The 116943-nt window shown below is 44.7% G+C and overlaps 1 protein-coding gene across 1 annotated transcript; it reads right to left on the bottom strand.

Moving 5' to 3' along the window:
- Window positions 1-5109: 5109 nt before the first annotated feature.
- Window positions 5110-94699, bottom strand: FOXO3 (forkhead box O3). The gene is made up of 3 exons (XM_084202801.1): window positions 92773-94699; window positions 20493-21927; window positions 5110-9273 (listed from the first exon to the last, which is right to left on the bottom strand). Exons 1-2 carry the CDS (start codon window positions 93358-93360, stop codon window positions 20527-20529), a joined length of 1989 nt encoding a protein of 662 aa, XP_084058927.1. The 5' UTR covers window positions 93361-94699; the 3' UTR covers window positions 5110-9273; window positions 20493-20526.
- Window positions 94700-116943: the final 22244 nt, after the last annotated feature.

Raw genomic sequence — 116943 nt, 5'->3', positions numbered from 1 at the left:
TTGACCTTTAAGTTAGTCTTGAAATGCTGAACATGTGCCTAGAGAGGGCTGTCAGTTATTGTGGAAAAGAAACAGATAAGCCTTTTGTTAGCTTATGGATGAGGTGATCAGCAGGAAATTCTGAGAACCTTCAGCTGGAAAACTCTGCAGATTCTTGACTCACTCAAATAGAGAGAATCAAAGTTTTTCAGTCTTATTTTGCAGTTTATGGCCCAGGGAAGTCTTGCAGGTTGCACGCGTCAGCACTGCCAGAGAGCAGACACCATTGTCAACTCTGCAGCTGGTTGTTCTGGGCTGCACCTGAACTGTACAGAGTTACTTCACAATATTCATTTCTCACAGAAAAACTTGGCAAAATGTGAACAAAGTGAGACACTTTCTAAAAGAACAAGGCATTCCTTTCTTTGCCATTTATTTGTCTGTAGGACTTTGCTCTGAAGGGGTGGGCTGGTGTCCCTTTGAGCTGCCATACCTGGTAAGAGCTCCATGGAACTTTTGTACTCTCAGCTCTGCCTCTCCTTACCTTAGCAGACGTGTGAATACAGCCACCAGACCACATTGGCTGCAAACTTTACTATTCCAAGTGAAGCAATGTTCAGGGTTTAGCCTGTGTTAGGAAAGGGTGGCTGATGCAGCTAGAGCAGCAGACTTTGTCTGCAGACTCAGGTGTAGCTTGAAGCAGCAAAACAAGGAGTGTTTCTTCCTAGTGAAGCTGGAATGGTGTGACTTGTGCTGGCAATGAGTTCGTACCAGGTAACTGTGTTACCTGGGCTTCTTGCTTAAATCAAAGCCTCATAAAAAATAATCATGTCCACAATTTACATAATTGACCCAACAAACATTTTAACAACTAGCCATAGAAAAACAGAGAATGTAAAAAAGTCATAGAATGAAGAAAAAGAAAAAAAAAATAAGGAAAAAATTATTTCTTTCCAAAAAAGATTCATGAGGATTAAAAGATAGGAAGATCATTGCTGATAGCAACGAAAATTACTGGTGACTTTAGATATGGATTGAAGAATGACTAAAGGGAATGAAGAAGTGGTTCAGATGCCCCCATGGCATTGTATCATTTAAAGAGTAGCATCTTATGAAACCCTTTCCACTTGCCACTTTGTTTTTCACTCCCATGTGCTCACATCTTTGGACATTTTCTCTGCACACAAGGAGAAGCCCCCTTGGATGCATGGTCCATGAGATCTGCAAGGTGGGAGCTGCCCACCCCTCTGCTCCTTAAAATCCCTTTGTGGGGGAAAACCAAACCTTGAGAGTCTCCTGCTAACAGCAACATCATCTTGTCATCCCAGAGGCCCTTTCTTAATAAGGGAACAAAGCTTTGGCAAGGGAAGGTGAAGACATTGTGGAAAAGCAGAGATGTTCTGGTAGGAGATTTAAGAGGCTGGAAATGCAGCCACGTCCCCCAGGACCCAGCAATTCAGGGCACTTTCTGCAGGCAACTTCTCACCTTGACATCCTCTGGTGAAAAACCAAGTGAAATGGGCTCACCATGAAGTGCTTGTTATGGGTGAGGAGAAGGGAAGAGAGGCTTTGCATTTGTGTCACTCCAGGGGAACTTCCCACATGACCCCTCCCGTCTGTGTAACTTGGCTGGCGCTGGCCCTGCGGCGACAGCCTCTGTACCCACACTGCAGAGCAAGCACAGCTCCACGGCACATCCCCTCCACACCCATGCCTGACCTCCCCTCTGCTACCTTCTCCAGGGGCAGAAGCTTCAGAGAAGGCACCCAAAGGTAGCTGCCTTCCTCAGGAAGAGACTTTGATCCAGCTCTGAAAGCCGCTGTAATTTTATAACTGCTATGGCAGAGCAGAATTTTAACTTCAGTTGTGGCTTTTCCATGGGAGTCTGCTAGGCTGAGTGACAGTGCATGACAAAAACTTCTGTATAAATGAGGCAGCCTTGCCATAAATTTTGACTAACAGATGCACACTGAGGTTGATAACACAATTTGATACTGCAAATATGACTCTCCAGAGAAGTGTGAATGACAATGGGTTTAATTTAATGAGTAAAAGGACTTTGTTTTTTTATTGTATGTCTTTTATGAATTGCTTTATTGCTTGCTAAGCAGTAACTTTTCTCCAGGACACTCATCCATGAATTAGTTAATGGTGTACAAGCCTGGTTAACCTTAAGTAAGAAAAGCCTAAGAGAGATTCAAGATAAAATGCTGGTGAAGTATGAATTTTCCTTTGAAACAACAAATCCAAGACAAACAGTAGGCCAGTCATTCACAGCAGAGGCTTGTCACGGCTGGACCTCTCCCTCCTGGAGGAGAAGGTGCCAGGAGCTGCTGTCCTCTGCTGCTCTCCAGGGTCACCTCTGAGGTGACTCTGCCAATGCACACCTTTCCTCCATCTTTTGCTCTGGAGGTCAGAGGTAGAGTACGCCTGTATTTCCTAACTAGCACTTTCTAACCAATGCCATCCTTTTCCAAGGTGGTTAGGAACAGCAGAAGGAACCATTGTCCTGCAGCAGGTGAATCTGCAGAGAGGTTATCGCACACCAGAGCAAGGTGCCGGTATCTGCTGTGTTTGCTCCGCTGGTGTCCTTCCCATCCTCCTGCACTGGAGCTTGCTGCACCAGCCATGGGATAATTGAGGGTTTACAGTGGCCCTCAGAGCATGAAGTAGAGCCAAAGTCTGACATTCCCTGGTGCCAGGGTCCACAGGGGCCAGCAGCAGCCTCAATGCCCGTGGCAGAGAGCACGGCTGGAAGGCTGATCCCCGGGGAAAGGCAACATGCGGGAATTGCTCTGTGCTTTAAATTTCAGCAAAAACAAAGTTTTAAGGTATTGCCTCAAAAAGTGAAAATTGATGGAAAAGACTCCTGATCAGCATTATATTTGTCTTGGAAGTTGGAAATATTTTTATGAGATGTTGTGTATTTTTACAGTTTTCCCCCCATTTCACCATGTCACTCATGGGACATAGGCATCTTTAAACCTGCATGGCATAATGGAACATTAAAAGAATGTTACAACAGTTAACCTCATTTATGCCAGCTGTTCCCACTGAATTGGGACATTTTAGCTCATTTTCTACATTAAATCAGGTCCTTGGTATGTCATCAAACCACCAAAAAATAAAAGCAGGAGATGCTTTGTTCTAGCAAGTAAATGTTTTGACATATGCAAAACTGCTCATGTCATGAGTATGCAAAGAAAATCCATGTGCAAAAATAAAATTCCAATCTGGAGATTCTGAATTTTGTCAGACAATTCCAAAGTTTCTCAAAGATTTAAACCACAGTAAAAATAAAAAAAAAATTAAAAGCTTACTTGGTTTTTTTGTTGATCTAGTGGAATTTTCTATGCTTTGTACTTATATGATAAATACATTTTCATTTTTAAGAATTCCACAGGCAGACCCAGTGGGAAAAAAAGCTCTGTGGGCTGGGTTGGGCAAAGAGAGATGCCATGAGACAGCGCAGAAGCTGCTGGCAGTGGGATGAATGTGTGCACCAGCAAGAACAATATCTACTCCATCTGGCTTGGGCTCCACTTCATCCAGGAAGACTTCCTTTTGAAGGGGGAGATTCCAGCCACGATGGCTCCAACCAGTAAAAGAGGTAACCTCCCAGATTTACTTATCTCAGCCTTCTTGAAAGCACCCCTAACTTCCTTGGCAGCAGTAACCAAACAAGAGCTTAAAACACTGTTTTCCCTGGTCTGGCTGAACTCACGACTCAGCAAATGTGGTGGGGAGCTCCTAAAATAGCTCTCTGTTGCCTCACCAGCCTCAGCAGCAACTTGAAAAGTCTTTTGCCTTCTGGGACAACTTGGAGAAGTTTTAAAATGTTTGGACTTATTTTGAAAGTAGTGAGAAAGATAAGAATGATCTATTCCAAGGCTGTGTGAACTGAAGGTCACAGCTAAGACATTGCACAATAGACCCAAGTAGGTTCAGCACAAAACTTGCTCAGGAGCTGATCAGCTCATCTTCATTGCTGTGGCCACCCCAGCCTAAATTCAGGTTAAAGCTGAGTCCCTTTGACTTGGCACCTCACTAGGCCAAACAATCACAACATCAGTGTCCCAAATATCAGTGGGGCGATGCCAAGGCAGAGGGCTCGGATCCTTCCCTTGTTGGAGAAGCCTTGTGAAAAAAAGCAAACCAGCCCTGTTTGTGAGGGGAAGCTGTAGTTGCTGCAGGACAAGCACACTCTCACTCTGGCAAGTTTAATGTACGCTTTCTCCTGGTCAAAGGCTATTTACTCTCTGTCTGGATCTTGTGACGTTCCAGGCTGTCTCTAGTTAAGAGCAAAACCTGAACAGCTCTTGCTGTGTTTAACAAGGGATATCCCCAAGCTGCTCTTTATTGCTGCAGTACTTCAGCGTATCGTTCCTGTGGGCTCTGCATGGACAACATCATGGTTTGTCCCCCCAGAGTAATGAAAACCCCCTCCCTCCTGTGAGGAAAGGCTCCTCTTTCTTGAAAATATAATTTCCTTCTGAAAAATGACTCAAAAAGACCACATACATTTCTGGCTTCCCATCAGGGTGGGAGAAGAGTTTTTTGTTGACATGCCTCTCATTTCTGAGCATGCTCTCCATGGCCTCAGCAAGAGCCCTCAGTATAACTTTTTGCTGAGTAAGGCTGCTGGTTTTATTATCCCAAATCCCAAACGGGTGGTTTCAAGTACTCCAGGCATTTTTCAAAGACAGTCTGAAACCCAGCCAAGCCCACGGTGGGGGTGTAACCCTTCTCTGGACAGGTCTGCAGGCAGACTGGTTCTCTCCCAGGTCAGGCGAGCTGGTCTGCAGCTGCAGAGTGCAGCTGCCACCCCTGGGGACAACCCCCTCCGTCCCCAGATTCAAGAGAATTTTGTGATTTTTTTAGCAGCAGTAAATTATCCCCCTGGGGGTTATTTGACCACCAAAACTACACTGGCTTGGCTGAAGGATGGAAGGGCCAAGGCCCATGTCAATATGTCAATATTAGTGGAGGAAGGCTGGGGACCCCTGCCCAGCCCCAAGCGCCCCACCAGTCCTTTTCACTTGCTCACTTGCTGCTTGACTCACCCCTCCTCCAGGTGCTGTGTAAGCACACGTCTGTCTGTGACACAATAAAACAGAGCAAAGGCAAATGTGCAATGTAGAGATCCATTATGCTTTATTTACATGCGTCACCATCTCTTTTACAAACTAGATTACAATTTAAAATGGAATACACAAGGCAATATCTACTAACACCAAGTGGAGTAAGCACTGCGTCTCTACTTCATTTGGAAAGGGGCAGGTTTTGCTCCAAAACAAACTTCCTTCCAACCTCTGAGTAGTAAGGTAATATATTCCTCCAGGGCAGCATAATTTTTTTTTTTTCTTTTTTTTTTAAATATAAAATCCTTAGTAAGACTGCAACGTGAGAGTGTCTGCTTTCAAATGAAAGTACAAGATAGCCCAAATGAAAAGTATAAACTGTTCAGCTCTTCGGTATGTAAAGACGGCCATGCGCGATAAGGCTGTGGATTTAATATTCTTCCAATTTACATGGCTTGAAACAGAAACAGATAAAACAGTTTTACAGATACTGTATACATATTTTTTCCAATCATGCAACTTTTTAAAAAAAAGTTAAACATGTGAAGCCAAATGTACAATCCATTTTTTCCAACCCATAGTTACGAAATGTATCTGGTCCCCCTTCGCATCTGTTGGCAATTCCAAAGGTATACTGTGTACTTGAAACACTTACAGGACACCAATTGCCAAGCAATGATATAATTTTGGAGAAATACATGACCTAAAAAGTAACTTTTTAAAGCAGTGGCACAAAAATTTCTGGAGTTAAGCAGTGTTTTAACTATCTGATTATTCTTAAGAGAAAATTTCTTTTACAAAATCATTAAATCAAGCCCCAACCTGTGACTAGAAACTGCATAAATAACACCTTTTTAGACCTTTTGTTTAGACCAAGTGTTCAAAAGACAACCATGTAATTGTGACCTTGACCTTCATCTGTTTTACATGATTTCATGAGGACGACTTCTAGGCATGAACACGTCCAAAGACTCAAAGGCCAAATTTTCAAAATGTAGGTTCCTCAAACTAAGTATTCAAGGCTTAATTTTGACAGCTAAATAACTGGCCCTTTGAGTTCAGGGAGATTTATCTAGCACCTCTGGAGTAAAGGGCCTTTGCTGGGCACCTCAGCAGGTGAAGAGGGCGATGACCCTGCCCTGGGGGACCTGTCCCCTCCCCGTCCTTCCTGAAGCCATGAGCGCAGAGCAGCTCGTCCCCTGCGGCCACGCTGGAGTCCTCCATGTTTGGTGCCTGATCCCAGGCACTTCTCCTTGAAAATTTTAGCCCCAAAACTGAGCAATAGAAACCAAACCAAACCAAACCAAACTGAAGAGGCCAGTCAGGTCCATCCCTTTTCAGTGAGTGCTGGGATGTTCTCCAAAGCAGGGCCCCAAGCTGTCCCAGCCATGCCAATGGAAATGCTTCCCCCCTGACATTGCTGGGATGCAGGTTAAGCCTTTCAGCCACTAGTGCCTTTATTATTTCTTTTAAAAAAAACTTCTCTGCCACTGATGGGCTGTCTCTAAACCAAGTGTTTTTCTCCTTTTTCTGAACAGAGCAGGCCGTCATTTCATCTCTCATTTCTGCCAGTGGAAAGCAGTTCCTCTGAACCCAAGCAGCCTAAGTAGCTGGAACAGAGCAGAATTTGCAGCCTTTTCATTTAAGCTTTCAACAGGCCTTCCCTTGCCTTTGACATGAACTGAATGTGTACCAAGAAAAAAATAAATTATGGGGTTTGGTGACTTTGGCCATACCATCGAGTGAGGCTTTACTGATCTGTCAGTGACAGTGGGCCTTTGGGAAGCACCACAGGTCTCACTGGAGGCTCATCTGTAGGGATCAAAAGCTGCACCTCAGCACGGGGAGCCACTGAGTGAGCTCTGCTGACAGCCAAAACATGGGGCTGGGGCACAAGCCCAGCCACAGGGCAGCAGCTGCAGAGAAGCCTCAGCAAAAGAAACACCAGAGGGAAGCCCTCCACTCGCATTTTGGGGTGTACCAGGAAGCTAAGGGCTAATGGCACACGCTCAGGGGAGGCCAGTGATGAACTTGATGAACTCTTGACCAATTTCAGTAAAAGGTGCCTGCAGCTGGACTCGGGCAAGCAGGGTGCCCAGCTGTGCCACATAAGCATTCTGGGAAGCTGGCTGCTGATAGACACGGGCAATGTGCAGCAGCCAGCTCCAATGAATGCAACAAACTAGGCCATGTGCCAACAAAGAGAACCCCTCAGTGTAAAAAGAAAAGAGAAGTTTTTTTAAAAGGCAAATGATAAACCCTTGGCTGCTTGAAAGAGTTGATATGCTACAGGGCTATGCTACCCGCAACTGCACAGAGCCTACACAGTCGTAACTGGGGGGAGAATCCAAGAGGTGCATCTTTAGGAGAGAACAGCATGGGGGCTACGGTACTAAACCAAAACTTCCATCACACTAGGAGCCATTGTTTCACCAAAATCACCTCAGGGACCTGGAAAGTAAGGAGTGAGGAAGGGCCCACGAATGCGTGTGAGTGTTGGTGCATGACTGTGCATGTGTGGTGGCAGTGGCGAGAGGGAGTCACTCCACATTGCATGGGACACGGGTCGGTGGGAACTCATGCACTGAGACCTTGGGTTAAAATGCTAGTTCTGTTTTCCTAACATCCATGCATAATGATCCATTTCTGTACATAATAAAATATATTTATATATTTATATGCATAATGCTTTTATGCAAAGGAAAAAAAAAAAACTTCATCTATCGCTTTGGAGAATTATGTATACACTGTCCTATTCAGAACCTCTTCATACCAAATTCCTATGTACCACTGGTGTTTTCCCCTCTTTTTTTGTATCCCTCCCCCCCCCAGATACTAATAAAAAGTAATCAAACTTTCCAGATTATAGAGAGGATCTATACAGCACCATACCTTTTATTCATTATTATTATTAATTATTATCCATTTTACAAAAGAAAATCTTAGAAGCAAAATATATAAAACTGCCTTGTCTTTCAGTGTCATTTATCCTGCTACAACCTATGCTCGTATGAAAAGCCATTTGCATGATACTGTGCCATTCCCACTCCTGCTTCTTCTGCCACAATGGATTATACATAATGAGAAGGAAAAAATAATCAAGGATATGTCCAAAACAACAACAACAACAAAAATAAACAGGATCACTAATGCCATAACACACCCTGCAGTGATCTGTGCCTCAGCTCCTGGCATTGTCACTGCAAGTCACTTGCTGATGCCCAGCCGCTCGGTTTCCTTTAATTTCTGTGCTTCCAAACACATCTCTACAGGTGACTACGTCCACCTCGTGTGGCAGCTCAGCCCACAACTCCTCATCAGCTCCCCGGGGCAGCGAGGGCAGCTTTGCTAACCTAGGGCAGGAGGGGAGCCCGCTGCAGCGGGCAGGAGAGGGGCTCCCGCCTCGGTGCAGGTGAGGGCAGTGGCACCTGCTGTCAGTCCGTCCCTGTGAGCCAAGAGGCACACTCTCCAGCTTCCCCTGCTCTGCAACCAGCTCTGGGCTGACCCTTACGGAAAACAGGGGTGTACCATTAAACCTCAGGAAAGAATAAGAAAGAATCAAACCAACCAACCCAACAAACAAGCAGGCCACGCGCATCCCCTCTCTGGAATCCAGCTGGCTGACAGGACTAACAAACGCTGTACCTTCAGAAAACCCTGACACCTGAGCAGCGCTGGGTTACGGTCATTTCCATGCACGTGCACAGTGCCTCCGATTCCCCAGGGAGAGAAAGCAAAAATGGTTAAAAATCTACGGAAATCAAACTGGAGGCTGTAGGGGGGGAGGGTGGGCAGATAGGGAAAACCTCCAAAAAGAAAAGCCAACTTAAAACATCCCAAAAACCATTAATATATTGAAACACCACATACTCATTGACAAGTAACTAGTGTAAAGGCTACACAGTGTGTTCTCAACAGGATGGTGCTGAACATTGTCTCCACAGCAGGTGCTTGGCCATCCCAGAAAAGGAAGATTTTTGCATACTTCAGAATGAGTTCAATTTTCAACAAAAAAAAAAAGAAAAAAGAAAAAGAGGGGGGGAAAAAAAAGTAGGTTCTTCACTCCAGTAAGGGGCCTATTAACAGTCTGCTTCATTAGGAAAATAATGCAGGGTTCACAAAGGTCGTAAGCTGTAAACAGTATCACTGTCCACTTGCTGACAGCAGATTTGGCAAAGGGTTCTCTCTCTACATCTCGTGTCAGTTTGAGGGCCTGGAGAAGAAAAAGAAAAAGACAGTGAGATTACTGCACAAAGGGGGGGAAAAAAAACCACAACAAAAAAGGCAACCAAGCAAACATTCAAACAAAACAACAGCTTCCACTGAGGATCCTTTCAGGTATGTTTGCACCCAGGAGCTTTAAACATATAGCAAGGAATAAGGTGACCCTGCCTGAAAATACTTTTCCCTTGCCAAGGTTCATGTGTTTCTTTGATGGCTTAGCTGCTCCCAAACAGGACAGAAAAAACCCTCTCTCTGATGAAAAATGATGGTCAAGCCTGATTTACAGAAACCCAGTGCACTGTCCATTTGTTAAACATATTTCCAGGTAGAAGCAATGAAGGATCTTCCAGCTTTTCTCCATTTTTCACGATCACCCTTTCTCAGCATCACCAAAAAGCTGAATAAATCTTCTGTAAGCATTTGACATCCACCACCACCCTTGAAGGACAGATGAAGAGGATGCTTAAGACAAACAGTAAGGAGCCACGAATTTCAGTGTGGATTTTGGGGCTTTCTATTTTCCTGCTCACGCAACACACCAGCAACAGACAGGGTCCAGCTGGCTTTAAAAACTGGGTTAGGGTCTATCTCATTCTCTAGCCAAGAAACTTCTCTGAGGAGAGAGAAGCGTGGGGAAGACACCTTGGATACAGCATGGAGATGACTATGAAGAAATATGGTAATTAGGTAAAACACTGAAAACAGATGAACATTTCCACCAAGGGGGCCAAGGGGACAGAGTTTTAAAAGTACTCAGTGGCTTGGAGATATAGGCAAACACTGCATAGGGTTTTGGAAAGTATGTACATTTAAACATTCTCATGAAATCCTCTCACATTTTCAGAAAGTTCACTTGGTACTCATTTGTGTTGCTGGGCATTTGTGTAGCTTCTGAAATGGCTTCTGAAAACAGGGTTTAGTCTCCTCACACCACTTACTAGCTTTTGAGGATTTTCCCCAAGACAAAAGATTGATGATTTTTTATACAGTGCAAGAACAAGGGGGCACGGACTGAGACCAAAAAGCCACTGAGTTGATTACTGGAATGTCTTTACTTTCAAAAGACCCTGCTAGCAGGCACCCTCATGAAAAATGGTGGATTTAGTGGAACTGCTGCTTTAACCAGGATGGGCATCTCCTGCAAGAAGGATGACTCAAACTGTCGCCTGTCTAAGGTGCCAGGCCCTGATCCTATGATAACAATTTATTAAAATGACCTATTCTAATAATACTAAATGATTGATGGAAATTTAATCATTTTGTCTCATGGTTATTAAAGCAACAGTGTGACAGCTGCTCCCTGCGCCATTAGAGGAGAACTTCATTCAGCACAGCTTAGGGAGCAGACAGATTGTGCATTTCACCCAAACAAAATTTGGCTTTAGCCTTAATTATGTGGAGGGGTTTGGGGTAGACTGTTTTGTGAATAAAGGGATTTCTGACTGGATCAACATATTGATTTCATCATTTTCAAAGGGCAAATTAACTCTGGCCGTTCGTTAATGTGACTGCCTGCCAATGACTCTGTTTGGTGTGCCCCGATGGCCATAACAAGGTCAGCACAAGATACCCTGACAGGCCTGGCAGCCCCCAGTAAAACCTGGCCAGTGGCTCGTAAGCAGCTCAAGCAAGTGCAAGCCAAGCCCATTTCTCTACTTCTTAAAGCCTGAGCACCAGAGGGGGCTGGAAATGAGTGACTTCCCAAAGTACAGCACCCTCTGAAGGCAAGGCTCGTGTCCCAAATGCCACAGCCCAGCAAGTCAGCTCTCTCTCAGGCAGCTGCCAGTTATGTTGAGCATGGGCTTAACTGTGGCACGGTGAGAAGTCTTGCTGAGTTTGAATAAAGCTATTGATTAAAAGTAAAAGAGTACAGCAACTCCCAATAAAGCATCAGAGTGTTGCTTAATGTTTAAATTAAAAATCTATGTGAAGCATTATACTATGAAACCAAGTGATGCGAAAAAAACTGGAGGAGGGTTAAGTTGAGCATCTTTTGTGGAAGGGGCACTGGCAAATATTTTTTCTTGTGGGACCTGTACTTCAGACAGTGCCAACATTTTGGAGACAGACACACAGTGGAGGTGTGCATCACATAACAGAACCAAACTATGTTCCATTTTCACAGCTCTGCTTACAGGGACTCTGCAAATGGATTAAAAATGAAAAGAGCTAGATCAAAGTCTTAACCTACCTGCCTTCAAATTACCCTGTTAACATCTGTAACAGACTCACACAGTCTTGCTTTCTGTCTCACCACAAAAAGCCTATTTACCCTGAGTTAGCAGCCGGCTACCCCACAGCGATGAAAACTGTATCAAGGCAGGGAAACAAGTGCTCCAGTTATGCCTTCATTTATCACAGAATCACAGCATGGTTTGGGCTGGCAGGGACCTTATAGATTGTCTAGTCCAATCCCCCTGAAGTGAGCAAGAACATCATCAACTAGATCAGTTTGCTCAGAGCCCCATCCAACCTGGCCTGGAGCAGTTTCAGGGATGGATCATCCACCACCTCACTGGGCAACCTGTTGTGGTGTTTTACCACCCTCGCTGTGAAAAACGTTTTCCTTATATTTTATGTAAATCTACCCTCTTTTGATTTAAAACTATTACCCTTGTCCTACTGGAACAGGTCCTGCTAAAAGCTTTGCAAACAGTCATGCAGGAGATGAGATGCCCCTTTCTTCTGTCCTATTCTCTGCCCTCCCATCCTCTACTTGCTACTGACCAGTTACAAATGCTACTGTCGTTTTACTCTGTGGCCAAGCTGATCAGTTCTAATTTCCCCCCAGCAACAACATTTCTTCACCTCTGTCTCACATCATTCCACCACTTAACTGGACTCCCAAGCCCCACTCCAGCTTGTGCAGCATCAGAGCAGCTGTGAAGAATCATTTCCCACCTGTTACTTTCCCCCTTTGATTCCCAATGGTGCGAATTATGAAGCCCTGGAAATTTCTTCAGAACAGAAAGGTGACATGGTGATGCTCCCCAGAGCAGGGTGTAGATAACGTGCCCTGGATCATCAGTGAGCCAACACAGCCACCAGCACAGGAAGTTTTCTATTGGAAGAAAAGCTGTGTGCTCCTTTACTCAATTATGGTACAAGAATCTGCACTGCCAACACACAGCTCCTCTGTATGGTAGCCTAACATGGATCCCCTGATTTGGCTGGAAGGCTTGTTCAGTGATTCTCATCTTGGAAAATGTCACCCTTCAGAGGTCTGTAAAATAAGTGTTCTCCCTGGGTACCACTTTGCAACAACTCTCCAGGGACAGGAAATCCCAGTAACTACTCTTACTGTGCAGACACTTGGGATGCAAACATTTTCAAGGAAACTTGTGTCCTTTAGTGACAGATGTGCATTCGTTCTGGTGCCTCTGCCCTTCGATTTGTCATCGCTTCTAGCAAGTGAGCTTCTACTCCAAAGTGGGGGTAGGCTCAAAAAGCAAGACTTGATTACGTGCGGTTACAAGTTAATATTCTGCCTGAGGTTCCACAGCTGAAGACTGAAAAATACACAGAATTTGCTTAAAAACAAGACTGTGGCTAGTCTTTCTGTAACAACAAAATTACAGCATGAGATTTATATTTGAAGCGCAATAAAAATTGGAAATCCCAATGCCCACAGCAGGTATGCCACAGTGACAACCTACAGGCTGCACGAGGATTCCACAGGATGGCCCAGTGCTGAGGGACAACACTGAGGTCAAGAGACAAAGCCCAAGGACAAAAAAAAGAGTTGGCAACTTAATGTGTCTTTATTTCCTGAACTTTCAGGCATGTTGCAACTTCACTTTTTCTCTTTAAATTCTGCTCATAAAAATAGATTTTTCCCAGCTCAGAACTGGGGGCAGAGAATGAAGGTTGAAGGATGGAAAGAGGAAGAATGCCAGCACAGAACCAGGACTTAAGGGAGCTAAAATGTTGCAGTGCTTGTAGCTATATTAGCACGTAAGGCACGAAAGTGTCTCTCTTCCTTCTGTTGCTGCTCTTCCAAGGAACACTGCAAACCATAGGAGACAACCAAGTATTTTGGAAGTAAATGTAATTTAAGACAGCAGATCATTCTCTCATCCTGTACTGGCACCCTGGGAAAGGCCAGAACTGTAGTGAGGTGCCACAACTATTTATAAGCAGGTTATTCTGATATTCCCCTGCTCTACAGCACCATATAAAAGTCCAGGCTGGAAGGGATCAGTATCATCTGGTCCAACTTTCTGTTCGAAGCAGGGCCTTGAGTAAGATTATTCAGGATCCTGTCATGTATGGAGTATTTCCAGCACAGGAGAATCCACTGCTCCTCTGGGCAGTTCATCTTACCCACAAAGGTCGGTAAAGTCCCATGTACCCATTTTACAGCTGAAAAGGAAACTGAGCCCAAGCACTGTTGACAGACAATTGCTGTTGAGAACCATCACATCAGGCTGGGTTTAATCCTCTGCCCTGGTTAACACAGGAGAGCTTAGATACAGGACAACTTCTCTCCATAAGGTCATCAGCTTTCTTACTTGACAACTTTTGGTTAATTTTATCCCCTCTGTTTTGCTCAGGAGCCCAAGGAGTGGGATGGAAATCCTGCCAGTTATGGGTGAGACTTGCCAATGACTGAGGGACATCAGCCCGGGTGCTCTTAAGGCAGAATGTTGCTGGACTAGATGAAGAAGGCCAAAATTACTTACAAAATACATCTTTTTTTAGGGGCAAAGCCCATTAGCTGGAATAATTGTGCTTTCTTTAGGCACTCAAGAACACTGGGAAGGAGATGTCTACTGTACATCACAAAAAGATCACCTGTGCAAGACCACAGAAGGATTTTGCTTGCATTTTTGAATCTGAAGAAAAAGTGTCACATTTTAGAGTGAGAGGTACCTGCATGGCTAGAGGCATCCTGAATTATGGTTTTATGGTTTTTGCTTTGTACCCATTATTCTGAATGTGCTCACAGACAGCTTCTTTTTCTTTGCCAGCTACCAAGTCTATTTTAAAAGCATCTTTCCTGCTATAGAATCTTTCTGTTTCCTCTGTGGTAAATTGAAAATGAGAGGCCAATACCATGTTGATAAAAGGCAGGACATCTTCTATCATAACTTACAAGTAGCAGAAAAGGCAAGAGAGGAAAGGTCCTACCTCAAACCCAGATTTTATCTACATTTGTATGTAGATAAAAGCCAGGAGATGCAGACAGCACAAGGGAAAAACAATGGGAAAGATATTCAGCTCAGCTGTAGAAGTGCATAAGCACAAGCCATTCTCCCCAGCATCATCTGGGAAAAGTGGCCTTTTTCCTGGAGGAATGGCAGACAGCCGTGGCTGCACAGCAGCTTCCGCTAGCCGAGCTGTCCCTGTCCGACTCCTGCTCAGCAGATGTCCCCTCTGCCAGACTCCAATAACTGCCACCCTGTGCAGCAATCTGAGTGGAAAAGCTGATTAAACAGCTCCGGCAGACTGGACCAGAGCGGGGCATTCCCACCACCCAGCCACAGGTACCTGATTTAATGGGGTCAGTGTCCCCACACACCGCTCGGGACTTGATCAGGGACATTGCTGATGGGAACATCCTGCTGGAGCTCCTTCACCATTGGCACCAGGAGCTCAGGCTGGCTCCTTCCTTCATCCCCCTTCCCCAGGCCAGGACAGAAAGGCTGGCTATCAGTACTGCTCCAACGTGCACTCCCACTGCCACACTGTACCTGGGCTTTTGGCATCAACACAAGGCTTAAACCTCTCCAGCTGTCAGTGCATCACCTGGGCTGAGTGCCCAATTGATATGAAAAAAAGATCCTGACCTTTCATCAGCTGCATGACGCTATGTTTCTAAAAAGAAGCTCTTACTACGCACTTCTTCAAGAAAACATGCTTTCATGGGGGCTATTTAAAAGTCTGGCTCAAAGGAAGGAATGAACAAAGAAAAGCCACCTGTAAGCAGCCCAGTTATCAGGCAAACCACATACCGAGGGACCAACACTGATCTGCAGCTCTAAACAATCATTATGGCTCATTCACATGAGACAGACGATTTGCAAAGACTCATTCTGTAGCAAAACCTGTGCACTGCTGATCCAAGGAGGAAAGCACTGGGGAGACCAGTTGATGCGGGCTGTGCTAAAAATATCAGTTTGTGCTGTCATCTGGTGAGAGTATGTCATCCTGTAATCTTAGCATCTGCAGGGACAGCAAGTTTCTGCCTAATTATTGCTGCTGAATCACATGACAAAGCATGAGGTTCTAAAAAATACATCTATATAAAACACCAACAGAAGAACACCCAAACCACAGGATAAGACCGCTGTCCTGGCTTCAGCTGCTTTACACTCACAACACAAGCCTGTGGAGCCAATCCTGGTTTTTACAAATCTCTTCCCTGGGTTAATAAAAGCCCAAACAATAAACCCAGATTAAAAACATACCAGAACAAAAAAGCCCTACTCCCAGAAGGAGTGAGCAATTCATTTGTGTGTCAGCTCCTGCTGTCTTCACACAGCAAAAGTCACAGCATCCCTGCAAGCCCAGGACTGGCCTCTGTATGCAAGGGGCTTCGATGAACTTCAGTGGGACCTCATGGGGGACACTGGGGTTTGCCCCAATTTCCCCTCTCCTCATCCCCAGCAGCCATGAGCACAGAGTTTGTTCCATTTGCAACTGATGTGCTCCCCAGCCACTGAGGAGCCTGCTCAGGGCAGGCCCTCCTTGGAGTTGAAGGGATCCCTGTTCCCCACAAAATACATTTTCTACATTGATATTTTTGTTCAAAGACTAAACTTGGCATGTGTGGAGTTCAGCTAGTCACAAAACCACCTTTCAAAACTTGGGCTGGCAGAAACAACATTTAAATGTTACAAGTGCCATCACCTTAACCACCAGCCTACTAGAAATGGAGCAGAAGAATGTGCTGCTCTTGAATTTCCCTTAGATTTTTTGAAGGCAGACAGCCCCACCTTAGCTCTGTGTAAGAAACCTGGCAGCCCTATCCCTAAGACCTCATTTTTGAAAATAAGAGAGAAGGAAGTGCAGCTATGATCCTGAGGCAGTCACATATAATCAGGTAAGAGGTCCAGTAATTCAGCTTTCATGGGCAGAAGTTTTCTGGCAGAAAACAAAAATCATTTTCTTTGTGGTAAACTGCACAGAACTCTCTGATTCAAAACTCCATCCAAATGGAGATCTCTGACTACCGATTTTCACTTTGAAGATGGTGTTGTAAACATGAAGTCATCCTCAGACCAATTTGTCTTAGGTATGAACTGTACACAGAAAACAGGCTGAACACCAATTAACAAACTGGCAAGTAGTCCAAGCTGATATGGACTAATGAAAAACTAACAGACATTTTGTTAGGTTTCCTAAGATTTTTTTCACCAGAGATGTTAGTCATCAAGTGTGAACATTACGTGACGTTGCTATTTGCAGCCTGTGTATTCTGCAATAAGAAATTGTGGGACCTAGATGATACTAGTGGAAAATGAGTGACTTTAACTCATCTGTCAAGTATTTTACATGTAATTTTCAAATAAGTCAATGTGAATCCAGCACAGCTCTGTTGCAGAGCCCAGAGGCATCCTGGTAAATGACACATTGAAACCTCCTTTAGAAGATGCAGCTTAGATGAGTTTTTCAGACTATGACACCAACTCAAGAAGTTCCTGCCCTGCTCATGCTGAGCCTTTCTCCACCCCTTGTCTAACCCTGACAGCATTGCTGCCTACATGAGGCCATTGTAAACCGGATCACTGAAACAATCCAGGTAAAAGCAACTCCTTGGATGGGTTTTGGTGCTGGAGAAAATGTTTGCCCATGCAGCAACTGCTCACCAGCTCCTGACCTTCCAGGCAGCAGCACAAGTCATGAATAGTCTTCCCTGATGCTCTCTTTTGGGATTATTCTTCGGCAAAAGCCAAGTCCCTTTGAACTTGCCAGGTGAGACAAAGTGCAGAGTTGTGGGAATCCCAGACTAAGAGAAGGACCCATTAATTTCAAAATAAAAGGTATTCTAGAGACAGGTGAGGGAATAGTGATGTCTATTTATTGCTAAACCCTCTGAAATACCAAGGTGATGATTATCTGAGTGGGTGGAGGGTATTATCCCTGCATTATCCCTTCTGGAAAGCAGGCAGAGAGAGAGGAACAGAGGCCTCAGGCAGTATAAGAGGGGAAAATTATGACTGAGTGAATAAAGCAAAAAAAAAAAAAAAATTATTTTCTCTATTCCTTCTTGTAAGAGAAAAAAACCACCAAACCGAACCCAAATTCATTTATATGCCTCAATGAGGGCCCTCTGAGAGGCTGGGCCTGGGCAGCTTCATGGGCACAGGCTGGTGGGATTGGCCAGGGTTCTTTGCAGGGACCATGCACAGGCTTGCGTGCAGCAAAAGTGCACAGCCACTAAACCTGCAACAGTGGCATCTCCTGCAGGGTTTTTTAATTTCCCTATGAAGGAACTGTAGTTGATTTTCTTCCAAAGTAAACCTCCCTCTATACCTAAGTATGTATAAATTAAATACCTGTGTATTTGCCTTCTTTCTTTTCTTCCTGAAAACTGACTCCAGTGTTTCTCTTATTTTTAATAGAACACACAGCACTCACTATTCCTAGGTATGCCAATAATCCATTGTAACCACTTTTGCCTGCCTGCAAAACACACCTGGCTACTCTAGTGAAATGGATTTAACATAAGCAATAGCCAGGCTGTTCTACCAAAAGCGTTCCCCAGTCTTTGGGCTTGCAAAGATTCATTACTGGGGTGATGAACACTGCTGAGAGAAGATTTTAATTCAGGGATCCCTACTGCTGCAGTGGAGAAGTAACCGAGAAAAGCAATTCAGAATGATTGCATCTGATGTCATGTGAGAAGCCCCTACAAAAGCACGAGGTGCTCACAGGAAGGCAAACTCTCAAAGAGCGCTGCTTAACAGATGAGGAAGGGTGCATGATGAACCAGCTCAGCAGAAATTGTCTGTGCTTGCACCTGGCACCCCACAGCAGCCAGTCCGCTTGTCAGGGAGAGGGAGAGGGAGAGGGGCTTCCACAGATGACTGGACAGTAATCCGCTGTCTCCTTAATACATCTGTCCTCTGCAACGAGTCTCTGCTCACACAGATGTGCCACTTCCTTTATTCAGAGGGAGCAGCCTGAAAAAGATCATGGCAGCCATGCTCTCCATGGATGCCAGAGGCCAGGATGAAGGGGTAGCAGGGAGCACCAGTGAGGAGGTGGGGTGCTGTGTCTCCTCCATGCTGCCCACACAAGTCCCCCCTCGGTGGCTGCTACCTACATGCAGCACACAAAGCTATGGAAGAAGAGGCTGCCCTACTTGCTTGTGTCAAGAAAAACTGCCAATAACGTCTATTTTTCAGGCCCCATTTGACAGATTGTGCTGCTGGACGTTGCACAGCAATAAAGTCCCTACAGCCTTTTTTTTTACATTGTGCAAAGAAGGTTTTTAAATCCAAGCAGCTCACACACCTGAAGGAAGAGAGAACTGGTCAGCAAGGATGATCTGCTGCAAACTTCTGCTTACTCAATTTTGTATCAAGTCTCCTTTTCCCCCTCTTTCTTTTCCTAAATTCTCCACTACCAGAACTGAAGAAAGCCCAAAACTCATCTGTGGCCCTGGCATTGCCACACTGCTGCCTCGCTCAGGGTCCGTGGGATGCAGTGTCCTCTACAGGCCTTCTCCACAGCCCGTCTCCTGGCTGTGTACTGCAATGCTCTTGCTCAGAGTGAGAAGATGTGCAACAACCAGAGGAAATCCTTGCACTGACAGAGGCAGCTTTGCAGACTGACTGAAAGGAGGCTGCCTGGGCAGCCTTGCTGTCCCTCACAGAGAGCAGATCGCAGCACATCTCCTGAGGTGCTCCGTACACACAGGAAACAGGAAAACATTCCCCAGGTTCATCACTGCTGCTCACCTACTACAAAGCTTCCCCTTGAACATCTAACTGTGAAACAGTGAATGAAAACACAATTAAAGATGAAAGGGGCAAATTATGCACTGCAAAGTCAAAGGACACAGACTCCTTTCTGTACTTCACCTGGAAAATAAGAAAGCTGGAAGTAAGCTGTAAACTGAATGAATGCCTCATTTAACTTCACCACTGAGATGCTCTACATACTATTCTGAAGTTAATAGAACACTTTCAATAATTTATAGCTAACCTTTTATCCTACTACATTTTGAAATTTACTCCCTTATACTAATAAATAAACAAAGGAGAAAGGGCACTTTGTGTGGCACCTGCCCTATGAGTCAGGGAATAAGTATGTGCGAGCAGGCAGAGGTATGGGCAGGATCCTGAAGAATCACAAAAGAATGACAGAAGCAATGATTACAAGTCCCCAGCTATGGAAAATAAGCAACGGAAAAAAAACACATCAATCTTGAAAAAAAATTAATCTGAAGAAGCTAACAGGTGAAAAACACCTATGTCAGAACCTAAATCTACAGATATTCTCTTGGAGGAGTCCAAAAGAAAAAGGTATTTACCCCATTCAGGGAGGGGGGGAGGAGGAAAACAGTTACTGCATACTTAAAACATTAAGTAGGCCAGGACATTCCTGAGACCAGGATCCCACCAATTTAAAATTCCTCCATTTGCTACCTTTTTTTGGCCAAGAAATACAATTTTACGAAAAAGCAAACCCAAACAACTTTGCTAGTGTTGCTAAGCCACAGCAGCGGCACAGTTCTGATTCTGTCCAGATCTGTCCCACACACCTGATCCCAAGTGAGTGCTCTGATCTTGCAAAGACACTTCCTCCTCCCCCACAGCAACACTGCTCCACCGACTGCAGAGCCCCTCGCCCCATCCCTGCGTAACACAGCTTGGCTACACGTGGCATCGCCTGCAAGAGGGAATCCATCTGTTGCGACTTCAAAGAAGACGAGTTAGAGTTCTGTGATTCCTAAAAACCACAAATATTCCACCTTGGTTTGCCTGATTTGTCATTAACATTTCTCATGCCTAAATTAAGAAGGGCGCTGAACACCAGATGCGTGCTGACAGTGTTGCAGTCGAGCAGCTTTTATAGCTTAGCCTCGTTTCCTTCCACACCTCCACGTTTCTTGGTTGTGCCTGTTGCATACCAACAAACAGCAAGCCATCACAAGCCAAATTACTATTATTAGTGTGCACTAACTATTAAGGGTTTGGTGCAAACTCCAATAAAACTAAGGAACCAATTATTTCACCACATCTATGGGGCACTGACCTGTTTGCCCGTTTTCCCTGTTCTCAAAGATCCTTCAGCCTGGTACCCAACTCTGTGATGAAGCCTGTTTAGCACCAGTGAAGTTCCCCACATTCAGACTGACAACGTTCTGAGCTGAGATGAGGGAATCAAAGTTAAAATCCAGCCCATCGGCATCCATGAGTTCACTGCGGATAATGGACTCCATGTCACACTCCAGGCTCCCATTGAAAATATCCAGGTCCAAGTCACTGGGGAACTTGTCATGTCCCATGACCGGGAGGTTCACGCTAGAGGAGTACAAAGAGGAGCCTGACAGCGGGTCAGAGAGTGTTTGCATAGACTGATTGACAGGTGACTGCTGATGTTTGGTGGATCCCAAGCTGCTGGAGTCACTCAAGCCTATGTTACTGATGGAATTGGACAAGGCACGGCTGCCACTAAGAGAGGAGTTGTGGGACTGGTGCTGGTGATGGGACAGGTTCTGATTGACCAGACCGCCCTGGCTGGACTGCGCGGCAAACGACATCATGGGGTCGTTGCGGAGCATTATATTCCTGCGGGAATTCTGGGCGGACACAGCTGTGCTGGCTTGTGACATGAGTGGGTCAGACTGTGTCATCATGACATCGCTGTGACTAAGTGCATCAGAGGTGAGGAGATCCTGCAGCGTCTGGTTGTTGTAATGAGAAATGGAAGAGAAGGTGGCCTGCTTGTTCTCCTGAATCGTCTGCATGGGCGACTGGCGGAGGGAATTCAGGGACGACGGCCCAAACACAGCGTTGTTGAAACTACTTGACGGGGAGCCCAGCCCTGAACCTTTGGAACCATAAGGAAAACTGGAGCTTCTCTGCATTATCCCTCCTGTGGGTGACTGCTGGGAGGGAGGGAGTGTTATATTGTCCAAGAGATCATCCATGAGGTTATCAGTCAGTCCATCATTCAAGTTCATTGTCCCAGCCATATCAGTCAACCTAGGCAACTCCACAGTACACGGTTTGTTTACCGACGGGGACAAGCTCGATGGACTACTGTACAGCATGGGAGAAAGTGGAGCATCATCATCTTGAACATCATCGAGCTCGGTGCTTGCCAAAATTGGTGACAGGCGGCCGCTGATCGTACTGGCGTTTGAATTTGTACGGGAGCGAAAATCTGTCCATGCATCCAGCTCATCGCTGCTGCGAGAGGTGGGACTCCCTGGCCACTTGGAGAGCTGGGAAGGGCTGTCCTCACTCGTCTCCTGGGCTGTCTGCAGGGCTGCCTTTTTCTTTGCCGCCCGCCCTCTGCTCTTGGTGTACTTGTTGCTGTTGTCCATTGACACAGCGCGCCTCCGAGGCGCCTTGCCGCCTTTTCCGCCATCTGGATTGATCATCCACCAAGAGCTTTTCCCGGTGCCTTCATTCTGCACCCTGACGAATCGGCTGTGGAGTGACAAGTTGTGCCGGATCGAATTCTGCAGAAAAGGAACAAAATAAAGCATCAAGACCAGCACCCCACTTCTTTTACAACCCAAATCTCAATCATTATACCAACATCCCATGACAACAGCAACATGAATAAAATCATTGGACCCTCCTGGACATCTCCGTGAATTTCTCAGGTGCTGGGTATGGGAGGGTTGGAGTGTGACTGTGGCATGGCAGCATCCTGCTGTAAAGCAAGCCCCAAGCCTGCACTAGCTACACATTCCTTGTGCCCATCTCCACACCCCTAAAAGTTTCATCTTAAGAAAAGGAAAGTGACATTCCTGCTAGAAAGGAGCTGGATGTTTCTCCCTTACTTTTTACTCAGGACAAACTATTACTATCAGTAATCTTGCCATCAGTTCCTTGAAACAAAAACTGCAAAGGCACAGCAAAAATCTGGCTGGAGGGGTAGTCACACTCATCGCAGCCTCTGCAAATGTCTTTTTAATTCTTCATGGGCACGTGTGCTGTATATTTGTTATAATAATTTCTGAGAAAACTGCAAGTGCTGTTGCTCCTCTCCCACGGGCACTCTGTGCATGACTAAGCTGTACTTTCTCTCTTGATTAGAGGCACCAGAATTATGCCCATACGGCAGTAGCTGGCCAGCTGTCCCCTCGCTATAGTATCCTCACTGTCTTCAAAACATGATGTGACACAGTATGCAACGATATCCCTGTCCCCGTAAGCTGCTAGATGCAGAGCTGTATGAAGCTGCTGTGCACAGCCGGATACTCCGTGCTGTACAGGATGCTGTGGAATACAGGGCTCTCAGGGGAGCCTGCACACAGCCTGCTCTTGCATCCTACCTGCTCGCACAAGTCAGCAGCACCAAACTGTCCAAACACCATGCCGGCCCAAACTGGTGATAACCACCTCAGAATCAGAAAGAGCCTGAGAAAACCAGCCCACGGTACCCCCAGAGAAACAGCACCGGATTTAAACCAAAATCACTGAGATGAAAATCCCACTCCACTCATCCTGCTGATCCTGTGCTTAAAATATGGATCAAAGAAAGGACAAGCAAATAGTATTTGCTAGTGTGAATGCTTCCAGGTTTGGTAAACCAACATTTTTTTCCCATGTGGAAATCCAAAATATTTTTGGAGCTATCCCATATTCCTTTGAGAAACCCCTTGTGCTATTCCGCTAAGCTTAAGGAGTGTAGAGTTCTTTTTTCCTAAATTTTGGCAATTACCAGGTGTATCTATGAAAAGGATACAATCACATTTGTCCTATCAACAACTTTTAAAAACACATAGTCAGCAAGACCATAACACAATCAAACCATTCAGAACAAGTGCCCTTCGTTTACAAAACACTGAAGAAACTCCAGATTTAAATGGGCAAAGAATGAATCAATCAACAAAAAACATTCACCAGCACCACAATATTTGCATCCTTAGGAAACATGGATGCTTGACATATATAAACTGGAGATACATATAAAGAAGTATAGCCTAGCATTTTTTAAAAATAATTCTTTTCAGTATAAAATGCCTTTCTTTCCCCACTGTTTTGTGGTTTTTGTCAGATTGTGAAATGGAAAACATGCCTGAAGTTCTCGCACGCAGACAGCAGACGTGGTTGTGATTATCACTTAATGAAAAGAGAAATCTTATGGACCATGCTTCAAAACAGCAACTGTTATGTTTTAAACAATTTACACAAAACAACTGATCCGACTTTGCCGACATGCTCAAGAGAAGTGTGGGTCAGTGCCTCAGCTATAAACATGTCCATTTCTGAGGGACTATCATGCCATCAAAATATGGTGAATGGAGTTGCATGATAATAATTATTCAGTCTAAGGAGGGAAAAAGCCTTTTATTGTTTAACTGATGGCATTTTAAAAATATTTTGAGTCTGACAACTGTCTAACTTTTAATAACAACTAGGTACCACTCCTTACTTCTTCAGGTTTCTCCCTGTAAAACTGGCTGGAGAACTGATGGGGCTTTTTTAAAATAACCTTTCTTGATGTTCCAGCTTGTATTGCATCTCTGCAGGTAGCTCTCACCCTCAGTCCCTGTAACTTCCATGGACAGCCACTTGTGAGAACATCTGCATGGGGATTTCTCCACGCAAAGTCCATGCCAGGCTTCAAAAGCCATAGGAACTGTTCCCCACCTTAAAATGCTGGGTAAAAGAATACGTGGCATCATGACTCTTGCTAATGAAAAATAAATCTTAGAGAGGAGAAACACCTGAGGTGGCATATGCAGCATGCCATGCACAGCTTCAGATATAAAAACACTCAGCCAAAGTGCCAGCAGCTAACAGTTTTCAGCCTATAGTATTCTCATAAAAGGGGTTATTTCTGCTGCTGGTATCCATAGTATGAAAGTATTTGGCTTAAAACCATGAAAAATCCTAAATGGTAAAATTGTGAGACTGAGGCACCTTTCAGGATGAGGACTCCTGCATGTGTGGATATGTATATGCACATGTGTAATTTTCTTATTATATCTTTTTGCCCAGTGTTGGTTTTACTCAAATAATAAAAGAATGTAATAATCCTTCTGCATTGAAAATTGGTAGTTATAAAAAATCCAAGCAGTTTGTTTTCCTTTACATTAAGCACTATGCCACTTATAATCCTGCTTCTGTTTTCCTTTGCTTTTCTTCTGCAGGAAGATTTTCTTAAGCATAATTGTGGGCTAATTTATTTCTGTGTATCCCATCTCCACCCTCTGTTCAAACACTGCCTTAAAACCCACTACTTTCACGTAACCTCCCCCACTAACCTCTTCAGCAACAGTATCTGAGTTTTTGGTTTCCCCTTCTGTTGGGTGCCCTGCCAAATCAAATCAGGGCTGGATCTTATTATCCTTTCTCATGCAAGTTTTGCTACAGAAGCCACTGGGATTGACAACTCACATCAGTGAAGGCTGTTGCAGTGTGCTACCACGTTGCAAACTGGATGGAAATAACTGTATTTTCTACCTGTTTTCTGAGCTGTCAAAAAATATTCCTATCTGCTTAAAAGACAGGAAAGTATATGGGGACAATCACTGCTCACAACTACGGGTATTACTAATATATGACCATGCAACAAACCACAAAGGAGGTGGGGAAGCAAAGAAGATACAGTTTATCATTTGAACCCACTGCTGATGAAATTAATGGGGATTTGTCTTTGACTTATGTGGGAGATGAATTAGGCCATGATGATGGAAACTTAACACATTTTTCCATGCCAAAATGCAATGAGAAACTTTAAAAGATCCATAAAGGAACTTCCATCATCTGTCCTGGAGACCATATGTAGATGGGAGAGATGCTAGCCAGGCTGCAGACAGCTCAGATACCACCGATGGGTACAACATATGGGCTGTACTCAAGCAGAGTAAAAAAGAAATATGATGAGCTCCTCCCTTTATTAGTGCTGCTATTTATACCAGACTTGAAGAATGTCGTGCGCTCCACTAGAAGCCAGAAGACTGAGGTTGCTGCAGATAACATCTAGAGCATCATGTACTGCCCTGAGGCCAGACCAGCTGGGTTGAAGTCCCCTTGGAAAGTGGCCCTGCAAGAAGAGGGACTGTCCCTGGAGACAAGGAAGACTCAGGGTAGAGGAACACAGAGACCGGGCAGGACTGATGTGAGCAGAGGGTGGTGGTGCAGTGCCACAGGCAAGCAGGGCTGCTGTCCTCCCTTGGCTTAGGCTGATGGCACCAGGAGAAGGGCTGAGCTGGGGGCCAGAACAGCCAGGGCAGCAACACCAGGGCTTATCCCACTTTTCCCAAACTCAGGGACATGCTCTCAACTTCAACAAATGCTGATCCACTGCACTGTGTTTTATTCGGTTAGTACTCCTCAAGGGATCCAGCTACATTTTGCTCGTAAGAAAATCCCCTGAGATCAGCTAGCATGTCCTAATTACATGAGTCTCTCTCAATATTTTGATAGGACTGCAAATGGGCAAGCTGACAGAGAGGACACTCAAACGTTTCCAAAGTGCCCTATCCCTAATCTGATACAAACAACTGAATGTGTCTCCCAAGGAGGCTGGGACTGTGTGCTATTTCAACACTCAGACTCGGTCAGACAACAGCAGCAAATGCTTGAGCTTTTAAAATGGAGAAAATTCCCCCTCCCTGTGCCCATTTCAGCCTCTTCCAAGCAGTGTTTACCTTGTGGAGCCTGTCCACTAACTCAGACACCAGCTGCAAGTGCTTCCACTGCAGCACAGAGTCTTTTTTGTCTGGAAGCAACATGTGGTATCAATTTATCATCCTCGACAACGCAACAAGGAATCCACTCGCTTTAAAAATAAAATGAGAGTTGTGTAACTTAACTCTTAAAAGTCTCTGCTTTTTTTTTTTTTTTAAGCCTGAATATTAGCAAGATGAGGTGCAGCTGGTGGCTGATGAGTCCAAGTTACACACTGGCCTGTTTTTTTTTCAGTGTTTTGTAGTGAGTAGCAAATTTGCAATTTCGGATATGGGCTCCTAAATTGTAAAGTTAGGGCTAAAACTCAAAAGCAGCAGTTTAACAAGTGGGATATTAAGGCATGGTGGGAGAAAAACAAACACTATCTGCAGACCGATAAATGCTGCTAATGCTCACTTGGGAGAATTACACTTTCTTTTATCCTGTATTAACATATATAATGTTTTTACCTCACCATATGAAGTTGTCTGGTAGCCATGCAGCAGAGAAAGGCATCAGATCTAATACCACTGAAAAGAAGCCATGAAAATAACTCCAGCTTATCAGCCTCCAGCTGAACAGAGGGAGTCCAGCTTCTCCATGGCTCTGTTTGCTCACTTGAATTTCAGTTTTCAGCTTATGTCATCTTGCTCAAAATGCTGTCACACAGATCTTGTTTGCGATGAACAACCCTAGAGACAGCTTCCACCAAAAAATTATTTTCTTTAAGAAAACCCTACTTTTTTGCATTCAGTGGTTGATGAAACCAGAATCTGTTAACAATTCAACACATTTTGCCCACCTGTTCAGACCAGAGTCTGTGCCTTCTTGTGAAGTAACTCAAAACTTGCTTCAACTACCAGTTTTCATAGAATCATAGAATCACAGAATATGTTGAGTTGGAAGGGACACATCAGACTCATCAAGTCCAACGCCCAGCCCTGCACAGGACACCCCAAAAGTCACACCATGTGCCTGAGAACATTGTCCGAACACTTGAACTCAGACAAGCGATACTGTGACCACTTACCTGGGGAGCCCAGCCACCCTCAGAGTGAAAAACCTTTTCCTGATATCCAACCTAACCCTCCCCAAGCATAGTTTCATGCCATTCTCTTGGGTCCTGCCACTGGTCACCACAAGGAAGAGAACAGTGTCTGTCCCTCCTCTCACGAGGAAGTTGCAGACTGCAATGAGTTCTCCCCTCAGCCTCTCTTTTATCCAGGCTAAACAGACCAAGTAACCTCAGTGCTCCTCATATGGCTTCTCCTCAAGGCCCTTCCCCATCCTTGTGGCCCTCCTTTGGGCCACTCTCCAACAGCTCAATGTCTTTTTTATACTGTGGTGCCCAGAAATGCAAACAGGACTAAAGGGGATGCTGCATCAGTGCAGAGCACAGTGGGACAATCACATTTTACATTTCACATATTTTACATTTTGTTTGCTTTAAAGTCCCCAAGGAGATTCAGTTGCAAGTAAACAAGAAAACAGATGCAGTGGCTAAAGTTGCCAATTGTGTGCATGCACATAGGAATTCCTGGTGAAAGGGATTTGCAAGCCTAGGGATGTTGATCTTTATAAAGTACCAATCTATTGGTTCCATACAGTCTCTTGTTGCCTAGCTGCATAAGGCTGCAGTGCTACAGTTCTCAAAGAACTCTGAAGTCCCAAAGTGGCCTCAGAATTTCTTTCTCTTTCCCATGAGTTTTTGCAAATCAGAAAAATGTATATAATTTAATAAAGTAGTGAGGATGCTCTGCAGATACAGAAAAATCAAGAACTAAAATATAAAGAGAGTTCCCCCACAATATCTCTCCAGCCATGTTGTCCTGATATACCTCTTTCCCATAATAAAACAGGTATTATGTGTTCCAGATTGTTATATTTCCCCTAAAGTATAGAAGCTGCAGGGACAAAAAAAGCATTAAGAAAATTACACAGAGGAAAAGAAATCTTTTCTGACACCCAAAGTGGTTTTGATGTCTGATGTTTGGTATCATCTGCATGTTCCTAAGGCAGCTCCCAAAAATCCCACCAGCTGTTCAGCAGAAGCAGGCAGCCAGAACAGGGTACACCCCTTCACACCCAGCTGGCAAAGGCACCATCCTTACACTCCTGCATATGTGGGGTGACACAGGCTCAGCCCCACACAAGCATGCCCTCCTTCAGAAAAAAAGAAAAATAAAATATCCCACAGATTTAAAAAAGTCAGCTCCACATCTGAAGGGTGGTGGCTCGGTGGTTTCCCCTCCTCATCTTCTCTTCAAAGGAGTTTTCTGACCTTGGTGGTAGGGGAAGACCACCAGAAGAGGCCTCCTGTGATCAGCTCTGCCTGCACCTCTGCCCATTTTCCCCCACCCCAGAAGAGCAGAGCCTTGAAGGATTTAAGCTCCTTGGGAGACCAGTAAGTCAGGAAAAGGTTTTTCCCCTGAAGTGTGCTCAGACAGGAGAGCAGTACACGGATCTGCCTCCTGTGTCCCGTACAGGGGGCACTGCGCTGTGTGCCAAATTCCAACAGGAGAAAGCGATTAGCAGAGGGAAAACAAACCCTCCCCGACACGCACACCACGAGGGCAGGCAGCCAGCCACCTGCCCACCAAGGGGCTTTGTGCCCTCCTCTTCCAAAAGGAAAGCATCTCAAGCATGGACCTATGGGAATTGAGTCATGACTTGAAAGTTTTTCCTAAAAAAAAAAAAAAAAAAAGTAAGAAAAGTAAAAAAAATTAATTCTAGTTAAAACAACCATTGCCTCATTCTTTGCAAACAGTGATATTGCAAATTGTTACCCTGACATAAATAAAACTTAGCTGAAAATATACACTGCCTGGAAATTGCCTCAGAGCACCACACTTCCAGTTAGCAGAAAAATCTCCAGTTATTTTACAGTCAGACACGCTCTGACCACGTGAGGACTCTAATAAATAACATTTGTTTTGCTGTGAGTAGAGCATGCTGGCTGTCATCTACACTGGGTGTTGGGAGACGGGAAGCAGAGTGCAAGGAAAACGCTGATATTTTAACGCAGCTGCAGAACAGGAAGGTCAGGCTCTCCAGCACCTCCCTCCAGTGTCAGGAGCCAGGTACCTCAGCACCCTTTGCTATAGGAAGACCCCTAAAAAATTAGGTGTTATCATCTGCATGCTATGGCAATGCTTTTCCACATTAGAATAGGATTTGGGAATCAGAAGGCAGGCACTGCCACTGAGGTTGCTCGGGCACCTTGTCAAGAGGCACCTTGTTCAGTCCCTTCCACCCACTTCATATTGTGGCTGCCCAAAACTCAAAACCACAGCTGATTTAAGTAAAAGGATTTAACTTAATTAAGAGCAAGAATTTACTGTGAGGCATTGCTCTTGTAAGGTGAAATCCCAAGGGAACTCATCACAAGTTTGACTGGGACGTGAACAGAGTCAGCAAGAAAATGGGAGATGTTGCCCTTATTGAACTTAAACCCAAGGAGCTGCATACAAAAATGCTGCAATGGACACACAGGGACAGAGCAAAACAGTTGTAATTTCTGTTCAGGACTGGTATCACCAGCAGGTAACATCTTTCTTTTCTCCTATTGTTTCTCAATGGCAAGCCTCAGCACTTCAAGTGTTTCCACTGTAGGAACTTTGGAAATAACACCGTGTTTTATTTGTGGAGCTCCTTCAGCACAGCATCGCTGCTTTTCTCCTCCACACCACAGAGCCCCCAGAGAAGTGCAAGCAGACAGGAGTAATCAACCTGAACACCGTACATCACAGTAGCACCCACAAAAACAGTTACTCCTGTCAGCACAGCCCCAATCCACCAGCTGCTGAAGCTACTGGAAGAGTCGTCCCAAACCTCAGTGGTCACCCAGTTTGACTTTAATGAAAACCATGTAATTTTACTGCAAGGCAGATTTTCACCATGAAGGCTTTGGGTTTGTATTGCTAGAAAGAAGATCAAGGGAGGAAAAAAAAAAAGCCTCTGTTTTTCATTTCTTAGATGCAAAAATCCACGCATCATTGTGGAAGCCAGAGTGCTCAATTCTATTTTTACTCATTCTCAGCATATGGCTGTTACTATACATTGACTATTTAGAAACACGTATGGGCGTTCTTTCATGCCTTTATAAATAAATGTGAGTGATGCTACTGCTTATAATAATTCACTAAAAATAGTAGCTTCCCATGGAAGATCACAAAAGCCTCTCACTGCTGAATCACCTATTATAAATCTTCATTTTTTGAAATCTTTTGCAGCCATGGGTTGATTTTTTTAACACCTTCTATGAAATGCAACTAAACCAGCAACAACTCCCACCACACAGTGGCAGGGGAAGAATAAAATCTGTGCGTGGAGCCAGCATTCCAGGGCTCTGGAAGCCAAGCTCAAGGCTGCCCTGCACGCGGCTCCGCGAAGTGCTAGCTCTGAAATGATAGATTGTTAAACGCCCGGCCGGGATTAATTGGAAGTGTTGAGCTGCACACACTAAATTGTGAATCTGGTGACAGTTACAGCAAACATGTGACTGATGAGAGGAATAGATCTGATACACCGTCACCTGACTGAGTTTGATCAGGCCTCAGCAAGCCCTTCAGGAGCCAGCAAAGGCACCTGAGACCTTCTCAGGAGAAAGCTCACAAGCGACCTCCAAACCAGCCCCCAGCATTTCTGGTCTGTCAGCTAATGTGAAACAGGACCCCTCTCCTGTGCTATTTTAAGCACATAATTACTTTATTATTGAACCAGAAGATACTATCTGATTTTTTTTTAAAAAAACAGCGTTTTAAAATATGATGTGCTTCAGCTGGCAGCTGAGGTGGCAAAGGGAATGGTCCTGCTCCACAGACCTGAGCTCTGGGGGAAGCTGGGGATGCACCTAAGCGTGGCTCTCAGTAGGTCTGACCCACTGACTTTTACAAGTAAAAAATCCGTGGGAGCCTCCCAAAGGTCAGCTGGTGTGGGAACACAAAGCTGTGATTCCAGATATCCACCGAGTTACTACAGCACTGCTGGGGACAGGGTGTGAATTAGGAGACAAGGGATAAGTGAACAGAACAACTTGAAAAACAGGTATCTCCTTCATGACTCCAGACTGGATAGCTACCAGTAAATACCTGAGCACTCTTCAAAACGTAATGGCAGCTGTAAAATATTAATGCCTTTTGAAAGGAGAAAGTGATCGGTTTTCATTCTGATGTATTCTGATGTGCATTCTGCTGTCATCCTGAGAATAACACGTGGGCCCTCCCTAGCCTCTTGGTTACACAGATTCCTGTATTTTCCCTCATCGGCATTGGGGAATGTATTTTAAACACTGCACTTAGGAGTACATTTGAAGAATCCTACAGATTTGCTTTCCGTATACATAAACACAGCTCATGCTGTGCCAGATGACATGGATGGAGAAAAATATCCATCTCCACACCATTTTTACAAGAACAGTAGCAAGGTGAGTTTACTCCAGCAGTCTTTCCCCAGCCCATTCTTTGATCTGACTTCTACTGATACATTGCATCAGGGCACTCAGTCCTAAAACCAGGTCTGCCCAGAAACTCCCCACCAAGGCATGTGACATTAGTTTCCATGCTGTGATGCTCTGGATGTAATCTCCAAGTTGACAGCACTTGATTCTTTTCCCTCTCCCTATGGAAAAAGCTTTTCTGCAGACTTAAAACCTGGGCAGCTCCAGGTCAGACCTGGAGCTAGTGACACCAGCCATCCTCAGGAGTCCTGGGAAGAAAGGGGCAGCTCCACCAAACAGACCCACCAACCTGTCTTCCTGTTCTCATCTGAGACACCTGACCCTCTCTGCTGGTGGGGGTATATCTCATCCTCTGGCAGGCTGGTTTTGGGATGGTGACTCCCAGTGCCTCCCACGGCATGGCAACTTCAGAGAGCTCCTCCACACTCAAACCAAACTCTACATCCCTGCATTCATCCCAGACTCACCTACCCCACTTATGAACTGGTTTAGTTTTCCTTGGACCTCAGTCCACTCAGATGACTTGCATGTTACTGGTTCTACTGGATTTTTAAAATTTATTTTCTGTTTAGTGCAGGGGCAAAATATACCTGAGGAGCTGACAAAAGGGAATATGACACCTATTACAATGCCAGTGAATCAGCCCTTTGCTACAGAAAGCAGGACATTCCTGTTTCACACGTAACCAGCAGCAGCACCATCCCAGAAACCTCACAATCCAGGTAAATGCACAAGTATGAAAGTCATCTTTTTTTTTTTTTTTAAGCTGTCTACCTAATTTGAGAAAATAAGACCACCATCATCGATACAATCATAATCCCAAGTGCTGAATGTTGAGCCTAAAGCTAGACTGTGTCAAAATTCTCCAGCACTCAATGCTTTGTTCAAGCCCCACCCCAACACCAGAGCCTGAATAGCAGAATGATGAGTGGAGGAGCCTTTTCAAGTTCTGGATTTGAACCTGTACACATGAGTAATCTCTCCTGAGGCCAACACTCGAGCCACAATGGGGTCCTTGTATTGCTCCATACATGCCTTTTTCAGAGGCAGCTGTGGAGCCACAGGACAATGGGTTTTAGGACCTTGGCTGTGTCAACAGCAAGAGTCCTCACTAGGTAATATGACAAGAATTATCTACCCTGTAGGATGCAGCCTGAGCTCCAAGTGTGGGAGGGGCTGCACCAGCAGAAGACACCTGCATCTGAAAGTTTACAGCATCAATGGGCAGACAAGGAAGCACTAACTCCATAAAGATTCCACAGAATATAAAATCAAGACACTTGTTTTGCTTTCATTTGCTAGCACAAACCAGTCTTGTCTTCCCTGCCCTTTGAGACAAGCCTTGAGCCAACTTCACAGACACCATCTTATACTCTGGAAAATTCAAAGTTTTGGCTTGCTGAATCAAAATCTATGCATTTTGGGGTTGCAGCAGATTTATGGACTCTGAGATGGCCCTACAATTCCTCCAGATATATTCTCTCTCAGATAATTTTCTGCTTCTTAGAGACACTATCCAGATCTCACATGGGTTGGGTGGACACAGACCACCCAACATCTAGTTTTTAGGGGAAAAATGATGAGTTTTATTAGTGGAACTACACTGCTTGAAATAAGCTCTTTTTCAACACCTACATGTTCAAGACACAGGGCAAATTTTGAAGGACAATGCCAAGAATTATGATGCCTTTGTACATCATCTTATTCTTATGACACTGTTCACAGCATTCATAGCTCAAGAATGCAAGGCCTCCTAAGTATGCCAAGTATCATTTTCATAAGCAAAGCACACAAGAAACAAGCACCTTCAAGTTGCAGTTGAACAGATGAGGGCAAAAAGAGTGAGCAATGGCAAATACTTATGGGGATATTTTCCCTCCTTTGGAAAGGGAAAGGACCCTGAGAGGTACATACATTATGACAGGTCTGCTAATACTTTTGCAATATGAGACAATATGCAAAATATAAAATGGGCTTACTAACTTTGTGCTTTTTATTTCCTTCTTCTTCCCCCCCACCACCACCACCAGGATTGAAGTTCAGAGGAGATGGGATATCTAGAAAAAAAGAAATTAACCACCCACTTTCTGATTAAGGCTAGAAAAGGGGGAATGAAAAAAATAAAGAGGTGGAAGAGTCCACACACATCTCCAGTTTGACTTTTTCCAGAGCTAGTGGAAATTAATTCTGTTTACGAGGATCTGCTCATGTGTCTGTTGCAAAGTGAGATTCTCACCTGCAAAGGCTTTTCTGCATGTCTAAATGCATATGAACTACTTTGTGTGCTTCAACAGGAATGCCCTCGATGTGTAGGGTGGATGTGCACCAGCCTTTGCCAGACTCTGCCTTGTTGACAAAGATAAACACAGAAGAGAGACAGAAATTTCCAATTTTGTTCACAGGCAAGTTTCAAAGCTTGCAAAAGTTAATGAAAACCTTCTAGTAGTTTTGTAACAGGTTCTTTTTGAGGTGAAAATGCGCCATATTAATTATTTTCAGCAGAAATGGGTTTTTGGTGCCATCCAATCACAGCTATGACACCAGCAGCCCTTCTGCAGGAGAGTGACAGCTGAGTCACTAATGCAAAAACAGGGATAAGAAAAGGAAAATGAAAAAGAAACTAGGCTGCTTCCCCTGAGGAGCTAAATACAGTATTTAATGGCATATTTTTATAAGGTTAACAAATCAAATGCTTCAGCTGTGAACTGTTGCCATCATCATAACTACAACAGGGTGACCCCAAAAAACCCTATCTCCATCTAGGTTTTTTTCCTCCTGTGACACGTAAATAAGGAGGAAGAGGCTGGGAGCAGCCTGGCCTTTCACCATACTCTGTTCTTGGGGAGACAGGTTGTGACAGCCACACAAGGATTCGGCAGGACAAAGAATTATGCTGTCAGCGCGGGAGAAGGCGGCAGGAGGGAGCAGCGGGTCCTGGTCCTTTCCTGCACCATCAGCTGCTGCCCCCGTGGCACTCTGCCTGCACGAGCTGGGGCAGGCAGCACTTGGGCTCCTCTCGTTTAACTCACACTGAAGAGTTGTGTCTCTCCCCGCCCCACTGCCCTTAAGTGAGCGTGTCAAAAGCAATTTAAGTCAGGATGGCAAGAAACCTTAAGGCTCTGTGTACAGAGGAGCAACTTTTTACCAACACCACAGAAGTGTTGGGCACCTTGGACTCCATGTCTCAAGCTGCATTTTAGTAAGTTGCATTTTAGTGACGTAGCTAAGAAATATGTGCATATTCTAGAAAATATCTGTTCAGCAGAAAAGTAAGGACTGAAGCTAATTCTCCACAAAATCAATTGACAAGGCCTTCTGTGTTAGGAGACCCTATACACAGTCATAAGGTTTTAGAGCACAACAGGATGAAATTTTTGCTTGCTTACCCAAGGTCATGTTTGCCAGCAATAGCCCTGGATCAGGGCTGCGCCAGCAGAGCTGCTTTTGCACCTTCAGGCCCCAACAAATGGTTCCCACTGCAAGAGCCAACAATGTAATCACAAATGCAACATGATCATGGGGTGGTTCAGAACGCTGCCTCCTGATCTGATAGCCAAACACAGGAGTGCACAAGATACTGGCATGCAGGGAACTGGGCCACCTGGGCAGATAAATCCTGGCAAGATCATGTGCTAACCTTCCTTCTTGAGGGCAATGCCAGGGAGTGCACATTGGACGCTGCACTTATATATTCTTTTTAGGGAAGCACTTTCTCTGAGTCCTAGAGCTTAGCCAAACCCAGCCACGCTTGCCAAACACACAAGATTTCTATTTAATTAATCCCATGCATGTCTTCAGCAGACTCCCTGTTGAGCTGGCTTAAAGCACCCCATCCACGCCTTATCACAAACTCTGACCGTGTTTTCATGACTACTTTAAGCATAATTCGAGCATGATGCCAAATAGCAAATAAGTCGCTGTTCGTGCAGAACGTCTGGCTGACCTCTGCAGGACTCTTCACATGAGAAAAAGTTTGCAGGATTAGGACCAAAGCCTGGAAGCAGGGTCATCTCTTCCCTCTGCCCACACTCCCTCTCCCTTGGCTCCAGTATCCAGTACATGCTGTCCTCTTCATTACTTCAACACAGTCCTTAAGGCCTTAGACCTCAATGAAGAAAATGAGCAAGCTCTGTGATTTGGGGTATTTAAAAGTGGAAAAAAAGGGCAACTGTTAGGCAGAATCTGCTAGGAGGAGGAGAAGGAATCGGCAGAGTGCCAAGAGACAAAGAGTCCACAGTCTTCAAATTTCAAAGGTTTTCAGGATAGATGACCTCAAGATACTTTCACAAGCTAGTCCGAACAAGTCACAGTTTGGGCTGGTTTCTTCCCCCTCTCCTTTTTTCCACCTGGATAACTTTGGATTTTTTCACTTGGTGAAAGACAAAATAACTTTAATAACTTCAAATAACTTTACTCCCCCGTGGCACTTACATGTCAATTAGCTCTGGATTGTTGCTATATACAGGGACAGCGTACATGCTTGGGAAAGAGTCCCTGGGAATTGTGACACCATGAAACGCCTCGGTGCTTCAACTCTACCCCATCATTCTGGTACACCAGTCAGTGAACACAGAGTGCTTTCTTCTGTCGTGCCCCTCTCTGTCCCCCACTCCACCCATGGAATTAGGACGTTGCTGGAACTCAGCACAATGCTATTTGCAGCCATGCACGTTTGAAATGAAACATGTAGTCCAGGACTGTACCTCAGACTGCCTGAGATTCAGCCCTTTTCTGCTGCCCAAAACCACAAAGACAGTGTTTGCATGTTTAGATAACAACTATAGCAAAATGAAGACTAAAACTGTAAGCAATCCCTTTTAAATGCAGACAGGGCAGGGAGTGACTGCCAAGATGCACTGGCACTAACCAGATGGAGCCTTATGAACATTTGACTTGTTTTACTCCCAGGTTTCCACCCTGAGTCCCATGTGCATGGAAGTCATCTGGGGACACAGTTGGGTTTGTTACTAAAGAACTCCTGGACCCCCATGTGTCAAATGACAATGAGCTCTGCTCTTCGGGTGAGGTATTTTTAACTTCAGGAAGTACCTAGCAAAAAGCTGGGGGATGAGTCCCATGAGCCAAGTTTTCAGGGCAGCCACTGAGAAAAGGAAGAAAAATGTCTGGGAAATGTCATGGTGTCATGCCATTGTTCTGTCAGATGGATTTTTGGACATGCCACACATGCTGCAGCAAGGTTTCCACCCACAGCACTGCAATACAGGCACCTAATGGGTTAAATCACATCAGTTCTCCAGATTTGCAGATTTGCAGGTTGATAGAAATGGTCTTCTTCAGGAACAGGAAAAATCCCAAGCATCCTACAGGACACAATGCACGCTTCTCCGTGACTGTCCCAAAACATAAGGGTAAAATGAAAAGCCTGGAACAGACGTCAGCAGCTCCCAGAGGCCTGACAAGCACTGGAAAGGAGAGCTTTCCAGCACCAAGAAAAGGCTGGGAGTATCACCTTCCCCTGGGTACATAGCAACAGTTGCTAGTTTTGGCAGGCAGCGAGATGCAGTGCAAGACGTGAGGGTGACATCATTTGATTATCACCTCGCTTCCCTCAGATTCAATTGGATTCCAATAAGAAATTATTTTTAGAATCACTACAGACAAAAGCCTTGAAAACTAATTTATTACAGATTTGGGTAGAGGAGGCTGGGGACTATATTAATAGCAGACAAAGCCTTAAAAAGGCCCAAGTATTTGGAACCCAAAACCACAGCAGGAATAGCGTGTACGTATTAATAGCAAGGGTAATTAACCTTCTCAAAAACACACTTGAAGATGGGGTGGATTCTCCATTGCCTTAAGCTTTTGCATTTAAGGCTGGATATTCTTCTAAAAAGTGGGATGAAGCTGAAACTGAATTTGGGATTTGTTGTTGAAAGATCTGAACAGAGCTCTGATACTTTTGCTCAGAAATCCCACCCTTAAAAAACCTAAAAGTCTGCTTGTTCCCTGTGCTTGGGAAGTTAAGTCCTAGTTTGCTGATACAGGCATTTGCAGTTTCAAAGTTAAGAATTACTAGAAGATATAATGACAATGATACAATGATATAATGAAGTTAACTCTCCAGAGAAAGCAGCACAGGGAAAAAAAAAATAAAAGCTCTCCAAAATGTTAAGCCTGAGGCTCATTGCTTTTGCCCTGGACACAAGAAATGAATAACATCATTTCTTGTTATTACTCCATGACACTGAGAACTTGAAAGTAATTGATCTTGCCTCCAATTTCAAGTTAGCCAAGGTGTTTGTTTAGGAGAAGAGGCTCACATGACAGGCTGGAGCTTCTGAAGGAGACCTTTCCCTGAAGTGGTAGCAGCTCTCTGGAAATAAATAACTACAGGGATTCCCAGGCAGTTGTGGAATTGTCAGCAGCAGTCCACTGCTTTGTGGTGCACGGCACTTCTTTATGATTATGCAACTACAGGTATTAGTATTTACAGCAAGCAGCTTCTTTTAACATCCCTTACTTTGAATATTTGATATCCTATATGAATTTTAATGGACTGTTGTACTGTCTTCTGTTTTTTAGTTTGTCATTTAGTATGCCTGTACACTGACAGACTAACAAACTACTGAGTGATGTGAGGAACCATGTAGTATGCCACAACAACTTGTTTTGTAAAATAACAGAGCAGAGCTTTCTTTACTTTTATGGCAAGGACACAGTCTCTGCTCTGCTTGCCCCAAACGACAGTGAGAAAAAGTCTTTTGAGCGAGAAGGAAGGAAAACTAAAAAGCAGAACAGAAGCGAAACTGCACTGTCAGGTTCTCACTCTGCTAGAGCCCTTGCAGTCAGACCCAGCAAGGCCATCCAGCGAAGGGCCCTGGGCTATCACATCATCCTCACCGCAAAACTTCTGACTGACGTAAGCAATTGACTTGTCTGCTAATTTGATTTCTACAACTCGCTGCATCGGGACGTGACTGATAAGAGCTGATGAGGAATTCCCACAGATGGGGGCTTTGCAGAGCCTCGCACGCCGCGCAGCACGGCCGACTCACCCATTTCTTTCTGCACATGCCACTGTCGCCCACAAATCTGAGGCAGACACACACGACTCTATCAGCAGGACCATATGTGTCTGCAGAGATAGCAAAAGCCAGAGACTGCCATAATTTAGCCAAATAAACAACTTCACATACAAGAAATGACATGTGGCAGAAGAGATCCAGGAAAGGACACAGTTTAAGCCTCCTAAATTCAGATGCTTTTTGCTTCAAGTAAGAGAGCAGAGGCAAGAGGCAACCCAATAGCCCCATTTGTGTCTCTGCAACACAAATTTCTATTAGGGAGAAGTCAAGAAGGACAAACCATACCCAAAGCAGAGAATACAGACTTCTTCAAAACTGATGCATCTAAATTGAGGATTTTTTGTGTGCATGAAAGGCCTTGGATAAATATTTGGGTAAGAATGGGGACACGGATAGGAAAATCAGACCAGCAAGTAACAGGAGTAATGTGAAAATATTTGGTGGGGTAAAGTGGGCAATAAATTATGAACCAGGTGGCCCACAGAGATTTATGAGAGACTGTCTGCCAGTGAGGCCAAGCAACTCCTTTTTCTGGAGTGCAATAGGAGAGGAAGCACAAGGGCAAAGACTGAGACTCTTGTCCACTGGAAAAGTAGATTTCAAAAAACCCTCAGAGAAGGCAGGAGCGACTTCAAAGTAGACTGCAAAAGCTCAGGCCTCCTGGAGCTACATGCCTTAAGCTGAAAGCTGTGCAGGTACCTGTCCCCACAACTGCCTCGAACAAAAGATGCAGCACTGCTGCTGGAGGGCTGGGAGGTGCCTGACCTTATCTGCCCAAGTCCCATTGCACCCTCCTTCTCAAGGGCCTGCAAGGTTTTACTGCTTACCCTGGGGTATGCAGGGGTCACAGACTCACAGAATCTTTAAGGCTGGAAAAGACCTAAGATCATGATGAAGTCCAACCACTAACCTAAACCCAGCGTGTTCAGCCCTAAACCGTGTCCCTAAGTGCCACATCCAAACATTTTTTAGACACTTCTAGGGGTGGTGATTCCACCCCTTTCCTGGGCAGCCTGACCAACCTTTCAGTGAACAAAAAGGGTCAGTGAACAACAAAGCATCAAGCTGCAACAGACACACTCTCCAGCGCGGCTGCATCCTTTCTCCCTGTGCCCAATGAGGCTCTGTGACCACAGCTCTGAGGAGCAGCACTGAGACCTCGAGTCCTGTTGGCTGCTGATGACAGTGACCCCATGAAACAGCTTTCTCAAATCAAGATATGATTTACTAGTAACAGAAGGTAGGCAGCGTAATGCTTTCTAAAACTGATTCAAAAGAGGGTATTTGTCTCTCCTAGCTTGGTCCCATGCCAATACATGTTCCAGGAGCTGCTGAGAAGCCGAGATTCCTGCAAACTTACAAGCAAGGTGTCTGATCGTAGTGAGTGGCTCTCGAACAACTGCCTACTTTCTGCCTGAAGAGTTTTTTTAACTCTTGGCAGTTCCTTTGATCTGTTCCTCCTTAACACTGGCAAAAAAACCTGAAGCTGAAGAGGTAGCATCTTCCCAGTTAATAGCTTCGGCATTGTGCCTTAATCCCTCCTGAGGCACCTTCTCAAAGTTGTTTTACCAGCAGCTCTGTCCTGACTGCCTGGTTGTTTTTAAAACTACTTTGATACCAAACCAACAATACACACATCTCTGAAGCAACCAACCCAGAACTGGGGCAAACACCCTCTCCATCCCCAGCTGGAGATGCATGCCATGCCAGGGATAGAGGGCAAGGAAGAGAGGGACAAGCCCCATGGCACACCTTTAGGCATCCTGGATGTTCAAGCTGGTAGCTGAGACTAGTGAGGCATCCTGACACTTGAGGCTTCTTTCAGAGGCCCCAAGATCAGAACTGCCCTGCTGCTCATGTCAGCCACAGAGACATCTGAAGCTGGACAATAGTGATTTTCTCCTCTCCCCTCTTCCTGAGGATATTTTTTCTTTGAGTTTCTCCCTTTTCATTGCTGGGATTACAAGGTCTGTACAAGCTGTTCTCATCACTGCATACACAGAGAAATAAACCAAATCATAATAATAGCATATGAAAAAGCAGAAATTTATCTCAAGACCATGGTGTTTCTATTAAGGTGACTGGAGGCAAACACTTATGCCCCAAATGATGGGGAAGGCAGGCAGGCAGAAAGGTATGGGAAAAGGAATCAGTAATAGAAACAACACGATCATTCATCTCTACCAACAAAAAGGTGCTACAGAGTTTCTTCTTGCTCTTCTCAAATAAATGACTTGTAACAAACAATAAAGGTTTGCCTAACAATAAAACAGACAAAGCACTTAATATCTGCAATTTCAGTTGCAGAGAATAAACTATTTAATCCTTCATTTTTAAAATTTCTTTTACTTCTAAAAAAGATCACTAGCTCCTCACTCTGGTGCTTCCACAGCAATTTAGCAGGCATCAAATGATGAGATAAGAAACTGATAAATCGCAGCCCAAACAAGAAATCTGTCTACCCTGACTCAGAGGAGAAACCTTCCTATTCAGCTCCTCTTGAGAAAAGCTGGCATAAATAAATACAGTGCTTTCCTACCTTCCTCATTTAGGAAAAAAACACCATCACCGCCATGTGATACAGCCTCAAGACCACAGCTTTCTAGAAAGCCAGGTCAAGTGAAACAGCTCTTCCTAAAGAGCTTTCCTGACTGCAGAAACAGGATCGCACCAAGCAACGAGCAGCAGGAAAAGTGCCTTCAATCCCACATCACAGGTGCTCCTCCATAATGCCAGCATGGACAGCAAAGGAGTGGGGAGGGGGGGAGGAAATACAGGGACGCTGTCACAGTTTTTGCATTGACCATACTTTTGCCTGACAGATCCTGGAAACGGCAAGGCCACCTGGCCACCAACAAGAGCCAGGCGTTGGACCAGGCCAACAGAAGCCCTCTACCTCCATTCCACTGAGGTGGAGGCATGGCCAGGTAGATGAGAAAGCAGGAAGCAGTGATCAACTGGAAAACTACCATGAACAAAAACCCAAGCACTACCACAAAAACATGAAAACCCAGCGAAAAAAATCCTAAGAAAATACTGTAATAGGTTACCTTTATGTGAATGACTCTTCACGCTCGCCTAGACTGAGTCACTCTGGGAACTGCCTCGCGGTCCATCTGGCTGCCAACTCCTGGCTAAACTTGAACATCCTGTGACTGGAATGAATGCATCAAAGGCTAAGGCACCGCAAGGTAACAAGGTTTTCTTTGTCCAGCACTTCCAGATGCACCAGCATTCCCCTTCTGCTAACTCTCACATATCCTCTGGGTCTGTGTTTGGTATATTTCTGAATTTCAGCAGTTACAGGAAGGGTAGACTTGAACTTTGCCTCTCACCCTAATTTCATAGACCTCCTCAATCCATCTCTGGCCATGTATCAGTGACAGTATAGTTCTGGATGTAAAACTGTTTAAAATTTTTCATTGCTCTGGACATAAAATTTTGCTACCACCTATGTAAACAACTTTCAAATACTGGAGGATGCAGCTACTGCAGATGAATGTAGGCATAGAAACCACTCTGACACGATCATACAGAAAGTGAGACTGCACTGCTGGATACTGCACTTCCATGGTCTTTCAACCCACTTACAGTTGTAGTGGAAGGGGGAAGGAAAAAAATTTTTAAAAAGTATTCCTTACATTCCCAGCTTTCCTCCCCAAATCAGGAACACACTCCTATCTCTTGGGTGGTAATATAAACTTAAATAATCTTTCCTGCCCTCACTAAAACTATTTTTAAACCAGTAGTCAGGTACAAAACAAATGTCCCAGCTAATGCAATGTGTATTACTCAGTGATGATAAACACTATACACCCACCTAGACTTTTCACTTGATGTGGTTGGAAACTGCTATTTAAGGTGGAAAAAGTAAGTCAGGCTGCTTTATTTTTGGCATTTACTTTAGAGTTTAGGCTTACTGCAAGAGTACATTTACTCTGGCTCTGTGTACTGCTTCCAGCCATCTGTGTAAAGATATTTAGTGGGTATTTTTTTTGTCAGGAAGGAAGAGGTACCACCCCCCAGCTCCCCTGTGTCTCCTACTCCACCACACCGCCAGACTGCAAGAAGGGAGCGTGCTGGGAGGGGACCTTCTCCTTCTCGTCTGACAGAGCAGAGCTCAGCAAGGTAAAGCTCTGTCTAGCCAACAAAGCTCTTTACCACGAATATCCTTATTAAACACAGCCTTATCAGAGACCAGTTTCTGCAGTCTGAAGCAGTCAGGAATTAACTCTGTCAATATAAAATTTCAAGCCAGGATTAGAGCCCAGACCCAAGGGGATGTGAGCCAGCGTTCAAGCCACAACAGAGTCACCTGACCATGTTCACGCCACGTCAGGGGGCTGCCCAAGGGGCCAGGGCTCAGAATGTGCACCCACCACCCTGGTGCTACCCCAGCCCCCCAAAGGGCTCACCCCCCAGGCTGCTGCAGCAGGGGAAGAGGGATGCTGAAACTTGTCCGTCTAGCAGGATGGAAGGGAAAGGCACGGCCAGTACTTCCAAAAGAGGACAGGCTGAGGGAAGACCCTGGTACAGCAGCATCACCTGTGTGAAGAGGGCATGAAAAGCCAGCCTGGAAGGGGCAGACAGCACTCCACAATGTAGCCCAGGACTGTTGGCATGGGAGGTTCACCAGCACCTCCCAAAAGGGTGCCACCACCCAGCAAGGTGCACGACCAAGATACAAACTCATTCAGTACGCTCCTTTGTCAGCCTCTGGCTCTAATCCCCACCCACAGGATCAGGCTGTGTCTCCTGCCTTATCCACAAGATGAAGCTGTCTATCCCCGACACAGCCCTCAGGGCTGCGGCACCAGTGCTGCCTCTGCCTTCGCTCCAGGGCGAGCCTCCTCCACTGGCACGGCACGGCACAGCACGGCACAGCCTGCAGAAGGTGTGAGCTTCGCCCCACAACTCCATGAGTCAAGGCCTTAATGGTGACCTTGCTTCTCCTGTATTGAAAGCTGGCAGTGCTGTTGATGAGGACTCCATGAAACATGTTTGTAATACCGAGCTAATAAGGCAGAAGTGAGGCCACTGTGCCCTGTCATTAGAAATCCCAGTGAAAGAGCCTTCGTGCTGCCCTTCCCTACAAAATCCCTGTCCACCTCCCAGTAAGGCAGAAGAACATTTCATGCCTAAACTACAGTAATTTTTACACTCTTTCCCTGAGCTTATTTTACAGCAGCTACTAAACAGTTAAACTCATTACTGAGTCCAAATATGAACATTGGGAAAGTACGTCCATAGCTTTTGGCACAAAGTAAGTGCAAAAGTTGCCTTTCTGCTTGACTAAAAGCCTGAAAAGCAAACAATGCACACAGCATACATTGTTCAAGAAGGGAGTGCAAACAAGCCAAAAGCAGATTAACTTTGAAGGTGTTGTGCAGGAGCAAAGCAGGCAGCACCCACTGTTCCAGCCCAGCACCCCAGGCAGCGGGTGCAGAACCCAGCACCAACTGGGATCCTGACCATTAATCTCCTCATCAACACTGGAAAGCCAACATTGCACTTTGGAAAACAAGCAGCTATTAGAAGAAATTAAAGTTAAAAAAAAAAAATAGGTACAGTCCTAAGAGCTTTAACAAGACAAGGTCTTCACCCCCAAAGAGCAAAACAGCACACACTCCTTATTTTAAGACTTATTCATCCTTTTCTAAACAAAATGAAGAAGCTTTCAGTGAGCCAAAACCTTTGGGGAAATTTTTAGTCACCAGAGGCAGTAGCACATGCCTTGATTCCTACTCAAGCCTCCAGAAATCAGGTGCCTAACCCATCCACGCCTCTGAAATCCCCTCAGTAACAGCTTAATGCCACAAAAGGGAGAAACAAACGAGTTTTGTCTATAGGCTGCTTCTCAAACAAAGAATACAAATTGCATGTGACATGCTGCTGCACAAGTTTGACTGTATGTGTCTATGTGCAAGTGGAAGGGCTAATGGAGAAGTATGCCAGCTTCAGAAGGGCATATTGCTGCCCGTCATTTTTAATTTTAAAAAATAAATTTTAAAAAATTTAAAATAAAATAAAAAAATAAAATAAAATAAAATAATAAAATAAAATAAAAAATAAAAATAAAATAAAATAAAATAAAATAAAATAAAATAAAATAAAATAAAATAAAATAAAATAAAATAAAATAAAATAAAATAAAATAAAATAAAATAAAATAAAATAAAATAAAATAAAATAAAATAAAATAGCATCCTGGAGATTCTGTATGCCCCATTATGCAAGACCATTGATTTGGGCAACCTGCAGTTTGGAAGTAGCATGCACCACTGCCTGCCCATGGCCATGGACCCCATGGGCCACACAGCTCAACCATCAGAACTGGATTTGCCAGGCACAGAGCACCAACAAGACTTCAGCCTTCTGTCCTAGGAGCTAACGCCAGTCAAGCCCAAATCTTCCTCCTTTTCTTTAAAGACATTTACCTCCATGTCCCAGTGCATCTGTTTAGAGCAGCATGGCAACTCCATGGCTACAGCTGTGAAACAGACCTGCTGCTCAGGCCTGCCCCTAGACTGTCCCCCTGGATTTTCTGGAGATGATTAGGTGGTTGCATGAGTGTATAATTTTCCACTCTTAGCAGCTCTTTTGTCTAGGGAGTTGCCTGCCTACACACAACTTCACCACCAAGACCTGGTGAAAGCTCATGTTGGGTGGCACTGCCTCAAAGAGGGTTTCCAGAGTCCACTTGTCTCTTTTTTATTCTTTTTCACTCCTCTCTGTGCTCTGCATCATGCTTCAGTGAGCGTGAGACCACCTTGGGAATTCACAGCCATGGCTTCAGATGAAATCAACCAAGCACTGCAAATCCAAGTATTTTTTTAAAAAGTTTTGGTTCATCTTTCAAAAGCAGAGAAAGAGCATAATTCAAAATTTAGATCTCATCTTCCTATGTAGGATGCTTGGACTCGGGTGGGGAGCCAACTCAGGCACCTATGAATTCAAGTTCTCACCTGGACCTGCTAGCTTCCAAAAGGTTCTTCTGCTTGTCACTTCACAGCACAGCAATTGAACCATCATCCCCCCCACCCCACCCTTCATCTTCTGCAAATCTCCCTGCGTGATAAACAGTGAAGTTTGTAAACATGCTGGCATTTTGATGTGGATTTTTAGTTCAAAAATATTCAAAGTGACACGCATTTAGCAGTACTGGAGAAATCATATGCAGAAGGTTCAATCCTCGCACTGAGCATCTGGGGAGAAACATCCAGCAAGGTGTGGGGTGTGCTAATGTGAAATCAGTTTGTAAGGGCCAGCACCTCCCTAAGCTGTTAGCATTTAAAAGAGGCCATGGCTTTCAGAGGGACCCAAGACAGACTCACAGAATTTCAATTAGTACTTCTAAAATCAAACCCAGTGCTTACACCTATAATCATACCTAGGTTTTGAAATACCTTTCTCCTTTTGTATGTGTGCAAGTCTTTATTGGGGAAAATCTTTTATGTGGATGGTTAACTACAATACTTAAGTATTTCTTGAAGTAAACACAACTTAAACTCATTTAGATTTAAGCAGGTGCTTGCCTGCTTGCTTTTCTGAAGGCAGATGAACTTAATTACATGTGTACCTATTCTTCTAAACAAGGGCCCTTCGGACATCTAGCATTACTTTCTGCAGGGTTCTTTTTTAATCAAGATGTTCACACCACACTACAGAGTTTATAAACTCAGTTATATTTATATCCTTATAATATTCTCAGACTGGGATATGTGAGTACAGAATATACTTACTTGGAATACATTAATTTTCATCTGAAGAAAACCATTTACACATACCCAGTTTCACTATAGATTTAGGCAGCATATGATTAGCACTAATTGTTGGATATGCTGTTTTACTGTGTAATACACTGATCTTCTAAAACCTTGAATTGTAATGTTTAATAATCTGTCCCTAAACAGGGGTCTAAACTTGGCTTCTCTGCATGTTTTGTCTTAGTGTATTTGACTTGTTAATTATCTGCCCAAAAGCAGCACTCAAAGGAAAGTAAAATGTAAAGATCCTTGTTAAGATAGGCATATTTGGATTCATCTCGTCTGAAATCAGTAATGCTAACTTTCATATTCTAAGTAACGCTTAGATGAAAGACAGGCACTAAGTACTTTCCACTGAAATGTGCAGAAGTCCTTGACAGTACGTTGTATAAGATTAAAAAAAAAAAGGCACAAGCACAGCAGACAGTGAATGACCACTCTCATACATATCTGTGTCTAACTTCTCAGGAACGTGTACCTTGAACTCATACAAGCACACCACTCGTCCAGAGGACTGTTGGGAGAGCCCAGGGCAGGTCAAGGCAGGGACAGTGACTAAGGTCAGCTCACTGGCTGTAACACACTCCATTAAAGCTGCAGCTGCACCAGAGTGGAGGTTTTATGCAGAAAAGGAAGAGGCTCTGCCCTTTTGCACATCTGCGATGAAATGCACTATTAAGCAAAATTAACTGATTATGTAGCAAACATGGCAAAATGAAGCCCTGACTCCTCTGACAGCACTATCTCCTTTTTAATGAGGCACAGAACAATCTGTTACCAGGGTTAGTGCTGCAGACAGTGTTTATGGTAATGGGTCCCAGATCATCTATTTTTTTTATAGTTCAGTAGGTACTGCAGATGCCAGAGGTACCATACATTAACTGCTGAGCCTACAGGGGCACAATGTTTGGCCATGTCACTGGATATTAACAAACTTGTACAAAGGGCCTCCAACAGTTTACTATCTTTAATGACATCTATTCTACTCATCCCAATCTGTTCCTCCAGCTTGCCTCACTAACACTCGGTCCAGTGCGTTCACACCTGTATGGTTCATCCTCCTCCATTACTGGGAACCTTCCTTGCCTCAAGTATATTGTGCTGGCCATGCCTAACTTATCAGGCTTTTGTAAGCCAAGGAGCAGCTGAAGAACATTGCTAGGAAACCCTACAGGCAACTGCAGAATCAGCTGAACCGAGCACAAAATAGGTCACTTCTGCATTATCAAATGCATTTAGTGCAATTACAATCATCAGAGAAATGAAAAAAATACAGGAAAGAACAGAGAAGGAGGGCAGGCCATCAACAGCAAGTGTGAAGTCCTGTTTCTTCGCAAGAGAAGGCCATCATCAGGTCACTCACTCTGGTAAAAGAACAGACTTTAAATTGGACACAGTTTTTATCACATAATTAAAGGCTGCAAGGGGGCATTATTTAGGTTTTTCAGTACTGTGATAAACATCAGAAGCAAGAGCATGGAATAAAGCATTAAAAATCTGTAACAGCATTCTCTGGAAACGAACCAGATAGGAGCTGCTACCTGTGAAAGAAACCCACTGCCTGTCCACCAAGCCTCCTCATCGCTTGTGACTTCTCAGAGGAGCACATTGCAAAAGGGAAGAATGCACTTTGCAGGGCTTTTAGCCCATGAGATAGAGTAAAAAAGTAGTTTTCAATTCCCAGTTCTTGAGGGCCATGCATCTCTGAAAACTGTCTCCGGAATTTTCTCCCCATGACCATCAATACCAGCTCTTCTGTCCGGATATCCTGCTTAAAATTCACATCCTGCTTAAAATTCGCACCCAACTAACTGTAATGAACAGGTCTCACTAAAGTGAGGCTGTTCCCCTAAGGAGCCAGGAGGTTTTGTATTTAACGTACCCTGACACGTGAATGCGCTGCATTAAAACGGAGCAGGTCACAAAGACACAAAGATGACAAGTGCTTTAGTGAGGATCCCTTCCTGCACAAAGCAGTCCACAGGCTGCAGACAGAATCACCTGCAATCCACTACAGCCTTGAGAGCTTTCGTTATTTGAAATCACAAATGTAATTTAACACCTTTAAAAGTAGTAAGGGCTCGTCTTGGAAGTTGGGATTCAAACCATTCTGAGTGACATGGTATGCCATGATGAGTACAACTCTTGCTGTGTACTATGCAGACTGACAGGAAAGCATCACAAGGTAGGGGGTATTCCTTGTCACCCAGATTTTTTCACGTCAATTATCAAATTATTTCATGGCAGTCAAAACCACTCTCCTCTCTGTTCTCAGGATACAGACAGGCCATAAGCACGGTACTTGTCAAGTGAAGAACTGAAAACAAGACACTCGTTTTGTTTGCTGCATGGTTTCTTGTGCAAGGTGAATGCTTTCATCACCTAAACACGTACGTTTCATAAATAACAAAAAACTAAAGTGAAAATAAAACTATTCTGATTGCTTGATTGTTCTCTGTAACTTCACTTGAGAAATACAGATTGAAAGATTACATACAGGACAGCACTGATGCAGAGGGATTGTGACACCACACCAAACCATAACGAGACTAAATCCTCCATCTCCTCCTAATCCCTCTGAGACTGCAGGATATTTACTTCTATTATCACCATCGCTCCACTTCCCAGCCCTGACTGCTGGTTACTGTAGTACAGTATGTACTCTCCAGAGTTGCTGAGTCAAAGAAAAAACAGCCCAAGTAATTAGAAAATAAACAAACAAAAATAGACTTTTCCTTCTGTCCCTCCCTTCCTCCTTAAATAAAGCAACATCACAGACTGTGAATCACATTGCGGCCATCATATGACCATATCAAAAGCCTTGTATTTGTTATTTCTTTTGCTGTGCACGCAGACAAGATAAAAATGTTTTACTGAGAGCTATTCATCATAAAGTACCACTGAGGTAATCATTTATCTTTGCATGCAAGGGATCTCTAGATGTAGATTGCTGTTTACAGACTACAGATTTTTTGGAGGAGGGAATATTAACTAGGGAGAAGTCATGTCATATGTTTGATCCTAGTATTTGTTGGCTTTGGAGCAGCATGGTTGTGTGGGACTTGTTCAATTTTAAAACAGACCTGCTGATACTGAAAGCAAATGTCTTTTCACAAGAAAATCAACAAATACAATGTAATATGTATACATTATGTAATATACTCTCTCTCTTTGTGCCTCAGTTTGGAACTAACACATAACCTGGACCCCTTAAAGCTTCACTTGCACTGAAACTTAAAATTAACAATGTGTAAGCATGCCAAGCAGTACATGAACAACAGTCACCATTTAAATAACACCAGAAAAACTAGAATCAATTTACAGTAAATTTTCAAAACCAGCATTTAACACAGCCCTGAAGTCTCTAAGTGACACAAGAATGCCTACTTCCAGGCAGAGCTACGCTGTGGCTGTGTTGAAAGGCATGGGCAGAAAGGAAAATGAACTCACTTCAGCCAACCACTGCTACTGCATTTCTCTCTAAAGAAAGCAAATGACTGAATTATCAACTGCAAATGACTTCTGGGTCACAGAAGGAGGTGGAAGGGTTGAAACCTTGAACTACAGCTGCTGATGCCTAGTGTCTTTATCTCCCTGCTCCCTATGGCGTGTAGTTGCTGGTTATCTCAAAGGATGAACGACCTGCCTGCAATGAATTATGCCTGCTTATCTTCCAGACAGGCTATACACCAAGTCATTAAGTCATCTAAGAGTATAACCCCAAGGGAATTACCAAATGAATGTGAAATCCTGTTCTGCTCTTAGCCCTTGTGACAGACTTCTCCCCGTTTCTGGTGCAGGCGCCACAGGGAGCAAGAACGGGACTCGAACATCACTCACCTGTTGGTGTGGCTAATTGTTTTGTGATATTAATGTTTTCTGCTTCAAAGGCTGCAAAGTAAGGTGATGTCAGAATAGTAACAACAGTCATTTCCTTCAGAGGGAGGGAAAACACAGCCCCTCTCTGACCACCAATATTTCCAGACCTCCAATGTACCAGCTGAGACAAGCAGCCAACATGAGACTAGCAGAGAGCTTACGGCTATCATATTTGTGCTGGGATATAATGGATTTTGTCCAGATGAAAGGGTGCGCTTCTCCTGAAGAGCAGCACATTTTTTTAATTAAAAGAAATTGATTTAGTGACAGGATTTACAATTCGTTATCTGACAAGCCCACTGACCTTCACACACATATACAAACAACTGAGGCTTGATGCATTCAGAGAAACGAATTCTCGCTTGAAACCACGAAACACTGAGATCACTGATTCCTACAGAACCCACGGAACCCCCTCTAAAGCAGAGTGTATCAAAGGAGACTTAGGGTAAAGATTGATGTGCACAGCAAACCTTTCCAGATAACACTTCATGAAGTCAGGGGGGATAAATAACATCTTTGAACAGAGAGAGAAAAGCACGTCTGACAAAGGCTCACCCATGCTTTATTACAGCCTGGCAAAGCTTTAGCTCACCATTTGCCTGGGATGCTGCATTTACTGTCCCTACTCCCATTGCTCCTTGTACTGAGTAAGTTGTGCAGTAGTTAAATATCTCCTTTCAAGTATTCTCAGTGCCCACACAAAAGAAAGAGGCTCAGCAGCACCCTTAATGAGAAGAGACACACTAGCACCTTCAGACAGCGCTAAGCATTTGGCACCCAGCCTCTAAAGCTGTTTTCAAGGGGCTGTTGCTCAGGTTTGTTTTTAGTTTCCTATTATCTGCAGCCAGGCTAATGAACACCCTAGGAGGTGTTTCCTTGAAAGTGGTGGTACGACAGCCTCTGTGTTCCACCCTGGCTGAACAACAACCCAACCTGAGTTTTACTGGGAAGCAAAATAAGCAGGATCCTCTGTGAAAGAATGAGCCTGTCAGAATGGAAATCTGCACCTTCACAAAAGGGCAATGACAATCTCTAACCTTCTGCCTGGTGATGCCCACAAAACACATGAACGAATGATGCTCAGCACCATTTCAGGATCCCCTTCTAAATTTAAAATTATAGATTAAAAATTGTAATAATTTATTTAAAGCTCGGTTTTCTTTATTTACAAGCTTTACTGAATGAAAACCCTTCCCAGCCTGGTCAACCTGATAGGTTTCTCTGAATGCTCCAAGATAAAAAATAAAACCTAATCCTTGCTTGAATGTTCCTGGGACAGGGCCAGGATATTTATATCTTTCCAGGGCAAAACTCAAACTAGGCCTTGTGCTGTGCCAAGAAAAGTCCTGCTAGGACAAGGAAAGAGGAAATTGCTCCTGTTTCCATGTGGACATCAGAAAACGTTGTCTGGAAAACAGAAGATGCCACACAGATGGTCAGAGAGCAACCAGACTTCCTTTAGAAAGCTACACACAACACTCCTCCCAAAACTTTTTCTTTTTGGGGGGGGTGGCTCAGGCTTGTTGTTCTTCTGTGTGTTTTGGTTTGCTTTTTTTTTAATCAGAACCTTCTACATGAATTAAAAGTAATCTAAGTAATCTAAGTTTCTTTTTCAGTCAGTACCAGAGACGTATCTTGCACCTCCACAAGTGTGATTTTAATCTTACCTTCCTATGCACAGTGGTTTATATAAGGACTTAGGTTTTTTTCTCTTATACAAAACCTATTTTTTCACACCGTACCTCCAGCCACTGCCATAAACAAGGAATTAAACTTCATGATGGTGAAAAGTTTTCACTAGTAGACCAGCTTCTAAGCCTGCAAGCAGTCTGCTAAAGGAAAAATAAAAGCAACAGATTTTCAGTTTCAGTGGACAAGAACAGCAAGGGCTCCCTTGTTAGCTTCTATTTATGGTCCCACAGCAGATGACCTGAATCTCCTCCATACTCATCCCCCTCTACAGAGCCTATAGCTTAGATTATTCACTTCTTAATGAAAACACCACCTGCCAGATGGACAAGAGAATAATTACATTACACTTACATTATTAAAATACATACGAGTCCCGTTTGCTGTGCACAGAGCAGTGCTATACATCTGGGTCTGTGTACAGTAGAAAGACTTTCAGAAATGGGATTTTCGTTGCTGCATTTTATGGTAATAAAGATCAGCATCTGATTTGTGCAATTGCCTGATGCAGATGTACCTGATGTGGGAAAGGCAGCTCTTGGAGTAATAAGCTGCCTTTCTTTATCACCTGAGCTGGCTGGGTTCTGTAGGCCAGGGTTCAACTATTGCATCCACAACATGCTGGCATTCCCATCTGAAACCCCAAACAGAATGGAGGAGACACCACCAGAACTACACAGAAGGGCAGAGCTCTAATGGGAGTCATACAGAGGTAGGGACCTTATCTGAACTTGATAAAAAAGCTTTGGATTTAAGTCTAGGGGTGAGCAGAAGTTCAAGCCAATTACGCTCCCGTATCCCTAATACCGTCCATGGCACCAGCCAACAGCATGTCCTGCCCTGGTGGTGTGTCTCAGGGAGCATTTCCATGCCTCTGGTAAAAGCATCATTATTCATATTTCTGGGAGCCAGGGGTAGAGAATTAGAAACCAAAATGCCTGAATGAGCAGTGCAGCACATAATAGTTTCATCATTAAAAAGATGGCCACAGAGTGAGTCACTTACTGTATGGGCACAGCTGCATCTGCATTGAACTGAGGAGTGTAGAAAATTGATTTCCCCTCCTGAGGAACGTCCTGAACCTTTAATGGTGTTTATCCAGGAGGGCAAGAAGACCAGGGAATGTTTCCTGCTTGCTGAACCCACTTCTCTCTTCCCCCAAGAGAAGCTACATCTTTAACAAAAAAGGCCCTGTTTTGTCAAAAACATGTTTTAAACGTCCATAAATTGTGCTAACACAGAAATTTCAGTAATACCATTTCTTTCTGCTGTCCCACTACTTCAAATACTACTCAGAAATACTACTCTGGGGCTAATGAGACTTTTCCAGCCTATTCCTACTTTCTTGGCTCTTGTTCCTCAGATGGAGCAGAGCTGTAAAAGACGCTTTGGGGACTTATCAATGCATATTTGCAGATACTTGAAGAAACTACTGGTTGGTTAGGCTGAATACATAAATTCTGCCATTCAACTCAGTGGTATCAAAAATGCTGGATGGCTGTTGTCCTCACAGGGTGAAACAACAGGAGCACAGTGTTCAGTGTACACTCGGGGTTCACTGCCTCTGTTACAGGGAAAAACAGTAAAGTTTCTCCTTAGAAGGATGATCATGTTTTGGGTAAGTAAATAGGATGGAAGCAGTCCAGAGCTCACACTAAGCAATGCTACAAAAACCTTGTACACAAGCCATACTGTCTTTCTGGCTGACAGCTAAACACATATTTCCTTGAGGGAAGAAAACATCTCAGTCAGTTTGCCTGAGACCCGAACTTCAGTCCTAGCCAGACAGCAGTCCTAATTTCACCAGGAGCCAGACTCCAGCCCTGGATGGTTTCCATCAGGATTCCATTAAGCCTGTGCATGTGCAGCTCTCATAATTTGCAAGAGCCACATGTGTATTCAAGAGCAGATTTGGATGTTGTGTTTGTTTCTGGATTCATAATGGTTCTCATGCCCCTGAAGAAACAGTCTGTTTTCTGGAAACTTAGTAATTTCTTAAATATGTTCACAAGTTTATCCCTCTTATCTGGCAAACAAGATTGAAATTATCAAATGTCTGTAGCTTTTGTTTTTACTTTTGAAGACAAAAGACTGTTTCTCTGAAGGAAGATGTTGGTTAGACTGCATAGTTTCCTGCTCAGGAATCTTCTTCCTTTACCAATACCAATGTCTGCAGAGGTCCTGCCATGTACAGCTCCTAGTTTGTCTCCTAGGCTACACTGAGTCAGTCTAAGGTGTCATAGAACTAACTGGACTAACAACTATTTTATGAAACCAGAAATTACCTCAGAACACAGAATACCCAAAGAAAAGAACAACTTTGCACAAGAAATAGTTCAGGTAGCCTGTGATCCCAAGCAATTTCCATTGTTCTTGGCAAGAGCAGGGTATAGATCTAAATTCCCAAACGCAGCAATGTTTATTGCACTAGCTTGGTGATTCACTAAGTACAGGATGTGCCCAATTATTCTGTGTATTTTTCCAATCCTATTTCATAAACTTCAGTTGCACAAGTACAGGAATACATTCTTTCTTTCTTGTCCATTAAAATTAATTTAAAGAAAGGCCATCTGACTCGAACAATAAAATCACCAACTGGCTATATGTGTGAGGCTTTTTTGTTTTGTTGTTGTAACCATGGAATCAAAAACCTTGGCTGTTAAGAGCATATATTCTGTGATACAATCACTTTATTTTTTGTCTCAACCTGCTGAGAAAAGTTTTGCTTTTAACTTAGGATGCTGGGTTTGTTCCAAATGCAAAAATTAAAAACAGCAGTTCTGAAGGACACGGATATCTAAGCCAACAACATTTGACTGTCTAACATAAAAATTAGCAGAACTGTTATTACTAAAAACAAACTATTAGATCTTTCCAAGATAAATAAAAACTTAGAATTCTGACTATCAGTCCACAAACAAAGCTTCTAATTTAGTTTGTTTGAACACAACACCATGGATAAAAGAGATACAACTTCAATTTTTGTATTTCTAAGTTAATTTCACTACATTAAGCAAGCTGGCTGTAAATTGGAGCTTCGCCTCATTTTCCTTCCAAGATGTCTTATTACAAGTAAATACAAATCCTTGAATTATCATCAAGATGACAACCATGCTCCATTGCTACACATTCAAGATTATTTTATGAATGAAGTGTGGGGTTCGTGCAAAAGCAGCAAAGGCAACAAGATGCAAGACAAATGCAGTGCAAGGTCCCCAGCTCCCAGCACAAGGCACGTGCAGCCTTTATGAGAACCCCAGCAGCCAGGATGTGCCCAGGATGTTCGGCCGGGATGAAGCAGGTTTCACCCGGAGAGCTCACATCGCCTACCTGAAGCAGATGAGGCAGCCTGAGGTGCAGTGGCTTCCCCTAAGCCACATGGCTCCCTTTGCTACCACAGATGCAAAGGAAACCTGGGTTTCTTAAACCTCCAGCTAGGATCACCCTGGCTGTGTCTATGCACGTGGGTGGTCCAAAGCAGCTCTGAAGCAACCCCCATAGCCATCCCTCCCATTGCAAGCTGGCTTTCTTCACAGGGTGGCTCTGCTGGGTCAAAATAAAATTCCTTTCAGAAAAAACTAAAAAGGAAATTCAGCTCCAGGGATGTACCAAATGCCTTCACATCTTTGAATCAGGATTGAAGTGTATGAAACAAGTAGCGCTTTGGGCAGATTCAACCCACACATGCAGTGGGGACATTTAGTCCAAAAGACCAGACAAAATCTAGTCTGGAATAAAATGTTCATTTTGAATATAGTGTAGATACAGGAGCCTCTGTACCTGCTGTTTTGATCTAAACATCCTCTCCCACTGTGCCACACAGCAGGTAAAGCCCCTGGTTAGCATGGTGAGCTGACAGGCCAGCCAGTGCCTCTTGCCATGTGTGCAGGACAGACATCCAACATATTTTTTTCATGGACAGCCAAGTATTGCACTAACCATTTTATGCTCTAAATGTGAGGATGAAGGTACAACCTGCACACTCCAGATGACAAATTCACAAGGCAGATCAGAGTTCTGATCCAGCTTGCAAGAGCTCCTCTCTGACAGGACCTGCACATCTGTTGAACCCCATCATAGAAAGTGCACCAGAAGCAGCTGCCCGCTACAAACCTGAGGCATCCCCACCACTGCACCAGGCCAAGCAACACCTGAATCACCACTGATGGGAGCCATGAATGAGATCACCCACTCTTCCCAGCGGCACTCAACGCTGAGCCCAAGCTGCCCTGAGACGCTCGCATCTGGCAAAGCCGTGCCATCCAAACCAGGTCAGCCAGTTTGAAGCAGGCTCACCCCCGCTCCTGGCAGCAGAGGTTTGCCTCCAGCAGCTGCCCAGCACTTCAAGGAAATAAATGTCACCTCACCACTTTGTGCACACACCCCACAGTCACAGTGACTGGTCAGGCTTTGCAACCTCACTAGGAAGAGACACGAGAGTAAGATAGGCCAAATTAAAACCCTAAGCCCATTAATCACACCCTCATGACTTCAGATAATGCAACGTGCAATGTGCACCATATGCTTATGTAGGTCTTGCCCTCGGCCATAATCTAGGTTATGGAATACACTCCATAGCAGGAGCAGGGCTGTGGTGAAAAAATGAAACAACACAAGGCAGGAGGGACAGGCAAGAGTCACGTGAATTCACTCCCTCGATGGAAGGCAGTTATGCAAAGAGTTCATACCTGAACTCAAATGGCTCAATTAACATTCCTGAAATGAAACTCATCGATTCTTCACATACAGTGAGACCAAAAGTGATAGCATGTACCCACTCTTTGACACCCTCAGTGGTTGAAGTGGAGCCCAAATGGATCATTGCTGCTTTGCAAAGTTCTCTGTGAAGAACTGCCAAAAGAACAAGTTATGTGAAATATCACTTTATCAGTCCTACAGTGGAAGCAATCACAGAAATGGCAATAGAAGAATGCAGCTGAAGTAGTTTCCTCTGGCCTGCTGCAAGGCACCAAGAAAGCTCTTCAGCCTCACTGGAGAATTGCAGGGATCTCTGCATTACACTGATTTCATGCCTCTATTTGCAGACAGTGTTGCATGATATTTGTAGAGCTGCATTAATAGAAATCCTTTGAATAAACAATGCAAGTGAAAATTGGACACACTCAAATTGCATGATCCCCATGCTATGCTAAATATTAATGCTGTTTGGTATAACTGTAGACTACTTTGCATGGAAAAATAACATTACTTTTGAGGGGGAAATGATCCATGTGGAGATATACAAAGACTTAAAATCAAACACATCAGAAAATGAGTATTACTATTTAGACTAACTGTTAAAAGTCAATTTTTTTTTCTATAAAACTGCTATATTTCCAACACATACACATCTAATATAGCAGGTTTACAGTGGGTAGATGACAAGTCCCAGAGGGAAGCTGTCCCTGCAGTCCTTTAACACTTAATCTGTTACACAGAATTACAAATCTATTAGGTTGTAAAAGACTTTTGAGATCATCAAGGCCGACCTATGACCTGACACCACCCTCTGTCAACCAGATCATGGCACTAAGTTCCCCATCCAGTCTTTCCTTGAACACCTCCAGGGGTGGTGACTCCATCACCTCCTTGGGCAGCCCATTCCAATATCTAACCACCATTTCTGTGAAGAAATTCCTCCTGATGTCCAAACTAATCCTCCCCTGGCACAGCTTGAGGCCATTTCCTCTCATCCTGTCACTGGCTGCCTGGGAGAAGAGTCCAAACCTCACCTCACCTCTGTAACTTTCAGGCAGTTACAGAGAGCAATAAGGCCTTCCTGAGCCTCCCCTCCTTCAGGCTAAACACCCCCAGCTCCCTCAGCTGCTGCTCACAGGACTTGTGCTCCAGACCCTTCACCAGCTTCACTGGATCTGGACACACTCCAGCCGCTCAATGTCCTTCATGCAGTGAGAAGTACAGAACCAAACACAGGATCTGAGGTGTGGCCTCACCAGTGCCAAGTACAGAGGAAGAATGTTCTACCAACAGCCCTGTTCTCCAGATACAAATCACCTGATTTTTCATTCTATCTCCCAGTCTATTTTTTGTGCCTGCAGATAGTGAAAGATTGCTTTTAAGTGATAAAACTGTTAATTCCTGCAACTCCACCTGGCAGAAACAGCAGGACACTTTAAACAATGTAGTCTGCATGTAAGACATTTACCTTACAGGTGACTTTTAATGCACACAATAGAAAATTTCTTTCTATCTTTATCAGAAGTTGCTATCAGCTCAAAATCCAATTAACTTAATAAAATAAAAGAAGGAAAAAAAGAGGGAAAAAAAAAGACAGAGTGAGGTTGGTGAGAACAAGGGTATGACAGAACTGCCCAGAACCTCTTTTGTATCTGAAGTCCCCTTCAGCCCACCTGAAAGGGCTTGTTTATACCTAGGTAGAAAGCCTAGACTGATGCTAGGATTGGGAAAGTGTCTTTTTCTGACCTAAAGAGACCAAATTTAGATACCTGTGGTATGTAAGTGCTATAATGAAATATGGGGAGTAGAGTGGGTCTCCTAAAGAGACCAATTCAACACAGCAGGTGTGAGCTGTGTTGTGAGCTCTCTTTTCCTGCAGAGAGCACCTCAGACACACACAGCCATTGCAGTAACAGCTGCAGGAGCTGAGGAGGGGAGGCAGCCCCAGGTAACACTGCTTCACCCTGAAAGAAGCCTGGAGTGCAGCAGGCACAGTAAGAAACACTGTGGAGGCAACTATTTTGCCTGAGCTTTTCAGTTTGAGTAATCTTAGATAATATGAGTGATAATAGTAGGTAATAAAAAACCACATAAATATACAACCTTAAGCCTCCTGAACTCCTTTGATCTCAACAAACCATGCTGTCAAGCACTTGCAATGCTGTAAACCTGCCCAGGATGGTGGGGGAGACACCAAAAACTCACCACCAAGAATAGCACGCCTCTGAGAACTGATCAGTGCTATCTGCTCTGCTGAAAAGGAAGCCACAGAGCAGGGGAAAGGAGAGCACGTCCTCCACAGCCAGGGCTCTGTCTGGGGACAAACACCAGCTGGCATTCCCATTCCGTGCACCCCCAGCGTGGGTGGGTATCCCGCCTGCCCAGCGGGCACGGGAAAGCCATGCTCTCTTGTGCTTGGGTAAGCAGACTTCAAACTCAAATACCCTTCTTGGACAGGGACTACAGGCACAAAAGCACAAGCCATGACTTTTATTAGCAATCCCTGTGCTGGAGCAAATGCTTTCTCTAAACATGTCGATATGCACCACTGGAAGTGGACAATGCTTCTACCCCCCCCACCAGCCTTGCTGATAAAACACAAAGGCTCCGTCTCTAGCGACCTTTCTCTTTCAACTCCCCCTCAAGCCAACAGTAGCCAACCACTAAAAATAAAGGTAAAAGCTGTTCCATGAAGGTTCTAAAGACGACAGCAGTGCTGCATGCCTCGAAGGAATCATTTGTCCCCTAACATTTCAGGCATTCAGACAGTGATGGACAGAGAGACACTTGGCTTAATGCTCTTTCCCCTCTCCCCTCCCCTCCTTCTTGGAAATGGTATTCAGTTTGAACAGTTTGCTCCCAGTACCCGTAGCCATTCTTGGCTTCAAATGCCTCCTTCCTCCAGGAATCATTTCAATGTAGGCCACTCTATTTATGCTGCTCTTCTGTAATCGGGGGATGAAAGAGTATCGCTTGCAAGACATGCCTGCCTGGTTCACAACCTATCTCCAGGCAGTGCCAACAATAGGACTGCTTACAGCTAATCCATTTACTTGGCTTACCTGTTATATTCCCATCCCTTTAATAAGCACTACACAGCAGCTTCACCAAACTTGGAAACTGCTAAATGACCCGTAGTAACCTCCCCTGCACCACGTACTTGGAAAGCTGTGGATTTGGATTTACACAGAAGCAAACCAAAATTGTCATGGAGCTTCCAGTGGCCTGCCTTTGAGAGAAGACGTCTGTCCCTGCATGGAGACAGTGCTTTTTTTTTTTTTTGTAACCATTTGTGGATACAAGCACCTCCCTCTCCATGGCTAACTTTCAAGGAACAGAAGCCATGAGCAACACAAATAGCAGCTCCCTTTTCAATGTCTGAAAAAAAAAAAATCACATGATACTACCTTTTTCTATACCCTCATGCAGGTAGAAAAGGTTCCCAAAATGCTGCTGACCTCTGTGGTAAAAGGGCATTTAGCCTCCTGCAAGGGGCTCTGGGATGCTGGAACTCACAGTTTCCTCTCTTCCTTTCAAAAAGAAGCAGCTCCAGTGCTGCTTCTCCCTGTAAATTGCTGTGCAAGGTAAGAGACAAACAAAAAGCAGCAGAAAACGGAGACTGGAGTTCCAGTAGCTTCAGAAGAGCTGCAGCTCCTGCATCTACAAAAGCCCAAATTCTTCATCACATGCAGAATAAAATAGAGAAATAGATCAAGAATACAGAATGGAAGACCCACATTATTTCTACTTAAAACAAAACACTTAACCTATCTGGGTAGGTAAAGAAAGCTATCTTTCCCAATACAAAGGTCTAGAGAGGGAAGTTGGGATTTTGGAACCCTAGCATCAGAAATATATTCAATTACAATGCTAAACAAACAAAAATCCACAAACTAAATTCAATTAAAAGAAGAAAAAAATAATCAAAACCCCCACAAACCCTGATATTGACTAAAAATTTATTAGTAGAAGAGAATTTCTAATAGAACTGAATTTTAATGGAGACTCCAGCTAGATGCTGGGGAGCAAATGAAGGGACTCATATACTAGGAAGTGTGTTTGCAAGCACATTTCAGGATGCACTGAAGTAGCAACACTTACATAAATTTTATTAACAAAAGTAAAGGACTACCAGAGTAAAGCCCTAAAGATACAACTTTCAGGAGGAGCAGGAGGAGTACAAGGATTCAGGTTATCTAAGAGAACACCTGGTCATTTGTACCTTCCCTGTGCAAAGTTCTCAGATATCAGACATTAGCTGATGTTAGCAAACAAAAACAGAATACCAAAAAACTCAAACAGTGGCTTGACAAGTTCAGAGAAGAAAAGAAGTATCAAAGTTCTTATAACAAAAGAAAAAAAAATGAAGGTAATTAACCACTGGGAAAACGAATTCCAAAAGCTTCATCATCTTAAGTCTTTAAATCAGAACTGGATGCCTTAAGAATAACCTCAAGCTCAGCCAGAATTCACATCCTTTATGCAGGAAGTATTGGATGAAATTTGATGTCCTGTATGTCACACAGACATCAGATCATGAGCATAATCGGTCCCTCCAGCTTTAAAATCTATTAATTCTATTCTATATGTGCTAGGAACTCAATTACATTTTGCAACCATCAAAACCTATATAAATATTATCACATTGCTGCAAAAGACAAGCTAAAGAAGAAACAGTTCATAAATCACAAAGCACTGCAAAATGAGGCTTCTTATCATGATGAAAGTGTATTAATAAATCAATTATTTTTAAAAAAAGGTGCTTTATAAAAGTCATCTAGACCTATGCCAATTCCCCCTCATGCTACCCCACTTTAAAAACACAATTTTTTAAGTAAAATTTAATGGTTAGCAAATAGTATCAATATCCTAACAAAATGTGTTCACCTATTTTCTGCTGCATGACTGGAAAAAAAAAAAAAAACAAACAAAACCAAGACCAAAGGGAGGAAAAGTCTCTTTTCAAATCCAACACGTGGACCCTAGTTGATAAGAAGTGCTCTCTTTACAGATGTTTCATTCCAGAATGGAAAAAAAAAAATCTTAGAGAATAAAAATACTTTGAGTTGGAATAGCAATTTCCATTATTAGCACTAGAACACATTAGCAGTTAATGTCTTTCTCATAAGGATCATCCTCCCTTGTGGCTGGCCTGGATGAGAGACTCACAGTGCTGGGTGCTACATGAACACAGAGTACCAAGAAATGTCTGCTCTTTCAAACAGCTTGTTTAGAGCAAGCTGCCTTTCCCCACGTCTCAAGGAAATGCAGAAGGCAGGTGAAAGAACTGTACTTTTTGGAAACTGCAGCTGTACTTTGTATCACTCCAACATCTCTCTCTTCCCTGTTGTGCCATCACCTCCCATCCCCTCTTGCTAAGGTTGAACAGTACATGCTTACTTGGACCTGTGAGTAGATTAATCACAGCTCCTGATACATTAAATGAAGTAGATGGGGCTCTATCATATTTCTATATTAATGCCACTTTACTTAATCCAATCTCTTTATTTCACTCAAACATTAGGCATAGTTTTCAAATTTGCATTTTATTATTAATGGAAAGAATTTTATGGTGATTTTTTTCCCCTCCCTAACAAAACAGAAAAAAAAAAAGGCCTAGTCCATTTTTTTGAGAACAGGCTTTTTCTTAGCAATAAAAAGGATCATATGACAACAGTTTTGCAGTGTATCGTGCAAGCTCTGCTGGAGTCAATCCAATTTCTATACAAGTGCTGCCATTTGGACAACAAAGCCTCCTTATTGAAACGGGCAGGCTTCATCTTAATTCTGGCACTACTGAATGGAGAATACACACTAGCTGGAGAACAATGAACCAAGAAAAGAGTTACAAATCTCTCGTGACAACTGCACGCCAAGGAAGAGAAGACGCATTATGATAGTGTTGTTTGCTCTGCTTCTTCCCAAGACCACTTTCAAACAAAGGTGGCTTTTTTGAGCTCAAAGCTGAAGGCTCTTTCCAGATTTCACACATATACCTTCTGACCCCCACCACACATCCAGGGAGACCATCCACTATTGTGCCATTCCTTGGACAAAGGTGAGGAAAAACAGGCTCCCACCTTCCCACTCCCTTTCCTCTCCTGCCTCCTTTATCTGTCGCCCTTCTTATTTGGAAGCCTCCCCTGCTATTTTCACATTTAAAGCACATACAGCTGGACTGTTGTATTGCTCTGAGGAAAAAAAGTATTTGCCCTTTATTAAATTTACCTAACTTACTTCTCAGTAAAATTTAACTTCTGAATTCCTGAGATTTTCTGAAGTTAGGCTTAGTTCAAAAGTGCCTGCCTTGACCTTGGCTCCTAAAATAAGTTTGGCTCACACTGGTCCCCAACTCACCTGGTGACACAAGCAGAAATTCCCCCCAACATGATGCATTTTGATGAACCATTAAATAAATACTAAAGTGCTTATGTGGTACAATATATTGTGCAAGTATGCATTACAACTCCTACAGAATAGTGTGCATAAAATCCCTTACAGAACAGGTTAGAAAATGCTGTGACCTTCTTAGTGTTTTCTCCCAACACTCATTTTTAAGTGGGAGTGTAAGAAACCAATATAACCCCATACAGGGGAAAAGAATAAAAATAAATCTCAAGGTAGCAGAAGATCATGTGCACACCACTCAGTCCTGCCAGCGATTCTCAGGTGACAGCGTATGACACTACTGGGGGAACACACACACACCTGGGCAGAAAGGGATGGTGGCTCCAAGCCTGGCTCTCACTTGCAGTGAAGCTTTCCACTCTGCTTTAGTTTGCACGCAAGAGACTGAGATTGCATCCAAAGGAGCAGACCAAACCTTTTCCTGCAATTCAAGGCAATTTCACCAGTGTTTGCAGGAGTTTCAGAAAACCTGGCAATGGGTATTTCTCCTCACCACAGATGACTTTGGCTCTTCAGGCTGCTAGCTTTTTGGTAGGGTAAACACAAGGACATATATACACCCATATAAACATGCACACACATAGGGAGATAGGACAAAACCTTGTGAAACCTGCGAAACAGGTCAGCTCAGTCCATGAGCTTCAATGTAATGAGGTTCTTAAATCCTTTCAGGTATTTACTCTGGCAAATACAACCTGATAATACAGGTATTTGTAATATAAATCAAATGCAAGTAGGTGCATGTTTTTTTTTTAATTAAAGCAATTACAATCTTTTAAAGATTTGAATATAAAGCTTTGCTTGGTAATTCTGGTAAGAAGGATCCAGGAAAATACTAGCTTCAAAGACTCCTGGAGAGAAACACCAACTCATCACAAAATGCTAGACAATTTACAAAGAGATCTTTCAAGGACAACAGCTCAGCCTTCTCTTCATATCCCACTAGTAAAAGCCAACAGGAATTGGGAGACTAACTCTCCTGGTATACCTGAAAATCTCCTCATTATTCTTCAAATTGAAAACTGGAAAGCATGAATGACTTTAAATTAAAAGGCCTTTAAACGTAAGCCTTTTCTGTCACACCTAGTTTCAGAAACTTGATGATTCTAATGCTGATTTGTACAAAATGTCCCATGGAAAGGGGGAATGGTGGGTCAAAAGCAGGATGAATACCCTTCCCATGCCCACACATACAAGATGAGAAGGAGAAAGATCCAGCACTTTTTTTTCCTTATTAATAAATAGCTTTGGATTCTCACTCAGCAAAAAGGAATTAATTTTATCTCCAGTGGATTGCAGCATCTTGGCAGGAAACACAGAACACGAGTTTAATCTTTCTAGACCAAGTCCTCAAGCTTGGCTGATGTGAACGAAAATATGCAATGGGAGTTTTTCTCTCTGCAAATAATTGTATGGGAGGGAGATGAAGCAAGTCACAGACCTAATGAGCAGAATTGCTCAGCTCAGCCATTTTGCTGTCCTGCAGGAGAAGCACAGTTTTAGTTTTCTTTGACAAATAAGAATCTTTTGAGACTAGGACCCTCATCTTTTGAGAGTCCACAACAACCACTGCTTTCTTACCTTTAATATGGATTAATAAAAGATGGGGGAAAAAATAAAAGCCCTGAAAGCCAGGAAATCTTGGGAACATCAGAAAAGGGTAAAACAGTAAGAAGTCCAGTCACTCATAGTACCTGGATAAGACCTTGGAGCTAGAAGGAATGTGGTTTGGAGCACATGGTTCAGGCTGGGGCTGTTCTCCCCAGCTAGATGCAAAGGGTACAGAGAGACAATGACAGAGCTGGGCCGTGCCTAACAGGTGCTCCTACCAAAAGTGAATTACAAAACACAACGTGAAAGGTACCATAGGGAGATAACTACTAACCTGCTAATAAAGGCAAAGGTTGCCTGTGTTCAAAAAGCTGCTAGACCAGCTACATGGAGATCTCAACCCTCCATGGAACACTTCCCTTGAAGACCACAGCTAAAGCTGGCTTATACAAATCAGTCAAGAGCTCACCTTTCTGTCCATCAGAGTTGGGGCTCACAGTGTTTACAAACCTGCAAATATGGGTACAACACACTGCATGGGGCATGCACATCACAAAGACAGCTGAGGTCGCCAGCAGCTGTCAGGGATCCTGAAAGCCTCACAGCACTCTTTGATTCCCAGGAAGTATATCCATACCAAGATGATTTGTGTCCAAAGGCTTGGACTCCTCTGGGAAAGAAAATTCCAAGTTGTCATCTCCACTGCGTCAATCTTGCTAGAGAAAAAAATGCAATTATCCAATCCACCACGAATTCTAACTGAGACAAACTGCTGATAAGAAAAGATACCAGGTTACACATGAAGGATACAATGTGCTTTTGTTAAGAAAAAGCTACTAACTTGCTCCCTAAAACTCTTGATCAAAACTCTGAGAGACAACTGATTGGTGAAGAAAAGAACCTCCTTCATCACTGTTTAACACATTTAAATCCACAGATTTAAATTTATCAGTAACTCTGATAAATTATATGAGATCTTAGACTCAGTTCTACTTCATTGCTTGCAATTTCTGAAAAAACCCTTAGAAAATAAAGAGCACCTTGCAAATCTATCATAACAAGTCCCTAGAAAAGAAGATTCAGCCTACAAGGTTAAAGCTGCCACCCATCCTTCACTCAAGGGAAGACAGAAGGTGACTGCTCTGGTGTCTGCCCTTTTGTCCTCATTCAGGTGCCAGTGATTGAGAAATGCAATGCAATTTTAAAAATCCAACAAAGTGAGTTTGTGTATTCTATCTGATTATCAGGTGTTTAAGATTACACTTGAGTAACTAGATTAACAATGCAACAGGAAAGAAATACAGCTTTGACATAGGGTGCTTTTTTGCGATCCTTTCTGTTTAAGTATTGTGGAAAGCATAGATAAATTTCCAGCATTTTCTAGTACAGTAATGCTGGAAATCTTCATCTGAGTCAGGAATTCCAAAAAGGAAAAGGAAAAAAAAAAAAAAAGAGAAACCAACTGTAAATAAGGAGACATTTAGAAGTGCCCAGTCTATTCAAGGGAACTTTTAAAGTTCACGAACAAGCGCTTTTAAATCTTCTGCATTTGTCTTTGTTTCTAGTATTATAAATTCAGCCTAACCAAGGGGAAATTAACACAGACTCAGAAAGAAGTGCTGGGGAAATAAGATGAGCTCCTTTATGTTTCCCAAGTGAGGAAAGGTCACTCCCTAAAACAATATAAAATATGGTAATAATTTCAGTTGGCTTGTCATAACTCACTGAAGGTCTGAGCCACTTTTCAGCAGCCCGCCAAGCCAGACTGAGAACTATAATAATAGAAGACCAACTCCCAAGTGATATTCTTTTAGAGCCCAGAGGCTCTCAACACAGAGTGGCAGGCGGCAGAGTCTTTTGACACCAAATAAGTCAGCTTTTGTGCTGCCTTAACACAAACACTGGCCGCGCACAGATGCGTCCAGCTCGGTTGCAAAACTGCCTCATGTCCCAGTGACGTCCTCTCATCTTGCCCCTTCCTGTCTCAAGACGAGGATGCTTTTGGGAAAGTGTTTAACATCCTTAAAGCACAGCCTAAACCACTCCCCATGCCCAGCCACATTGACTCTGAAAGAGCAATTATGCTAAAGCAAGAGTTTGTAAAATGATGCCTAAATGTGGTAAATGAAAAATCTCAGTATGTACTTTTATTGTCTGGGAAAGTTGTTCACGCTGTTCCTTAAGAACTTTTCACTCTTCTGTGAAAAAACAAGAGCTGTAGTCCAAAAGTGATGTCACATTATGACATTAAATCAACTTTCATTCCCTCCTTTCTGAGTCAGAAGACACAGAAGTACATCTTGCATTAAACCAAAAATATATGGAATATTAGCTTCATATAAGACTTTTCCGGCATAATCCGGCAGCTGTATTTAGATAAAATAAAAATGACAAGTATGAAATTTCAAATTAATTTTCTCTTTTTCCTGCTTAGAATCCAAGTAACTGCTGTTGGGTAGACAACTATGACCACCACATACACATGGCTAATGAAACAACCTCCCACAAAAATAATCTCTGGAGACAAAGAAAAGAGAGGCTACTGGAAGGTAAATAAACCTAACCACCCAGAAGTACCTAAAATAAGCAAAGGCTTACAAAACTGTTCTCAAAACCATTCCATTAAATACGAATTCTGTAATTATTTCTGTTGAGCAGGAATTAGTTCACCTAGCATATTATGCACAAATATAATTATCAATACATCTTCATCCTGGTACGGAGAAGTGGCTGACAAGTATCCTGACAAAAACAGTGATCCCATGATAACTGCAACTCTCTAATATTTGCTACAGGAAAACAATGCAGAAAATGCCCAGTCTGTTGTTTGTTTGCTCTGAATACACCTAATTGCCAACAACAGAATGAAATTTTTAAGATCTTGCAAAGGAAACGTTCAGGTTTTTGAGTTACCTGCCTGCACTCTGCAGTGAACAGAGCCTTTGAGTCACATGGTTTTGATTGTCCCTGGTACCTCCCTCCCACCTGAGGGAGGACAGCTGTAAATCACACCCCACCAGACCATGTCAACATCCTCCACCTTCAAACAGCCTGGTAGGATCATCCCATACCTGGTAACACTTCCGGCACCACATAGGCAGTTGCCCCACAACCTTTAGGATTAAAATTTTGCTGGCCCAACATGCAAGGAAGACAGAAAAGCTCCCGAAACGCGCAGCCTCTTCTGAGCGAAACCACTTGCACAATGTAGAAGAGGCTGGAAGAGAGGGGAACATCTTTGGATTTTGCTCATCTTGCAAAATACTAAACAACCTTAACTGCTTCACATATTAGAGATAATAACAAAGGATCTGAGTTGACTTTATGTGGAAACACAGCACTAATTTGAACACTCGGGCTGAAAAGAACAAACACAACTCCCTCAGTAAAGTACTGACTGGAGGCGGCAAAGATAGGAAGGCTGGACAACTGTGTCCCAGCACTGTAAAGAACTATTTATTCCTAAAGAAAGAGCCTTGCTTTCCCCAGGTGGTTGGGGAAGAAGAGGCAAAAGGTCCCTAAAGACAGGTTGCCTCTGATCCTCTTAATACACTAGATTAAAACAATTTCATTTCTTTTTGCCAGAGGTCTTGGAAACATCTATATCTTGGCTAGCTTTAAGATACTTAAAAAACAATTCAGTCCCATCTCTTACTATTTATTTCTTTAAATGACAGCATGAGGTATGAAAGACAAGTTCTTGCAGCCAAAAGGTATTTAAACACAGACATGCCATCAGATTGAAATATCACATGCATTTACACTCTTCCCTTTCTGGCTCTCTAGTTCCTGACTCAGACGTCTCCTCACAGGATAATGGGAGTCCTGAGGAAGATGGTGAAGTCCCCACCAATCGATCCCTCCCAAATGCCTACAGAAATCCTGGTGGACACAGCACTCATACCCTAAGAAACCACCCTAACTCCAGCATAGCAGCACTGATATATTTCACACAGTGGGGCCAGGGTCTCCTGGCAGCTCAGGGTGGAGCGCCTCTGCCCATGAAAAGGAGAGAGATAGCAGACATCAATTATCATTTTGCTATCTTAAACACTCTGCCACTGATTTGCCCAATTTTAACATTAATGCAAGTTTTAAACAGGGAAGGACTCAAGTTCACCATGATGAGGTGATTTTCTTGGCTTTGAAGAAGAAACCTCACAAGAACTGCATGGGAAGTGTGCCAGCTCAAGATGCCTCTCTCCTCACACCCTAAAGGCTGACCATCATCTCCTCCTTACAATTCAACACCCTCTGTAGCAAGAGACAGCCAGACCCTCAGCCTGAGTGAGTGCTCCCCTAAACTTGCTGAACCTATGACTGCTAAAATACCTCTATGAGAGGCACAGAGCCAGGAGGCAGCCAGCAAGGGAAGGAAGTGCCTATGGAACTGGTAATGGAGGTGGATATTCCGTACACCACCACAATGGAGCACTACATAGAGGAGTGAGCTGGACCTCTCTGTGCCCCTATTTGTGTTTGCAACAGCATGCTGGGGACTACAATCCTTTTCTTTTGGTTCTAGCAGAAGTGGGGAGACCCCACCAGAGGAGATGGAAAGTGGGCAACATCCTGACTAAAGCTGCTCTGCCTGGCAGCATCCTCCCCACCAGCCACGGGCAGCAGGGTCACCCCCCAGCTGCCACAGCTGCTTCAAAGCAGCAGAGCAGTCTCCAACCTGGCACAGCCCTGCCTCAGCAGCAGGGCCTGTGAGAGGCTTGTATTAAAAACAGGGTGGTAACTGCAAATCCTCAGGATCTTTCTGGCTCTGCAGAGCCCTTTCAGAGCCATTAGGCAGGGAAAGGCTGCTGCCCCGAGGGACCTGGAACCACACATGGGCTGATAACCACACAAGTGCACACACACAAATGGGTGCACGGCTAGAAAAGCCAGGGGTGAAAAGGAATCATGCTTAAGATTAAAACAAACAACAAAAATGAAAAAACTTTTCTTCCTCCCCACTAAATCATCAGAGGGCTTTGAATTCCTTCACACATGGCATTTTCACACAGATTATCTTTAGGTAAACAAACTGTTTTTAATTAATTTTTTTAGTCCTCACAAGACATTCATTAAATGCACAGCAACTGCAGGACGCAGAGGTGACAGTCTTACCTAGAACCTTTTTCGTCTAGGAAGCTACTTCACTTGCTGCTAAAAAACAATTTGCACCTTGGATCAAGACCACCACTAAAAACACTTCCTTCTTTTGGGATGAAAAGATCAGAAGCTCCAAATTGTGCCTTTTTCAGAACTGAAGTTCAAAAATACAGAATACTGAAACTCACTAGTTAACAACCAAAAGGGTTTACGTTCATCACCAAGATAACCACAGCTGCTTTTCCTAACCAAAGTGATCCAAATTCACCCTGTGTGCCACCAGCTCAGCCCCTGACAAACTTTAGCCTTCATATGCAGCATCAACCTGTCCTGCTACCCATGGAAAACACAGAGACTCTCAAAAGTTCTTAATAATGTTGTGAACAGCTGTTTTGATTCCCCCTCCCATAACACTTACTGGAAAGAGGGGAAAACCAGCACTCTGTGCGGCACAGCCTTGCAGAGCCACACCACCCTGAGGCACACAGCCATGTCTCAGGTGAGCTGGGAAGGTGCCAGATTAAACAAAGGCAAGCACGGGACTGGGCAGGGGCCAAGCCCAGGTTGCTGTGCTGACCTGGCATTTATCTGCACACCCTGGCAGCTGAGTGGGGCTCAGATCATCTGGGCATTGTGCAGGGAGTAGACAGCAAAAACCTTCAGGCGATCAGTCTCTGCAGACTAACACCAAATTTCTTCAGATACACAAAAAAAAAATCACATTCACTGAACAAATACAAGCTACACCTGCAGCAAGCTTAGCCTCATGTGGCAGATCATCCGTCTTCAGCCTTTTTGGAAGACCTCAAACATCAGGGGAAACGCTTGGGTTGGGTTTGATTTTGTCAGAAGCCACCCACAAGGTGTGGCAATGGACCAGTAATGGGGAAGGGCCTTCCGTTTCCCCAGCATCAGACCAAAATCCTACCCGGGTCAGCTTCTGTCTGACAGCTGTTAATAAACCTCTGTGAAACAAGCTGGCTGCTTTAATCCAGTTTCAAGTGGACTGTGTGTAGATCCCAAGGTGGTAAAAGCTTTAGCAATGCAGTGGACAGGAACATGCCCTTCACACAAAGCTCAGTACAACAAGTACTAATCAGGAGCAGCCATGCAGGAGAGGAGCCAAGGACAGAGAGGAGGCTGGAAATCCAGTTACCCACTCCATTCCTAGAAATGATTCAGCTAGATTGGACTTACAGCAAACGGGCAGAAGCACAACAAGTAGCTTGTCTTTAGTCCCTACATTTTATGAATAAGTATTTCAGCTCCTGAACCCTTGATCTTTCTTCCCATAAAATGCTATTGCAAAAGCCAACTCATATTTTCCACACACACTGAAAAGTATTTGCTACCCATTCAATTTCTTAACCAAACACACACACTTAATATACCAGCAGCTTTCTTCCTCACCCCTTTAGCATTTTTTTCTTCAAAAAATCCTTCAGTTTCTTCTTTTTGGATCTTTCTTTTCAATATTACAATAGTCTTTTTTGACTGTGCCGTCACTAACTTTTGTGAGCAGCAGAAATCTTCAGGACGATGCAGTAAACATTAATACCAAGATTTCTGCTGTTTACAACCTTATCAGAGCATGGTGTTTTCCTGTGAGATTTTCAGTCTTTTAGAGCAGTTGACAAGTGAATGAAAAATTAGTAAATGCCTTGAGTGTACTGCAATAAAATAAATGTAGGAAAAAAGTCAAAAACCCCCTAAAGCACAGAATATAGGAGGGGCAAAGGGGGTGTTTTGGAAATTGTACACGTGCAGTCACGATGGGTTACTTCCAAAAACATACTTCCAGCTGTTATGTATAAATATTGGCTTGAAAATGAAGCCCTAGACGACATTCTGGCACTTGGTTGGGTCTGTTGGCTGGTGGGGCACTCTCGGGTGACACCACGTACATGCTGTGCTGTCACGGAACGTGCTGGTCCCTCCCGTCCTGATGTGTCACCGGCATTGCATCACTGCCAGTGAAATAACCCAGCTGCCTCACTGGTTTTTTTCCCCCTTTTTTTAAAGTGACAGCAAATTTCAGTGCAATAAATCTCTGAGCCTGTGCCCAGCTCGACTGCTCACACAGGCCAGCTTCTCTTCTTTGTAGGATCCTTCTTTCTCCCCCAGCATGGCCTCATTTGAGGAAAATAACATTCTCACCACCTGAAAGATTAAGCTTAAAGTTTGGGAGCCACATTATTGCTGTCGTTGTCCCTTAGGCTCCTGGGATTACTGCTTTCACTGGCCATGATCATTGCCCTCCCTGAAGCAAGTGAGTTGGATAGTCTCACCATTAACATCTACAATCCACCACAAATGTGAACACTGCTAAAAGGCCCCAGAAGTCACTGACAAATCTCAGCAGCAAGACACACAAAACTTTCCTGGAGTAAACGCAGCAGCAGCAATAGGTGTGGTAAGTAGCCTCATCAGGCTGCTGGCCTTCACTACTGTTCAGCAGGCAGAAGCCACGGCCAGGTTGCTCGCGTGGCATTCAAAGAGCACTTCAACGCCATAACCAATATGCAGAAAAGTTCATTTATCCAGCTTTATCCACTACTTACCCACAGCAAACCTGCCAAAGTGTCACACTGTATAATGGCAGAGCCACCTGTAGCCACTACTTGTCATTTAAGTAGGACACCATAGTCCATCAAAACATCCTACCATATAGTTCAACCCCAATTTTACAAAATCCACTCAGTTACCAGCAAAAAAAAAATTAAAAAAACAAAAAAACCTACCACCATAAAATAAAAATTCCTTTTTTCTGTATTTTGACAGCGCAGGAAAAACCCACTTTGTGTGAGCTTTCAAAAGGGTTCCCAAACGATGGACACATGGAAAACACTGCTGATCCCTCCAGAGCACCCTCTTTTCATTTTGACAATTAAACGCATGAGCAGGGAGTTCAGCATCGTCGGCAGCTGCAAACACTCTAGCTGAAACCTGCAAGCTATGTACTTGTTCAACCAGATTCATGTTATTATCTTTTCCCTTTCCTTTCGTTGTGGCAAGAGTAACAATTTAATTAGACGGGGGAAGAAAAAAAAATATGCCCGTATTATTTATAACTATAGCGCAATACATTATTTTTAGCTAAAGGACTCTTAAGAAAGAAATAGTGCCCAGACCGATTATCATGTACAACTTCCTGAATTTGTGATTCACAGCCAAATTTCAGGGACAAGTTTAATTTAGGTTTTGATCCTTTTGACCTTGGCACATTAGCAAGAGCTCTAGATTTAGTGCCTGCAGCTTTGCTTCTTCTGAGCTTTATAGATTTAAAGCTCAACAGGTCCACTGGCTGCAAAACTAGCAACACTTCAGAAAAGGCAGCCTTTGGAGAAACAAAGCTGCCATCCATCCAACTGTGGCTCTTGGGGAAGTTTGGGAGGTGGGGAGCATTCCCCCAGGCACAATACCTCACTGATAGGAGCGGGACGTATCCCGTTACGGGAACTGCGCGTCCACAAACAAGTGCCAGAGTCACAGGCTGTTCTGTGCCACGCGGCAGAGATAGCACCAACAGGCTTCACGCTGCAAATCCACCCTCCCCAGCCACTTTTTTTTTTTTTAACCTAAACTATATTTGACTTCGCTGCCAAGTATTTCAGCACAGCTGCTATTCTCAGGTTCTCCTAAAATACACACAGTAGGTACTGTACTATTGCACATACAAACATCTACCTTCCTACCACAGCTATTTATGATTAAAATAACTTTTCTCCATTTCTGATTTCATTTCCTTTCCCTGGGCCATTTTACATTGCACAGGAGGTGCTTTCAAGACCAGAACTAGTCTTTAGCATGAAACACAGAAGTAAAATGTTGGCCTGGTTAGAAGTCTAGAATTTAATGTCCAGATTCCCTTGTGGGTGACCTGTAAGCAGGACTCATGTCTGATGCCTCACAGTTAGGGAAAAGAAAGGACTGAAAGTCAGCAATTAGCTAGGGGGTGGTGGTAAAGAGGAGCTGCCTATCATCTGCTGGTCCCTCAGATACCACCACTGCCCATTCCAGTCTCTGCTGGGTTTGTAAAATATGTTACTAGGGCTTGCACAGCCCAAGTCCTCTCTAAAGATCCATCCCAACTGCAGCCATCACTGTCAAAAACTGTGCAGGTGCAGAACAGCAGCACTTAGCAATGGTGGATCTTACTCTGTCTAAAAACAAACTTCTTGGGTAAAGAACACCACACATGCTTTTCAGTTGCAATGAAATAGGATCAAATGGTGGCATGCAATTTAGCACATTTTTCCATCCTTATGGGAGGGACACTTCCACAGTTCAGGAGTTCTCTGTGATGTGATGCAAGAAAAAGAGCCAGTGGCTCCTCTGCATCTGGAAGATGGTCTCTCTGCATTGCAACCCACAGCATCACCTTCTAAACTCACCCATACAGATTGGAAAAGCAAACACACCTTGTTTACACTCACCCTTGCACCCGGCAAGAGTGGAGGAAAAGCATAAGCATCACAGTTACAATGCAGAGGAGGCTGTACACAGGAACAGACTAAGTTTTTACTGAGCTCCAAGCAGAAGCTCTGTAAGTGGTTGAGATGCTCCAACAGATGTTCTCAGCACCTGATTCTTATCCAAACCCTCCCTTAGAGGCATGTGTTCCACTCAAGAGGACCATGCTTTCAGTGCATGTATTCTTCCATAATTCAATGTGTCGAAGCCCAAAGCTTCTTTACCACCCAAAGCTTTTACATGATTGGTAACTTCAGCATGACACTAGCTCTGATGCTTCTGGAGGGCCAAGCAAAACCCCTCCTACTCCCCGAAATGTCAGGCTGGACATAGTTGACCAGCTTCATTCCTTGTCCATGATCATCCTGCCAACTCAGCCAACTAGTAAATAATTAACCCACACTGAGGCAGAGGCTCCTTTCTGCCTTATGGAATGGGGACTCAAGTTTTCAGTGTGAAGCTCCTTTGTACTGAACCCAGTATGTCCTAGAAATCTTTCTGTGGGCAGCTGTACTCTGTATAAACAGTAACATAAACAACAGAGATTAAAGGGGTTCATCTCTCGCTGTTTAAGACAAACAAATACAACTGTTACAAATCATTTTGAGGTGATAAGGGATTTGGGGTGAGCAAAGCTGAACCCTGGCTCCACGACCCTGTGGCATGTATCCAAGAGGAAGCTCCCAGTGGTCCTGAAGCTGGGCCTACAAGCCCTGCCAGAAGGGCACAGGCACTAGTGCTGCAAGGCTGCACTTCAGCAGCACTGCACTCCATTCTGCCTCCTGTTTGGAGTCAACTCCCCTCGCTTACCAGTGCCTAAAGTTGGCTGCACCAACTGAAGCTTAATCCCATGTTTTAGCACAGCTCAAGCAGGTGGATTCCTTCATACATGCACACACTGAATCTGTCCTTTTCTTACACAGTTTCGTAAGAAAATGTCCTTAAATAGCTGCTGCTTCCAAAGATCCTTAACTCTCCCTCTCCTTGCTTTTAAGCTGCCTTTTATTTAGAATTCAGGCATTTACATTTCTAGGATGGGAAAAAGACAAGATGTTCAAGACACCCCTATACATCAGAAATCAAGGGAGAGGAGTTTAAACTAAAATACCATGATATCACTGGTCTGTGCTGCCTCTTCCTCCTGCTCCACAGCCCATTGCTGGAGGAGTGAACAGCTGCTCTCCCTGGTCCAGCACTGTCAGATCCCCAAGGCAGAGGAGGGTACTCTTCTTGAAACCTGCCCATTTAAAACAACTGCTGGATTTGCAATCAGAGAAAATCCCCCTTCTTTGCCCTGTCCTCAGGATCAGACTGACAAGGAAGGCTGGTGGAAGATTTTTTTTGTCTTGACTTCTCAGCAGCAAAATACACAAAACTTTCCTGGGATCTCAATGGGATCCTCTGGATATTTCATTTAACAGATATGCTGCACCTGCAATGCCTTCCATTTTTCCTGGTATCTGCACGCAATACATCGCTGTTCTGGTCTGTCTTGTAACTACAAGACTTGGGTTTGTCATAAGGTAACAGAAAAATGCTTTATTTGACATGCTGTAGGCCAGCTTTCTGAGAGACTTTGGAAAAGGATGCTCATTGGCACGGGTGACTAGATGAGGCCCATCCACTTCAGGGCCTTTGTAGGCCAAAAAGGTGCACATTTCTTTTGCAAAAAAGAAAATTACCACAATGTCAGAACCCAAAGTAACATGGTTTTCTTTGAATTTTTTCCACCTACTTTTCTTATCTTTCTACTGAAAGAAGAGGTTTACAGCATGGAGAGTTGCATCAAACAAAACTCTGCCCAACAGCCTTATCTCAAACCCACAACATGTTAATTCAAGGTTGTTACCTCTTCCATCTCCTTTCCTTGCACACTAGCAAACAAACAAAATACACAAAGGCCACATGGAGAAGCCTCAGTGCAGCACAGACAGGACAGATTTTCTGATTCAACTTCAATCTCTTCACTTTCTTGTTTCTCACAGACACTAAGAAATATGTACAATTCTTTTATCTATATAAATTGCCCATTTCTAACTGATGCAGGCTTCAATAGATGACCAGCAGCATGGAAAACAAAAGTTACTTAAACTTCTCCACTCTCCATAAACGCAAAGGAAAACTTCAGCTGGCAGCCAGCGTGTGCAGTACTGACGCTGTTCCTAAACCTACAAACCAGTCCTCAGCACGCGTTGCTGCAGACACTCATCTGCACTTTAAATGTGCGCATTTGAATGTTTCTGAATGTGCAGAAACCAGGCAATGTAAATAGAAAACAGTTTTAGCATGACACAGAGAGGCAAGGTAACGCTCCCTACGCAGCACACAGCTAAAGCTTCAGCCGACAGCACGGGCTCCATGACAGAAATGCTCCAGCGAGCCAGAGCTACGGCTCTGCAAAACTGTAAATGATTACAGAATAATGCCCTGCAATCAAAGAACAAAATGTGTGCTGCAGATTAATCACTTTCCAAGACAGGAAAGGAAAGATAGGCTTGAGAGATAAATCTGGCTGGGGTGTTTATGCAAGCGTATCATGCTCCTTAGTACTGAATGTCCCAGAACTTACAGAGGAAGTAAACAATGTGCTGGGGGGGTGTGCGGGGGGTGTGCGAGGGGTGTGCGTGTGCCCGCGCTCACAACCCCAAAGAAGACAGCTCGTGAAAAATGCTGAACTTTCAGTTATGAAACACCGGCGTCAGGAGTTGCTTCATTGCCATACTGCTCCTGCCTGGGAAAATCTAAACCAAGGAGCCCTTCAGACACAGCCGACGCTTCTCTCTGGCATTTCAAGCTTCCCTACAGAACTCCACGAGGATGCCCACAGACTCCTGAGCCCTCTCCCCCATGGCACCTCAGCGGCTCCAGCAGATGGGCAGCGCATTTGAAGGCAGGGACTGCAAGCGCTTCTGGTTGGGATTTACTTCTGGAAGCACACTCCAGCTAACTACATTTCCAGTGTCCCTCTAGCATAAAATCACAGCGCTTTTGGCTGTTTAGGCAATGCCAGCTTTCATGCATTCCTCTTTTCTCTGTAAACATATTTACATTTGTAACTCCTAACTGGCTTAACACTACACAGGCATTTCGAGGAAAACTCTACCAGCCCTTGAATTAAATGCAACACTCTGACAAACAATTACAAACGCAGTAAACTTACAGCAATGGGTGCAGGAGAGGCTGGTGATATGGATTTAGTACAAGGGTGCACAGGTTTGTTGGGAAGGCTTTCTGCAAAAGCTCACCAGGGGCCTACGCCAGAGTAGACTGAGTCACCAAAGTGACACACATTACAAAAAAGTTAGAAAATCTTCATGCTGAGAGTTTTAGCTGGCATCCATGGCTTTGGAAGAGGTAGGGACACCATGCTGCAATTCCTCACCTGAGGATGACGGTCTTGTACCAAATTTATTTCCACACAGGAGCTAATAAAAATTTCCTAAAAACTAAAGTAAGAGAGTGCTGAGGTATGCATGCAGCAGTGCTGCATATAGGGAAAATACTTCAGAGAAACCAACTACTGAGGTTCCTTCTCCCTTCAAATATCTGGCTCTGCATTAAAACAAATTAACAATATGCTACTAATAACAAGACTGTGATATAGCTGTGAGGTTCCCCTAAAGCAAAATCCTAGCAATGCTAGTAATTGATTCAGCAATGTGCACCAGTGCAATGGCACAGGCATCTCCAACTCTTGGGAACATTACATCCACTCTAATTCTTCCCCCAAGGTCACCACAACCATCAGAAAATCCCCATACGCTGTGACCCAGAGAGCTGTGTCTAAACAGCCATTATCAATAGCCTGGGAAACTGAAGCACTGCACCTGAAAGGCATCAGCCACCACAAGTAAAGCCCTCAGCCAACCACCCTGCCAGAGTGGCTCGGAGAGCAGCGGCAGAGAACAAACTGCAGGAGAAAAAGCAGGGTGAGCTAGATTTGCCTTTGCACTATTTGTTGCAATGCGTGCTTGCATACACTTTATTGCAATGGAAAGAGGACAGGACACCCTGTTAACACAATTAAAGTTTTGAACTTTTATCATGAAGGAACAAGAGACTCATGGATGACATACTCTACGCCCAAGCTCTTTAATAGGTCAGTACAGGGTTATTCACACCAATAAATGACTTGGTCTAGCCAGCACCACAATTCAGTATGAGTTTCTCAATCTAATTCTGATAACAAAACCAGTGTCATCAGCTTTCCTAGATGTGAAGGCATTTTACCAGAACCATTAAAGACCAGGCATGAAGTTAGCATCAGAGGCAGAAGGTACAAGAAACCATGAAGCGATATCAGAAAAGGTCAGCTGTATCATTTTATTTTCAAGTCTAAATCTATTCATCAAGTCAGAGGCTCCTTACTGGAGGACACAGAATATGCTATGACTATGGACTGTACATTTTCATGCACTTTTATGCCTTCTATCTTATCTATTTTTAGTGAGGAACTTGAATGTCTCCTCTCTTTTCACAGATAAGGAAGGAAAAAGGAACAGCCCCTCACCATGGAAATAAGAGCAATTACTACCTATACCATTAAATACTTTAGGGACAGCTCAGTAGCCCCATGAATTGCAGACTCTCACATGCTGTTTGGTGTCTTGGTCAGGCCACAGAGAAGACATCCAAGTCTCTCTAAGACAGGACTCTCCATCTCTTACACAAATGAGCAACTTCTTAGTACCCAGTATCATCAGAAGGAACAGGATTATCCCAATGACTAAGGATTTGCACATTGACAGCACCAGGACTGCTTACCTAAGGGTGGATCAGTTAAAAATATAAACAGTGTTCTAAATTATAGGTGGTGCTGTGAGCCCCACCTACACCTTGCATTGTCCAACACTTCCTACTACAAAACCCTGTTTGTTCCTCAGCACTAATAACTTTGCAAACCTGAACTGAAACTGGGATTAGGAACAGGATAAGTGGTCCAGGATAGGCAAGCAAGACACAGGAAATACACAGTCCTGGAGCAGGGGGGAAATGTGGAATAGGGAGCTGGGAAAAAAAAAAAACAGACAAGATGGACAAGCAGAACAGATATGAAAACCAGCAGTGGTGGGCAGAAGTGGGGAAGGTCACAGGAAAACGAAGGAGGGATGCATGGAGCAAGACAGGGAATCACAAAGAAAGAGACTGGGATGAGAGAACATAGTAAGGAGCTTGGGGAGGGGAGAATATCTGGTGCTGGGACAGTGCTCATCAGGGAAGCCTATGGATACTGAGGAGGCAAAAGGCACAGACAAGCACACCCGGAAGGGCGTATTTCTTTACTTGGAGCCAAGTGCAACAGCGATGGCACAGGGCCCACACAGAGAGCACAGGAGATGAGCTGAAACCCTGAGCACTCCTTGAAGGATCCAGCCCACCAAGGAGAGCGGGGGTGGATGGAGCCTGTGAGCTCCTTACTAATAACAGCATCATAGCCGACATGAGAAGTAATTGCAAGTGTTAGAGGCAACTTTATTTCTGACATTTTGTACTTCCCGAGCATTTGACTTTTATATTGATATTTTTTTTCTGTGCAGATTTTTGGGTAAATAAAGAAAGCTCTTATTTGGTACTTCTGCTTGGCCCTTCACTGAACAGTGAGAACTATCCACGGAGATACTCCAGTGATCTATAGCTTGTAGTCAAACCGTGCAGCTCTTAGCAAATGAGGAGAACCCATCACTGGCATTGCTCAAAGCCACCCACTGCCTCATGGTACTTCTAGTGAGAAAGTTGCTGACCCCCACAAGTCTGTAATCACCTAGAAGAATTTGTGGTCTGATACCTGATACAATTTCCTGCAAAAAATAAGGAAAATACCACCTCTGTGGCAATGAAAAGTTTTTGTTGCTTGTTTTTTAAAACCAAACACAACCAACAGCTACGAACAAAAATGTAAAACCAGAAAGCAGGCACTCAAAGCTGGATAAATTTAGTAAGATGTCATGATTCATCTACAATTGAAGGAAATCCATACTTAATTTCTCAAACAACTGCCATCATACAATTCAAGCAGTGCTCTTCCTTCAGGCTGAGAAGACACCAAATACACACTATTTCTCCATTTACTACTTTCAATTAGAGAACATTGTCATTCGACATGCTTAGTACAAGCCTGAACAGAAATGACACGTGAGAAGCTTTTGCCAGGGTTAAGTCCTGACACAGCTGTTGGAAAAACCCAAAGTGAACATTTTATCCTGGCCAAATCAGTGTTCTTTTCACTATTTATACTCTTGGATCCAGCAGCTGCAAGTGACACTACAGGTCATGTTGTCCAAAATGGACAGGGAATCTGAAGATTCTCTCAAGTTTTGGAAGCTTCTACTTTTGGAGTTCCTACTTCTGTTCTCCCTCTCAGTGCTTCACAGCACTGCTGCACCAATGCTAATTTGCTGCAAGTTTAAGTAGAATACCAAACTCTGGTCAGAAGAGACTTTCAGCTAAAATTTCCATGCTTCATAAAAAAGTGCCTTTTTCCTGCTTTCATTTTTCAGCACCATAGGATCAACACTGGCTGTTCAGCTGATAATGCCCCTCTTTATTTGAAACTATTTTTCTCCTTTCACCACCCACATTCATCTGGGACTTATTCAGTATTATTCTGCCTGACACTGGTCCAAGCCAGCAAATAATTTCTGTAACTGCACAATAAGCTGAGAAGACCCTAACAGAGCTGTTTCATTGTCTAAGAACCCCCTTACATACTGAAAATTAGGCTGAAAAAACTTGTAAGGACGCTAGATACAGCTGTGCCTTTAACAGCACAACCTCTCTGGTATTTTACATTTGGCATCTGGCATTTTACAAGCAGGGAAACATTTCTGTTGTACTTTGGCCTTCTGTCATCAGAGAGAGGTGGAGATTTATGCCCTTTCTCCTTCTAAATTAGACTACTTCAGTGCCCTATTTTATATTCCTCCTGACAGGTCCCTATTTTGTATAAAACAAAAAGTACTACTGTCGCTGTGTTGCATGGCAAAAGTCCTTTCCAGCTGAAAAACTCCTGCCACCAAGTTAAGTGGCAAGATATAACTTTGCAGTTAAAACTGCAAGGATAAAATAACTTTGCCCAGCAACATATTAATTTCCAGCAGGATTTGACAAAATTATAATTCACTGTCCAGAAAAAGACTAAAACATTAAACATATTATACTGAGAAAGTCAAAATAGGTCATTCAATCAGCGTTATTCCCCCTTCATTTCACACATAATACAAAGCAGTTAAGTAGTTTCTCTTGCAATTAGCATCATCTTTGTCTCCTTGGTGTCTAAAATACACTGGAGATATGAAACTGCTCTGACTGTACTGCAGCCCAGGCCCTGCTTCCCACCATCACTGACTCCTCAATAAATACAAAGGTGAAATCCTGTCTTCAATTATTTCAACAAGATAATTTCCTTTTGTTATTCCAATTTCCTGGTCTATCATCTCAGACAATAGGCCTTTTCCCTCTGATTAAAAAGGAGTACAGGTGCACTCAGGAAGAACCCCAGCATTCTCCAGCTGCTAATGCACATCCCACTCCATCTTCCAACCAAGAACACTTGTTACCTGGCAGAGCCCTGCAGAAAGTGGGCTAGAAACAGCCTCCATGAGGAACGGCAGGTTTTAAGAGATCTTTTGTGGATGTGAGAAATCTGACATATGCTTCAAATGCATTTTAATTTAGAAGAATGTTGGAAAGATTTTATTTATGTTTCTAATTAGGTAAACAATATGCTTCTTCCACCTGCTTTGAGCTACCCCACTAGGCCCAGTAGACATCAGACGTCTATGAACATACGTCAGGTTGATTTACACCCTACTGCTAGCTCAGAGAATCCTTCCTCCTCCCAGTCCTGTGTGCCACTACCTTATGGACTACACACTTCCCCTCTTCTTTGTATGGAAAATGGCCTCACTGTTGATTTTCAAATCCCTTCCTAAGCACCACAGCTCCCTTCCCCATAGCTTTATATAGTACAGTTCCTCATAAAAGATTTCTCTCCTACCCCAAGCATGCAAACCTTCTAGCACATTTTAATCAGAAGTATTTTTGCCGTGCATGAATCAGGATGCAAGAGCACTGGGGCAAGAAATAAATCTCAACATGCCATGGAGAGTGAAAATCACACTGTCAACATCATGATGAACATAATACTAGGTCGGAGCTTTTGGCTGCTGCACAAACTAGGCTGGAAACCTCTGGCCCAATTCATGCTGAGCTCTTTCCATTTGCAAATCGAAGATTTTAGATGTAGCCCACTTATACTGGGCTGAGGCTTTGAATTCAAAAAATGCTTTAGAGTTTTTACAGCTCCTCAGGGGCAGCATCATTATCAGGGGCAATGTTCTTGTCCTACAAAGGCATAGTAGGGTCAGTAGCCTCCCATTGTAGGTCTTGATGCATACTTAAAGAAGCACCATTCACTCTGAAACCTGACATCTCACACAAACGGTTTTGAGTTCCCCCATACAGTGAAACTCTCAGGCACAACAGATCATGTTGCACAAAGACAGGGACAGCAGCTCCACATGTCTCAGCTTACAAGCACCTCAGGACACAACTTGAACTGGCGTCACCTTCTTGTACAAATTCCTGAAAAAAAACATTCCCTGAAAATTAGGCAAGGTCCAGAGCAGTTGTGCAGAACAAACAGTAAGTTATAGGCTTTCAGGAAACCACATCACTGCTGTCTGCACAAAACCAGTCAGCAAAAGTGGTGATAATGTGAGAGCTTGTGAAACACTAACAATAAGACATTCTTTCTTGAGCACTGTTCTCACTTGTCAGATGCCAAATTTTATTTACTAAAGCATATCTGGAACTTAATACGTGAAACTGATAAATCCTCCATGAAGTATTAGCAAATATATTTACACAAGATTGGGGTTCACACAAAGTCAGAAACTTTTGATCTGGATTAAGTCTCACATTTAAAGGTATGTTTACACTGCAAATTTCAAGTAAGAAAGTGGAGTTAACCTTGGTCACAATGTGTCTTTGGAGAGCTGCAATAGGTGTTTGAAGAAATAGTGGGGAGAAGAAAAAACCCCAGATACAGCAGGATTTAAAAGAACTGCTATGTGAGTACATATCAAGACAATTCAGTCCACACTCTAGACAAAACAAATATGGTCCTGGAGTTCAGCCCATGTCCTAAAATTATTTCTTTAGAATAATACATTTATTCTTCTGCAACCTATTTTGGAAAAAGCACAGAAACCAACATGATACAGCACGAGAAAACACTAAGTTGTAAGGGCAAATGGTCTCCAGAGTCAGAGGTGTTGACTGTCTAGACTAGGAAAGCAGCTTGTATTAGATATTACTAGGTAATTAATACATTTTTAAACAAAGCTTTGTTTACTTAAGTATGACACTGTTACTAATGCTCCCTGGTCATACTCAGTCTTCACACGGGGCTCAGGCCGAGCTGCAACCAGGATTTTTGGCACTGCTGGCTTGAGTCTGTCTAGCACTAATGCAAATGCATGCTCCTGCCCTGACACAGCCTTTAGCAGGGATGAGACTCAGACCTGCCCTCTTTACTTCATCTACCCATGAAAGCTGCACTGTCATAAACCTACATCCATGCCAACTCTTCCTCATTCCCACTCCCAGCTGAGCAGACGCAGCAGCCAGGACGCAGAGCGAAGCCCCAGCAGACACATCCTGATGTTTTTGGGTGTTCCTCTATCTGTCCTCCCACAGCAGTCTGTCCTCATCAGTCTTCCGACTTATCTCTTGTCTCCCACTCCTCTAGGGCTGGGATAAGCAGATGTTACCTCCCTGCTCAAGCCCTGGCAAGCAGCCAGACCTGCCCTTTTCGGCTCACATGACTCAGGAGCCAGCAAACCTGCTGAAAACTCTTTCCTAGCACTGAGTCCCACCCACTGATCACAGTCCCGGGAGTGCCATGGCCTCCGCTGCTCCCTAGAGAGAGAGACAAAGAACTGGAAGGCCAGGGATGGGGAGTCAGGCTGGCCTGAAGACACTGCAAGGCTGAGGGCTGGGTTGTGAGGAGCCCCCAGGCAGACCCACAGCACAACACAGAGTCTGAAGGCAGCCTGAGACGCAGGTGTCAAAGGAGAAAAATGGCTTCTTTGGCAGCACTCCTCCCTCCTGCCCTCATTCCAGAGCTCTCAGCTGGGTTTTGGCGTGGAGACGTCAGCACGGACCCACCCTTCACCCCGGCACGGGCAGTGGGTGAAGGGACGCAGGAGTGGCGTGATCCAGTGACTCACCCCACGGAAATGCACCCGACCACGGGCAGCACGCGGGTGTAGGGCAGCCCCAGGCTGCACAGCCAGAGCCCTGCACCCACAGCCTCCTGACCCCCAAAACTGGAGGCACACACAGCAAGGGCCCTGGCAACAAGCTGTCAGTGCCACACAGTGTTGTCCTTGCTTCAAGAGGTCCTTCCTCCACCAGTTCCTCCAACAATGGTCCGTGGGCTGCCTCTACCCTTCTGTACCAGCAGGCACCATCCTCACACCTCTCTTTACATGCAGCGAGTAGAAACTTCACTATCAGGGGAAAAATAATAAAGAAAAGCAAAATAATACCCTGCCAAATAAACATGTTCATGTGAGAACCGAGCATTTCATAATTCAGCTCCAAAGTACGTAGCATGTTGTGATAGAGCAAGCAATCCATTTAATTTGTTAGCACAAATCTGTTATAAGAGCTAATTTTCACAAAGCATTTCTTTACTAGTACAAATCCACAGAAGGGTATTTCTCTGTCTGTGAAATCTTAAGAAGGTATTTGAAAAAGTATTTAAATAGCCTTTCTTTTTAATAGGCACCAGGATACAGATAAAAAAAATTGCCCCAGTAAGCAAAGTCCAGGTAGGACACACATACACAGAGTTATTAAGAACACATCAATGCTACTAACTCCCAACCTCCCTCAAATTCCCTGCAAAACAGCATTATAACCATATCAATCCTTGAGCAAATCTGCAAGATGGGTGGCCCAAAGATAGGACTCTGGCTTTGCAGGGCAAGATGGTCTCCTCCTGAACCTCACAGCCAAGCACACCACCAGGAGAAACCACTCCGGCAAAAAGCAGTGCTCTTCTCTAGCCCTACTGGAAGGCAGCTCCTTTGCTATTTCACAGTAGGGATGAGGCAGAGCTCTGATGCAATCACTCACTTGTTCCCAACTCCTCACACTGCACTGGCATTGCTTTTCATCAGTCCTGTAGACTAATCATCTCCTCTCTGTATCCCCAACCAAAACTGCCAGCTACAAGCCAGCCCTCCACCTCCCACGGAAGTGCAACATGCAACACTACTACTGGTGTTACAAGTGGGAAGGATGGAGAAGGTGAAGTAGGACATTATGTCCCTGGAGTCTCCCAAGACAGGAATGAGAAGCTGGGATATGGGGAATTGAGGCACAGTTTGTTTGTTGTTTTTTTTTCCTAAATATTGGTATTTGGAAATTGAACAAGTCCTCTCTGGTTCTTACTCCCTTCACAGGTTGTAGACCAATGATCTGTGACAACCTTTACTCAACACACTGCCCAGGAGATAATAACTTGGGTAATGTAGTTGATGAATACAGAGAGACTCCTGCTGTTGCTGGAGAGAGATCATGCTCCACTCCAGCAGTGGCCTGTTCTCAATGGCTGCAGGAGCCCCAAAGTCCATCAACCCCCTCCACATGGAGCAGGAGACGACCTCCCTGCACGGTACCACGGTGTGCCCCAGCAACTCCTACATCCCCTTTCCAGCTTTGCACACCTGAGCTTTTCCTACTCCTTCACCCCAAAGGGGCTGAGGTCACATCACCACAGGACTCCAGATGCTCCTGCAGTTCCTGGCAGACAGAAGCACAGCTCTTTCTCTACTGCCTCAAGCAGATGAGCAAGAGCTGTAGCCACCACTAGCAGAAAATGCTTGGAAACATGCTAGTTTGCTTGGGAAGCTGTTGTCAAACAAATGCCAAATACACATGGGTAAGGAGCTGGTGTCTATCAGTGGTACAACTGTATCCCACATGCACAACTAGAACATCAGGAAACTGGTACAGCCATGCAGAGAACCAAGGGATACCCCAACCTGACTTCATCTGAAGCAAGTTAGAAGAAAACATCTCGCTCTGAAGGAAAATCCCCTTCTGTAGACAAGCCACTTTTTAATAATAAGTGCTAAATGGACTATTCAAGCAGGTAATTAATGTTAATTAACATATGTCAGGCCATAAATTGGCTAAATGCACCTCATTTTCCAAGCTTGGTATGTGGCAATGCTCAGGAAATTGTAACAGAACGGCCTAAGTTTGTAGAAGCACAAAAAGAAGAGCAAATAAAAGGTTAAGCATAATCTTCACTTAACTCATGGTGTGCTGAGCCAGCAGTACAGAAAACTGCATGACTATGCACATTACTCGAACACTTCATTTTGCTCCTGAACCGCTGCGCTAGGCACATATTGTCAGTCCCAAGAAAAGCCACATCAAAAAAATCCCTGCAGCTCCCTGAGTGCTGCTATCGGCCAGGCCTTTATCAGGATCGTCACTACGTGCAGGATCTGGACGCACCTTCTGTTCCAGGGCCTGGCCAAGCTGTGCCCCTTTCCACAGCCAATTTGGGAATAGCGGTTTTCCATGGCAAGCAGAACGAATCAGCAGTGGGAGGATGCTCAGAGCTTGCCCTTCTCCAGACAGAGTACCTCCGAACAAGGAGGGCCCCTTGCCTCTAAGGCAAACTAATATTGCCATTTTGTAACGCTGCCATTGGGCACATTTTCTGTGACAGAGTAGTAAGGCTTTTTTAAAAAGTGAGAGAGAAACAAGAACATGCAGAGACTTTAGTCTAAGTAGCAACTTGCATTAGGAAACACTTTCTGTTTCTCCTTTGGCAATTTGCCACTACACCAAGACCAACTTTAATTGCATTGCAAATAAGAAACAATCCTCACAAAAGATTTTCCATACTTCCACGCAAAGTAGCTGGCTGCCAAAATCTAGCAGGGCACCTTTAGGAGGCTGCCACCTAGAGAAATGCTTTGGCTGCTCGTCCTCAGTTTTCCCTATCTCCAAGGCAATCCCTTCAGCCTCCCTTTGAAGACAGCACACTCACCACAGTTTTCTGGGGTGGTTTCACACTTGTTCACCCCGTCCACCCCAAGCAAGCTGGCTGAAACCCACCTAGCCGCTGCAGGAGGGTGCAGGGGGGCTGCCCCAGAGCTGCCTACCGTCCACTCTGGGCTGCTACTTTGTCCACATCAGCACAAAGAGCTTTCACAAAACCACACAGCTAACCCTAATCACTCGCCTTTCTAAATGCACCAGCACGTGCCCAGCCTCGCCTAATCTCCCAGGATTACAGCAAAGTAGTGTAGCACCATCAAAATGACCCGAATACAAAATGGCCTCAAGAGTAAGACACCGCTTGCTTCACCAGGACAACACCAAGCAGAGGCAGGATGTCCCAGGGCAGGAGTGCCAGGACATTTCTCCTCCACAGCCTCAGTCTCACACAGTGTTTGCTCAAGCCAGTACAGTACATCAGATACAGCTGCCACTAAGGTGATTTAATTTTTACTGGCATTACACAGGTAAGAGGAGAAGCCAACCTCTGACTCTCAAGCTTCCTATTTTAAATATGCTCAAATTTTAAATATGTACAAATATTGACACTAATAGATCTATTATAGATAACGTCAGTTGCTCCATGACTGTTTTTAGGTAGCCTTCTGTCTCTGAACAATGGAGGGACATCGATTCCAGCATTTATCATGCAAGTCTACCTGGCAGTGGTAACTATCCAGCAATACCACATCATCATTGATTGGAAGTTTCCCATTCACATCAAAAGCTGAGTTTATCAGAGCCTGTGATTCTTACCAGCTGAGCACATTCACCAAGGTGATGTGTTTATGTCTGCATTTAACAAGTCACTGTCACACTGTGGACCAATGTGAGTGATTCTGGGAGAGCTACTTACTCGATCTCTCTCTCTCACTGCTCTAATAGCTGTCACCTGCCTGCATGAGCTGGGGAAAAGTGAGATCTCTGATGTACATTACAGATATGAAATAACAATATGTGCTAATACCTATGTATGGTTTCTACTGGAAAGTTTAAAAAGTCATTTTTAAACTACATATGCTACTACATATTCTCCTCTTTGATGCAAGACATTTGTTATCTAGTGGTTTCAACCACTGGAACCACACGTCTCTTTACACTGCTCAGCACAGAAGTCACAAATGTTTCTGAGTATTTTGTTAAAGCACAACACAGTAAGGCTTTGATCAGGTAAGATGCTTAAGCAGCAAGTTTAAGCACACAAGTAATCCCAGTGAAGTCCCAAGGATCCATTCACGTGCTTAAATCCATGCTCTACTTGGTAGGTCAAAACTTAAAATAATCAAGCTACAGCTTGTAACTCAAACCCTTCTGTACAGATGAATAAGGCAACACAAAAATATATTTTAAAAAATATAATAGAAGGCTGAAAAAAATATTTCTGCTAGCAGTTAATTGGGAAACAGAACCTTTAAATAAATGAAAAAGAAAAGAAGTTTAGAAGTCAATAGAGGGAAAAAAGAAACTGATGCAGACTTCAGTTTTATGTTGCCACTCCTGATGAAGACATTGTGTGTCAGTCTGAGGAAGGAGAAGGAAGTAACACCACTCTCTTTCTTCTTACTTCTCACATCTTTGCAAGAAGATGATAAAAAGACTCCGACACATCTCGCATATCAGCATCTGGCTAACAGATTTAGACATCTGTCTACATCACTGGCAAATTTCTCAAGCCTCTTCAAGTCTCAGTAATTAGAGAAGAGACTCCTGCATTTGGTACACCAAAGGGACTGCAGCCCTTTGGTACATACTGGCCAATAAAACACGGTAAGAAACGTACAAAGTTTACAAAAACCTCCCCTTCAAAGTAAATACCCCAGCAGCTAGTGTTTATCTTCTATGGGGAAGATGAATACAACTGGTGGAAAACAGAATAGGCTTCTGATATGAAAAACAATTCAAAGCAAATCAGCTACATTTAAATTTGGGAATTGCTGGTATCTCTGTATAAAGGACGAGATTCATAGTCTTGCCATATCGCTTAACAAAGAGGAAAATAGTCCCCCTAGTGTACTCTCCATGTAGAAAAGACTGTTTCACAAGACAGTGCTCAAGAAATTACAAAATAACATTGTGGGAAGAAGTATGGAATTACTTACACTGTAGTGAAATTGGGCATCTCTACTACATACACGGACCAAAAGGTTTTCCAGTTTCTTATTTCAAGATTACTGAGGGAAGTGAGTGCTTCAATACCTGCAAGATATAACTTGGTTTTTAAGTCAGCACACTAGTTTTGTGAGTGCAGGACTTCGATTGGGTAACAGATACCTGAATGAGGAAAGATCTAGTCATCAAGGAGCTCTGTGAAGTACCTGGAACAGTCGCCTGGCACAGTGAATTTCACAAGGGTGAAACCAGCTCACCCTCAGATCTGTTCCCCCCTCCGGTGATGACGAACATAAATACCAACCCTCCCTAAGTATTCAAAGAAGCCGATACCAGGCCGTGCATGGAAACCCTCTCCAGTGGTTCGGAAGTGTATGGGTTTGCACCAAGCGGGGCAGCCCGTGGCACGCAGGAGTGTCCAGAGTGTGGCAGCCCTGCAGCACTGCACCGTACACTACTGCCCCAGTCAGCTTCAGGCACTATTAGGTTAGCCAACGTTGCACCGGGGCCAGGGGGAGGGGGAAGCAAAGGAGATTGTTGGGGGGTGTATTGGGCAAACCTTATCCGAATTACCGGAAACGTAATCTATGCCTTCCTAACCACATCTGAAATATTCACTTCTGCTTTAATGCCCTAGGCAGGAAAAAAAAAAAAGAAAAAAAAGTGATAGTTGTAACTTTAATTTATAGCTCTTAAAATAATTGTTTGAGGAGAATAATCCCAGCTATGTTTACGGATTATGGTGTTTGGCACATCTCACTGGAAACGGTATTAATATTACATATATAATAATACATAAGGTAGTAAGACCAAGTTATCTTTTTCCCTTTGTTTAAAATAACAATTTTCCCACTCAGTGGAAGAGCAGAATATTGTTAAATGGGCTAACTGCCTTCAACAATTAATATAGCTGTGTAAAAATATTCTAAATTAATATGAAAGCCTTCTAACACAGAACTATCTTCTGTTCACTTAAAGTCTCGGTGTAACTAGCAATCTGAAGAAGTCTCGTGTGAAAAGCTGACATTAGTTTCTGAAGAGTTGTATTCATTACCTGTGAAGGAAATAAAGATGATAATTAAGATATAATGTGTTTTAACATCAGGAGACTAAGATGGAATCCCTGTATAAGAGTGTTGCCTCTGCACAAACTAAGCTACTCTCCAGCCAAGAAACTGAAGTAGCCCTCTTCTGAACGTATACACTACTTGAAAAAGAAATCCTAGCCTTGCTAAGGAATTACATTTTCCAGTTTTAGACGCCTGGCAAACTATTATTATTAGCTCCTGACCTCCCCTTTGCCCCTTCCAGTATGGCCCTACCACCCACACACAACTGCACCCACTGTTAACGTGACCGAACGCCATACCCTAACTTCAGAGACAGCTCACAATCATTAGAGGCAGAATTTGCTGCTACCAGTGTGCCTGCATCTCCTGAGAAAGGTCATCCTAAAGGCTTGTGAGAAACTTCTGAACTAAATTATAACAGAAGAATCTCAAGGGATCCAAGTTTTTAACATTTTAATTAGCTCCAAGTACCAGTTAATGCTGCTCAGCAAAGGAATCAATATCAAATTAACAGTATAAATTGTCAGAAAAATTGTGACGGTATTAAGGATACTAATCAATGTAAGCACTTCGTATTATGGCCCAGATTCTGCTTCTGCAAAAGCAAAAAGGAGTTTTGCCACCAAATTCAAAACAGTGTCAGCCCCATTGTTAGGTAAATCTTCATTTAGATCAGATACTGAAAATTTACTGAAAATTCAAAGTACCAGATAAAAATGCTGGATTTGTCGTAACAGCTGACATCTAAAGCCACTGCTTTCTGTGTGAAACCAAACAACTTTTGAAGGCACAGGCTGTCACTGGAAGAGTAACCCTTTATCACACTCTGCGTCACACTTGTAAAGCCAGATCAAAATTCAACACCTAATACAGAAACAAAAGCTGTAAAAAGAATGTGTGGTTTTAAAAGCCTTGTCTTCAACAAGCTACTTCAGAGAAAACTTTGTGCTTGTATTTTCCCCAGCCAGAGATAAGTCTGTCAACTAAATACTTCCTCTCCTGTGTTTCATTTGTAAGGTAAAAATCATACAGCCGCACTTCAATTCCTATCAGCAAGTCCTACTCGGGCACCAAAATACAAGACAGGGCTGCTAGAACAGAAACTGCCAGAAATGTTTCATCTGTACAGTATTTCTGACCAATTTGTACACTGAAAGTTATCACCTGATCCAAACCTAGACAGATTCAAAGAGAAAATTTAATTTCTCTGTAAAAGCATTGAACTTGCTGGCAAATTCACCTTCAGCCATCCATACAAAAACTCAGTGTCAGATGCCGCTAGTATCGGCCCTCAGCAGCAACTGAACCTTGCCGGGATTTCCTTCTGCAAACAGTATCGGCGTCAAGCAGCACCTGCATTTCTGTACAGCTGCAAGTACGTGACATTTTGGCATCCAACAGACGCCGACAGATGAACAGGAAAACGAGAAGCAAAAAAAAAAAGCAGTTCTGGAAATCACTTCAAATGTGCTTTACGTGCAGTTCTGGCTCCTGGTAGGCCTTATAAGACTCCTTCTTGAGGGTAAAACCCTGCCTGCCTGCAACGTGCTTTTGCACGCGCTGAGTAAACAAGCCACAAAACCAGATTTATTTTTTTTTCCCTCACTTACTAAAACGGTAGTACTCTTAGCTGCTCACTGTCGCAGTGCTGGACAGAAAATGCTGGGCTATCAGTAGACGGTGCTCTCATACACTGGCAACGCAGGAATCGCAAACCAAGCATTCCAGGGGCTGAACAGCCAATAACTCCATGCTTTGATTAACTTTATGAAGAACTGCCAAAACCCGAATTTCCCTCTACTGCCTTTGAGGAACACATGGGCAAAAAACTGGGGGTTTCCTTGACAAAAACAATTAAGTCGTTCTGTATTTGAGCTTTGAGACGCAGACTGACCATACATAAAAGCAATTCTGCTCCTTGCCAGCACGAGTTACCTTTGCTGTTACCATAATTTAAAAAAAAAAAGGCAAAACAAAACCCACACACCTTATAAATATTTTTTCATCTTTCTTTTCTCTCTCCCTCTCTCTTTCCCTGCTTATGTGCTCGTGCATCACAAAAGCCAACTCCGCTCCAGCGTGTACTCTGCCCCCGGAGTCAATAGCCCTCACCGCCCGTACACAGCAACAGGAAAGAGACAAAACTTTCCTTAATCCCTCTCTTAAAAAAAAACAAAGCCGACAGGGCGACCACCATCAGCACGACCAGCAGCAGCGCCCGGCGGGCTGCTGCCGGGGCGAGCCGCCAGCACCCCGCTCCGCGGCCGCATCCTCCACGGGCAGCCCGCCCGTCGGGGCGGCGCGGCGGGAGCGCCGCGGCCCCGGGATCCCGCCTCACCTTCCACCCGGCCGAGCTGTTGCTGTCGCCCTTGTCCTTGAAGTAGGGCACGCAGCGGACCATCCAGTCGTAGATCTGGGAGAGAGTGAGGCGCTTCTCCGGAGAGCTCTCGATGGCGCGGGTGATGAGGTCGGCGTAGGAGAGGTTGCCCCACGCGTTGCGCCGCGACGAGCACTTCCTCGGCGCCGCCGCCGGGCCCCCGCTCAGCCCCCCGCCGCCTGCCGCCGCCGCTCCCCCCGGCGAGAGGCTCGGTCCCTCCGGGCCGCCGCCGGGCAGCGGGGCCAGCAGCCGCGCCGCCTCCTCCGGCACGGCGGTGGTCGCCGCCGCCGCCGCTGCTTCTCCGGCCGCGGGGGCCGCGCTGCCGACGGTCATGGCCGAGCCGCCCCCCTCCTCCTCGTCGTCCTCCTCCTCGGGGATCATGGAGGCGGCGTCGGCGGTCGACTCGCCGGCGGGCTTGGCTGGGCTGGCCTGCAGCTCGGGCCTCTGCAGGGGCCAGGTGCAGGAGCGGGGGCGGCTCTGCGGCTCGAACTCGGGGTCCAGCTCCACGTCCAGGGGCGAGAGCGGGGCGGGGGGCGACGCCTCTGCCATCTTGGCCTCCCCCGCGGGCGGCTGCGGAGCGCTGCGACGGGGCGGGCGGGCGGCCGCCGACCCCGCTCCTCCTCCGTCGCCTCCTCGGTGCCGACGGGAGCTTAGCAAGCGGGGGGCTCCCGGGCGGGCATGCCGCGCTCCGCTAAGGGCTGGCCGGCTCTCCGCTGCGCCCCGAGCTCCGCTCCCCGCGGGCGATGCGCACGCCGGAGCTGGGAGGCGGGGGGAGAAGGGGAGGGAGGGAGGGAAAAAAAAAAATCAGATTAGGAGCCGGAGCGGCCGCGCAGGGCGGCAGCACGGGCCGGGCGGTGCCGGAGGTGCCCGCGGCGCTGCCCTCCGCGCCGGCGGAGCGGCAGCCGCTCCCGCGGTGCGTGTGTGCGTTTGTTTATGTTTCACTCCATGCGGATGCAGAAGTAGCTCCGGCGGGAACCGCGCTGTATCCAGCCGGGAGAGGACCCCCTCACGCCCCCGGCGTCTCCGAGCTCGCTCCTCGTCGCTTCCGCAGATATCTTGCCTTTTGGGGGGATGGTCCTTCGCGCCCTCCGTCGGCAGGAGGGCAGGGAGAGCGGTCCTTTGGGTTACGCCGAGGACTTTTTCCTTCTTTAAAACGCCCTAAAGGGAGCCGAAGTCTTAGCATACATCCAACTGCACACTAGCGTAAACCTGTCACTTTGCGGTGCCCCCAAGCCACGCGCAAGCAACCCCCCAAAATCTCACAGCCGGCGGAGCAGGGGGCAGGAGAAGGCCACCACGGGGGCTGGTCGGTTAAAGAAAAAAATAGTAATAAATCCTCCTTCTTGCAGGCAAAAAGCAAACACAACGGGAACAAATCAAATCGCCAGTCTTCCAACAGGTCCAGTAGCTTTAAGCCCTCCCTAGGGCTGCCAAAGAGAATACGTTTTGTTCCAGCATCAACACCACATTCATAACCTCCTTGCTCCTGCTGCTGCCATCTTGACAGTTTTTCCCCCCTTCACTTAAGTCATTTAAAAAGCGCAGGCAGACGAGGCAGGGAAAGCCACATCGGGAGGGGCGGGAGGCGGCGGGGGGGTGCTGGATCGAGAGCCACCTCCACAACCGGCAGCAATCGAGATCCGAATTCACGGGAGGAAGAAGCAGCGCTGCTGCATGGTTCCTGCTGCTCCTGCGCCTTCAGCTCCAGAGAGCCTTCCCTTTAAAGGCGAAGGATGGGAAAACGGCAGAGCGCCCGCTCCTCCTGCGAGCAGCCGGCGAGAGGCAAGCGATCCGCCCGCGCCCAGCCCGTCCGCCGCCGCAGCCCGCCCGAGCAGCCTGTCACCCTGCTCGCCGCCGACTTCCACATCCCTCCTCCTAACAACCACCGGCAGCAACACAAAGTTATAGACACACGCAGGGAGACTCAACCAAACCTCACGGCTCGGCACTGCCCGCCCACGGGCGGGCGGTGCCGCGCAGGAGCCGCCCCAACGGGGCGGGAGCGCCAGGATGGGGGGAGCCGCCGGAGCTGGGCGGGCCGGAGAAGCTGCCGGCACCGGGCGAGGGCAGCGCTTCTCTGCTCGCCGTCCCTGCGGCTGCAGAGCCCTGTCCGCCCGGCCCAGTGGAAAGCGCTCAAGCCTCTCCAAGTACCCGATAAAGCTTTCCAAGAGTTGTATTAGGCCTGTTTCTTTTCTGTACTCGTTTTCACTGGTCATAAATTATTGGTGCACGAGCTATTCTGGTAAACTTTAAAATATAGAGTCTAATTTAGTAATTCTTTGGAAACTTTCACTCTGCCTGTGGGTGATGCCAGGAACATGTTCAGACATGCCCACACGTGAATACAGTGCCACTCTACCTCCACCATGGAGGCCATGCCCTAGCAGAATGCCCTCCAAAGTAGCTCACTTGAAGATGTTGTTAATTATGGGTTGAATAAAGGGGTGACCCACAAAACCAAGGAACATAAAAGCTATTAATATGGATGTAGTTATAAATACTTCACATTGCAGCTTCTATGTATCAGTTCTCACTCAGCTTGATATCCACCTAGGCTGTGGACTAGATTTAGTCCAACAGTACCATTGTCTCTGGGACAAGATACAGACAATAGTATGGACTGAGAAGCAGTGTGCCTCTGAAGCTTTGATGGATAGAATTAGCAGACAAATTAAACTATTCCTGATGTATTGCATTATAGACAAGTAGAGAGATTTGAAACCTATTCAGTTTTATTTGAAAATATCAAGGCCCTGATCCTACATGCCTTACACTGCTGCTAAGTAGGGCCTAAGGGTCTAGTTAGGTTTTGAATCCAAACGTCACTGAAGTTAGGAATAATTTAGTGTGATTTTATTACAAGGGACAGCATTTCAGTATGCATACAATTAACCCCTAATTATCTAAATATACCAGGAGACACTGAATTAATCAGAATTAATTGAATGCAGGTTCAAGTAATGGAAATAATTTCCACTGCGACTCCATTTTGGGTCACAATGTTGAGTGCCTTGCCATGGCTTTTGTTGTAACATGGCCCCTATAGGAATGCAAGGCAGCTCAAAAAGACACCAGCCACTCTGCAATTGTGACACTGGCATTCATATATATGATTTAGCAGTTGGTAGGGAGGAAAACCACAGTGGCATTGATGAGCCAGCAACCAAATTCAGACAAAAAGGCGTGGTGAGAAGACGCTTAGTTCAACACTACATCTCCAAGGAGGCTTTCTTTGTAGCTTTCAGCAGTTAGCCATAGAAGGCTGCCTGTGAACTGTGACTGGTGCTCAGCCCTTTCCCAAAACTAGCTACTGCTTGGGGCTGATTTTGACCACTGCAGAAACCTCCACATGGAGTGCATCCTGAGGTTCCAGGGGAGCATTAAACTTTGACCTTGGGCTGGGTTGCAAGCAGCAAATCGAGTCCTAAATGATATTATCATCTTCATTTATTTATTTAATTGGCATTGCATTACTCTACAGGCACTGCTATTAGGTCTCACTGTACTGGATGAAGGCCCTGCACGTGGTAAGAAATGCTCCACTCCCTGGCAGAATTGCAGTCTAAGTGAGGCAGGAGAGGGCGGGAGAAAGGAAATAAGTAAGTAGTAACCCTATTAAAAAGATGATGGACTGAGGCACTGAACAATTACATGACTGTACTGAGGTCATACAGGAAGCCCATGCCAGAACTGAGAAATAAAACTGGATCACCTGAGTGCCAGCCTTGAGCAAGATTATCTGTCCTCTTCAGAATTCACTGGTACATCAGCCACACAACCTTTATCACACGTCATGGTACCAGTTCTTCACAGCTCCATGCAGCACGTGTGTGCCCATGATAATGCAGTTTAGGGGCGTAATTAAAACCACAGTATAATTTTTCCTACACATTTTGCTTATGAAAAGTGCATGAGCAAAACAGAAAGACACAGGAGCTCTGCTTATTGTGATTCCACGGCTGGGCCCTCTGAAATACACAGAAAAACTGATCAAAATTGAATCTAAAGCTTGCACAATTTTCAATCTCTTCCTTTAAGTACTTTCATGCCCCCAGGGTGGGATTTTCCAAAAGGCTCCATTTATGGGAGTTTTATCACTGACTTCAACAGGAATAAAGTTAGGCCAGCCCTCAGGCCATTTGAAAGCCAGCTCACTTACTTTGCCTACTTAGACTGTGAGTGTTTTAGGGCAGGGCTGCATCTGCTTCTCCTTTTATCTACTATGGCAGCTCAAGCTGATGTGGGGAACCTGTGCCTATCACGGTGTCTGGATTATATGGATCTGGCAGGGTCACAGTCACATGGCAGCTAGAGAAGTGCAGGTGACTTTTCTGGCTTCAGCTCTCACACAGATATCTTAACTGCAGAAGCAGGGTTGGAGATAAAGTCGCTTGGGGGAGTGGGAGACCTGGAATTTTTTGTCAGTACAGCATTATGGACATCTCCTGTGAAGTGTACTGCCGCTCAATAAATGAATGCTATATTGCCCTTACGTTGAACAATGGCTGCATTGTCTGCATGGACCTCATCATGGGTTGTTTTGTGAGGCACCTGCAGCCTGGTGTCTGAGCAGTTTGTCCCCTGCAGTAACCCTGTGTACCCCTCCCATTCACACCGTGAGAGAGTTGCTCCCTTAGCGTGTTTTTGTTCTACCCACTGTTCCCTTTAAACACAGACCGGGCAACGGGCAATAGGCTTTGTGGCTGATTCAGAGCAACCTGGATGCTGATGATTAGAAAGAAATGTCATTTAAAAACCAGCTAAATTCATACCCTGAGACTAACTTTTTGGCCCAGTTTGGCTAAAACTGGCTAATGGGTTTCACAGTTGTTATGGAAAGGTTGGCTGACTGGCAGACACAGAACAAGGGCCCAAATTGTGCCATGGAAATTGATGGGTTTGCCAAAGATGGCCACAGATTTCTAACTGTAAAATTTTCCCTGAAGTGGCGAGCAGCAATTTAAAGATCACTTCAAGTTGGACGCAGCATTATTTATGAGACTTGCAATACTGGTGTTTCCCTGATATCCCTCTTCTTAATGTCCCATTGAAGGGGCATCTCAGCTTCCATTTTAAACCAATAGCCAAGTTCTTGATGTGTCATGGATGTGACCCAAATATGGTTTGAGGGCCAGGAAGAAAGGTAAGAGGTGGGGGAAAAGCAAAAACTAATTGCATATTTTAAACCCTTTTTTAAAAACTGCTCTTTAGACTGACATTGCTCAAAGGCTTCCTTCATAATTTTTAAATATTTGGGGTACATGCAATTATTGAGTTTATACTGTTAGGGTGCAGTCAAATTGCTGAGACAGAGCAAAAAATTCCACTTTATTATTATTACTATTAATCTTGGATTATATTAAAGAATTTTGACTTGTGAAGATGGACAGCTCTCTCCCTTAGCTTGGGCTGGTCTGACCAATCGCCGTTCTGCCCCACCACTGACTCGTTGTGCAATGCGGCCGTGTCCACTTAAGCCCGTCTCGGTTACCCCGCGTGGGGTTAATTAGACCCACTTATCGCTTAATTGCTCCATCATTATAACTTAACGCCTTCCGGCTCCCACACAGCGCGGGGAGGGGGAGCGGCCCCGTTGGCCCCGCCCCGGCCCCGCCCCGCCCCCGCCGCGGCCCCGCCCCCACCAAGCTAGGCTGCGCCGTGCGAACTGAATGATGTCATGCTCCGGGGCCGCGCGTGACCGCCGGGGCCCGCCCTCGCCGCCCATTGGCCGCCGCCCGTCTTCCGTCAGGCCAGCGACGCCTCCCATTGGCCGGCGCCTCCGCCCCGCCGCCGCCCCTCGGAAAATAATAAACAATCGAGTAAAATGCGGCGCGGGGTGGGGGTCCGGGTGGGCTCCGTGTCCCTTTCTCTGGAGCTGCCCCTCGCTCCGGGCGCTGCCTGCAGCCCTGCCGCCAGAAAAGCCTTTCCTGAAGGTGCCGCGGCGCTCGCACGAAAATTGCCTTCAGCCAGAAGCTACTGCTGCACTGAGGACCAAAGCCATCTCTCAGCTTTCCCCGATCCCCTTGTCTCAAAGCTAAGTCGTGCCAGGCTGCAGGTGCCCTCCAGATGTGGGTTCGAGGCAGTGGAGAGCTGTATGCGGTGGGAGGGGAGGGGACGGGGTGGGTACGTGTCTGGCAGCCAGGTGTGCCATTCCAGTGTGCCAAATGCCTAGAGGTAGGGCACCGACAGGGAGACCTGGAAGCCGCGCCTCTGAAACAATGTCAGTGTCGGTTGTCTTCGCGGGACGAAAAACGTCCCCGAGGTGACTGTCCTATCCGCATGGTGCTGTGCAGAGATGCATCCTCGATCCTTGCTTCGTTGTGATGGTGCTTACACAGCACAGCCCTAAAATAACTACCTCTCACAGCCCTGCTTCCCTCTACCTGCAAACAGAAGGCGCGCTTGTACAGCAGGGGATTTAATGGGGGATCAGGTGACGAGAATGAGTGCTGCAGGAAAGGATTTACCTTTTCTCAGGCTTGCAGCCTGGCCTCTTCTTTTGACAGCAGGTGCCCAATACGGCCTATTTCGCTTCCTCCAAAGAATTAATTATTTTCTCCCGTACGTGGCCCCTGGAGGAAAAAGTCTAAGCACCTCCCTCATGCTGTCATCCTCTATTTCTAGTGATCAGAGCACTTGTTCAGGAGCTAAAGATGTGGCTCCTGGTCCTCTTCCCAGGACGTTGTGTTTTCTTCTCTGACAGATGTTTGATGTACATGGAGCGCACTTTCAAAAGGGGACTGAAATCCAAGGCTGCTCCCCTCCCTTCCCCATGGCAATGTTATTATTGCTAGGTCATGGCCTCTCCTTGATTGCTCCCGTGAATCCCGAAGCCCCACCCTCTCCCCTAAGCAGCCGTACGGGTTCAACAGGCTGGTTGGAAATGGAGTGCGTGTCAGGCTAGCCTGCCTCCCTGGTAAAATACTCTTCGGGAAGGTCAGAGCCAGGCATCTGAACCCCGGCGGGCAGAAGAAGGAGAAAATGACCTCGTGTCTCCTGGTGTGAGGGGCACTGCAAGACACACAGGGGGAAGGAAATCTCCCCTGGGAAGTTGAGGAAGGGTTCAAAGGGGCTGCTGAAGTGTTAAGCAAAAGCAGTCAGCGGCTTAGCACATGGTGGAGAAGTCGATATAAGCATTTGCAGCTGGTTCTCTCCTACCTCGGAGGAACTGGGTAACTGCTGACTCAGGAGCTGCATCAAGTCGGAGGAGTGGGAAGGGGGTTGTGTTTCCCGAGTGCCTGGATACGCCGCAGAGCGATGGGATAGCGCCGGGCACCTCCTACCTGCTGTCCCGTCTTGGAAAAGCGATCCCAGCAGCGTGCTCTAAAAAGCCAGAGCCTATTGGTATGTGTTGGATGTGCTCTGAGCAGGCTACGCAGCCGGGGCCGTGGGTCTCGTCTTGCACGGAAACGTGTCCGAGCTACGAATTCCAGCACTGGGTCCGGGGAAAGACAGGCACAGAGCTGCCCAACAAGGGGTGGTTGTGTGTATGTGAAAGGCAGAATATCCTGTATCTTGAGATGCTGACAACCTAAAAATAGGATTTTATTGCTTCCAGGATTAGGCATCTAATTAGGAGCAGGGGATTTTGGGAGGGCAGTTCTGAACTTTAATACCTCGGTTCTGCCCTGGTACTGTTCTGCTGTTAAAGACTTTACATTCCTTGCAGCTCATGTGAACGTGACTCAAACAAGCTCAGGGCATGCAGTTATAGCAACTGCCCTGCAAACTCTTCCTGGAATCTGAAAAGTTGAATTCTTCCATTTGCACACACCCTTGCCTGCCTTGCAAAATCATTTCCTTCAGTGTAGCAAACCAAAACTTCAACTGAAATCATTCACTGCCGGTTAACCTATGGGGAGACAATGACAGCAAGAGTGAGATCTGATTTTGTTGGTTTTTAAATATTTTTGGGGGGGGGTAATTTTATTTTTTGAGCCCATCTAATTGAATACACGCCAGTCTGCTAAAGAGCATGCTGCTTCTAAACACAGTAGCTACTCTTCATAATAGACATGTCTAGTTTAAAAAGGTAGAGGTATTATAAACCTTGTTTAGCCAAAATGGACTTTTTTCCTTGGAAGTAAACAAGGAAAACTGGGGGAGGAACTCAGCTGAGGTCTGACAGATGTTCAAGTATGTGAAGCTTAAAGAGGAACGTGTGCTATTCAGTTTGCTCACAGAGCCTTTGTGACCTGTGTCTTCGCAGTAATGATGACACAAGCTTTTTTGAATAAAAGGAAGAAATTAACTGCCGTGGCTAATTGCACCCTTGCTAGCTTGCTAACCAAGGACACCATTTGACTGTGAAAATTGTTGGTGTACCCAAATCTCTCAGCTGGAGAGAATATCCGAAGTGAGAGTATTCCCATATCTGTGGGTTAGAAGGGCTATTTAAAAAACTTCCTTTAATTGGAAAATTAAACACTATTGCTTTAAAACAGCGGTGGACTGCTGTGAAAAATTAAGATCATATGGAATCATTTATTGCTTTTCAATATGTATTCAGTCTCTGGTGCAATTTTATGTACTCGCTAATGCATAAAGTCTTTTGGAGCAGGAATAAAGCACGACAAAGCATGATTTAATGCTATAGGGTCACCAGATCTGTTTCACATTACTGGATGTTTCAATCTGCTGAAAAGAAGGGGTTGTCCCCGAACCAATGAAACAATGATGGGGAAGGGGGGGAAGCCCATAAATCTGAAACACTTTGGAAATATAGTGCACATATCAAGAAAAACTTTTAAAGGATTCAGTGGGGTTTTGGCTGCATAGGAGATTAAAATTATATAAATTTACATTAAGAACAGGGAAGTTAAACTCGCTATTAACAGTACAATACTTGGTTGCAATTTAAGGCGTCTTAATAAATCATGTTTTCAAATAGTACAGGCCTACATAAGCATGTGACTGTAAGAGAAAATAAGAGCAAGTAATCCGGGAGTGCACAAAAGTGCTTTTGTTTTTAGTTCTGTGGTCACTGGAAGTGCCTATTCTTGTGCTTATTCACAAACACCTCTGGCTCCTTCTTCCAGAAATCCTATCCAAACGTTTTTGTTCTGACTTCGTTAGAGGACTTTGTGCTTTGGTTCTTTTCATATGACTTGTTCAGGGTTCAGTGTTACAATGTCTTTCCTCTGGCAAGGGACTGAAATGGGTCCGATGCCTTAGCTGCTTTTTTTTTTTTTTTTTTCTTCTTCCCCCCCCCCCCCCGAATGACAAGGTGTGGGGTAGTTTTTGCTCTCAGGGCCTGGGCATTTCCCTTTGACTGGTTCAGCAGGGATCAACAAGAAGAGGCCAAGTCTGACAAGTAAACCATGCATAGTTTGAGCTACCTAGCAATGAACTCTGCAGTCATGGGAAGCAACCCTTCTGCTTTTGTCATGAACCTGACTGTCTGGCTAGTTATAACTTAACAGAAACCCCATTTTTCATCTGGCTGTGGTGGTATGCTTTCTTTTAAATGTCATCTGTAGAGTCTCCCAGTGAGTGGGAGCTTCAGTTTTGCTTTGTATTTCTTACAGATACTGGCAAAAACTAGTCCCCCAGGTTACTGAATAAGAGCCATATTCCTTCTTAGAGGCCTAAGCACACTAAAAAGAGTTTGCAGTAACTTTAATACTTCAATCAAAATATTTTACCGTATATATTTGTCATTTATAATCAATAGAATAATTGACTGTTTTTTAAATTAATTTTGAAATCTTATATTTTCAGCTTTATTAAGCAAGTAAATTAATATTCAGCTTTCCTGTAGCACTAGAGCTTGTTCATCATGGCTGTGCCTTCCATCATTCTTTGGTAATTGATATTAGTAATTTCAAATAAGTTCAGATCTTTTGTTCAAAAGAAACAGTGTATACATGTGTCTTCTGGATCAGCCCCTTAATGTGACCTCTCCTGTCTGCTCAAATTATAGTATCAACATAAAAATCGTCAGAAAAATGGAGCCAGTCAAATGAATACATCATCAGTATTAAAACCAATACCATGAGGACTAATTGCTGTCTTCAATTAACTTTTGCTCAGATCCTATATATTAGCCATTGGAAAATCTTAAATAAAATCCTCTTTTACATCCTCTCAAGCTTTTTCAAAAACAGTTGTCAGTTTAGGCATATATTCCTACTTTAACTTGTACGTATGTTTGTTAAGACTATTGCTTGTCTGTAGATGGCAATAGCATTACAGTGCTGAAGTAGCCCCCAGCCTATAAAATAAGGCTGTGATGCTGGTGAGCATTAACTTTGAGAATAAAGAGAAAAAAATATCTTGCCCTTTTCTTTTCTGTTTGTTTGTTTGTTTGTTCAATGTTTGCAGCAGTGGCAATGGGGACTGTTCTACTTGCAGGAATGTTGGGACTAATCATGTGAGAAAAGATCCTGGAGTGATGAGGCAGCATATTTCCCATGTCTGAGGTCAGGATTTGTTCTGTGAAGCTGACCTTTAAAACAGCCTGAAAATGAGGAACGTGGCACCAGAGAGCAGAGCAGGAAGCATGAAATTATGTAAGATATGTTTCTTCTGCATATGAAATACTTTTTTTTTTAAAGCTCCAGGTTTGTGATTCAGCATTTTCTGCCACTGAGAGATACAAGAAAGGGGAAAATTGTGTAGCAAAAAAAGAAAGTCCCTATTGTTCTAATCAAAACCTAATAAAATATTAGCCATCAGGTATTTTTGTTCCCTTCTGATGAGCTGGGGTTGAGATTATATTTTCCCAAAATCACTCTCCCCTCAGCCTCCTGATCTGAGAACCCTGGAACTGAAGACAAAGTTTTATTTTGGCACAGCCTGGGCACCTTTTCTATATATAATCTGTGTGAAGTGTCTCCAGCTTTGTTGGCATTGGATTCCTGGATGGCTGCTGCTTCAGCTCTGACAAGCAACTGCAGGACAGGCCTGTGATGAGGACACTCCAGGGTGCTGGTGCCCAGTGGATGTTTGGTGCAGGACAGGCATGTCAGGGTCCCCCCAGGGCTAAAGCATCAGCTTGGGTGAGGTTGCCAGCCTGGGTTTGATCCCAGCTGCATGGTGATGCAAGCCCTAGACACAAGCTCTCCTCTCTGAGCTTCTGTAAAAGTGCCTTCACTGACTTTTCCTTCTTGCCTTTTCGCCCTGTGCCCTTTCCCTTGTTGAGATGCATGAGGTTGCATTGAGAGCTTTGCTGCAACTGCCGGATGCCCCAGCCTGTTGCTGCCGCCCTGGTCTTAGAAATGCTGCTGACCTGTTTGGAAGGAGAAAATGAGAGAGCCATTTCATCCTTCTCCCTCCTTGGAGATGGGTTCTGTGTTAATATGGCATTTACCTCTCTTGATAAAGGAGGTGGCAGTGGTGGGGAGCACACTCCCAGATAGTGGAGCTCAGCTGAGTCCATGGAGAGACTGGTCCCTGGCACAGTGTTGGCCTCAGGATGTTAGCATTTTCCCAGGCATGGGCATAAAAATTCTGCAGTCACTACACTTTGATGGGTAAGAGGGTTTAACAGCCTGTACACAGCTAACCTCTGCCCATTGGCTCATTTATCCCTATGGATGTGGTCTGGGTGTGCCTGGGGCAGAACCCTGCACAGGGGCAGCCTTGCTCTCCAGTGTTGAATTATGTCATGGGGAAGAAGGAAGACAGCCTTGTCATGCTTCCCCTTTACCTGCTGAGATGGCAGCAGCAGCAGAGGTGACTGATGGCTCTTTTTTTGGTTGTTCCAAATGCCAGACAGAAGGAAGTAGGCTTGCATCTGCCTCAGACTCTGAATAGATTTCTTTTTTTTTTTTTTTAAGAGTCCTAAGGGAAAAGCAAATGGATATAAGCATGTACTGTATTTGTGAGACCAGCACTGGGATGGCCTGCATGTTATAAATTGATGTTGAAAAATGGGTGGTGGAACATTAGAGCCACACAAAATGATTCAGAGCCTGAAGAAAATGCTTCGCAATGGGAGACATGAAGCACTTTGTCTCTTTAGTTTATCAAAAAAGGCTGAGCAGAGAATTGATTATGATGGTGAAGGAACTTCCTTGGAAGAAAAATATCAGGTACTGAAAGGCTTTTTAATCTAGTAAATTATGGGAATGTGTTTCAGCAAGCTGAAATCAGATACATTCATATGAAAAACTGGGCACAAATTTATTGGAATGAAGGTGGTTGATCGCCATAACAAGCTGTCAGGATAGTTGGAACATTTTCCAGATGTGCCCAAGCCAAGACAGGCCTGTTTCTGAAGGGCATGCACTAACCACAGGTAAAAGCATGAGGGACACTGCAGTCAAGTCTCAGGCAAGGTAAACACGTGAGGTTTGAAGGACTGTGATGTGTGACAGGCTTGACTAACAGCTCCCAAAGGAGCTGTGAAGATCTAATGGTTCCCATCTGTCCTTAACCTCTGAGAGACTGAGAAAAACAGCACTTAGCAGAAAGTGGAAGGCAGGAATCAGAATGACAGCCTCATTGCTGGCACACTCCTGTGACCTCTGTTTCTGAAAGGACTGTGTCTTTCACCTGCTTGGGGCATTACTATTGTTTGCTCTACTGCCAACACAAGAACAACGTTTCTCCAGTCCACAAGCTCTCTGTAGAGACTGGCATCAGCACCCTTCATTTTAGGAGAGCATGAGTAAAAGTTTGTGATGCTCAGTGGCTCAGTGGTAGCTAGGATAAGTAGTTTCCTTTTTCATTTTTTTTTTCTTTTAATTCCATCTTCATAAGCTTTGGTCTTGCCTGTTCTTCACACCTCCTAGTTTCCCCAGTATCCATTTCCTTGTATTGCCTTTGCCACCAGGCTCAGTGCATTTTCCTGCATTGATAATCTGTGGTGCAGGATGTCTTGGAGGGTGCTTCCTACCTATAATTTGACAAAATAAACGCTGTCTTTCTTGCACAGATTTCACACGAGATGGGTATGTCAGTGATGTGCTGTGTAGATAAGAGCTTGTCAGGAACTTTTTGATAAAGTACCTTTCATCCAAAAGTACAAGTTTGTATCTGCTATAGCTATTGACAGAAACACACTAAGGTATCTTTGCAAAATACTTGCAGTCTGTATCTCGAGAAGTGCCCTAATCTAATTTTAAAAACAAGGCTCCTTTTCCAGAAAACCAGTTGGTGGTGGAAATCAGGAATTTCTTATCTCCTGTTGCCTTTTCCGGGGTCTCAGTGCTTTCATGCTTATTGCCCATCTGCTGGGGATGATGCAAGTTTTTTATACTCTCAAGCCCTAAGACGAGTTTGCTCACTTTTCCTGGTTCCAAAGGGCAAGGTACAAAGTCAGAGCTGAAACAAGGCAAGTGATTTCCACACAGCATCCCTATCTTCAAATTGGAGAGACATGGATCTGAAAGGTGGACTGTTTGGTAGATAAGGCATTGACTGGATGGATGCAGCCAGAGAGTTGTGGTCAAAGATTCTATGCCTAGGTAGAGGCTGGTGCCGAGTGGTGTCCCTTGAGGCACTGTCTCTTTAGTATCTTTATTCATGACAGTAGGTAGGACCAAGTGCACCCTCAGCACTTGTTTGCAGATGGCATAAAGCTGAGCGGGGCAGTTGACACAAGAGAGGGAAGGGATGCCATCTAGAGGAACGTGGACAAACTGGAGAAGTGGGAGCACGAGAACCTCCTGAGGTTCAACAAGTGCAAGGTGTTCCAGCTGGGTCAGGGCAATCCCAGACAGTACAGACTGGCTGAAGAACTCATGGAGATTAGCCCCCTGGAGAAGTACTTTTGGATTCTCGTGGATGAAAAGATGGACAGGAGCCAACAGTGTACACCTGCAGCCCAAACACATCCTGGGCTGTATCAAGAGGTACGGCCAGCAGGAGAAGGGAGGTGATTCTGCCCCTCTGCTCTGCTCTCTGGGTCCCCACCTGGAGTGCTGCATCCAGCTCTGGGGTTCCCAGCACAAGATGTGAACCTGTTAGAGGGAGTCCAGAGGAGGCCATGAAGATGATCAGAGGGCTGGAGTACCTCTCCTGCCCAGACTGGCTGAGTGAGCTGGGATTGCTCTTCTCTTGATGGAGAAGGCTATAGGAAGACCTCATTGCAGACTTCCAGTACTTAACGTGGCTTATAAAAAAGAGGGAGAGAGGCTTTTTACTTGTAGTGACAAGACAAGGAGGAGTGGCTTTAAGCTCAAAGAGGATGGGTCTAGATTATATGTTAGGGAGAAGTTCTTTACTGTGAGGGTGGTGAGACACTGGAACAAGTTGCCCAGAGAAGCTGAGGATGCCCCATCTCTGGAAGTGTTCAAGGTCAGGCTGGATGGAGCTTGAAGCAATCTGAGTGAGTGGAAGGTGTCCCTGCCCCTGGCAGGGATGTAGGAACTAGATGATCTTTAATGTCCCTTCCAACCCAAACCACTCTATGATTCTATGAATGAAGGAGTGGAATTGTCATTCAGTTGTCATGCAGTTGTTGTCAATTTCCACAAACCATTAACCTGGTTCATGGACTCTCTAGAACATGGAAGTTAGAGGTAGAGCAGGTTTTTGAACTGACATCTCCAAATAATGAGAGTCCTGAACTTACTTTTATGTGGGGAAAAAATCCCTTTGAAGAATAAGAAATATTGGGGGGCAAGGGAGGTTGTGTTTGGTTTAGATTTGGGGTTTTTTCGGAGTACATGCAAGAAGTTTTCCAACCAGTTTTCCTGAAGCCTCCATACGTCTGGAAAGCAGCAGAAGTATCTGCATGAGCAAAGAGCTCCAGCACAGGAAAGTACAGAGGATGTAAAAAGAATAAGGATTGGCTGGAAAGATGGAAGTGGTGAAGTCCTGCAGCCACTGGTAGACTTTTTGCAAAGACTGCAGTTGCAAACGGAGCCAGGCAGGAGCTCACGCAGACTTTAGGAAACATTTAGTTTTAGAACTTAAGAACCCATGTTTTAGTCTGAACTGAACCCGTGAGTCAAAAACTTCTTTAAACTCTGGATGAATGCTGCTTTTAACCTTACCCTGTAGCTTGGATCCATTTGTTTAGTCATTGCCCAGATGAAGGTTATTCTTTGTCTCAGAGAAAAGATTTACCTTTGCTCTCTGTCTCAGATTAGCTTACTGTTGTCCCCACAGTTCATCTGTTTTTATCTTCATATCCTGCTGCTAAATGGGGATAAAATTAGCAGATAGTCCTTTTACTCCCTTTCCTTTCAGCTTGTTGATGCAGGATTCAGTCATATGCATGGTAATGTGTAACTGAAGGATGTTGGCCCTGCCCAGCTGGCTTAGATCTCACCTCTAGGCCTGTACTCAAAAAATCCTACCTATTCTGAGCAGCATGGGAAGCTCTCCAGATCCCAGAATGTGAAAATTAATCAATTCTTGTAGAAATGTTTCTGTAATGCTGTGGAATCCAGCCAAGAGACATGATGAATGTGAAAACTGTTTTCTAGGACATCCAGTTTCATTTAATTTTGTCAAGCCCATAGAACTTTTCAGCAAATGTCTGTATCCTTCCATCCTGCATCCTTTTGTGATATGGTTACCCTGGCAATGCAGTTGACTTTCCAGAAAAGCCAGCTCCATCAAAGTTCATTGACTTGCTACATTAAAGGCCTTCAGTAGGCTTCAGCATCTATTGATGCCAGTCCTTTCATGGGCTTGGACTATTATGAGGAGAGATCTGCAGAGAGGGTTATGCTCTAGCATGCTTGATTGGAGCTTTTTGATTTTTTTCTGTGTTTCTTCTTCACTCTACATGGACCAAAAATCTTGAAACACTGAGGTAACTTTTCTGCATATCATCAGACTTCTGTTCCAGCAGATCCTCTATAGGGGTAAAGTGTTCCAGTAAACCTCCATGTACCTCCCTTCAATGTGTTTGTGCAATAGTTTGACTTGAAAAAATCTCAATATAATTTCTTCCTTTTAGGCAAGCCACAGAAGGACCAATGTTTAACAAGTCTGTCTATATTTTCCACTTGAATTTAGCATTTTTTTAACACTTGAGATTAAGAAATAGAGCCTAAAAGGTACTTAAGTATGCAAGAACACTGAGCATTGAAATGCCTGACTCCCTGAGTGCCACATGGAGTGCTTGCACTTTATGAGGGGAAAGTTTGGTGTCTCAGAAGAAAAGAACCTGAATGCACAAGGAGCTGCTTGCACCAATCAACAGAGGTATGAGCCTGGAAGGGGAAATCACATGGGGAAGACCAAGCAAACAAGAGCTGCTCTCATGATAAAAAACAAACAACAAAATAATCTTTAAAAACCCAAACCAAACAACAAGCCATGAAATGTTAAACGGAGGTTGACCCATCCCCTCTAGTACCTTCTAGTTTCCTTGCTCATGTTTTTGGAGAGGATACAGTCTGTACATTCTCCTAGGATGGTATCAGTAGATAGGATTTCTGCAAGCTGAACCCTGTGGGAGGAGGAGGAGGAGGAGAAGTGGAGACACTGATGATGAAAGGGTGGAAGAATAGCACTAAGGGAGCTTATTGAAGCTCTTAACCATAGTAAGCCCAAGCAAGGGCCATCTTTTTTTATAAAGGCATAGTCCTGGCAGTATTTTTGAGGAGCCTGTCATAAGCTAAATCCTACAAGTGCTCCAGATTTCAGAACACTGGGTTTTCAGGCTTGTTCAACAGCCAGACTCCTCTAAGTCTGTTCCAGATATTGTGATTTTTTGAGAACAGGATCCCAGCAGAAGACCACCACAATAGATTTCTTCACTGAGATGCAGAAATACAACTCATTAGCACAGCTGCCCTTTAACTGAATTCCCTGTGGGGAATTCACAGCTGCACCTGAAGTTGTGAGAGTCACCGTTTCTCATAAGACCATCTGTATGTGCAACAAGCATCCCAGAATTACTTCAGTCCCAGGAATGGGTGGCACTTCCAGTTCCATTTGCCAAAAGGTCCCCACATGCAGGGGCACCAATGACCCCCACCAAGAACTTCCTCACTCCAGAGTGGAGACAGCCTTCCATCACCCAGGCAACATGCTGACAAATATATGTTTGAAACGATGAGTTGGAGACAGGGATCCAGGTGGATCCCTGTCACAAGGTAGCCATGCAGAAGCTTTCCAAAGGTTTTTTGGGGGCGGCCTGTGGCTTTCCTCAGGAGCATACATGCCCTGTACTCTTCTGCACCAAAGGATCCTACTGGTGCTGTGCCCGGGAGGATTCAGCTTGAGCCATTGCAAGGCAGCATCGCCATGGGGAGAAGGCTGGGACGGAATCAAGCAACATGAAAGAGGTCACAGCACCAAGAGAGTTCAGGAAGTTTGGACAGTACTCTCAGACACATGGTGGGACTCTTGGGGATGGTCCTGTGCAGGACCAGGAGCTAGACTCCATGATCCATGTGGGTCCCTTCCAACTTAGATTATTCTGTGATACAAGGCAGCCCCAATTTCACAGAAGCCCTTGCTTCCCAAAATCAAGTTATAATTGACTGGTTGTATATTAAAACCACATCTTTTTAAAAACATAAATCATGGTGAAGGTTGGGTCATCCCTGTCCTGTGGAAGGCTCTGCTGCCAACCTGCCCCACACTTCCCTGTCTGGCAGCCGCCCTGCAGCCCCTCACGACCCCTCTGCCCCCCATTTTTGTGTCCAGCCTGCCTGGCGTGGGGCACAGGGAGGTATCTCATGCTGGGAGTGCGGGTGTTTGATGTCTCCCTTTTTTTTTTCAGTGCTTCACAGACATTTTCGGGTTGGAGGGGGCCTCTGGAGATCATCCAGTCTGAACCCTCTGCCCAAGCAGGGGCGCCTAGAGCAGGTGACACAGGAACGTGTCTGCCTGGATTCGGAGTCTCTCCAGAGAAGGACTTCCCACAGCCTCCACGGGCAGCCTATTCCAGTAACATAAAGAAGTTCTACCTCATGTTGAGGTGGAACTCACTGTGTTTTAGTTCACGTCCATTGCTCCCCATCCTGTCACCGGGCAGCGCCGAAAGTAGTCCGGCGCCATCCTCTTGCCTTTGAGACAGATACCTATGCATTAATGGGATCCCCTCTCAGTCTTCTCTACTCCAAACGGAACTTTCTGAAAGGGATCTGAGCCCAGGCTAGTAGGGTGAATTTGCCGGACTTTGTTCTCAGCCTGGCGGTGACACTCTGGACTGGATTTTTACCCTCTCCTTGCCAGGCCGCCCCCCACCCCCACCGCGCGGCGCCGCCGGGCCGCGGAGCGCGCCCGCCATCTTGTGGGCCCTGCCCGCCTTGCAGGCCGCCCTCGGCCCAGCCCCGGCGGCGCTCGGGGCTTCAACGGGAGATTTCCCGAGCGGGTTTAGAGTATGGAGCATAACTGGGGCTGGAACAGATTGCTCAGAGAAGTTGCGGATGCCCCATCCCTGGAAGTGTTCAAGGCCAGGCTGGGTGGGGGCTCTAAACAACCTGGTGCAGTGGAAGATGTCCCTGCCCATGGCAGGGATGTGGGAACTTTAAGGTCCCTTCTATCCCAAGCTATTCTACGATTCTGATTGTGTGATTTTGCAAACAAGGGTAGGAGAAAGCCAAAAGCAGTGTCCTAGGACAGGCTTTCCCTTTTAACACCGGGAAGTGGCTGACTGCAGAGTGAGTGGATGTGTTTCCAGAGCCCCAGCAGGTGCAAGTCTTGTGGGGAACCTTGGCTATCTGGATGACTCCTGTTATCCTAAAGACGGATACCCCCACAAATCCTTGCCAGTCTAGGATTTAATAGCCCCAGCCTGCTAATTTTTTACCATCAGAGAGGCCAGCGTGTGCAGATTCTGGAGAAGACAAGCAAAGAACAGGGAATGCGTTTTGACTGGAAGTGCCACTGAAGCAATGAGCATGGTTGATGAGAAATTGCCTGCTTGGCACTACTACAACAGCCTGCTGAAGAGAGAGTGATGCAAGTGCATGCACATTCCTCTAGGAAAGGGTGAGGAACAAAATTTTTCCTCCCCTGAGGCAAGAGAAGAGATCCCAACGCACAGTGGTGCCAGATGATGTCGTGTGATGCACCCAAATACAAAAGTATTCCTACAGAACTAGGGGCTAGCTTTCCTTTCTCTGTGAGTCTTTCATGATAATTTACTGTTTATCCTGCCTTAGCCCAAACTCTCTGTTTTGCCTGGAAAATGGAGCAGTGGTGCCTTATTGAAATACAGCACTGAACTTGTCTGTTGTCACTGATGGTAGATACACCAAAGTCAGAGGGGAGGGACCCACAAATCCTGACAGCTTCCCTAACATCTCCCTTCAACAGGAGCATCTCAGCCCAAGTGAAACAGTAAAATCTCCCCAGAACCTGTAGCACAACAGGGCTTTGTACACTCCCCTCCATGCAAGGGGGGGATCTCCCCTTCCATGGGAGAGCTGTGAAGTTAATAGGAAGATGGGAGGTTGTGTCTGTTTTAAGCCAAGAAATGAGAAGCTCTGCTAAAACTCACTTTGCCCTGCTTTTACCCTCTGCTGTTAATATGCAAAAAAAAAAAAAAAAAAAATGCAATCATCTTTCTGTTTGAAAGACAGGAGGTACTAGAATCCAGCTTCTCTTTTGTAGGGACCCATCTTCCACCCTAGTCAAGTACCTAAATACATTGGAGGATTTTTGCCCAAAGGCTGAGACTTCTGAAGCTCATTTCTTATTTGGGACATGGGCAGGAGCTTGTGGCATTAACAGCTCAGTGGCTTCAGCTCTAAATGAGCTGACAAAGATGTTCACAGCCCAGAAAGTTTTTCTATTTCCAGCTGTAGTAGTTGATCAGAGAAGCAGGGTCTACCCCTCCTCTTCCCCTTTCCACAGCACTGTTTTCCAGCCTCTTGTTCCCCCAGTCTGTCCATACATTCAGGGTTGTCCCATCCCAGGTGCAGAATCCAACACTTTCCCTCATTGAAATTCATATGGTTGGTGATTGCCCAGTCCACTGATTTGTCGAGGTCTCTCTGCTGGGCCTCCCTGCCCTCGAGGGCTTCAGCAGCTCCTCCCAATTTAGTATCATCAGCAAACTTATCCAGGATCTCTTCAGATTTTGCATCCAAGTCATTTATGAAGATGTTGAGGAGCACAGGGCCTAAGATGGAGTCCTGTGGAACCCCAGTGTCAGGCCACCAGTCTGATGTCACCCCATTCCCTATAACCCTTTTTTCCTGAGTGGTGAGCCAGTTGCTCACCCCATGGCATGATGTGTTTATTCAGCTCTGTGCTGAACATTTTGTCCAGCAGGATATTGTGAGAGAGTACCGAAAGCTTTATTGAAATTTAAAAAGATTACATCAGCTGCCTTCCCTTGATCAGCTAGGTGAGTTCCCTTGTTGTAAAATGAAGTTTGACAAGAAGGACCTTGCCCTCAGGAAGCCATGCAGGCTGTGACCGATGAATGGTGGTTTCCTGCTCGTTCGTGCTCTCCTTGCAAACCTTGCTCCTCTTCCACAGCAAGTCACTTATGACACTTTGCTTCTGATTCGTCCTTACTGCCTCGTTTTGGAAACTGAAATAAATGCTGGACCAAACCGGGGAGAACTGCAGGGCTGCCTGGATGCTGTGCTGAGGAGGCAGGTGGTTGAATTGCAGGCAGCTGGCAGTCAAGCCTGTGAGTGTGGCAGAAGGCAGGGCTGAGGTGGCGGAGTGGGATGGAGGGTGCCCAAGCAGCACCATACAGCCCACCAAGGGCAGGCAAAGGGATGGAAGGCAGTCCCTGTTCAGAGAGGGAACACTAGTTAGTCTGAACAGGAAAAGGGAATCTGGCAAGGACAAGGGCACAGTTTTGTAATGGTACAGGGGACCCCTGGAAAGACCATGAAATGAGAACAATCAATTAACAAGCTGCTGTGGCTTCAGAAAAGCCATTATAGACAAAGTGGTGTAATGAGCACATCTGATGCACAGAAGCTATTTAACCTTCAGCCTCTTGCCTTATAAAGCACCTCTGGGGCAGTGGGTAAAGCTGTTAATTATTAAGGTCAACCCTAGCAGACAAAGGTGTCCTCAAGTATGGGCTGCTGTGATACACTCAGATAATTTCTCCATTATGTCAATAACTAATTTCCTGAATTGTTCAAGAATTGACAGATTAGCATCCATTAACCAAGTCTTAACTCATGGCTGTGGGAACAGTTACAGGCCACAAGGACTGCAGAACCCATTTGTAACTCCTTGAGCACATGTAATATATACACATAGACAGTACTGCAGCAGCTTGGTGTTAGTAAAACAAATAACCAAGGTACGTAAAAAGGCTGGGCAGGCAGTGACAGGCACTGGCTTGAGCAGATGTCTCAATGTTTGTCCTCAGGTGCTCTGAAAGCCGAGGATGAAGTCACCGTGACTTTTAAAGAACCGTGTATTGAGGAATTGTAAATTAGCAGAATCAACTAAACCAAAATACCTATTATATTCCCTACCAAAAGGGCTTTTTTCTTTTTTTTTCCTGGGGAAAAAAAACCCATACAGCAAACATTTCATGGATTTGATAAGTGTGACTTTTTACATTGTTCACCCTTATGCGGCAAGACAAATCTCATTGCTTTTATTTATGCAGGCCATATAATTTTGTGTACCTAAATGCAAACATTTTTTTCCAAGTACAGCCTATGAAGAACCTTTGGAAACTGCAATACATGTAGGTAAGAAATTCCTTTGCTTCACAAAATGGTTTTATTGTTTTGCCTCAAAGCCAAGAGCAAATAAGCAGCTGTCCTAAGTGGAGCTGTTGTGAAGGGACACAGGGGGGGCACAGCGCTGAGGCCGCCTGAGCCTGGCACACCAGCTGCACCCAGCTCATGGAGGAGGAGGGAAATGGCTGTGTAACTGCACCACAGCATTACCTGTGTCTGCACCTACCTGCCTGAGACTCTTCTGGCTCACTGCCTGGAGTTAAACCAAAGGAGGCTGAGGAGAGACAGGAAGGAGAAGGAAATGGAACTGTGGTGGTGCTAAAGCCTACTAATACCAGCATTCCTTTAGGGGATCAGTGGGGAGCGAGGCACTGGAATAACTCCTGGCAGCCTGCTGCCAGAAAGGTGACAAGCTGCTTTACCAAGGCCAGCAATGAACACAAAAGGATATTAAATCCTCCCCCAGCACAGATGAAAGGGCTGGAGACTGGTGGTATGGAAAGGAGGTCAGAGCAGCTTCTCAAGAAGAAACATTACTTGACTTGCAGCTGTACCTGGGTGTCCCGCCAAAGCTGTGAACGACAGGCTGTGGGAGGGGATTTCAGGGGCTTGTCTGTGCTGCTGAAAAGGTGGAAAAGGGGAAGTTCTGAGCACCAATACTTCCCTTAGACTTAGGCTTGTCTCCTGGTTTGTGGCAGGCTTTTGGCTGTACTGCCAGCTGTTCTGCCCCAAAGGGAAAGTTTCAGCTGTCCACTGCAGGCTGTTTGGAGGGGAAGGGATTGGCAGGCAGCGTTCAAAGACAGCAGTCCTGTTTAAATGCCAACACAGGGAGTAGGATGGGCGAGACAGGCAGGGGGTGCCAGTCAGTCACAGGGCGGTGAACATGGCAGCATGCCTCATCTCCTGGGCTTGTGCCCTGGGAGAAGCATCAAAGCTGGAGTGGGGAGGGACACTGCTCCCTTACCTGAAATGATGTCTGGCTTTTTTTCTTCCCCCAGACATCCTTTACTGATCAGTCACTACTATCTTTCCCCACAAACCTCATCTCACTTGTATTCCTTAGGCTGCCATGGCTGCGGCATCACTGCAGTACCCGTGTGCAAGGGGCAGGTGGCCGTGGGAGAAGCCACAGGGGGAGAGCAAGCCCAGGTGCACCACAGGCTGGAGCTGTCTGCCCACCAAAACTGCCCAGTCGGCTGTGACTGAGATTTAATTTGCCTGGTGCATTCCGTGGACATTTTAATCAGCATTTCCTACAATCTACTTGGCAAAGAAGCTCGATTGGCAGCTGCCTGACTGAATGGGCTTTGCACCCAGTCTAACCTTCTCCATTCGCAATTTCCAGTGCTGGAAAACCTCTCTGTCTCACTTTCAGAAGTTTCTATAGCAATCACAGCCATCCTAGTGAAGCACTGGAAATGGCAGCCCATTCAGATTGTAATTTTGCTGGACAGTAATTGCTCCTCTCTCCACTGGCCTCTGAAATGTTACTTTTTGGGACATATCAACTGCAACTGGAGGAGAATGGTCCTCTGCCTGTGTTTCCAACAAGCTTTGCTCGCCCTGCCCCCTGAGGAACGTTGTTAGCTGTTTAAAGTGTGTGAACCTCAATTAGCAGGGAAGTGTTGCTGGGCACACCGTACCTTGGCTACAGGAAAGACCTGACATGAGTGATGCTCTTAACGGGCCTGCAGGAACAAACCTCACCACCCAACACAGCATGTTGTGACCTGAACATTATCCATCACTGCATGTAGAAAAAGTTACACAAGTGTGTTTGCCTTTGCTAATTGTAAAAGACCAGAACACTCAAAGGCTTTTTCTTCGTGTCGGTGAGCTTACTTTTCCTAGTTTTGTTGACTTCAGCTTAAACACTCACTTGATCTTTTGTTCCATGCTTCATTTTTCAGTGGCTGTGATTGCTCTTAATTACTGTGACACTGAAGAACCATGTGCTGAAAATACATTAAGTAACTTCTTGCAATAAGAGAATGTGGTAGAATTATCCCACAGCTTGTGAAGAAATCAGTTAACCATTTCTTAAGCTCTTGTAATAATCTTCCTCTATACTTTTATGGCTATTGTTGCCTGCTGGAAAAATTAGCTTAAAGCTGAGTAAGGGGAATTGTGGATAAGTGTTTGCAATTTGGCTTTGGACTGACATAGTGTGGTTGCACTCAGAGAATTTGAAGTCTTTGCTCTGGCAGCAGTACTCAAATCTGGGAATATAGGATTCGCATTGGAAAATAGTGGATTTTTATAACTATTTAAATGAACAATTTCAGCTAGAGAGTAGATTAACAGAGCCAACTAAACCCTTCACCCTGACAAAGAACTGGCGGGAGGACTATAGAAACACATCCAAAATTTTACCAACATGAATGCAGAGTACTAGGTCAGTGAGAAGCATTTCTGTATTTTAATGGCTCTCTTAGAAATCAATTCAATTTAAAACAAAAGTTGTTTTACAAATATGTGGAGAATGCAGAAGGCTGGAGAGGGAGCAAGTGGCCTGCATCCTCCATCTGCTCCATCCTCCCTCTCCTCTCATGCTAGGAACTGCTACTGCAAGTCTCCCTTCTGGGCAGACACAGAGGCAAAACCA

Source organism: Fringilla coelebs (genome assembly GCF_963513975.1).
Source record: "Fringilla coelebs genome assembly, chromosome: 3".
Taxonomy (NCBI): Eukaryota; Metazoa; Chordata; class Aves; order Passeriformes; family Fringillidae; genus Fringilla; species Fringilla coelebs.
The sequence above is the reverse complement of the archived record's forward strand: the minus strand, read 5'-3'. Positions and strand labels throughout refer to the sequence as shown.

Excerpts from the sequence above, each read along its gene's own strand:
- FOXO3 (XM_084202801.1), bottom strand. The coding sequence starts at position 93,360 with ATGGCAGAGGCGTCGCCCCCCGCCCCGCTCTCGCCCCTGGACGTGGAG. Across the intron at positions 21,928-92,772 it reads ACAGCTCGGCCGGGTGGAAG|AATTCGATCCGGCACAACTT; the intron begins GTGAGGCGGGAT and ends CCTTTTCTGCAG.